General features: G+C 36.0%; 8 protein-coding genes across 18 annotated transcripts; 3 read left to right on the forward strand and 5 right to left on the reverse strand.

Moving 5' to 3' along the window:
* The first annotated feature begins 6937 nt into the window (after positions 1-6937).
* On the forward strand, positions 6938-9409 carry LOC127789591 (pentatricopeptide repeat-containing protein At3g48250, chloroplastic). Its single transcript, XM_052318526.1, has one exon. It carries the CDS (start codon positions 7027-7029, stop codon positions 8905-8907), a length of 1881 nt encoding a protein of 626 aa, XP_052174486.1. The 5' UTR covers positions 6938-7026; the 3' UTR covers positions 8908-9409.
* Positions 9410-11116: 1707 nt separating this feature from the next.
* LOC127790484 (uncharacterized) lies at positions 11117-13422 on the forward strand. 3 transcript variants are annotated; one of them, XR_008020784.1, is made up of 3 exons: positions 11117-11674; positions 11778-11860; positions 12447-13422. XR_008020784.1 is itself a non-coding variant. In XM_052320021.1 (2 exons), exon 1 carries the CDS (start codon positions 11235-11237, stop codon positions 11670-11672), a length of 438 nt encoding a protein of 145 aa, XP_052175981.1. In that variant the 5' UTR covers positions 11117-11234; the 3' UTR covers positions 11673-11674; positions 11778-13422. The 3 variants fall into 3 exon arrangements, 2 of the variants coding, with proteins under 2 accessions (XP_052175981.1, XP_052175982.1); XM_052320021.1 differs by having other exon boundaries at positions 11778-13422; XM_052320022.1 differs by lacking the exon at positions 11778-11860.
* LOC127790483 (serine/threonine-protein kinase STY13-like) lies at positions 12188-15982 on the reverse strand. Of its 3 annotated transcripts, none has more exons than XM_052320019.1 (6): positions 15507-15982; positions 15218-15383; positions 14685-14817; positions 14380-14575; positions 13115-13239; positions 12188-13029 (listed from the first exon to the last, which is right to left on the reverse strand). In XM_052320019.1, the coding sequence occupies exons 2-6, from the start codon at positions 15346-15348 to the stop codon at positions 12448-12450; spliced, it is 1167 nt and encodes a 388-aa protein (XP_052175979.1). In that variant the 5' UTR covers positions 15349-15383; positions 15507-15982; the 3' UTR covers positions 12188-12447. The 3 variants fall into 3 exon arrangements, with proteins under 3 accessions (XP_052175979.1, XP_052175980.1, XP_052175978.1); XM_052320020.1 differs by having other exon boundaries at positions 12188-12765; positions 12871-13029; positions 15218-15976; XM_052320018.1 differs by having other exon boundaries at positions 15218-15981.
* A 1410-nt stretch (positions 15983-17392) lies between these two features.
* On the reverse strand, positions 17393-23007 carry LOC127790329 (protein JOKA2-like). The gene is made up of 7 exons (XM_052319780.1): positions 22840-23007; positions 19607-20862; positions 19424-19532; positions 19085-19342; positions 18668-18817; positions 17863-18429; positions 17393-17712 (listed from the first exon to the last, which is right to left on the reverse strand). Exons 1-7 carry the CDS (start codon positions 22861-22863, stop codon positions 17617-17619), a joined length of 2460 nt encoding a protein of 819 aa, XP_052175740.1. The 5' UTR covers positions 22864-23007; the 3' UTR covers positions 17393-17616.
* Positions 23008-27262: 4255 nt separating this feature from the next.
* On the reverse strand, positions 27263-27991 carry LOC127789929 (uncharacterized). The gene has a single exon (XM_052319031.1). It carries the CDS (start codon positions 27898-27900, stop codon positions 27418-27420), a length of 483 nt encoding a protein of 160 aa, XP_052174991.1. The 5' UTR covers positions 27901-27991; the 3' UTR covers positions 27263-27417.
* A 130-nt stretch (positions 27992-28121) lies between these two features.
* LOC127789928 (plant intracellular Ras-group-related LRR protein 9-like) lies at positions 28122-56061 on the reverse strand. The gene is made up of 3 exons (XM_052319030.1): positions 55238-56061; positions 29171-29337; positions 28122-29063 (listed from the first exon to the last, which is right to left on the reverse strand). The coding sequence occupies exons 1-3, from the start codon at positions 55988-55990 to the stop codon at positions 28415-28417; spliced, it is 1569 nt and encodes a 522-aa protein (XP_052174990.1). The 5' UTR covers positions 55991-56061; the 3' UTR covers positions 28122-28414.
* A 2367-nt stretch (positions 56062-58428) lies between these two features.
* LOC127789888 (uncharacterized) lies at positions 58429-90049 on the forward strand. Of its 5 annotated transcripts, none has more exons than XM_052318955.1 (3): positions 58429-58651; positions 61694-61820; positions 64505-64668. In XM_052318955.1, the coding sequence occupies exons 1-3, from the start codon at positions 58508-58510 to the stop codon at positions 64651-64653; spliced, it is 420 nt and encodes a 139-aa protein (XP_052174915.1). In that variant the 5' UTR covers positions 58429-58507; the 3' UTR covers positions 64654-64668. The 5 variants fall into 5 exon arrangements, with proteins under 5 accessions (XP_052174915.1, XP_052174916.1, XP_052174917.1 ...); XM_052318956.1 differs by lacking the exon at positions 64505-64668 and adding an exon at positions 69220-69448 and having other exon boundaries at positions 58431-58651; XM_052318957.1 differs by lacking the exon at positions 64505-64668 and adding an exon at positions 69223-69448 and having other exon boundaries at positions 58431-58651.
* On the reverse strand, positions 89261-98161 carry LOC127789887 (probable disease resistance protein At4g27220). Of its 3 annotated transcripts, XM_052318952.1 has the most exons (7): positions 97713-98161; positions 97565-97588; positions 94469-97363; positions 93504-94154; positions 92420-93085; positions 90011-90759; positions 89261-89882 (listed from the first exon to the last, which is right to left on the reverse strand). In XM_052318952.1, exons 3-7 carry the CDS (start codon positions 97343-97345, stop codon positions 89747-89749), a joined length of 5079 nt encoding a protein of 1692 aa, XP_052174912.1. In that variant the 5' UTR covers positions 97346-97363; positions 97565-97588; positions 97713-98161; the 3' UTR covers positions 89261-89746. The 3 variants fall into 3 exon arrangements, with proteins under 3 accessions (XP_052174912.1, XP_052174911.1, XP_052174914.1); XM_052318951.1 differs by having other exon boundaries at positions 94469-97588; XM_052318954.1 differs by lacking the exon at positions 92420-93085 and having other exon boundaries at positions 94469-97588; positions 97713-98158.
* Between the last annotated feature and the right edge of the window lie 30650 nt (positions 98162-128811).

Below are 128811 nucleotides of genomic sequence, written 5' to 3' on the forward strand. Positions count from 1 at the left end.
GGATTATGTTACGGTCGTAAATGAGTCATGAGTTCAGTTTGGCTCGATTTAATTGTAATTCTAATTATATTTTATTATATATACCCAGTGTTTCCTTATATATCATATTATTAGAATTAATTTTATAATTTTGAATTCATAAAGTTATATTTTAAAAGAATTTATCATTAAAAATCATCTAATTATACTTTTATTTTTATTTTTGCTTTTAAAATTTTGAACACATAAAAAATTTATTTTCAATTTATGTTTCACAATCAACACTCGATTCGCTTCTCACTTAGAGTTATCAAATAAGTTAGGTTAGCCCCATCAAGACTAATTCCTAGATCGACTGCTCGAGTTAATCTAACAACCCACAAACCTAAATACAAAATCTGATATCAAATTATATGTTCAATTCTTAGTATATTTTATATTAATATAATATATTAATACATAAATATCGCTTCAAATGAGGAAATTTAATTCATTTCCAAATTCAATTTCGTTTTTTGACCTTCACTAAAACTTTTTATGGGACCAATTTTGTCAGGTTCTGAAGTAAGTGGGCCAGCCCTGAGCAGGCCCTTTCAATCGGGCAGTGGTGGACCACCGGATGGAATTGCTCAGCTGCAGCGTAACATTTTCTTTCTAAGGCTTGTGAAACGGACACGTGTCCCCTCCGAAGCACGCGCCCCTGCCGCCTTGGCTCAGTGCTACGGTGGGACCAGCGGCTTTTGGGAAATCAAGCAACGTCGCGTGCGCCGAATCATGTCCTGCCGAGTGCCAAGGCATATTTATAATTTAGGGTAAATTATATAAAATTCTCATGCACTTAGGTCATGTGTAATTTATTTTTTTTTTATTTTTAATTATATCAAAAAATTCCTTTGCATTTTTAAAATATTACGATCAACCATAAATTGTTATTTTTTTACATAATTTTATGCAATTTATTGGTTGATTAATGTAAAATTTTATATTTTTTTGATATATTGAAATTATATATGTATAATTATATATTTTGTATATAGATTATTGTACAAAATTATGTAAAAAAATAACAATTTATGGCTGATTGCAACATTTTGAAAGTGCAAGGGATTTTTTTGATACAATCAAAAACACAGAGGGTAAGTTGCACATGACCCTAAGTGTAGGGGGGTTTCATATAATTTACCCTATAATTTATAAAAAAAATTAATTTTTTATTATTTTTTTAAATTACACCATTTTAGTATTTTTTGTTAATTAAAAAATAAACACTTCCTTAATAATTAAAAAAAATATGATATTTAGCAGGGGTGGATTTAGGGGGCAGGCACGAGTTACAGCCCCCTCAACGAATTTATTGGGCCCCCCAAATTTATTAGGCATAGTTCTGAATTATTAGGCAGCCCCTCCTCAGCCTCATTAATAGCTAATGGATCTAGGAGTCAGCCCTCTCCCAGATCTATTTCTAGATACGCTCTTGATATTTAGTTATTGGTATGCAAAACGCTAAGATTTTATTTTTAAATTACTAAAAATTATTGCTTTATGTCCTTGACATGATAGAACGTGAGCGTGTGTATGAACGTACCAATCTTTGCAAGTGCTATGTGCATAATCGGTTGATAGTATTTAAATATATGTTTAGTTTGTCGCACTCTCTCAATAATTAAAAAAAAATGACACTTGGTACTTACTGTGTGAAATGTCAAATTTCTATATTTTAATTATTAAAAATTATTATTTTAAGTCTTTATTCTAAGATACAAAAAAGGATATAAATAAAAGAGTATGTAGCCGAGTTCAACAAAGAGAAATGATATAGATTTAGTTTTGTCATATTTTGTGATTGAAAATAGAAAAAAATAATGTATTTATTTGGGATTTAAGGTTTTTTTTTAAGCTATGTGTAATTTGGTCTTTCTTTTGTCAAGGTAAATTTTAATTTGATGTGTCTTGTGACACAACTTTTTTATAATAAGACACTTTCTTTTTTCTATGCGAACATCTTACGTGGCGTAGATAACGATTTTGTTTACTCTTAATTAGAGTAAGGACTTAAGCAATGATTTGTAATAGTTGAGATATGAAAATCTTGACATTTTACTCATCAAGAATCAAACACCATAATTTTCAATTGTTGAGAGAGTGCAATAAACTAGTCAGTCTATTCAAATATTGCTAATCGAACATCCACATAACGTGTCAGTAGCAGAAATGGGCACGTTCATCGTTAGTGTTGTGTGTCCTAATATTATATTTGGATGACATCTAGCGGGTTTGTAAGTAATATATTTATTATATCTTTGTATACATTAATAAAAGGCTAGTTTATCTTCATTCATAAACTCTCTAGTTTACTATATGAATGAGTTTCAAGATCTTCTGTTTGAGAATTTTATTCTTAGATTTTGAGATTGTGTGACAGGATTATCTGGTAACAAGACTTCTTAAATGATTTTTAGACTTTAGATTCTTCAGATGGGGATTTTGATTAGTTAAATATGGATTAGCACATGGGTTATTATCTCGTTCAATATGAAATACTAATGGGAAAGTGGTGTGTCACACGTCATATGACATTGAGATGTCGTTAGTAGACCTATGAGTGGTTGTTGGAGAACAATGCACTCAATGTGACGTCAATGACTGACCATATGCATAATAGATAATGGTCATGTCGTCAAGTTGTGATAGTTTAACTGATCCTTAGATTGAACTAACACTATTGTCTGGTGTATTAGTGTGCAGAATTTGTTAATGGACCGAACCATCCAATTGTGAGATGGAAAGGTTCATCTATATGGTTATGTATTACTTATGCATGGAGGAAAGTGCTCAGGGAGAGGATCTGTCACCCTCATCGTCATTGATGAGGTAAACATCCTATGTAATCTACTATTAGTGTGACAGAACAGTCATTGGTTAGGGATGATTAATTATTAGAAAATGTATTTCTTGAGATGTTATTTAGTCATATTGATGAGATCAGACATATAGTTATTGAGTTAGTGAGTTTCTCACTACTCCATGGCTCTCACTCAGTCGGGGCGTTAGATGATGGAATGATTATAACACACGATAATCGTCAACTATAATATGTTCATATGAAGTAAGACTTCACCATCACCTATATTGTCCTAAACTGGTGCTAGGCACTATTCAAGAATTCTCATATCGTTATTGGGATATATATAAATTTTGGTGATGGGTCAAGATGTTGTTTGGTACCGAAAGGGTTTTAGTGCTATCTAATTGCTAGTGAATCTAGAAAGTCACACATTATATAGTGTTGCATTTGGTATCGACATTGTGTATCTAATTTGTGTCAGATGCTTGCGGGTCAAAGGTTGACCTACTATGCACTAAGAGTCTACTGCCTCAGCATTGGGAGTCGACTCCCAGTGTCACCTAAGCTTTTCTTAGTGCATTCCATGTGTCATCTAATTATTGTTGTCGCTGAAATTAATTCATGTGTGATAGTCGCATGGAGATTTTAAGACACGAGTGTTGATGATTTGGACAACCTCTAGCCTAGCACGAGAAAATGTGAGCGGAACGGTACCAGACAATATAATAGGTGTGGATAGCATAGGACTACTATAACTTGAAATGGAATCGATCTTAGTATAGAAATAATTTATGTACCTTAACATGACTTCGGACTTCAAGTATGCATTTATTGTATTCATGTGATGAATATCCGTATTGCGTAAATATATAAGCTGTGTATGACGTGTATGTATTAATTTCGCTGTGTGTATTTGATGTATGTAATAATTTTAAGTTTTACCTGTATCGCTACACGTGTTATCTGTCATTCATACTCGTGCTAGCATTCCATTACAATAAGAATTTAAAATAATAATTTTTTAAAAGTTAAGATGATATTTTGCACATCAAGAATCAAACACCATATTTTTAATTATTAAGAGAGCATTGTATGTATTAAGCCTTTATCAAACTGACACCTAATATAAGTATTACAATACATAAATCGTCAGCATTCCTATTTGGTGCCTCTCTCATGTGCTTGACATTAAGGCAACCAACATAGGTAGCCATCGAAGGCTAACCTACTCCTTGCCTCAATATGTTCAATAAGAATATCTTTATTTTGAGTGTGATAAATATTGTCTTTTATTATTGTAATTTATATTCGTACAAACTTTTACTACGACTATACTTTTGCATGCTTAAAAAATAACTCCAAAGTGTTCAAAATCACCTTTCTCGTACACGAGCTATTATATGTTATGGCATATTCTTATACGAATATTCCAAGTACATGTACTACCCATACTTGTATAGATTGTTTGCTTCCATTCATCCTAAGGTTAGTTTTTTTGGGGATTTTTCATTCTTTTTTTTTTTGGGGGGAGGGGGGGGGGGGGGGGGGGGAGGGGAGGGGTTTGGGGTTCATAAAAAAGCTTAAACAGAAACACTAATGAGGGAAAACACCCCAAATTAATGAGCTTTAGCGAGGTGTGGAACACCTACTGTCAGTTTTGACTTAAGCATCAAGTAACTCTCTTGAGTAGATCATATGAAAATTTTTTGTTGTGGTTGCAAATCTTCTAAGTGTCAATACACTTCTTTAGGTGTTGACTCTTAAACATATATCCAATTATAGATGTTATAAATAGTTTGAATATATTAGTAGTTTCAACCCAATTATGACTCATATTTATTTAAAATTATTATTGTTGTTGCAAAAATCAACTATTTGAGTAAACTCTTATAGTAGACATGTTGTGCATTAGGTTGTATGATCGAAGTTGTTGTGAACAATAAAAACTTGCCCAGGGTGATGGGAAGCACTCTAATGCCTAAGGGTTGTGCCCAAGCTTGAATGTGCTAAAAGGCAAGAGAAAGGAAATTCAACGTTTGATATCGGGTGTGTATTTTCGTGACATTACCTATTATACTATACCTTAAGATAAAGTAACCGTATGGATGGTAAGGTTACTAAATGGTTGAAATTAGGGGTGTACAAACAGTCGGTTCGATTATCGAATTGATCGAAATTCACTAATCGATTAAATGAAATCGATGAGTAAAATTGAACTGAACTGACCGATTAACCCAAAAAATTGAATTAATCAAAAACGAAAAAAATCGAACCCAAGTCATAAAAACCAAACCGAACAGATTAAATCCAAAAAAGGTTAAAAAAAAAAAGAAGAAAATCAAAGTAATCGATAAAAACACACACAAAATCGAAGAAAATGATGTCTTTTATAAGCATCAAAATAACATCACTTTAAAATTCAATCGATTCAGTTATTTCGGTTCTTTCAACCAAAAAATCAAACTAAAAATCGAAAATTAAACGTTGAAAAAAATTAACCGAACCGAACTAATGTAAGAAAAAAACTGAATCAAATTGACAAAGTCGATCGGTTCGATTCGATTAGTTCGGGTATCATTTGTGTTTCTCACCCTATCAAATGTTAACATTGACCTAGTAACCATTAGGTTTGATAGTCATCGATTAGCCATGACTTAGTAAATTTTATCTCCTACCATGATGAATAACATGATTAGTCATGACCAACACTCTTAACCATGACTATATTTGGCAAACCTCAACCCTGTTGTCTCTTTACACGCTATCATGATAAGGCTTAAGCCTGGGTGCTTTGTCGATTCTCTAGCTCGGAAGCCTCCTGCCAACCTTGATGAACTCTGACTACGAGCAACTGGCTATATAAATGTGGAAGAAATGTCGATTTCCAGACGCAATAACTCCCAACCACAGGCCCAGTCATAGCAGAACTAGCGACCAAGGCTATTTGTTGAGCATCACTACTACCCTGAGAAGGAACCTGGCCAAAGGCGAGAGAATAGAGACCGAGACAGGTGTTGAAAAGAGCCAGCCCAAGTTCCCAAGCCACCTCGGCTGCGCTATGATACTTACACCATACTAAGTACAAGGCGAGATCAAATCTTTCAAGAAGTCTATAAATTAAGGGTTATTCCACTTCCAAAGGTAAAAGCTTAGCCTAACCCCAACCCTAATGTGGACATTAGTAAACGCTACAATTATCATCGAATGTTCGGCCACACGATCGAAGAATGTACTACCCTCAAGGATCAGATTGAGAAGCTGGTTAGAAAAGGCTATCTATGTCGATATGTCTATAGGAGGTGGAGTCGGAGCAAAGAGCCACGTGAAGACCGGTGTCCGAGGAGAAGTGGTCGCTCGCAAAAAAGACCTAAGGCTTAAGGAGGCTAGGCCAGTCCCTCTTGGATCAAATACAAGAGGTTATCGACACTATTTTCGAGGGTTTTTCAGGCAAATGAGACTCTAGTTCGATAAAAAGATGTCACCTAAGGGCGATGATGTTCATTAGAAGCACCGAACACTAGCTAAGAAAAATAACTCGACATCTAGTAATCTTCTTTACTAATGAAGACTATGCAGGAATCGACTAGAACTTATAAGATCCCATGGTGGTATTAGTAATCATGACCAATTTTGTCATCAAAAAAGTCCTAATGGACCATGGGAGCTTGACTGACTTACTGTACTTGTCAACTTTAATGAAGTTAGGGATATTAAAAGAAGATTCTCGGACCATGACATTCTGCCGTTATTGTAGCCAATCCTACCAACCTTGTTAAGTTGGAAGAAACACCCTTTAATCGTTCTTTTTCTTACAAACTCCAAGCAGTTTGACGATAACATTTTTAGTTAATAAATTTATTATTGTGTTCGATAAAGGATATTTATGGAATACTCATACTCATTTAATTTATATAAAAATATTTTTTTTTATAATTATAAAATGAAAAAAATAACCGATAGAATGGAGAAGACGACCAAGAAATATAGAGATCATGTCTTACAAACTAAGAGTTGGGCCAGAGATTCATTTTGCACAATAGAGTCCCATGATATGGGCCTTAGGGCCTGCTTGCAAGTGCTTCGGTGGGCCGGGCTGGGCTTTTGCTTCTTCTCCCAGTGGTAGGGTGTGGTGAAAACCTCCATTGTTGAGACGGCTTTCGTTCTCGTTGGAACGTCTCAGAGCTGTGGTCCGAGAAGCGGCCATGAATCGGGGCAAGACGATACTGAGTTCCCTCCGACTCGCCAAATCCATCCACTCGACTCGGATTCCCAGAAACCACTCGCTCTATGCTCAGGTGACTACTCAGTTCTCTAAACAATCCCACGATCCCAATTCTACCTTTTTCTTCGTCCATCGCCAGAACGCGTTCTTCTCTTCGCAACCGAGCTCGATTCATCAGCTCGTGTTGGACAGCGATTGGTCCGAAGAGTTGGAGCGCGAGCTCTCGAACAGTAATCCTACATTGAGTCACGAAACTGTCGTGTACATTTTGAAGAAACTGGATAAAGACCCGAAGAAAGCTTCCGAGTTCTTCAATTGGGTCTGTGGGAAGACTGGATTTGAGCCTAGTTCTGTTGTTTACGGTCTAGTGCTTCGAATCTTTGCCAACAAGGAAACAATGAAGCAGTTCTGGATTACCATTAACAGAATGAAAGAACTAGGGTTTTCTGTTAACAAGGATACGTATTTTACTGTTCTTCGAGTTCTTCGGAGCTCAAAGATGGGACATGATGCCACCGCTTGGACTCAATTGTATGATAAAATGGTGAGGGAAAATGAAATGGACAAGGTAATGAAGAAGGTGGTTCAAATTGTAATCCAGTTCGATTGGGGAAAGGATGTTGAGAGAAAATTAGGGGAAATGAAAATTAGGGTTTCCGATGATTTTATCTTGCGGGTGTTGAAGGAGCTCCGGGGATGCCCTCTGAAAGCTTTGAGTTTTTTCAAATGGGTTGGGGGCTCTTGGGGGTATGAACACAATAGTGTTACTTATAATGCAATTGCTAGGGTCCTTGGCCGGAGTGATTCGATCCGGGAGTTTTGGAGTGTGGTTGAGGAAATGAGAAATCTCGATCATGACATTGATATCGATACTTATATAAAGATATCGAGGCAGTTTGAGAAGAATATGATGTTGCAGGATTTGGTGGAGCTCTACGAGCTTATGATGGATGGTCCATATAAACCGTCGGGTCAGAATTGCAGTGCTCTTTTGCGGACTATTGCTAGGAGTGATAGTCCAGATATGAATTTGGTGTTTAGAGTTGTTAGGAAATATGAGGCAGCAGGGAACTCGCTCACAAAGGCTGACTATGACGGGATTCATCGCTCTTTGACGAGTTGTGGGAGGTTTGAGGAAGCAGAGAAGATTGTGGAGGCCATGAAAAATGCTGGTTATGAACCTGATAACATCACCTATAGCCAACTGGTTTTTGGTCTTTGTAAAGCTAGGAGACTAGGAGAAGCCTGTGAGGTGCTGGATGTGATGGAGGCTAGCGGTTGTGCTCCCGATCTCAAGACTTGGACGATTTTGATAAGTGGACATTGTACAGCTAATGAACTCGACAATGCGTTGCTCTGCTTCGCAAAGATGACGGAGAAGAGCTGCGATGCTGATGCAGACCTCTTGGATGTCTTGATAAGTGGTTTTCTTCGTCAAAATAGGATCGATGGTGCAAACACGTTGCTTGTTGAGATGGTGAACAAGGCCCGTTTGATACCCTGGCAAGCCACATACAAGAATCTGATACAAAAGCTTCTGGAGAGAAGGAAACTTGAGGAAGCACTGAACCTCCTGGTTCTAATGAAGAAGCATAACTATCCACCTTTCCCACAACCATTTGTACAATACATTTCAAGGTTCGGGACAGTGGAGGATGCCGAGGATTTCCTCAAGGCATTGACCGTGAAGCAGTATCCGTCTGTTTCAGCTTACTGTCACATCTTTGAGTCGTTCCTCAAGGAGGGTAGGGATTCCGAGGCCAAAGATCTGCTCTTCAAGTGCCCTTATCATATTCGCAATCATTTTGCTATTTCCAGTTTATTTGGTTCTGCAAGAAGCACCAATGCTTCTCCTGCCTGACATTGTTCGAGGAAATCTAGACAGTTAAATCCTTGCTTCACGGAGATACCCAGTGGAGCGTTTTGCCAAGTTTTGTCATCTTATAAGCATGTAGCTACTTGCAGTCTGTCTGGATGGGTAAAGAGCAGCGCTGCTGGCTGCTGCTCGAGTCTGACTCATGGATAAATCCTTGTACAAAGGACCTCAGCGAAGCACTGCAAGACTTTTTTCAGAGGTTTTCACTCTGTAGAGGTATCATCCTCTTTTTGCTTGCTTGAACTTAATGTTTAGGGAAGTGTTTGAGGTTTAGGTGAATCTGGTATTGACATTAGAATTAGATCAAGGTTTTTGGGGAGTTATGGGGCTAATAATAATAAATAGGGCATTTGCACTTTTCCTTTTTCCTCTTTACATCTAGGGTTCACATTTGTTCTTAACTTAGCACTTGCCATGTATTTGTTGAAAGCTGAGAGATGAATGCCTATGTTTTCACTTTTAATGGAGGAAGAACTTTCTTGCTTTATGTTGAGAGAGGCCTGTGATCCAATTGTCCACTTCGTTTGAAGTATCAGGTTTGGAATGACATATTCTTTGTTATTTTATTCTAGTGATTTTTCTTTTAATACATGATGTATGGTGCTTGGGTTAAAAAGCAAAGGTTAATGACTTTTAATAAAGATTTTCTCAACGTTAACTCTCATAAAGAAATATAATACTTATTCGGTCTAACTGTTCAACCTTTTTTGTTATCAAAGAAAAGAAAACCCAAGGAAAATCTGGCCACTAAAATGTAAAGGGAAAAAGATACTTATGCCCCTCAATTTCTGCATTTTTTTTCTTATCAAATCTTAAATTTTTCGTGCAAGTGTGTCCCTAAATTTATATCAAAATCATATTTATGCCCCTGAATTTTTTATGATTCTAAATGTGTCATTAAATTATACAAAATCACTCATTTAAACACATGACTAGCAAGTGATACGCACGCATATTAATGTGACAATTTTTTAACGTCTCCTCAATTATTTTTCTTTCTTTGGTTGCATCTCATCTCTCTTGGCTTCTCCTACATCTCCTTCGATTAAACTACATAAATTGATCGGGTTAAATGGGTCACTGATGTGCCCAAGTTGATGATCACCCGCCGTATGAAGGGATCGAAAATGGGGCTAGTTTGAGGATAATATTTCTTACAGAAGATGTAGTTGAAGGAGATAGGAGATGATAGAAAAAGAGGAAACGCAGTTGAAAACAGAGAGGGGAAATTGTAAAGACATCAAAGAGAGACAGATGGAGGAGACGCAAGAGAGAGAGAACTAAATAGACGTCGAAAAATTATCACGTCAGTGTATACGTATCACGTACTGGTTAGATAGTTAAATGAGTGATTTTGTGCAATTCAGAGGCATATTTAGAATCACAAAAAATTTAAAATTTTACAAGAAAAAATACAAAAGTTCAAGAGTATAAATATGTTTTTGGTTTAAATTCAAAAATCCACGCAAAACTACAAAAAGTTTAGAATTTAAAAAATATATATATACAAAAATTTAGAGGACATAAATATATTTTGACAAAAAATGTAAGAACTTCCCTTTGGCATGCAAATAATGTTGTAGCTCATCTTATTATGAAGTCTCGTCTTATTGGTAGATGAACCTAGCCTCGCTGCACGGTAATCCCAGATTGGATCTTTACAACCCTATTGCTAGGTCGAAGAATCCCAACGATGGAAAAGAAAGATGAAAAAAAAACCTCTTAGTTTATATTTATAAATATATTATATTTTAATTTATATATTTTATAGTTAAAATGTATTTTAAAAATTTCCAAAGATCGGGTCAGCCAATGTGGCACGGCCCACGGGCCTGGCCCATTATAGGGGTCACAATCTACTTTGCAGCTCTAGTTTTCAATCAAAAAATCATCTCTATTTGATTTTTTGGATGTGAATGAAAAAACCCAAAATTCATGATTGAAAACTGAAACCTCTCTTTAAGACCCCTTTAACAAATTCCAAAAGTCTAAAAACTTTTGGCTTGTTTGGACGAAGAGAAAACTTGAGAAACATGAGTTGACACGGTAGAGCCCTAGCTCCTTATGTGGTCCATTTGTCTGCATTCTATCAAGCCAACACAACCACCCGATTGATCTGTAACCCTCATCTCATCCCCCAAGAAAATCTGGTGGCCATTCATCACTTTCCCGGAAACTGAAAGAAACCAATATCTGAGAAAACAGAAGAGAAAATAATATGTTCAGTTAACAGCCTAAGCTTCAATGTGAGGCCCTCATTTGCCTGAGATAAGATGGCCCATAAAACGGTGTCCTAAGAGCCCAGGATAACCATGAAGAAGAATAATAAGCCAAGGCATGACGAAGAAAAAGAAGAAGAAGGTGGAGAAGCTGACCCGGAAATCCTCAAGGCCGTGGCTCAGGCCTGGCATGGCCACTCCGGCGGCAGCACCTCGAAAACCGCCAACGAATTCGACGCCCGCCGGATGAACTTCAAGAGCAGGCCATCCAGATTCAAGCTCGAGGCAATGAGCAAGGCGCTGGCCATGGAAACGGCCAATTCCCACTGGGATTTTGGCCAGTCTTTGTGGGATTCTTATGAGCTTGTGACTGTGTCAAAGAGGCTGGAGGCTGGCCTGGTTTTGGACCACCAGTTCCCGGCGCCGGATGGCCGCCATAAGAGGAAGAAGGAGAGCACGAACAGCCTCAGGAACCTGTTCAACAGGATGTCTTCCAGAAGGTTCAATAAATCAGATGTCCCTCCGGATTGAGGGTACTTCATTTTCTTGATCCATTTTTGGCTCTGCAATCTCCTCTTGATCATTGATGTAAACTCCATTTTCTGACATGATCAATAGTGGTGCCTAATTTTGCAGCCCCCTTATTTTGGACTCGTTTATGATGTATGAATCAGTATTCATCTGACGACAGACGACGAAGGATCGCTAGAATGCGTTAGGTATCGTTTCGATGCCACTTATTAGGACCGGATTGCTCACAATATACACAGAAATCAAGGGAAAACAATCGGGTTACATCATCCCTCAGATTGTTCATCTATGGCCAATCAACAACTAAACTGGGAAAGTTTATTTATAGGCAACAACTTTAACTGGATTAAGTCTGTTATACTTTATCCCTATCTCCTATTTACAATCACGTTTGAATTTGAGAAGTCATCTAACAAAATGGTTAGATACAAAGATCACAAATTCAGCAGGTTTTCAGTGGATAAGAACTCATTTCCCAGCTTACAAATTCCAGCAAGCAGCCACAATTCCAAGGGTCCAGAAAACAGTTAGTTTTTATTCATTTATGTGTGTATTTACAAGAAACCAACAGAAGTAGGCCAATCTAATCCCATCTGCAAATAGCTAATTCTGGTATTTAGCTAGGAGGCCAGCACTGAAGATCCCTAAAACTGAGTAAAGGAAGTGAAGCATCAAAAGAAGATGATAGATTTTGCATTTTCCATGTTAACACAAGCAAGCAAATTTGTACCCCTTTCCAAGGATGGAGCTGATCTGAGCTTTTCTTGCTGGAAGGTTAATAGCATTGGCTGAAGCAGAAGAAGCAGCCTTTCCGCTTGTTTTCCATAATATCCCCTCTGGGGGTTTCACCCGAGCTGTTGTGTACTGCAATCAAAGAGCTCGTGCCTGGAGATTCCGGTGCCAAGACAGTGTTCTTAGAAATGAAAATGGGCGGGGGGATCATGGGTTCAGGAGGAGAGACTGAAGAAAGGTAATTTAGGAGCATCTGTATTATTTGACTGAAGTTGGGCCGAGTATTAGGATCCTCCTTCCAACATGAATCCAAAATTCTAGCCAATTCTTCTGGGAGGTTTTCCAAGCTGGGGCGTACGTTCTGAAAGGCAAAGACATCGATCATGTCAATACCCGGTTGAACTTGTACAGACAGACAGATCAATATGGGAATACTAGGATTTCGATAACGAAGACAATCAATCACCTTAAACGCAGCTGCATATGCAGCCTGCAGATTCGACATGCCTTCGAATGGCAACTTGTTGTGTATGAGCTCCCAAAGCACGATGGCAAAGCTATACGCATCTACTTTATGGTTGTAATGCTTCTTCTCTCCATGCCTCAAGGTAACAGTGCTGTACAACTATCAACATGAACAAGCCAGTCACTTGCTAAAATGGCAACACACAAAGAGGACATTATTATGCACCATCTCAAGGAAGTAGTACCTCTGGAGCCATCCAACGATATGTCCCGGTTTCAGCAGTCATCATCTCTGTCAATGATTCTTCTCTTGCTAAACCAAAATCTACGAGTTTGACGGTTTTCTGATCTGCAGTCAGGATCAAGTTCTCTGCAATAGTTTACAAAAATGAATGTATTCGGCATTTGTGGAGATTATAATAGAAGGGATATATCAATGTTTCATATTCATACATTGCTTCTTCCAGGGCAGCCCTTTATCAGAAATTCATTATTATTCAAAAGATTAAGTTTCAATTTCTTTCACAAATAATAAGAACAAGAATTTTTCTCGCTATTTAACTTCTATGCCATTTATACTAAATTGTTTCATCCTTCATTTGTTCTAGAAAACTACAAGGGAAACATGGCCACAATGGACAATAATTGCTTCAAGTAAGGTGCTAGAAATAGGTACATACAGATAAATAAGAACAGCCAATTTGGAGGCACCATGATGCATTCTGAGATCTGAAGAGGAATTCTCTCAAAATTTGGTGAGCAGAAGAACTTCTTTAGATTAAAAGAAAAACTTCAGGGCGAAAATGATATTTCATTGATCATACAAGAAACAAAAGAAAGAACTGGCAATCGCTGGGGAGTACTAGAGGACATAGAGCATCATTTGGAGTGCTATGCTAAGACAGAACAAGGCAAAAGAGGACATGCCAATACCATATTAAAGAGAACTTGCGGGCAACAGCTTTAAAGCAACCTTTGGTTTGAGTTGGAAGAATTAGAGGATACCCTGTGATAACATTATCTTTCAGCTAAACTTTGTCCGAGTCACTTTCCTTCTTGCATTTTTACAAGGTAATTTGCTTTTCTCGACATTGGAACTCACAATCATCGGCCTCAAAAGTGGTATTTCGTGGAATCAATTAAAACCATAAGTGACTTCTTATGGAATGGAAACATCACCTAAACTTCTCAAAGCAAATCTGTTGATTCAAGAGTTACATGTGTTTAATCAAATTTGAAATATTATCACAAAAATCCACTGGGAACAAACATAAAGTAGGGTTAGATGGTTCCATATATGGAGCTTAATGATATTAAGCATTCTGGAATGTAATGTGGAAAATTGAGATACATCAAAACTACATTGATTGTATATCAAGTAGTTACTATGAACTGCATAGACCAACAGAAAGGTTCCATGTATTAACATGAAAGTTACTTAATTGGAACCCTGAAATGGTAAAGCTCCTGCTTAAATACCCAGTAAGTTTAGATATTGAGCAACAATTACCAGGTTTCAGATCACGGTGTATGATCCCATGAGAGTGCAAGCACTCAACTGCTCGAGCTATGTCGAGCGCAAAGCCAACTGCAACGCTTCTATCCAAGCACCCTGGACGCATATTGAGCAGATACTTGCGTAGTGTTCCCCCTAACAAGAGCTCAGTGACTATCACCATTACAGGGTCTTTACAAGCACCTATAAACTGTTAAAACAACCACAGAGCAATCAATTTGATATGACTTGAATGTTCATTTTCTGTATTTCAAATATGAGAGCAATCCAATGCAATAAGCCCCGGAATGGAATCTCACCTTTGCTAAGTTCTTATGTTGAACTCTAGACAACATAGCAACCTCCCTAGCAAAGCGGGATTCTCGCTTTGTTATTTCCTCTGGGGTGTCTCCTCTTTGTACAATTTTAATGGCAACACTCTGATTCTTGTATCTGAGGGAAAGACAGTAAGCTAAATGGTGAGCAAACTGGGAAAGACAGCCAATGTGGGAACAATCAGTTGTGCTTCTAGACTATATTCTCCAAGTGGAAGATCTAATCCAACTTCTGTTTGTGGGTGATTGATTATATATTGATGAAGGGGCACTACAAGAATTAACAATGGCCATGAAGAAATGGGGCTCCAGAGACAGCAACAGATCAAACAACGGAAGTTAAAGGCTAGAAGCTGCAAATGAACTTATGAACCAATCTCCAAGAACAAAGAGAGTTTTGAATCCATCCAAGGAATGAGAAACTGCAAATCTAAACTTGAAAATAGCAAGAAAACTCTAACAAAGTGATTACAATGAAATGAACATAACAAAGGGAAATCTCATTCATATTGACTTACTTTCCCTCGAATACTTTGGCATGAGCTCCCTCTCCAATCCTTGGCCCAACAAAGAGGAATTTGGGGTCAATCAGCCACTTGGCATCCAACCTAAACTCATCAATCGAGTAAAACCCATTTCCAGATTCCATTTTTCTATTTCACCAACAGGAAGCACCCATCAACCCTTTCACAGCAACCAAAATGGATAAGGATTCACAGATAAAGGCATTGAAGAGCTCTGTTTACACCCTACACGGACAAGTTGACAGTAAAGAGGGACAACTTTAAAAGAGCATAAAATCTGTACCCTCTTGTACTTGTAATACAATGGCAAGCTCCCAAAACAACCACCAAACAATCATGGCCAAAGATCAAAACTCTCAGCCTAGGCGGCAGAAGTATAAAAGCCCCACATGTTAGAGAGAGAGAGAGAGAGAGAGATTAAAGAAATGCTCAGAGCCCAAGAAGGGATTCTTGAAAAAGTTATTGGGGGGCAGAGCCAAAGCCGCAAGAAGGGGAACAGGGAAGAGAATCAATCAGCTAAAAAACATATATTGGGGCAACAAAATGCAGTTAAATCATTGGTTTTCTTTCTAAGTGGATGAGTGATGGGTTTGGAGCTATTTTAATCCTCTTTAAGCGTAGAACCTCAGCCTTGATCTGCAGACAAAATCATTGAACAGATCGAGTCTCCCTGCTCATAAAAGAAAACGGAAAGAAAAGACAAAGTTAAAAGAAAGAGAGAGGGGGAGAGAGATATTTTTATGAAAGAAGAATGGTGGTAATAAAGAGTGTGGGAGCCATATAAATTAATCAGTGGCACATGGCAACCGATCGTGTGAACACGGAGAGGCATTGGGGACGACAAAAGCCCGCTCATTAAGAAATGCCTTGAGGCCAAGTTCCCACCTTTTTCCACCATTTCACTTCACCAACAAGCTAAGGCTAAATCCCATCATCAATCCTAATCTTCTCCCAAAGATGCATCCTTCTTTTCACAGAATTCTTCTCACACCAGATGGGTCATCATCATCTCGTACTATTTGGTCAACCCTGGGATTTACTTTTGATCTAAGGAAAATAATTTTTATCGATCTGTACACTTTTTCACATTGAAATAGTACTACTTCTTATGGTTAATCTTAAATCGAAAACAAAAGAAAGTTACGTAAAGTGTTAACAATTAACACAAAATTTATTAGATCTTAAGATTTTACTATTTGAAATTAATATAACAAAAAATTATCCAAAATTTACCTTATCCATCCAATTTTTATTATTGTTGTGTACAATGGAAGAAATGAAGTGCAGAATCCAAGGCAAAACATAGCCTCCTTGTATGTAGAATTTTGTCCGTAAATTATGCAAGCTGGCATAGTTTTATGTTTGTTTTTGTAGGCAAAGATTAGGCTTTGTGTTGGACAGCCTTTCCCACTAAGCTAACGTCCACTTCTTCAATCACTGTTTTTTCCTTGTTAGGCCATGTTTGGTTTGAAGAGTTGAAAAGTAAACCAGGGTAATCATCTTGATTGTTGTGACGAGAATTGCAAGAGCAAGACTATGTAAAAAGAAATAAAAATAGACATTTAATGGAGAATTAAATTGTTTCCACAACTTGAATTGGATTTTGTGTTTAAATAACATGAATTATCCAAGCTTTTAACCCATTAATCTCCATAAATCAATGCAAATCTGTTACATACATTGAGAAAAGCTCCACCAATGTGGATGACAAATAGGAAAGAGCAAAAGTTTACTTTACAACTTGTTAGATCAATTTAATTTTTTTTTTATATCGTTTCAATTTAATTAAATTTTTTTTAAAATTTAATTTTTTATTCAAATTTTTAATTAGAAGAATTAAATTAATCAAATCTGTCAAACTTTAAAATAATATTATTTTAATATTTATAAAACGATATATTTTTTTAATTTTGTATGTTTTTTATTAATTTTTTTCAATTTTTTTAAAATTTAATTTATATAATTTAAATTATATTTTTTAATTATCCATTAATTTATTTTTTTAAATTAATCAATTAATTCGATTTAATTTTATTTCTCAATTCAATTTAATCCGTGCATAAATAATCACCCACTATTTACACACCCCTAATGACCAACATTACCCTTGTTACGATTACAAGATAATAACTTTACCATTACTACTAAAATTTGCCCCAATGGCAGATATGAACTCATAAAACTAAAGGGTTCTATAAAATATATTCAATAAACAGTCATTCATTCGTCAAGATTGAACCTAATTCACAGTTTTCCATCCAAATCCAAGATCTCCCAGAAATACAAATTCACAAGACTCAGAATATTGTTTCTGCAGCCAGCAGATTTATTTATGCATACATACTGCCCATATATATATATAATGTTAAGGTAATCAGCAGCCTCTTGGATTTTTACACCTTCCTACCAATAAGATCCATCACCACACGCTTGACGCTGCCATTGTTCTTCTCCAGCAGCCTCTTGTTGGTCTCTTCATCACAGAAGCCCTGCCATCCAGCCACATTCCATTCCACATTTTTAGCAAAGTTTCAGATTTGTTGAACCAAATGGGGAAGGAAAAACAGGGGTTACTAATACTACTAATAATGGGAAGAAGTTTATAACAGACGTCGAAATTATTGCGAAACGTTGCTTACCATCTCCTGCAGCTCCTCGAGGATGGCAGTCCACTCCGCAACACCACACAGATCATCAAGCGATTTCTCCAAGTCGTATTTGTTCATCCTCAAGATTTCTTTGTTCAGATCAACCTGCTTGAAACCCATCTCCGCCAGTTCCTTGAGTAGTCTCTGCTCAACCACATGGTTCTCGGTGGCGCCTTCAGGTGGAGCTGGTACACAGATGGTTGGGGGCGGTGGCATATGGGAATTCATGGCCAATGGTAAAGCCAGATCAACGAGGGGGAATGAAATCGCCACATCAGGCTTCGGAGGAGCAGGGTTTGAGACGCCACCAGCGCCTACAAAAGCATCACGGGGGAGATTCAGCTCCCGGTTCTTATCTGGGAATGCATCAGCCATAGGCTCCCCTAAATCAGTGGTCTTGCTAGAATTGTCGGGCTCAAAGAGACTACCCTCAGGCGACTTGGGTTGAACGTTCAAATTAACCATTTCAGATCCCGTCAGATCACAGCTTTCGGGAGGCAAATTCAAGTTCAGACCACGGAACATATCATTTAATGATGGCTTCAAAAAAGCCTCAACCTGCATATATAGAGAGAATAGGCAAATCAGAACAGGGATTCATAGCTGTTGAACTTGCATATTCTTGATTTCTACATCATCTGAATATAATCAAAAAGAAAATATAGATTACAAACTAAAAGAAAACGTAGAAATAATTTGACATCAAAATTCTTTTAAGAATCTGGAAAAAACATGGTTGGGTTACAAACCCATAAACCTTAATGGAAGCAAAATGTCATCAGGAAAAAGAAGAAACCTGGATCAGAACCCAGATGTGCCGCCCAAATTCTTGGCCAGACGGTGTGGCCATCCTCCAGTACGAGAGATACCGACCAGGAAGTTCAGGAGCAGTAAAGTCAACACCAATTTCAAGCTCATTGCCCACAGGTAAACCATCAAATGGTATCTGCATGTGTTAATAGCACAGACACACAATTTCTCAAGCACTGACCAATAGATTTGATGTGATCAACTGTTTTGTAAATGCATAAAAGCTGAACTATTTCCTTAATAAGCATGCATGAACTATCAATTTAATCCAAGGAAGCTGTAACTGCGAACAAGGCAGCTATAATTAAATGACTATTAACTAAGAACACACACACACACACAAAAGATACATGATCAGACTACTTATGATGCCTGCAAACAGACAAGTAGGGGAACAGCATACCCGCAGCTCAACAGAAAGTGTATCACTTAAGTTATGTCCTCCAACCCATACAAGCCGTGTCCCCCAGGGCCACGCCATGGAACCATTGTTCCGCATCCGCCAAATCTTAGTAAATGGAGTTGATGGAGCCATAATAGTACCATCCAGGACATTAACATCCGCAACGAAGTAACTATTCAGCTTTGGTTGACTTAGCTTCATTTCACCACCTCTCCTGACATGTGGAAGTTTTGGAGGATGCAACTGAGAATGCTGCATCTGGAAACAGAACCATGTGAACAAAACAAAAATATCAAAAGTTAAACTGGAACCCCAAAGAAACGAGAATCGCGTACATACCATAAAAGGAAATGGACGTTGCGGGGGAACTGGACGGTCCATTCTGATATAATCAGCCTCGCTGCCAATCTTAGAGAAACACATGCTGCACAAGTCATAATCTTCTTTCCTGCAGGGAAAACCAAGGTTTTTTAGTATTTATATATTTAACAGAAAAGCAACAGTTACTTCAAAAATTCTTACACTTTAGATTTAAACCGAGGTCCAGTTATTGGATGAGCTTCACACCCATCGCAAACAATACCCATATGGAATACACCGCTTGTGCCTTGACCGTGATTGTAGCTCCTTTTAGGGGAAGTTACATGAGAAGAATAAGATGTGAAAGGAGCAGCTGAACAATTTTCCTGAGGCATCAGAGTAGAAAAACCACATGCTATTTTGCTACCACTGTTAGTATTTTTGAAATCTGCAGTAGAATGTCCCATTGGATTGGCACCAGTTGCAGAAGCTCTAGTGCCAACTGATTTCCTAAGCTCATTTGATGGCATGGGCTCTTTACTATCAGTAGCATGAGAATCTGATAAAACTGACTTGATATTGACCCACCCAAAATCACCAGCCCCCACACTCAAATGGCATTCCTCTGCCTTCTTAACCTCTTTCTTGCTATCACAATCAGTAACACTGGATGCGATGGGAACAAGGTTTGCAGATACACATTCAGATTTTAAAGGATAGCCAAAAGAGCGAGTAAAAACATCCACAGAACTTGAGTCAGGGGTAACTGAGGCCTTCAATGCACTGGAGACTTTTCCTAAGTCCAGCTTCTGACTTGTTCCATAAGTAAGCTCTTCAAATTTAGCATTTGGAGTCACCTCCGATGGGACCTCATTATCCTTTGAAGCCTCTTGCTTCTTGGTCACTGAAGCAGTCACAGTGCTCCCAGGAGGTCCAGTCGATGTCCCACAATCTGTGGCAGCCTGGGAACCAGACAGCGGATTTATGTATGACTGCCCAATTTTTGAAACACAACCCAGAAGATCAGCAAGCTCTGGGGCAGAGGTTGCAGCTTTAGATGCCAAGTCATACAACAGCTTCAAGAGTGCTGCTTGCAAAGGCTCTGGTACAGATTTCAAGCTTTCAGAAAGACTGCTGCTTAAATTCAGAAAAGGATCCTGGACTCTAGGTGATTTCACTGTCAGTGGGGTACAACTTCCACTCAGTCTGGTGTGAGATATACCACCCTTTTCAGCATTCAATTTGACAGTAATCCTCAAGGGGTCCAGGGACTGCCTCATGGCATCATGCAGATCCTCCTCATCAATGAGTGTCACGTTGTCACCATCCTCATCGATATAAGTAAGTGTAATATCGGCATCAGGTGAAAATTTGAAGAGAAAAAGAACCTTCTCTCTCAATCCATTCATGTTAAAGTTCGGCTGCCCAGCTCCATTAACGGGTGCATTAAAGCGCCTAAGTGTTTCACCATATTTGACCTGAAGCCATGTGGACATAATGTGTAAGAGAAATAATGGTACATAAGGGACCCTATAGCGCAAGGGAAGTCATATGATTAAAGGGAATAAAAAGGTTTAATAAGAACAGTTAAAACATTGGTCAAACAGGCTTTTTCAAGATTAATTATAGTTTACCTACATAGAAAATATATGCAAAACTACCAAATATGTCAACAAAGATAAAGAGAACATAAGGAGAGCCAAAGTGCTAAATAGCTCTTAGCATTCGCTAACCCTAACAACAAGGTAGAAATAATTGAAAAGCTAAAAGTGATATAGCTGAATCCACCCAGTGGGGGGATGTTGTTGTGATCATTGTGGTTGTGGTTGGGGTTGTACTTCAAAAAACTATAGTGAAATAAAAAGAAAGGCAAAAGGTCTAGGATTGGATTTCACAATAAGTGTCATTAAGAAAAGAATGCACTTCAGCATAAAACTGTTACAAATTTTAAGTGCAAAAATACTGGTAGCTATTGGTATTTCACAAAAAGCTAGTAAAGAGATATTTAGAATTGCACAAAAAGAACTTTGATTATGTTCAAACATCATTCCATTATTACATTCAGCATCTTCTTGATCTTTGGCTTCACCTGATCGTCAATCAATTGCATAGGCTCAGATATAAAAAATATTTCATCGAGGATCTCATATCAGGAACTAGACAAGTAAACAGCCATTTTAAGGAAGTTGGTATGCCATAAATAAAAAACTAGTCCAGCTGGAAATGTCAAATTTTCACTTTCCAAATCCAGATATCTAAAGACTCTAAACTAAATTTTTCCCCTATCAGCACAGTACAACCATGCATAAATAAAACTTGTCATGACAATCCAGGAGCAGTGCACCTCCTCAGTAAGAATTGTACAAGCCCCCAAAATATATGAAAAATTAACCCTTCACATCAAGAAATTTATAAAACATTAACATAAAAAATTCACGCAGAGCAAAAGTTAACATTATCAATTTCTCATGAAAATCCTAGAATGAGTACATACAAACATTATAGGCTTAATCATGGAATGACTACATTCTAACAACACAAGCTTTTATTTTAAAAGTACCACCATTTGACAACTAAAGCTAAGAATAAATTCATAAACATGCCATCATCATTATCAATTGCACATTATCCTAACCAAGTTAGGATTGGTGGCGCAGTATTCACAGTCAATTGACTTCTAAAAATCACATTGACAATACAAATTCGTGCAAAAGAATAATGCAGAAAAATTTACACAGAATGCCCTTCTTGATGCAACTCCCTAGCAAGAGAATGATGAGGTAAAGTTTTAACAGCATCTTTATATAGAAAAGTTTCGTGATAAATGAAGAAAATTGATATGATTGCGTTCCATTACATAATTAATATTGTGAAACCAATCCGTACAACATGGGAAACCCAAGAAAACTTCGGAAACAGGCCAAAGAAGGAAATATCAACTTATCCACAGGCCCCTAAGGCGTTTTTTTGCCAATATTTTATCATTTCCAAAAAATAAAAAGAAGATTTCCACAAGGGAGCCCCAAAATTCTGATCGCGCATACCATCTAAAATCAGAAAGTTCACTAACGCACATACATACCCAATCAGAAAGTTCACTCATGCTTATGCAATTTCAAACAGTTAAATAAGAAAAGCTCATAATCGTAATTAAGCCTATTATACAATTTTCTCGGCAATTAAAGCGAGAATAAGGCAAGCTGTACCTGATCGCAAATAAATCCGCGGGGAAAAGTAAGCAAAAACCCAGGTTTAAATTTTTACATTGCGGATACCAAATAACACAAAACCCAGTAAATATGTGTCAATTTTCTCTGCAACCAAACGGCTATGCGAAAAAGGAAATCCAAACCCACAAAGACAAAGCGATCATAAACTTAACACAAGTAGATCATTCAAGGAAAGTATAGAGTGGGTCAAAGTTGTGAAGAAATTAGCACGGTGAGGAATCGGACCTTGATCACTATTTCAGACTCCATAGCCGGCAAAAACCCTTCAGAAAGTTCACTGTTCGAATTCTGAACTGAACGATTAATCAAACCCTAACGCCGATCGAGGAGAGTGATCCTCAGATATGAAACCGATGACTCTCTCTCTCTCTCTCTCTCTCTCTCTCTCTGCTCATTGAAGTACACTTGGAGGCATGGTAATATAGCACCTCATATCATGGACTGTTTGGATATAGGTTTTCTTCGTCAAGAAGAAAACCACTTGTCCATGACGAGGGATATGATAAACCAACAAAGGATATCCAATCAGGGATATCATTTCCCCGATTTGGTTATTGACCAATAGTAAGTACCCTAAAAGTCTCTCCTTAGTGTAAGTATTGGTTTAAGTTGCAAATTTAAGTTGGTGTTGACAAAGTTTCTCTTCTCCAAATGGGTGTAATGTCCTACGAACAGTAATTTAAGATTTGTCTAAAAACAAATTTCCCGATATTTAAGTTAATTAAAAATAAAAAGATATTATACAACTCGTGAAATAGTACAAAAATAAAAAAAAAAAACTTATCTTTATCTCTTTTTACGAATACTTATATTCATCTTACTTTCTCCAGTATTGAAGCAACTGAGTACCAATAATCATCGACATCAATTATGTTATAACATATTGAAGAGGATGGATAAATATAACTATGGTCTTAAAAAGTGTTAAAAATGTAAGATATGAAAAATATTTTTAATTTTTATTATTTTTAATGTGTTTATTAAACTTATTAGAAGTCACGTGATTTCTTATCTAATATTTTTTGAATATGTTTATCTCTCATTATTTCTAGATAAATATATCTTGGATCTTATAAATAAAATAAAAAAACGACACATATGTCTTCTAGTGCATTCCAATAAATTTAACAAGCAGGTTGATAAAAATTTTAGAATACTTCTCAACTTTATCTTGATTATTCCATATCTTGATTCATAAAGTATTCAAATCTTATCTTGATACAATCTTATCTTACTCATTTTAACAAAAACAATACTATTTATCTAGACTGAAGATGAATCTATAGTCTAATTGGTATTTTTTTCACTAAAAAATAAAAAAAAGTATAGATGTCTATGTTTACATTGTACCTTTTTGTTTTTCAATAAAAAAATATTAACTAAGTTGATCTCTCAAAGTAATGGTGCGACATCATGTCTTAGAAATAAAGGTGTGTTTAATTGTATTATTTAGAATTTAATTCTAAATAATGATTGTCTAGAAAACAAAAATCATCCCATCCTATTAAAAAATGAATTCCATGAAAAGAAACTTTAAATACTTATACCATATATAACTTTTTTATAGAAAAGTTAAGAATACTTGATTGTTTCCATATAAAATATGTGTAATAATTGCACATGATTTGATATTTTCCATAAAAAAATGTGTGCTATCAAACAAGTAGACTAATATGTTATTGACATTTGAAAATAGTTTTAAAACTCAAAAAATTTGGAAATATTCATCATTAATAATTATTTTGTTGTAATATTTCCTCTTTTTCATGCCCTTTGAGACACATAATAAGAAAACCCAATTAATAAATACACAAATAATGTTTGCATATTTACCCCTCAGCTACAAACTCACCAACATAATTTTTTTATTGCACTCTATATTTTTCCTTTACTTTTATTGAAGGACATAATCTCCTTTGATTATTAGTCACGTGTCATAATTGTAACTATCAACCATGTTGTGTTAGATTTAATTTATAAAATATTATAAGTATTTGATAGTAATATTTTATTTTATCTTAGTCTAAAAAACAATAGAAATATCATAATATAGTTAATTGATGATAGATTTTTTTTATTGGTAATTGGTAATAAATATTTGATTTACTCAAGACAAAGACCTTAGAAGCACATAATACGATAATATACCTCAATCACTTCTTATAGGGAAGTTCAAAGAATTGAGGTCCTACCGATTCTCAAAAGTTTTTCTAAATTAAAAGAGTTCGATAAGAACAATATCAAAAAAAAAGAATCAACCATTAATACCCATTATTTTTTCATTAAAGCGAACAACTAATGGACTTAAAGTCATTGTAAATGACTCATTCAAAGATAGGGGCGTCAAGACAATAATTATTATGTAAAAAAAAAGAAAGTAACTACCAACTCCAATGGTATTAGACCCCTCATTAATGTGAGAAGAAATGCAAGCAAAGCTGGCAAAGTCCGAAAAAACCCCTCATGACGAGGGATTGAAATAATCGTCCACTAAATATGAAAAATCTCAAGAGCACCATAAAAAAGAAAGCACAATCAAAGAGGGAAGCTTTCTCTTTTCCTAGATCTAATCTTTGAACTTCAACTTTCTCCTTAAGATTTTTCCATTAAAAAAAAGTTTAATCATGTATTCATCTCTAGTTTGATTGTCAAAAGGGCTTTCTTAGATTGTTCTATGACAATCTAACTGATGTTCTTTCCTGTAAATCTTTTACTAGAATGCACTTTAATAATTTTTTTTTTTTGGTTGTGCCCTTTGTATCTTTTAAAAATTGAATTTTGGTCAAAAACTCAAAAAAAAAAAAAAAAGGGAGGGGGGGGGGGGGAATAGCCAAATAAATTACTCCAGTTCCAAATTTATTCTCTATTGCTCAAAACAGAAAAAAACAAATCATATTTATTAGGACTTTTTGATGACAAAATCTTAAACGAAACACTTTACTTTTGAAATTGTGGCCTAAGTCCAATGACTTTGCAAGTAAATATATATATAAGGTTATTTATAATAACAAAATATTTTTAAAATCTTTAGACATGCTCTTTCCAATTCTAAATTTAGCTCTATGATATCTATTTGTTGTGTTCAAGAAAATAAGTCTATCCCTAAAAATAGGCCCAACCCCAAACAAAGAGGGCCAAAAATTTATTAGAAAAAGAAATTCATAAAAACAAACCACAGGTACATGAAGTCATTAAATGACCAAGATCTAGAAACACTAGTCCAAGCAACCGAGACTAAGGTTGATAGATCCCAACCCAAATGACTAAGACCAAGATTGAGTGACGTCACTCAAGAGCCTCTCTTGATGCCTTTGAAATACCTTATAGGGAATTTATGAGTCACTTGACAACTACTATTCAGAAGACTCTCATAGGCTATCTAGACCTAGAATCACCTTTCTCAATCACCTGAGAGGCCTTTTCCAGATATTACCAACCCCAAGAGACTCAACATCCAAATATTATTCATGCAAGACCATGAAGAACAGAATCAATTCTACTTCTGATATCCTTTTCTACAAATCAAAAAAAGAGCCTGAAATGCTCGTTGAAAATTGTGGCTCTCCCTCCATCTATCAGACTCCTCCCACTATAAATAAAAAACTCTTCATCTAACAAAAGTACACTCACAACTTTATAGAAACTACAATTCTTTTGGTTTCCTATTTTTTACATTTCATCAGAGAGATTGAGTTAAGAAATAGAGGGTTTGTGTAGGAGATTGACCTGCACCCCTAACTAGTTTCTTTCTCTACAGGTTTCTCGAAAAGTACACCTAAGACACTCTCCCTTTATAAATAAATTTATTATTGAATTTAAGCAACAACACTATTATATGATGAGAATGGAGAATTAAATATATTATTTAATTGAAGCAAATTTAATCATTTACTCGTACAAATTTGAATTCTTATTTTTATTTTATTATTTAAATAATTTTTTTTTTGTTATTTTATGCCTTAAGGGCATGAATAAAGAATATAAATATAAGTTATTTTCGTTATATCATGTTTTTAGATCTAAAATACTCATATTGATCGATGACATAAATTCGAATAAGTTATATTTATCATTAACCAAAAAAAAGAGATTTGAGCATTGTTATAAGATATAAGGAATATATTTTGTATAAAAATAAGTGGTATAAGACAGAAAAACTATTTAAGCAAATAGCTAATTTGGTATAGGAAGCATCAAATGAGTTAAACTTAAAAATTTTAGGTCATAATAAAGCAATAGCAACTTTATCATGGCATCAAGATTCATCATTAATTAATATTCTTTTATTGAACCATTAGGGTGGGGGAGGAAAATTAAGTTGGACTAACAAAAAATAATAGTATACCATTATAGAGGTAGTTCAAGTAATAAAAAATTTTGATGGGTTCGAAAAAAGTCTTGAATTTTTTTTTTGAGTAATTTCACTCTTTTTAATTCTTTAAACTATATAAATTATGAGTTAAAAAAAAATGAACCTATAATGTTATTAAAATAATTTTTAATAAGAGTATTTTTAAGGTGTAAATGAACATCTTAACGTGTCATCTATAAGAGAGATCTATGGTTATGGGTATAGATGTAATAAGTGAATCTAATTAGGCAACTAAGCGTCTCACGTTTTAAGACAGTCATTGGTGTTTCCCGTGTAATAGGAGTTTTTTCTTTTATTGAAGATTTTTTTTTTTGAAAATAATCATAATAAAGGAAGGAGAAAAACTGTAGAAAAGCCAAGTATATCAACCAGTATCATTGACATAGGAGGCACCATCTAAGCATTTGTGAAGCAGATCATGGCCATCAAGCTCAGAACTGCAGCACAAGCAACAGCCAATACACCTCTCTCTTTGACCACAACCCGGCCCAAGTGCACTGCAACGTCAGCGGTGATCTTTCTTCCCTGAGCAACCAGCACCCGGCGGCGGTTCCGGCGAAGGCCAGCAGCACCAGCACCGTGATCCATGCCTCCACGGTGGCCCTGGGAGCTATAACTATGGCCAATACAGCCAAGAGGAAAGCTCCGGCAAGCACCAGGATGGACTTGTCAATGGCTAGCCAGCCAGTGGTCTGGTCGGTGAATGGCAAGAGGATGCAGAAGGAAAGGAAGAGGGAGAAGATGAAGGTTGGGGTCATATGTATCAGATCTGGGGGGGTGGATGTGGCTTTGTGGGTTGTGGGGATTTGGCTGTAGGCTGTTTTATTGTTGCTGAATGATTGGGTTGTGGGGATTTCGCATGGCAGTGGAAAGGAATTGGAAGCCATGTGCTGCACATGGGGCTGTTGAGACATTTAGGGTTACCAACCAACCTTATGATTCTGTGGCTCTTTGATTGGATCTGCCAGCCTTCCAAGTACTTGCCATATGTCAAATGAAAGATCTTTGCCACATGCATTGTGACTAAAAGATGATCAAAAGAGTACCGGTCCTAAAAAAAGCATCTAAGAGAAAGCAACAAGAAGGGTACCTACAAGTACAATTCATCTCTCACCTTGCAAAATGACGAGTCTCGTACATTATGAATACCCATATATTATTGCACGTAAATAAGCAAAAGGAACCTCCATGCGTCCAATACAGTCATATGGAATTATAATCAAAAGGAAACAACATAGTTGGGTCCCTAACCATCTAGTTATGTACAAAAATGCATTGGACATTTCAGAGGATTCTGGGTAGTGCTATGCAAAGATGCTACTCGATCATACAACTTAAAGCAGTGTCAAATAAGGAAGGGGCAACAATAGACGACTTGTTTCACAAAATCTTCATCAAATGGATGTGCCATGGAAAGGAAGGATAAGATCATAGCTGCTGATCAAGGCAAGGGTCCACGGGAGATTTTCCAAGTGTCCCCATGTATCCTGAAACGGTTCCAGACACACCAGAAACAACATTTTTCAACCAGGAGGTGCTGCGAGTCAGCAATCCGATATGTGTTTCCTCCTGCATTTCAAGCATGCTCTTCCTCTCTTCCTCCACCAATATGTCGAGCCATCTCTTAGCCATGAAAACCTTAATGGCTTCAACCCCTTCACTGACAACCTCCTTCGGTGGAATTACAAGAGGGTTTCCCTCCAAGTTGAGCTTGGTTAGATTCTCAAGCCGGCCAAATGTATCAGGGAGGGCGTGGATCTGGTTGTTGCTGACGTCAAGTTCTTTCAAATTGGTTAAATCACCAATTGTGTCAGGAAGTTCTGTTAGATCGCTGAAATTACTGCTCAGATTGAGTATCTCAAGGTTGGTCAATCTCCCTATAGCTAATGGCAAGCCTCGTAGCTCATTGAAATGTACGTCCAGGGTATGCAAAGATCTCATCTCGCCTATGGAAGAGGGAAGAGTACGGATCTTGTTCAAATGGATAGAAAGCTTTCTTAGGTTCATGAGTTCATAGCCGATGTTTGTAGGCAGATAAGTCAGCCTATTGAAGCCCGCATCCAACTCCACCAATGACCTAGAACAGTCAAAGATGGAACCAAATGGTCCAAGAAAAAAAATGCTGTCATGATCACCTGATAGATAGGACAGTAAACTTTCAACCAAATTCAACCTTGTGATTACCTGCACCTACAAATGCTGTCAGGCAAGGTAACAAGCTTATTTCCAGAAACATCTAGAATCTTCAATTTGAGCAGCAATCCAATGGAGTCTGGCAAAGAAACCAGAAGGTTTGAAGCAAGATTAAGCTCCTCGAGATTTTCTAGGCCTCCAATTGAATCAGGAATTGCCTGCTTCCCTCCAACATCAGGAAAATAGACATCAAGATTTAGAACATTAAATGTCAGTTACAGCAGGATTACAATATCCACCAAATCAATCCTTGCAGAAAAAAGACATTGTATTTACCATGATAATCCACTTTGACTAAGAAACACACAACATGCTAACGTGTTTAGGTTCAATTGTTCTGCAAGGATGATGACTACGGAACAAATAAATGAATTCAGGCCAAATTCATAAATGATCTATGCAGTTATGTTACTAATCCATTTAATGCTTTCCTGGTATAAACTCTTTTGATCTGCAATAGTTTCAATGTACAGGTGAGCTGGGTTCAGCTGTTTGCAAATTAATGGGATACATCTGCAAGTTAGAATTGTTCGTAAAATCCAGACTACTAAACAGATCGTATTACATGCATCGCACATGGGGCTGCAAACGAGCCGAGCCAAGCCTATAAAAGCTCAAGCTTGTTTATTAAGAATTTTATCAAGCTCAAGCTTGAGCCTCAGCCCAACTCAAGCTCAAAAATGAGGCTTGAGCTTGTTTATTTAAAAGCCTGTTGAGCCCAACCCTGAGCTCGAGCTTGAGCTCAGCTCATTTCTATTAAACGAGCTTTAAACAAGCTTCAAACAAGCTTTAAGCAAGCTACATACAAGCCTGTTCATGAGTTTTAAACTTAAAAATTATTATAAGCTTGATTTTAGGCTTGTTTATGTAGAACATATAAATTAATGTACTCTGATATATTTTAAATAAATATTAAATAATATAGCAACAAAAATTCTCAATTATAAAAACCACACATTTTTTCAAATTATACTCCAAACAAGCCTATAAACGAGCTTATAAGTGAGTTTACAAACAAGCTTGTTCACGACCCAAACAAGTTGAGCACCTTAAAGCTCAACCTTGGCTTGTTTACTAAACGAGCTTAAAAATCAAGCTCAAGCTTGTTTTATTTAACCAAAAACAAGCTTGAATGAGCCCTAATCAAGCCAAGCTTTGAGCCATTAGCAAGCAGCTCTGTTCACTTGCCACCCTAATCACGCAGGACACAATTTACCTATATCCTTTCTGATTAAAGAAACAGAAAGGTCCAGAACTACCATCCAAAATGGCACTAGCTTTCTAATCATCGGTTCTATCAAACAGAATACAAAACCATTTCAATAAGTTGATCCTTTTTTAACAACTGCCACAGCATTAGACACAAAAATTTAAGGTCTATGAGAATTTCAGCCACTGGCAGAACATAAGTGCGGTAAACAATAAGATAAATCACTAAGCAGAAAGATACAATGTTAAAAATACCCAAGTTTCAGTTTGCCTTCAGCCCAGGAGTTGCATCAACAATGCTTGCATGCATAAATGTAAAAACCTACAAGTTTTCATCCTAAGGGAACATTTTCTAATGGTTTGTTTGGACAATACTGGATTCAACCATGTCACGACCCCAAGGAACCCTAAGAATATATTAGTAATACATGTCATGTATTTTCTTTATTAGTTGCATTTTCTGTTGTTGTTGTTAGCATCTTCAATGGTAAGCCTATAAATAGGCTTTAGTAGTTAGAGGAAGTTAGCTAATGAATGAATTGAATTCCATTTTCCCTCTCTCAATTTCCCTCCATTCTCTCTCTCTCTCTCTCTCTGTAAATCTTCTCCAACTCTTGCTATTTCTTCCTCTCTTCCAGTCTAATCTCCCTCCATATCTTCCAAATTCCCTTCCTAAACCCTACCCAAACCCTAGGGTCATATCATTTGGTATCAGAGCCAACGATTCTCGACGGTGATCCGGAAGTTTTAGCAGTAACCAAGGCGATTTAGTGCAACTAAGCCTGGCGGAATTCCAGTGAATTGTAGGCGAGGTCGATTCCGTATTTCAATCCGACTTGAATTTTGAAGGCGCAGCAAACGGAGCAGCATCAGGTGGTAATGGCCAAGCTCAACCAACTCTTGTTCCGCTCTTGAAGGCGAAGCGGTACAGGGGAGTTCCGACAGAGACTCCAAGAAGATTGCAGCGGAGCCAGCGATTTCAGAGCCAGTGGTCGGTGATTGGGTAAGTGGACACAGGCTTGGGGAGATTACAAGTGATTACCATAAGAATCCAAGCGAGCTAGAATCCGCAACGAATCTAATACAAAACGGGAGGATCGAATCTGCATGCGCGGCCATATGCAATTGATTTCAGTGACAAACTCAGACTTGATAGGAAGAGGAGTTACGCAGCGGAAGTTGCTTCAGAAGCGAGATAGTGGACGGTGATTGGGTGGCGATCGAGAATTACTTAGATTCAGTGAGTAGTGAAGGCGCGACAATCCTTTGCAGTAGGTTTGGGAGTTGAGCTGTGAATTTCGACGATATACAGTAAGTATTTACAGAGATTGGCATCGTTCTGGGACTCGTTCCTGCTAGTCTTGTTTGACATTTTGTATCTCCATACATGGTGGTCGAGCGATTCCGACTCCGAGAGTTGGAGGACGACTTGGTCGTGTGAATTGAGGAACGTTGCAAACGAGCAGGCGGTCGGTTCTAAATTGGAAAACGATTTGGTCAGACAGATCGGGCTGTGATTCCGACGAGTTCATAACAGTCAGGCTCGTATTGTGGAGGTGTAAGTGGACTGCTAGAGTAGGCGTATTAGTAGTAGACGATTCTCGGCTACTGCATCGTAACAGGAGACGATATTGATAGGGTAGTTATTCTTGCAATTCCGACAAATTCAAGCAGTTCAACAAAGAAAAATCAGACTCGAAGATTGGTCTCGGTGGTGATTATTGGAGATTGTTCCTGAATCAAAGATTCAGGAAGATTATACAAAACGATTGATGGAAGATGGATTTCCGAGGCTGTTGATCATTCTAAAAAAAGGAACTATCAACCTTAAAAGTAACTAAGGGGAGGTTTCTGGTGTACTTGGAAGCTCACATGATCACTCAAGCATGACAAATAGAGGTGGAATTGGTGTTGTCAGAAGCCCTGGATTTAGTAGCAACAATAATGGAGTTGGTGGTTCTATTTCTAGCATTTTGCTGCTGCAGCAATGGGTAACCGCAATGTGGTTCCAGGACTTGGAGTGTCACCAATTCTGGGAAATGCTAGTCCTCAAATAACCAGTTCAATGGGAAATATGGTAGGTGGGGGAAGCATCGAGAGAAGCATGAGTTCTGGTGGAGGATTATCTATGCCTGGTCTTGCTTCTCGCCTAAATTTAGTTACCAACAGTGGCTCTGGAAATTTAAGTGTTCAAGGCCCTAACAGACTAATCAATGGTGGACTTCAACAAGCTTCTCCGCAGATGATTGCTATGCTAGGAAACTCCTATCCAACTGCTGGTGGGCCATTATCTCAGAACCATGTCCAGCTAACCAACCATCCTAGTTCTGCTAGAGGGTCTCAAGACAATTGGGTTCACTTCGTAAACAAGGCCTCAGAGTTAGTACCATTGTTCATCAAAACCAAGAGTTCAGCATCTAGAATGAAGATTTTCTGGCTTTACCGGGATTCAAAGGTGACAATGCTGGTTATGCCATGGACTTGTACGAAAAAGAACAGCTTCATGATAATAGCAAGTCTATGATGCAGTCTCAACATTTCTCTATGGGGAGATTTGATGGATTCAACTCAAGAGGAACTGAGGAAACTGGGGAAAATGATGTGCAGTCATGGGAGAGAAGTTGCGCTAACTTCAAGCAAACGCTGGATCGAATGGATGAAATGCTAGTTCAGCTTGCTAGGATGTATCGGGTCAGTATTTCAACTGAAATGGAGGTTAATCGGACTGAGTTTGTGGAGGATCGAGGTGACCAATTTGGAGAGAAGTTAATGACTGAAGCGATTGACGAATTTCACAAACTTAAACAGGTTGGATCGGTGATGGAGTATCAGGACAAGTTTGAAGAATTAAGGTCTTTAATGTTGACCTTGCAACCTGCCTTAACAAAGAGATACTTTGTCTCCAATTTTATTAGAGGTCTGAAGGACGAATTGAGGCCCTTGGTTAAGATGATGATGCCTGCAACTGTGAAACAAGCGGCTGAGAAAGCAAGGGATCAAGAACGCGCCTTGGAAGCCATATTTAGAAAGAATGAGCTGTAGCCTAATAGATCTACTTAGAGCAGCCAACAGATTGAAGGAGCCTCTATGGCTGCAAATCAGATAGAACACGAATTTGAGGAAAACTTGGAGTTGGACCAGCCAATTGTAACAAAAAAATCCAGCAAGGAGGAAAGAACAAGCAAGGCGGTAGATGGGAATCACAGTTTATATGTGCAGGAAGTAAGAGATACCCCAATGAAGGAGACCTCTACTAAAGTTGAGGAAGGAGCAGATGCTGGGGAGATAGTGGAGGAATTTTTTGTGGAGAGAAACGAGGCTCTTGCTGCTTTGCTTGTTTATATTTCCATGGGAGAGTGGCAGCATCGAATCAGGTTTTGGCCTGCAAAGCAGTTCAAATTACTCTCTACTGTTGGAGAGGATAGGGTGGAAAGCGTTACCGATCAACTAGAATTAATTTTGAGAGCAACAAGGAATGGGTGGATGGCTGAAATAGGTGTTGCAACAAATCCTAATATTGCTGTTTTTGGAGAAAAAGACACGGAAAGGCAAAAGAAAAGGAGAATACGAGATAAGAACAAGAAAAGGCAAAGAAGAAACCACGTTGTTAAGGCTGGAATCGGTTGAGGAATGGGGTCAACAACTGCCAATTCTTGGGGACAAGAATTGTTTGAAGGGGTGGGGATTGTCACGACCCCAAGGAACCCTAAGAATATATTAGTAATACATGTCATGTATTTTCCTTATTAGTTGCATTTTCTGTTGTTGTTGTTAGCATCTTCAATGGTAAGCCTATAAATAGGCTTTAGTAGTTAGAGGAAGTTAGCTAATGAATGAATTGAATTCCATTTTCCCTCTCTCAATTTCCCTCCATTCTCTCTCTCTCTCTCTCTCTCTGTAAATCTTCTCCAACTCTTGCTATTTCTTCCTCTCTTCCAGTCTAATCTCCCTCCATATCTTCCAAATTCCCTTCCTAAACCCTAGCCAAACCCTAGGGTCATATCAAACCAACGTTTTGGACCAGAACCATTAGCATTTTTGTTAGAATCCATGAGTTGGGGATAGACTCTTATGGTGATATATGCTAGAGGGGATGCTAGCTTAAGGTTTGTGTTAGTGTGGCAAGGCATCATTGTACTTTGATTAATATCATAACGGATTAAAACTCTCTGGTGTACTAGAGTGGAGTAGGCTTGGAAGAAGTTGAAGTGAACCACTATAAATTTGTGGTGTCTTATATCTCCTACCTCCTTAATCTATCACAAGCATTCATTTTTCAAACAAGTCTCCCTTCGCATTTTGGCAAATGTTTGTAACTTGCCAGCAGCTTCACGTTGGATGAGGAGTTCCGAAGGAGATTTAAAATTCAAAGGAAAAGATCAAGTCAATGGATGCGGATAACAAGAAGAATCTGATAATGTTGATATTTAAAGCTTGTAATTTTAAGTTGTAAAGTTTGTTGTAGAGTTTATATTTATCTCCTAAGTTTTAGAGATAGATTATCTATTTTCTAGGAGCTTGATAATCCTAATCTTCTCCTATATTATAGGAGAACATTTAGGAAATAACTTGTATATATTTTTTCACAGATTTCATAGAAATTAATCAAGCCTTAGATTATTTTCGACTTGTTTCATGGTATCAGAGCCTGCTCTTCGATCTTGAATCAACCTCTGCCCGTTTTTTCATCCAAGTTCGTGCCTACGTCAATGGCCGACATCCAACCTAATCCTACCCTAACCGAGGCATCAACCACTAGCTCTCCAAGTCCTCTTCCTTCTTCGTCCTTTCCGTCTTAGCAAAACAATCCCATAATTTCCATTGCTAATCACCCTTTGCAAATTAGTCAACATAAGTTAAATGAGAGTAATTTCAGAGAATAGTTTCAATCGGTTATGTTGGTGATTAAAGGAAAGGGTAAAGCTGGTTATCTAACAGGATCTATTCCTATTCCTCCTGCAACTCCAGCAACCTATGGAGTACGAGAGACAGAAAATTCAACCATTATGGCATGGTTGATCAACTCAATGGAGCCGAGAATAAGTAGGACTTATCTTTTCTATAAAACAACAAAAGAAATCTGGGATTCGGTGTAGGAGATGTATTCGAACCTAGAAAACTCCTCTAAGTGCTTTGAAATCAGGTCAGCTATAAGATCTACTACATAAGGTACCCTAGGTGTTACCGAATACTTTAATACTTTAGTAGAATTGTGGCATGAAATGGACTTATGTCATACTATTAGTTGGGAATCTCCTGCTGATAGTATTAAATACAGTAAGATGGTTGAAAAAGACTGAATTTTTGATTTCTTGTATGGGCTTAACACTAATCTCGATGAAGTTAGAGGAAAGATTTTGGGTTCAAAACCCTTACCAGCCCTAAGAAAGGTCTTTGTAGAGGTTAGAAGAGAAGAAAGTAGACGTAGGGTAATGCTGCAACAAGCAAAACCGGTTCTAAACCATCAAAATTCAGCACTAGCCACAACCAAACAAGGGGAATCTTTATCACGGAATCCAAGAAGGGAAAAATTGTGGTGTGATCATTGTAAGAAACCATACCACATGAAGGAAACATGCTGGAAAATCCATGGCAAACCACCCAACTGGAAGCCAAGAATGAAGAAGGAAAATCCTAGATCTGCCTATGCTACCGAAGTTTCTACTGAAATCAAAACCAGCCCAAGTTTGAATCTATCCAAGGAGCAAATCCAAGCTTTATACAGGCTACTAAATCAAGGTGCAAATCAGTCAGGTTCTTCTAATCCTCAATCCTCCCTAATTACCAAGAGACTGCCTAAGAATGTTTGGATAGTTGATACGGGGGCTTCTGATCATATGTCAAGTGCTGAAAACCTAATGACTGATTATACTCCATGCCATTCCTCAATTAATATTTCAATGGCTGATGGTACCACTTCTCCTGCCTTGGGAATTGGCATGATTTGTGTGTCAAAACTAAAGCTACAATTAGTACTACATGTCCCAGGAATAAAATACAATATGTTATCAGTTAGTAAGTTGACAAATGACATGGGCTGTAGTGTAACATTTTTTTCCCTCTCATTGCGTTTTTCAGGACCAAGCATCGGGGAAGATGATTGACAGTGCTAGAGTGATGGATGGTCTTTACTACTTGATTGGTGATATCCCAAATTCTTCTCACAATAAAGTTGCCCTAAACGTAACTGTTAGTGACAAAGTCTTGTTATGGCATCAACGTCTAGGGCACCCTAATTTCCCTTATCTTAAATCATTGTATCCAGAAATTTTCATCAATAAAGATCAAGTTTTCTCATGCTAACAGTGCACTATTGCAAAACAGTCTAGATCTCACCATTCTATTCAATCTTATAAACCCTCTAAACCCTTTCATTTGATACATAGTGACATTTAGGGTCCCTCTAAATGTCCTAATGTCAATGGTTTTAGATGGTTTATAACTTTCATTGATGATTACTCTAGGGCTTGTTGGGTGTACTTAATGAAAGAAAATCATAAGCAAATAACATTTTCAAAAGATTTCATACATTCATTTTGAATATGTTTCAAACTTCTATACATAGCTTTCGCATTGATAACGGCCGAGAGTATTTTTCTAATGAATTCACCAACTACTTGGCCGAGCATAATATCCTTCACCAGAGCTCATGTCCTTACACACCCTAACAAAATGGGATTGCTGAGAGAAAAAACCGCCACCTTCTAAAAGTGGCTAGGGCCATAATGTTCACCACCAATGTTCCTAATTTTTATTGGGGTGAAGCTGTCCTCACAGCTGCATACCTAATAAATCGGCTTCCATCTAAACCTTTGAAGTTCAAAACCCCCCTTAGCATTCTTTGTGACTCATATCCAGATATACCCTATCTTTCTTCTCTTGATCCTAAGGTGTTCGGGTGCATTGTGTATGTTCATAACCATAATCCATCTCGTTCCAAATTAGATCCCAAGCATACAAATGTATCTTTCTTGGGTACTCTCCATCCCAAAAAGGCTACAAGTGCTACTTTCCAACCACCCACAAATTCTATATTTCCACTGATGTCACATTCTATGAGCATCTACCATTTTATCCCTCTCTTGACTCTCTTATAGCAACACCCAGCACTCACCATGACCCTATTCCTTCCTTGCCTCCGCTTGCTCCTAACCTGCCAGTGTATTCTCAAGGGGGAGCATCTCAAGGAGCCACTGATAATACACTGGCAACAATTCCTACAGCTTCTCCTATCTCGCACACCTCTGGCTCTTCCTCAAAGTGTTCTCCTACTAAATCCGGGCATGAGAAAACAGCCTCCAGCCCAAATCCAGCAGCTAACAATCCTTTGTTTGTCTACTCTAGAAGACCCAAAGGCCATCCTGAACCTAATGTGATGCGGTCACCAATCAAGACTCGGCCCAAGGCCGACCCAACCAAATCGAAACAGTATCACCAAAATAGTAGTGCCATAATGTTATTTTAATACTTCTTAAGTTTTAGAATTCTACTTGATTTAGGATTCTACTTCATGTTTCTACTTGATTTAGGATTCTACTTCATGTTTGATTAGAATTTTATTTTTATTAGGATTCTAGTTAACTTTTATTTGTGATTTATTTCTATTATGATTCTAGTTGGATTTTGTTTTTCAAATATTATATGGATTTGGATTAGCTAAATACTATAAATATGCCTAGGATTTAGAGTTTGTAATCAAGTTTTTCTTAATCAAATTTCAGCAACCTATTTGGGCTTTCTTAGCAAAACAGTCTTGTTTTTGCGTTTTCTTGAAAGCCAAGCTTTGGCCATTGAAGTTTGCTCTTTCAAGAGTTTATTTTGATGTGTTTTCTTCACACACGCGCTACACGCTGCGTCAGGTGGTATCAGAGCGGTTTATCAACCAATCAGATGGTTAATCTTGAAGGTAACGGTAGCAACCAGCCTCGTGACGGTGATCGGGGGCTACCCGCGGTTTGGAGAGCAATCGAAGAACAACGAGAAATAACTCGTACAAAGGAGCAGCAACTGGAGCGAATCCGCAACCAATTGGGCGTTTTACAACGAGTTAAGGATAATCGGAACCGGACTAATGGCATGAATCAAGCCGGCTATGTTAAACCGGGAAGACCAGCCATTAATCCTGTCCTCATTAATCCTAGAAGACGAATGATGGATGATAGCGACGATGAGGATGATCTTGGTTGTATGATAGCCAACCCTAGTGGTAAAGGGGTCAGGAGGAATGCGCAGCAACACAACTATTGGGGAAACGTTGAGTATAAACTAAAGAATGGCTTTTCGATGAGTTTGAAGCTTGATTTCGAAGATTATGCTGTCCCAGCAACCTCAACGTCTACAAACTCAAGTCTGATTTATGCTGCTAACATGACAGAAACTCCAAGGTTTTTGACTCATACTGGGGTATTTTCCAATCCTGAGGACTCAGGCATTGCTTCGCAACCCAATGATTGTGGCATTTCTTCTGATCGACTTGCGACTGTAAAGGAGATGGAGGTCATGGTAGCAAATCCTTCTACAGTTTATTCAAGCTCTGGCATGGTTGAATCGAAGGCAATAAGATCTACCAGATTAGAGAAATGCTCAAGATGGAAGGTTCAACGTCCTCAATCTAATAGTAATAATACAATGGAGGTGGAGGGCAACAAACATGGTGATGGTTGGACCCATGCCAACGAAGATAGGGTTAAGAGGGGAAGGAATGTCTTTGCTTATGTTCCCTTAGTAGAAAAGTTCAAACAGTTCAAGAAGATGTCAAATAAAAGTTGCACAAATAAGAAGTACAAGGCGACAGCTGACAAGCATGGGAAGCACAAGGTATTTGAGGTTGGAGATGAAGTCATGATATTCTTGAAAAATGAACGGATTCTAGCAGGAAAGCAGAACAAGTTCAAGCCAAAGAAGTATGGTCCTTACAAGATTCCAAAGAAGACCAATGACAATGCTTATGTTGTGGATTTGCCTAATCATATGGGTATTTCTAAACATTCAAAGTGGCTAATCTCTCTTCGTACTTATCGGATGTGGATTTGTCCAAACAGAATCAAAATTCGAGGTCGAATTTTTTCTCAAGTGAAGGTGAATGATGCGATCACCAATCAAGACTCGGCCCAAGGCCGACCCAACCAAATCGGAACAATATCACCAAAATAGTAGTGCCATAATATTATTTTAATACTTCTTAAGTTTTAGAATTCTACTTGATTTAGGATTCTACTTCATGTTTGATTAGGATTTTATTTTTATTAGGATTCTAGTTAACTTTTCTTTATGATTTATTTCTATTATGATTCAAGTTGGATTTTGTTTTCCAAATATTATATGGATTTGGATTAGCTAAATACTATAAATATGCCTAGGATCTAAAGTTTGTAATCAAATTTTTCTTAATCAAATTTCAGCAACCTATTTGGGTTTTCTTAGCAAAACAGTCTTGTTTTTGCGTCTTTTTGAAAGCCAAGCTTTGGCCATTGAAGTTTGCTCTTCCAAGAGTTTATTTTGGTGTGTTTTCTTCACACACGCGCTACACACTGCATCATAATGCCAGCCTACCATTGCCCTTAGATGTTAGTCCAATGGAGGATGAACCAGATGTGGTTGTTGGCAACATCAGTGACACAAAAGCAAGGGGAGATAGAGCAGGGAGAGACACTACTGATAGTAGGGAAGATGGTTTAGATTGGGTTATTCCTATAGCCCCACGTAAAGGGGTAAAAGGTAAGATCATGTGTGAAATACCCAATTTCCAACCACCTAACCTATACAAAGTTGTCTTCTCAGTTTAAGGGTTTTGTTGCCAAGCTTGACAACATTGCAATTCCAACAAATATTCATAGTGCAATGAGTGATCCTAAGTGGAAGAAGGCTGTTATGGAAGAAATGGGTGCCTTAATTGAAAATCAGACCTGGGAGATAGTGAAACTTCCACCAAACAAGAAGACAGTTGGCTGCCGGTGGATCTTCACTATTAAACATAAGGCAGACAGGAGTATTGAAAGGTATAAAGCAAGGTTAATGACCCAAGGTTTTACACAAACCTATGGAATTGATTATGAGGAGACACTTGTTGCTAAGCTGGATTCTATAAGAGTATTGTTGTCTATTGCTGTAAATTTAGATTGGCCTTTACTTCAATTTGACATTAAAAATGTTTTTCTTAATGGTGATTTGGATGAAGAAATATATATGAGAATTTTCCCAGGTTTTGAGAAAAAAATTGGCAGTGGAAATATGTGCAAACTGAAAAAATCTCTATATGGATTGAAGCAATCACCAAGGACTTGGTTCAAGAAATTCAATATGACCTTAAATCAATTGGGATATAAACAATGACAGGCCGACCATACATTGTTCATAAAATCCTCAACGGGTGGAAAGAAAGCAATACTAATAGTTTATGTTGATGATATTATTATGACAGGAGATGATTTCCAAGAGATTGAAAACTTGAAGAATAAATTGAGGGTGGAATTTCAAGTCAAAGACCTAGGGAGTATGAGATGCTTCCTTGGAATGGAGGTGGCAAGAAGCAAAGGAAGCCTATTCATCTCCCAACGAAAGTATACACTTGATCTACTAGAGGAAACTGGAATGCTAGCCTGCAAGCCGATTGCTACTCCATTAGAAAAAGGGTGGAATGTTGAAGAAAAGGATGATACTCCAGTGGAAAAGGAAAGCTACCAAAAATTAGTTGGAAAATTAATTTATTTTTCACTAACAAGGCCAGGCATAGCTTATTCAGTAAGTATAATTAGTCGATACATGCATTCTCTTACTCAAAAACATATAAATGCAGCGATTCATGTTCTTAGATATCTAAAAGGTACACCTGGAAAAGGGATGTTGTTTCAAAAACAGATGAAAGAGGAATTGAAGGCTATCTAGATGCAGATTAGGCTGGATCTAGAGAAGATAGCAAGTCCACCTCTGGTTATTTCACCAAGCTCTGGGGTAACATTATCACATGGAGAAGCAAGAAGCAATCGGTTGTAGCACGAAGTAGTTTTGAAGCCGAATTTCGAGCCATAGCTCAAGGAATATGTGAGGTCATATGGTTGGAAAGGATCATGGAAGATTTGGAAATACCTTTATCTCATAAAATAAAGGTATTTAGTGATAACAAATCAGCCATTAGCATTGTGAAAAATCCGGTCTAGCATGACCAAATGAAACATATGAGGATAGATAGGAGCTTCATAAAAAGAGAGATTGAAGAAGGAGGGATTGACTTATCTTATGTTCCTACCACTGATCAAGTAGCTGATGTGTTCACAAAAGCTGTTACAAGACCAATATTTGAAGCATTGATTGGCAAGCTGGGAATGATGTCTATCTATTCTCCAACTTGGGGGGGAGTGTTGGATGAGGAGTTCCGAAGGAGATTTAAAATTCAAAGGAAAAGATCAAGTCAATGGATGCGGATAACAAGAAGAATCTGATAATGTTGATATTTAAAGTTTGTAATTTTAAGTTGTAAAGTTTGTTGTAGAGTTTATATTTATCTCCTAAGTTTTAGAGATAGATTATCTATTTTCTAGGAATTTGATAATCCTAATCTTCTCCTAAATTATAGGAGAACATTTAGGTAATAACTTGTATATATTTTTTCACAGATTTCATAGAAATTAATCAAGCCTTAGATTATTTTAGGTTTGTTTCACTTCATAACAGTGAACTTGTCAATCATTGGGAAAACTTGTAAAATCCCAATTCATGCCCCCTCCCCCCTGCTTTTCTTGGGTTATTTCAACCTACTCAATTCTAACAACCAACAGGAGTAATATGGCAAATGGCTGGTAGAAGTGTGTCACATACCTAGGGTTGTGATTGGAATTTGGGAGAGAAACTAGATGATAGAATTAAAGGAGGGTGAGAGAATTCAAAGAGAGAGTTAAGAGGGAGAGATTAGAGAGGAAACAAGAGAGAGAGAGAGAATTAGGGAAATAAGAATCACTTCATTCATCGACATGCATTTCTCTACATTTTAGGGCCTATTTATAAGCTATTCAATAGTAACTGAAATCTGGAAAATAACACCCATGTGCTCCTAACAACTCACAAAATACCTCCTACTAACTACTACAACCTTATTGCAATAATGCCCTTCTCACTACCCATGAGTTGTGACATTCCCCTCCCTTTGAAAGGTTTCTTGTCCCCAAGAAACTTATTACAACCAAGCCATTGTTTCTTCATCCAATGCCTGTCCTCACCCATTGGTTTCTTCTTCGCTTTTCCTTCTTTTTATCTTGTTTTTCCCTTCTCTTTTGCTTTCTTTTTTCCTTCTCCTCAACAGCAACAGTAGTATGTCTTGCTGCCACACCAATGGAAACATGAGTAAGCAAAATAACAAGGGTCTCGGTTCCTTCAACAAAGAATCCCTTCCTTTTCTTCCTTTCATCTTGTTTCACTTTATCCTTCTGCATCCTCCATTGCTCTAAATCAGAAACATACTGCTGGAAGGTTTTAGTGTAATCAATTTCATGCAAGCATCCTCCCTTAACCTCTAACCATTCTTGAACTGCCCTCCATTGGTTATCCACTTCGATTAAGGCACAAATTTCCCTCCAATTAACTGATTTCTCAGTTGGAGTTACCTGATTTAGAGTAGGTAATTCAGCCACTCCTTCCATTCCTATTATTTCAAGGGAAATAGATTTAAAATCTCCACAATCTAAGGCTGTTGTGGGCGTTTCCATTCCAAGATCTTTGGCTCTCGGACTGTTAGCTAACATCTCAGCTTTATCCTCAACAGTTACCTCCTCCAACAGTATCATATTGAGGATTTTAGCAGCTGGATTTCCAGTACCAGTGAGAGTGCTTGAGATGTTGCCAATTGTTGGACTGTCATCCCCCAATTCTTCGATCCCTTCTACTGCTTCTTTTTCTTCCTCATCAGCTTCTTGCATCTCCAAATTAATAGCCTTAGAAGCTCCATTGATCATATAGGTTTTGGTCCTTTCTCCAAACCGGTTACACAAGTCAATTACAAATTGCGGCCAGCTCAATTCCACCATTCCCCAGCTCCAATTTAGGAACCAAACGTATGGAATTCCACTCAGATTAACTGCGGCCATTTTTACCTTCTTTTCAGCTACTCGATGTTGGTAGAACACCCGTTCACATTGCCAAATCCACCATTTTGGCCTATCCCTGTCAAACATCGGAATAGCCAATGGAGCAAGAGTGGGCAAATTGGCACTTGGAATTGAAGTTGACAAAGTCCGATTAGCAGTCTGAAATTTATGTGAATGCAGGATCAAAAAATCGTCCAGCTGCCTACGGAGGTCCTTAATTTCTTTTGTTGCAGCAATTAATCCTTCGGCCATCTCTTCAATTCAATTCCCTGAAATTACACCTTGCAACCGCCTCTTGATCAGCTTCCAAAAATCTCTTCCGAAATTTTCTTGTACTAAAATTCAGCAACCCAAGCCAATACAATTGTTACTTCTAATTCAGCAACATTAATCCACCTCAGACCTTGCCCTAGCAATAGCCTAAACCTGAATCAGTTTTTTTTTTAGCTGCAGCTGAATGTCCTCCAAATCAATCTCCGAGATCTGATCGAGTTTGTTCGGCCTTCAAGTTAGCCTATTATCAGCTTCCAACTCACCCAAAACCTCTGCCTTAGTTACGATGGAGTATCTAAGGACTGTCGCCTTCCAAATTTCAGCTTCTTAACAATTTGATTGGTTCCCGTTGCAACTTCTTGTGAACTGCCAACTCTCACTTTCCCAAGTCACTGAAATTCCGTCAGAAATCAGCTCATAGTAGTCGCCTAGGAGAATCACCCACCACACAGTAGTCGCCTTGGTTAAATAGCCAAGGATTCCACCTACTTCGCTTTAGCAATTCAAATATGAGCTGAAATTCACAGCCGCGAGACTTCTTCACTTCTCGCCCGAGTCAAATTAGAATTCACCTAAGACTCACCTCTCGCTTAACTTCCAAATCTAAGTTAAGGGTCACAATCAAAATCAAGGCAAATGAGAATCGCTGCTTGCGGAATTCTCCTCTGGACCGTTGCCGATGGCACCTTCTTTCACTACTCAGTCACATGCAGTGACCTGGACCTGAACTTCCGCACCTAACCGCGTTCAGCCTTCTCACCTCAACCACATACAACTAGTTTGCCGGAATCAAAGTGATTCAAGGATCAATAAGAGGCTTCCAAATCGGTTGCTAGCTTCCTTCGGTCAATCAGATTCAACAATCGCCCCAACCCATGCCCAATCACTGTCCAATTTGCTCCAGAATTTCCCAGAGTTTATTGCTTCTTGAATCTCCTTCCGTAACTTGTTCGATTCCACACCCAATCACCGACCAACGTCTTGCTTTTGAAGCAACTTCCGCTGCGTAACTCCTCCTTACCTGATATGATTTCGTCACTGAGAGCAATAGCCTATGGCCGCATGCAGATCACGATCCTCCTATTCTATATCAGATTCATTGCGGATTCCAGTATCGCCTGGATTCTTATGGTAATCGCTTGTAATCGCCCAAGCCTGCGTCCACTTCCAACCACACCACCCTGAACTATCTTCAGATTCTCTCGGAGTCACTGTCGGAACTCACCTAGCTGCTTCGTCTCCAATTCCGAGCCGAAATTGCTTTGCTCGGCCTCACCACTTGCAACTGATCTATAATCGACTGCCTTCCTTACTCATTAGAATCTCAATCGAAATCATTGGGGTTCCGCGCTCGCCCAGACCTTTTCCGCGCCTTCAAGTCCACTGAAAGTTAATCGAAGGACTCGCCTGTTCTGCTTCCACGCCTTGTCTCTTCCAGTCACGTTCCTTGTTATCAAGAGTCCTTCCAGTACGCTTTCAATTTCCGTATCGTCCAAACAGCAACATTCGCTTCAATTTCCGAATCATTGGAAAAACAACGTTCAATTTCGAATCATCACTGGACTCGAAGTGATTCATCGATCGCCTTCCGCCATTCCGAACACCTTCTGGCGCGCTTCAATTAAACCGATCAACACGCAGCCTGACATCGGAATCACAGTCGAGGACGACTGGCTCTGATACCATTTGTCACATACCTAGGGTTACCTAGGGTTGTGATTGGAATTTGGGAGAGAAACTGGATGATAGAATTAAAGGAGGGTGAGAGAATTCAAAGAGAGAGTTAGAGGGAGAGATTAAAGAGAAAACAAGAGAGAGAGAGAATTCGGGAGATAAGAATCACTTCATTCATCAACATGCATTTCTCTACATTTTAGGGCCTATTTATAAGCTATTCAATAGTAACTGAAATTTGGAAAATAGCACCCATGTGCTCCTAACAACTCACAAAATACCTCCTACTAACTACTACAACCTTATTACAATAATGCCCTTCTCACTACCCATGAGTTGTGACAAAGTTTTTTAAGAGAGAATCTCCTATTTCAAGTAAGAGGCTGGTTGAGAAGAGAGAGGAAGAAAATCAAGGGGATCTCTCCGAAAATTTTGAGAGCTTAGAGAAAGAGAAGGAGCAACAAGTAAATCAGTTAAGGAGCAAAGCATGTTCAGGAATGTTACACTTATACTGTTACAGCGATTTCAGAGCCGATCCCAAGCCCAAGTAAGGAAAAAGGGTTGCATTAAGTAGCTGAAAGACAGCATAAAAATCATTGGATCTTGCAGAAAATTAATCCTAGAGAGAATAAAATCGTTGTTCTTTCCCTTATGTATGATATCAATATATACACAAGACATCTACATAATGTAGGAGTCTAATCTAATCTACTTTACAAGATATTTATGTTATCTAAAATACAAATAATCTATCTTTAAAATTTAGGAAAATAATTAGAACTAGATAATCTTATCTTTATAAATCTTATCTCCGATAATTTAGGAGTCTTCATGATAGTCCTCTTTTGAATTCTTCTTTATCTTCTACACTCCCCCTCAAGCTGGGCTGAATATATTATTCAGGCCAAGCTTGGCACTTAGCTCATCAAACACTCTTCTTGGTAGTGGCTTAGTTAGAATATTTGCAACTTGGCTATTTGTGGAAGTATAGTTCAGTTGAAAAACTCCTTCTTCTAACTTCTCTTTAATAAAGTGCCTGTCAATTTCGACATGTTTTGTTCGATCATGGTGGACTGGGTTTTTGACAATACTAATAGCCAATTGGTTGTCACATAATACTTGTATTGGTTGTGCCATAGATACATGTAACTCTTGTAGTAATCGTTCTAGCCATATACCCTCATAGAACCCATGGGCCATAGCCCTAAATTCAGCCTCTGCGCTGCTCCTAGATACCACAGATTGCTTCTTGCTGCGCCAAGTAACTAAATTTCCCCAAACAAATGAGCAATATCCGGAGGTTAACCTTCTATCACAAATTAATCCTGCCCAATCAGCATCACTGTAAATCTTCACCCCTCGGTTAGTAGTTTTCCTGAACATTAGTCCTTTGCTTGGTGTCATCTTAAGATATCTCAGAATCCGATATACAGCTTCCAAATGTCCTTCTCTAGGATCATTCATGAATTGGTTTACCACACTCACAGGAAAACCTATATCTGGTCTTGTATGAGACAAGTATATAAGCTTTCTCACTAATCTTTGATATCTTCCTTTGTCCACTGGAGCACTTTCTTTGCCCACATCCAGCTTTAAAGTGGTTTCCATTGGTGTATCAGCTGGTTTGCATCCCAACATTCCTGTTTCAGTGAGGAGATCTAGGATATACTTTCATTGAGAAACTGATATTCCTTCTTTGGACCTTGCAACTTCCATACCTAAGAAATACCTTAGGCTTCCAAGATCTTTGATTTCAAATTCTTTTGCCAACACTTCCTTAAGCTTCCTGATTTTAGAGATATTGTCTCCTGTAACAATTATATCATCAACATATACAATAAGTATGGATATTTTACCTCCCAAGGAGTTTTTGATGAATAAGGTGTGGTCTGCCTGACATTGAACATATCCATATTTCTTGACTACCTTTGTAAATTTCTCGAACCAGGCTCTAGGAGACTGTTTGAGCCCATATAGTGATTTCTTTAATTTGCATACCTTGTTCTTTGTGAGATTAGTTTCAAATCCATGAGGGATTTCCATATATACCTTTTCTTCAAGGTCTCCATTTAAAAAAGCATTCTTCACATCCAATTAGTAGAGTGGCCAATCCAAGTTTACAGCTAGGGATAGTAAGACTCTAATTGTATTCAATTTTACTACTGGAGCAAAAGTCTCTTGGTAATCTATACCATAAGATTGAGTGAACCCTTTTGCCACTAGACGAGCTTCATACCTGTCAATTTCTCCATTTTCTCAGTATTTAATTGTAAATACCCACTTGGAACCTACAGGATGTTTTCCAAGAGGTAATTCAGTAATTACCCAAGTTCCATTTCTCTTCAAAGCCTTCATTTCCTCAAGAACTGCCTCCTTCCACTTAGGATGTTGAAAAGCCTCCTGAACTGTTCAAGGAACCTACACCTTACTGATATTTGATATAAAAACACTGAAATTAGGTGAGAGACCTTTGTAGGAAATGTAGTTGTGAATGGGGTGTTGAGTGCATGATCGTACTCCCTTTTTCAATGCTATAGGCCAATGTAAATCCTCATCCAAGGCTGAATTTTCTGAAATTTCAGAATTTTGGCCAGCAAGCATAGTCTTCCCCTTTTCCAACAATTCCGAATCCAGATCAGAATTTTTGTCAGCCTCAGGACATGTTGGTTCCCTACATTCTTTCTGTTTAGACCTTTTTCTAGAATAAACTTGAAGTTCATGAGGAGAGGGAGACGGATTTATAGGGTTTATAGGTGGCAGTGGCTGATTTTCAGGCTGTTGTTGTTGGTTAGATAGAGAAATTCCAAGTTCTGGTTGCTGGTGGTTAGGCTGAGGATCCCAAAAAGAATCCCAAAACTGATATTCTTGAGGATTTGGAGTATTCCCCCCTTGAATATTGGTTTTGGGATAATAAGGTTGTGTTTCAAAAAAGGTTACATCCATGGATATGAAAAACCGCTGAAGGCTAGGAGAATAACATTTGTAACCTCGTTGGTGTGGAGAATAGCCAAGGAATATACATTTGATGGATTTTGGGTCAAGTTTACTCCGAAATTAAGAGTGAATGTGAACAAATGAAGTGCACCCAAAAATCTTGAGAGGAAGGTGAGAAAGCACCCGGGTGTGAGGAAAAGAGGCAAGAAGAAGCTGACTAGGAGTTTGAAATTTGAGGATGCGTGAGGGCATTCTATTGATAAGATAGGTAGCCGTAAGAATAGCTTCACCCCAAAAATGTTTAGAAGTATGAGCAAAAAATAATAAGGATCGGGCCACTTCCAATAGGTGTCTATTCTTGCGTTCTGCAATCCCGTTTTGTTGGGGTGTATCAACACAAGAACTTTGATGAATGATGCCTTGTTGGGACAAATAAGTGCCTAGAATTGAATTGAATTGAAATATTCTTTAGCATTATCTATTCTAAGAACTTGAATGTTAGCATTGAATTGTCTTTTCACCATGGTATGGAAAGTTTGAAAAATGTGGCCAGTTTCAGATTTATCTTTCATGAGAAAGACCCAAGTAAGACGGGTATGGTCATCAATGAAAGAAATAAACCAACGAGCCCCGGTAACATTTTTGACTCTAGAAGGCCCCCATACATCACTATGAATCAAAGAAAATGTATAGGATGGAGTATACTTGAGACTAGGATAATGAGTCTGAACATACTTGGAATATTGACAAATTTCACATTGAAACATGTGTAAATCTGAATTCTTGAACAAAGAAGGAAACAATTTCTGAAGATAAGCAAAGTTTGGATGTCCTAATCTATAGTGCCACAACATAATTGCTAGGGGTGTGCAATCGGTTATAACCGAACCGAACAGCTCAAAAATTATGAACCGAACCGAACCGAACTATATGTAATAACCGAACCGAACCGACCGACCCACCCCAACTAACCGAGCTAACCGAAACCGAACTAACCGAAGCCTACACTATACTAATCGAACCGAACCGAAAATGAATCGAAAACGAACTAGAACACAAAAATAAACAAGAGACTGCCTTGCTGTTGTCGCCGGCCACCTAGTCGGCCGGTAATTCCGATGATCGGAACCGATCATCGGAGTCGCCGGCCACCTATCATCGGATTCCCCCAACCACGGTGACCCACATACCCAAAAATTAAAAACATCTAATGGTTAGATTTAGTAGATCTAGATTTCAAACTTTCAATGTAAAAGAAAAGTTGTACCTAGAAAACTAACCTAAAAACCATCGGCGTCATCTTCGTCTTTGGCCATCGGCATCATCTTCGTCTCCGGCCTTCGTCTTCGTCTTCGTCTTCGCCATCGGCGACGACGAGGGATGGTGGAGGGAGAGAGAAAAGATGAAGAGATGAGGCGGCCTGATCTACAAAGCCTCGAACTCTAAGAGCCTTCGTCTTCACCATCGGCAACAGCGAGTGATGGTGGAGGAAGAGAGAAGGGACGAAGATATGACCATGAGGCAGTGTTGCCGCGCGACTAGATCTGAGATCTATGAAGAGATGAGATGAGGTAGTGCTGCAGCCGGCCAGATCTCAAAGAGAAAGACGAAATGGTGAGAGGGATAGAGTCTTAGAGAGAGAATGACGAAGAGAAGAGTGAAGAGAAGACGGTAGCAGACATGGGGTGTCGCGCCCGTGTGAGGGAGGGGGGGCCGGTTCAGTTTGGTTTGGCAGGGGGGTTGCCGCGCCAGCGTGAGGGAGGGGGCGGTTCGATTCAGGGGGAGGGGGTATTGTTATTTGGTTCGGTTCGGTTTTTCGATTATTTTTACTAAAATAACCGAACCGAACCGAAGAACCGATTTTTAAGGGCAAAAATAACCGAACCGAACCGTTTCTTTTGAAAAACCGAACCGAAACGACCAAATTTGTCGGTTCGGTTCAGTTAGTTCAGTTTAACCAAACTTTTGCTCACCCCTAATAATTGCACTATTATTGGAATGAAAACTAGAGAAACAAGGAGGTGAAGTGGAATGACAATAGCTGGATTTTACTTCAATTTTTCTGGAGTCAGTCCCTTGAAGAATGTAGAGTCCCGAACATGCCTCAACACTGCCAATCATCTTCCCCAAAATCCGATCCTGAAATTCACATACATCTTTTGAGAATTTTGCAACACACTCCATATCAATAGTGAGCTTGCTAACAGATAAAAGGTTGCAGTCTAGATTAGGCACAAATAGGACATCTTTTAGTGTCAAACCAGTGGACAGAACAGCTGATCCAATTCCTGCTACTTTTGCTAATGATCTGTCAGCAATCCTTACCTTCCACTCTTTGTCACATGGCTGAATGTTTGTTAACAGTCCACCATTACTAGTCATGTGATTGGAAGCTCCTGAGTCAACAATCCATAGGATAGATAGCTTACTATTAGCAATAAAAGCATGTAAAGGGTTACCTTTGTGGGCTATAGAACCTGCTGCCACTGTAGAACCCTGCAACTGGGTTTTCCCAAAATTATGCTGCAGCCACTCCATCTGCTCTTTGCTAAATAAGCTTGAGTTTGAGGCCGAAGTTGTCTCTTCGGTTGCTGTAAAATTTCCCTTACTCTTCCTTTCATGTGCTGGTTTCCAATCCAGGGGCTTGCCATGGATATCCCAGCATGTATCCTTTGTGTGACCAGGTTTGTGGCAATGATCACACCAAGGACGACCCTTCTTCTGCTTGGGATTTGATAGGCTGCCTCCTCGGGTAAATAGGGCAGAATGTTCCAGGCTTGAATTTGAGGGCTTTAACATTAGTTTCAGCCTACTTTCTTCTCTGCAAACCTCAGCAAACGCCTCTCTAAGGCTTGGTAGAGGTTTTGAACCAAGAATCCTACCTCTCACACCATCTAGGTTTTTATTTAAACCAATCAAGAACTTATACAGCCGCTTCTTCTCCACTATTTCTTTGTATTTGGCAGAATCTTTAGTGCACTTCCATTGGATAGTATCACACTTATCCAATTGAAGCCAAAACTTATTCAAAGAATTGAAATATTGAGTGACTTGGGACTCACCTTGTCGTAAGTCATTGAGAACACTTTCTATCTCAAACAACTTGGAAGTATTCTCAACGTGGGAGTAGGCTTCTTTAACAGCCTCCCAAATTTCTTGGGCTGTATTGTATAACAAGAAATTCTCACCTATCTCATTGTTCATCGAGTTAATCAACCAAGACATCACCATGTTGTTTTCAGCCTTCCAGATCCAGTACTATGCTGCATCCTCTTTCGGTTTGCTGATTGCTCTAGTGAGGTAATCATCATTCCCTTTTCCACATATGAACATCATAACGGATTGTGACCACTGAATGAAATTCTGGCCATTTAGTTTATGACCGGTGATTGTGAATGGACTGTTGTTGTCCATGTTCACAGAATTGGTGGCTTGGAAAGGAACAATCTCAGAGGGTTGGCTGCTCACTCCGGCCATGACACAAGTTGATCAAGTCCAGCGGCTATGAAAGGGAACAAATCGGACAGAAACGCCTTAGTGAATTGGCGGAAATTGGCTAGGACTAACAGGGAAAAAAGAGAAGAGAATTATGCTCTGATACCATGCAGAAAATTAATCCTAGAGAGAATAAAATCGTTGTTCTTTCCCTTATATATGATATCAATATATACACAAGACATCTACATAATGTAGGAGTCTAATCTAATCTACTTTACAAGATATTTATGTTATCTAAAATACAAATAATCTATCTCTAAAATTTAGGAGAATAATTAGAACTAGATAATCTTATCTTTATAAATCTTATCTCCTATAATTTAGGAGTCTTCATGATAGTCCTCTTTTGAATTCTTCTTTATCTTCTACAGATCTTATTGCGAATTCTAGATAAGTATCATCTTGTTGAAGTACAACATATTAACCCATGTTAATTACCCCAATTAAGACCTTAATTAATGAGAATTTATATTGACATGTTACCATAATTCAGCAGGGAAATTTCTTAGAAAGGTCTAAGTGAAAAATTTAAGCTTGCAAGGGTGGCCAAAACTGTCAACAAGGTTACAAGAACGGTTCACAGTATAGCCTATGTGGCAGTTGACAGGATGGTACAAGTAGCCAACAGCTTGGAGGAGAGAAACTTTCGACAGCTTATGGTTATAACAAGTTGACCATTTCGATGTAATATTTTGAGGGCTTTAATGAGCATGAAACTATACCAAATTTTAATATGTTGTAGACTGAGATTTGGCAAACAATTAGTAATGCAAAGATTGCATTTTGATTAACATACCGGGGATTTATTTAACATAGAAGCTGCTCGAATGGGTTAGAGAGGCCAGCCAGCCACCACCATTGCTGGAAGGACCAACCCATCACTGGAACCACGGAGAGAGAATATTTGTGTGCGGGTGTGTGTGTGAAAGAGAGAGAGAGATAAGGGAGGAACCATCACCTGAACCATTGTCATCATTGTGCTCAACCAAAGCCATTGTCATTGACATTGTCCTCAGCCATTACCATCATTGTCCTTGGCCATCATTCTGGTCATCCTTGACTGACCCCCCCTCCCCCTCTCTTTGTTGGGTTAGACCCATCACACCTGTTGCGGTGGGGTTTAAAACACCCTTTTGCTGGGGGCAATGGAGTTCCTCCGATTAACAGAACAAGAGAGGGAGAGAGAGGGAGGGACAAAATGAGTTTGATAAGGTCAAGGGAGGTCCCTAACGTTTCTGAAAACACAAGGGTGCTCGGTGCTTTTTTGCCAAGCCTCAGGGCCATGCCCATCTTGCAAACTAAGCTAAACCCTCTATGGTAAATTGAACAATTATCACTCCTAATTGAGCTAGTTTACCCTTTCAAACCTAGGAATGTTAAATTTTCAATTGTCTTCGTAACATACTGGTGAAAGACAAACTGTATAATATATGCAAGCATAATATTGACTAAAATATAAGAACCAAACATACAGGACTTTTGGGGTTGTCCTCGCAATACAGTGCTCAATGAATGCGGGGAAAAAATTACACACACTACTAAAGCAACACAAAAAAATTCAAATCAACATGAGTCAAAAAGAAGTGAGCCTGAAACATAACGACTCCATACAAAAGCAACGCTCTAACCATGAGTCAAGTAGGTCTAGTTGAACCAAGTCTCGATGTGAGGAAAAAAAACTATCAACGAAAGGAAGAAGAAGGCAAGAGATGGTATCATGGTAAACAGGAATAGTTAGTTGTATGAAAATAACTGCCAAAGCACTGGAAATTTTTTTGGGAAACAATAAGACATTTCCAAGCATGAAGCACAAAAGAACTTGGCACAGTTCAAATAACAGAAACATGAACAGATGGCTTGAAAGCCTAATGCTGCTTAGTTTTAATTAGTCAAGCATTAAATGAAGCAGCAAATGCTCAAATGTGTATTTTTCTTCCTTTCATTTCATTTTTACCAAAGGCCAAAGTAATATTATCTAGTGAATTGGCACAGATTGCTCAAGAGGAGATCATAAACACCTTAAATGCATTTTTCTCTCCTCACAAACTATGAGGATGACAGACATTCCCATAGCCAAACTATGCCCATAGGCGCCATATATGCATTTTAAACCCTAGTGTTAGGTTCACTACTCTCCTTCTCAAACTCTCGTAGTTGTCTATGGCTGTCTAAAACCTTCACATCATTGAGAACAAACTAATCCAAATTCATGTTTGGGGCTGGCAATATTACGCAGTAAACTTGAGCCAAATTTTTCTCCCTCCTGTAAAAGTAATTTAAATTCATGCTAAATAGTAGATTGCCAGCTACCCATAAGCCCTGGGGGTAAAAAGACAGGCACCAAAGTTAAGAAAGTGCAACGATGGCATGTTTGGTACAATTCCAATCAATAGCATACCCTAGTGGTACATTCAAATTGTGTAAGAAACATGTACATCGTGCCTCTGATATTCTAATTTAATGTGTGTAACCCTGTTACAGCACTTTACGAGCCAATATGGAAGCTATACCCCATTACAAATTATTACACCTATTATTGGCAAAATTCTCAGCCTTTTATTCTCCATTCTTCTTCATTTTATCAATTCTTAACCACATTCAAAACTATTCAATTTAGACTTGTAATATAAAGTTAACTCTCTGACCCAACATTAAGCAAAATAATAAATTTTTATTTTCAATTTCATTAATTACTTACTAAATTGCCCTAAAAATATACATAACTAACAAAATATAATTTCCGGAAAAAATAAAAAATGGAAATTATTGATTTTAGTTTTATTTATGTTCATACTTTAATTTTTTTTTTTTAATTAATGAATGTTATAGACAACTAAAGCAAATGTTCCTTTTAACCTTTTGTGTTTTTAACTCAAGTTATTTGAACCAATGCTAAGTTACGAATTAATGTAACTGAAAAAACATTATTAACAATAATGCTTAACCATGTTATTTGATAAAGTTAAACTTATGCTCTAAATAATTTGACAATGTTACTTTTTTCTTTTGTATTTATAACTTATTTGAAACAGATGCAAGGTTACAAATAATATCTTCACCAAAAATATAATTAAGAACAATGCTTAAACATGTTAATTGATAAAGCTAAATTCATGTTCTAGAGAATTTGATATTAATCTTAGTGATGCAAAAACATCCCAGTTCTTAGCAGGGTGATAAATTTTGGGTTTCAGGTTAACCAAACTCAATCCACCGCTCATACTTAGTCACCATCAACATACAGTTCCAAGTAAACCATTCCAGAAGTTCCCATGTCCTAATGCAGTAGCTAATCCTAACAGCCACATAACAGAGCAGCTCAATAAGTAATGCTCTTAATTAGAGGTCAAAATTATCTTTTTGAAATTATGCAAAGCAAGAGAATAAGGCTTGCCTCAAGTTGGTTAGATGACAGGTTAAGCGCGCCCAGCCCGCGAAGCCGGCCAAACGCCTCCGGTATCAAACGCAGCCGCTTTCCCGACAGATCGATCCTCTCTAACCCCTTCCCGGACGCCTGCTGCAAAATCCCAACCACCTCCTCATTTTGCTCCACCTCCACCACCCGATCTCCCTCCTCCACCTCCTCCTCCACACGGCCGCCAGCCAATGCCGCCTCATAAATCTTCTCCAATTTAGCCTCGGCTTTTCTCAACATCCTCCCGTATGACTCGTGCATTTCATCCAACGCAATCACCGCCCTGTACAGCTGCCTCTCCCTCTCCGCCGTTTCCCGGCAACTCTTCTCTTTCTCGGCGAGCCGCAAGTTCCACTCCAGCCGGTCGGCCTCCGTCGGCCGCGGCGACAACACTATCCCCTCGAGCTGCTTCGAGAGCTTCGTGTCAATCTCGACCACCTTGGCCTTGGCGACGTCGACAGTCTCATGGTCCGGCCGGTCCCCTAGGGTTTGGAGCACGGAGCGGGCCTGAGCCACCTCAGAGACCGCCGACCGCATAGCCTCGATCACCTCGGGGTCCGTCAATCGCGGCATCCGATCCTCCAGATCGAATTGTGGTTCCCCCAACATCGACGCACCAGGCGGCGGCTTCTCGACGTCAAATTCTGCACCGGCCGCATGTTTGGGGCCGATACTCGGGAGCTTCGACATCACATAGGAGAGAATCGGAAAGCTATTAGGGTTTGGATCCATCGGAGAGGGAGAGGGAGCAGAGAGCAGAGAGATATCCTTTCGATTTCTATAAGTGGATGCGCTTATAACTGTATTTATGATCCAATTCGAGATCGAGAATTTGGATAAGAAGCGCCTGCTCCGACGCGTCACTTTCTTATGAAAATTATTTGTAACAACTCACTGTATATTAATCATACAATGAATCTTAATTTTTATTAATATATACTTTTATTTCTAAAATTATAACAATTTCATAGCACCGTTAAATTAAAATTTGATAGAACACCGTGGAGAGTAAAAATTTTGATGAGAATTTTGAGGTTGATCACCATTCACCACTCAATTGGTAGAATGGTCATATTCTTCGCTTGCTCTTTTATATTTTGAAATATTAATAATAATTTTTGAATTCAAAATTGTTTGGACTTTATCAACATGCAAAAAAAAGTTGATTAACTAAATCAATTAATTAATCATTTTACACTAAAGTCAATCACTATACTTGAGAACGGCGTAATAATAATGTAACGTATTTATAATTAATGGCGTACTTACATTATAGAAAATTATACTTTTATATATGTTTCTAATAAGTTAAGAAAATGCTATGATTAAGCCTGACTGAGGGTCGTATATTGATCTTGGGGTGAGTTTTTTCAACTAACAAAATATAATGTATGTTTAGGTTTAAGGTAATTTCTCCCAACATGACTTGTTATTTTTAAAAGATCTTATATCAGATCTGAACCAATTATGTTCGTATTCTTAATTTCTCAAATTTCGGCCTATATGGACCTTTGAGGTATCTAACCTAATTTAGGCCTTAATCTTGTGTCTCTTTTAGTTGAAGGTTGCTTTGGATATTTTTATTTTCAGGTTAGAATGACCCATCATCAAATTCAAATGTGGACTATCAATTCAAAGTTCATACTAGCAATTTATCATAGCTTGAACTAGCAATTTAAACTAGGATTATTTTCTTTAAATGGGTTAACATGTACGCCTTCCCACTCCAAGTTTATAAACCGAAGGTCATGTTACAAAATTGTGGATGCCATGTTGCTCCGTTGATTTTTAATTTGATGGTGTTATGAATTTATTATAATTTTACAAGTTCAAGTATTCAACTAATACTCAATTAGAACTTCTAATTGATACTCTAATTGAGAATTGATATTCTTCAAGATTAAAAGACAAAATCTCTCACCTTAAGGGTCCCCGCAGTTCAATTCAAATATTTTTATAGGAGAGGTAAATCACGGAACCTAATAACAAGATTCGAACACGGGACCTATAATCGGTAATATAACGGTTAGAATTTAAAATTATTTAAGACCAACATATATACGAACTCAATCACTGGGCTATACTCTCGGGAGTAAGAGTTTATACTCTACTTGATACTATAATTGATACTTTAATTTTTAATTGAGCTTTTAATTGATACCCTAATGGGTGACTTGACGCATGTGCCTAATAGGTACAATACAACATTTGGACAAAAATTTCTAATGATGGATGCATAGGTCTTTTTGGTGCTTTGTGCTGATTCCTAATGGGTTCAAGCCTTATTTACGTAGTTTGTTTGTAGCATCATATTTGCTTATGCATATAAAAAAATATATATATATATATATATATACATATGTATTGAAAACACTCATAAATAATAAGATTAGAATTTGGGATTATTATTGTGTCAATGTACTCCTCTGTGTCCGTGGCTTGATTAGAGTCCTTATTGTTTTTCATGTGATTTAATTTAAAGATAAATTATTTATCAATTTTTAATCTCTAAATAGTATCTCAATATCGTCGATTTTTCAAGAAATTTATCAAATGGTAAAAAAGGCATTACCATTTTGTTGAATGCATGAGCTTGCGATTTAATTTGATTTGGAGCTAATATATATTTACTTTAGGAAATACATATATATATTAATACTTGTTTTGGTTTATTTTAATTAAATATAAATTTTTATTATTTTTTTATATAAAGTCATGTTCTCAACCTCAAGAATTTACAAATCTAAATATTTTAATAATCAACATTTTGATTTTAAAATTTGTCATTCATAATTTAATAAAGATAAATATTTTTAATTGATTCTAGAAAATTTTGTGTCACTAAGAATTCTTAATTCTTTTCGATTAAAAAATTATCTAATCATAAATTGAATCAGATTTGATTTATATCTAAATAGATTTAATTTATCTTTCTTTTAAATCTCTAAATTTATGATATATATATGTTTTAATGAGATGAGATAGTCTAAATATATAATATATGTGTATGTATATAATATATATATTCTAGAACATTCATATAAATACGAAGCATTATGATTGGCATAATCAATTTATGTCACATCGTTTGTAATGTGGAGTGTCGTAGTTAATTTTTAAAAAATTTAAAAAATAATTAACTCAATTTTGAAATTTAAAAGTTCACGAGGTAGATGATGAATTAATCCTAAACGCGGCGGAGTTGGAAACGTGAACTCCATTCAATCGAGATCGAGAGATAGAGAGAGAATGTTACAGTACCCGGCGTTCATGAGGCAGTATCCGTGGTCGACGGGGATGATACCGACGTCGTTTCTGCTCCCCGCCCAGTGGCCCCAACCCCACAACGACGACCTCCTCCTCGCCATGGAAGAGTCCGATTTCGAAGACAAGGTCTCCTCTCTCTCTCTCTCTCTCTCTCTCTCTCTCTCGCACACACACTATTATACACAGTGCACTTGCTTTGTATGTTCCTTGATATATAGCGATAAGAACTTAACTGTGAGGCCTTTCTTATGTAGCTATTGGCTCCGGGCGGAATCTTTTGCTCTGGACCAAATTGGGAACTAGTCATTTGGGGTTTAGATCCCCAAATGTCACTCTATTGAATTGCGCAATTTGATGCCGTGTATTCTGTATAAATTTGTAGCTGTATCTCAATTTTTCTGGAAGATGTCCAATTATTTCGGTATTGCTTGGAGGTGTATTAGGGCAATTAGAGTTGGGTTTCTATCTAGCGAGTAAGGAATCCATTCCACACGGGTGGTTCTTTCTTCTGTGAAATGGTTTCATAAATTGCATTCACGTAGCTGCTTTATGACTGGGAGTGGGCGTGATGATGTATTTTCCTGGTTATTTCTGCTTTATGAGGTGGTTGAGGTGAGTGTTCTTCCATCTAATTCGGATGACTTTGTTTATTTCTCAATATTTAGGCATAATTACCTAGAACAGAAAATTAGCTCTGTGATCGAGTTTTTGGTACGTTTATGACTGGATAATAGGTAGAAAGATGAATTTGTGTTCTTTTCCTGTCTGGAGCTCTTTCTGACCAGGGGAGGGATGATTTTTCTAGGAAGCCTTTGCGGAGCTCTTCTTTGTCTTGTTTGCTTATTTGGCTTTATTGTTACCTTTGATCATTTTATGTATTTTACTGCCCACTGCAGGTTTGGTGTTTTGCGTATTTTATTTATTGGGTGCACTGGCTTATACCTTTGTCAATTTTAAATAATTTGTGCCTGTTGGAGGTAGGATTGCCTAAAGAGAAGGCAAGGACATGCATAGGATGCAAGTTGTTTTTTTGGTGATTTGGTGTAAATGCCTGATAGGTACAATAGAGCTTTTGAGGGCTTATGGATTATTATATTCATTGCTCATAGGGATTCTGTGGTTTGGGAAAGATAGTGCTTCATTTTTTATCAGTTTATTCTGTACAATTCTTGGATGAATTTTTCGCCTGATGGATGCATGGATCTTTTTGGTGCTTTATGCTGATTCATAATGGGTTCAAGCCTCATTATGGTTGCTTCCTTGTAGCATCATATTTGCTTATACTTATGAAAACATATATATATATGGAACACCCATACCTAGTGAGATTAGGGCTTTGGATTATTGTTGTGTATATGTAACACTATGGAATATGAATTCTCATAAAAAAGTACTTATTGAAAGAGTTCCCTAGTATACATCTAAGACCTTCCCACTAGACTAATTGATGTGGGACCGACAATTATTTGCAAAAAATTGGAGAAGAAGAGACGAAATCATGAGGGGAAAGAAGAAATTTGGAGAAGAAGAAGCTGGGAGGTAGAGTGAGACTTTTACAGAGAAATTAATAATTATATCCCAATAAACATTTTTTTATTGGATCACTAATATGACTGTTTGTTGGCTAAAGTTCAACTAAAAATGATAGGGGTTGTTCAACTAAAACCTTTTCTATAAAATCTTTAGTTTTCATTTCTATACAAAGTCTGAAAAATGCATTCAAATATTAGAAGTACAGAAAACTAATTTACAATCTAAAAAATTGGAACATTTGCTCAAAAAAGGGAGGGCTTTTACTTCTATTTTGTGTAACTTGTGTTAGAGAAGGAGATGGAGATAATTTGGGAAAAATTTTGCGGAGAACTGCGATCTTCAAATCTCCAAATTAGTAAAGAAAATTTGGAAAACATGTTTTTTAGAAGTTTTTTAAGTTTAATTCAATTTTGGAAATCGAAAATCTGGTTTTCCTATTTTCCACTTTAGAAAAATTTTCTATGATCTAAATTTCCATTTCTTTGTGAGTATTTTTTAAGAAAACTGGGTTGTTTTCTACCACTAAACAACCCATACAGTTTCAAGTTACAATTATCCAAACAAATCTACTAAAAGTAAATAAAAAAATTAAATCTGAATTTTAAAATTTAAACAAAGCCTAAATCCTAATATCAAAAATATAATTTAATAATTGAAATTCCTCATTATGGGGATGGGGGATTGAACTGCGGGGTAGTTTTCTGGTGTAACTTTGACTCACCAGTAGCCTTGATGAAGCTGGAGGGCCTGTACACATGGCAAACTTGTAAGAATATGCAATACTGAAAGCACTTGCTGATAAGTGATAACCATCTTGTTCAAGTGAATTTTCAAAATGGATGTATTATTGATGGTGAAAGATAAGTTACTAGTTGGAGCAACCTTCATAACCAAGAAGGTGGACACGAAAGCATAAATAATTGAAAGAAACTATTAAAGATGGGTTGCACCGGCATCTGACATCCATGTTTGATATTTTAGGAAGTAACATATGGATCTTCATTTTTACTTTAGCCTTTGTGGTTCTGTTTGTGAATTAAGAAACATGGATTAAGGTGCTGAATCAGGAGTTCCAACATATATGTAAATACAACAGGTGGGTTATTCAGGAAATGGTTGAATGCTGTTGCATTTGAAGGTCAGCTTTGAACTTGTCTTTCTGCTTATCTTTGCGCATGTAGGTGCTGCAATATTTTCTGAAACATCCTTTTACTGAAGAAAGCTTGTTGTCTTCTCCTCTATAGTATGGCACCCTTGTGTGTTAAAATAGATTGGTGCTACCCTTTCAGTCACTTTAGATTCGAATGTGATTTTGATTAAGGTGTTACTTGTTGAACCATAAACATTCTGTAATATTTTCTGCTCATATATGCCTTTGAGGTTCAGGGTAGCCTTATTAGATGTACAATTATCAGAAGCTTTAAATTGTTATCTAGACACGTAACGGTTGACTTTTATTGTCTGGCTCTTAAGTACAAATCAATCAGAACTTTGGGGGAAAAACTCACATTTATTTGTTCTTCTTCTTGTTCTCCTAAGTGACATACGATAACCTGATGTATCAACAGAGTTTCTTTCCACAAGCCTCTCCTCAATGATCAGTTTTTACTAACGTCGATATAAATTCTTATTCAGTGTAGTGAAATCAGAAAGACAAATAACAACATAATTGTGATCGGGAAAACAACAGTTGATAACGACAAAGAAGACTATGACAATGATGTAGATGATGAGGAAGCTGATAATGCAGAGGAGTCAGAAGGTGATGAGTTTGAGTAAGAAAGTGCTAGTAATTCCTTGCAGATCTTTTTATCTATTTGCTACTTATCTTTGTCTAAAACATAGAAGTTGCATATATAAGGCATTTGCAAGGCGTGCATTAACTACCTTCTCCTTTGCCTGTGCATCTTTGCATAAACAAGGTTATATTGCACGTATTTTCCCTGTATATCTTTCATCTCCTCTAGTTCTATTGCTTTTATGAGGATTTTATCCATAGAATTAATGTAGGTAAAAGGAAGATTTTATGTGATGGTTATAAGACCATGTTTGTTATATGGCATTAAATGTTGATTTTGTGTGTCATATTCTTTGGATATAGTCTTTTCTCCAAAGGTTGTCGCCTTAAAAAATAAATTTAAAAAATCAAGAAGATAATTAATTATTTGACAACCATTTGGTGCCTTTTAAAGAGATCATTTTCTTGGATGCCTTCTAAAGAGATCATTTTAGTACAAACTTCTTCATTGCTGAGAGATTTAAAAGAATAATAAACTAAATTTATTTATACATGAATCTTATTTTAACTCTACAATAGGACTCTCTCCCTTTTTACATGTCAAAATATGTAATGAAACGTACAATATGTTGAAGAAATAAGTGTTTATGATGATAGTTTTAGTTAAATGAGTTAATTATTATGTATGTATATAATGAAATGATTAGTCGTTAAGATCAATTCAAAATCATAAAGAATTTGCAAAATCTTCTGGTTTTGGAAAAAGGATCGTGAGGATCAAGGCCAAGACACAATTAATGGGCCTTCATGGTCCATGGCGTGCCATGCGCCTGCTGCTGCCACTTGTTCTTGTTGCTATCGCCTGTCCAGTAGAATGAAATCCTCTTTTTTATTTTTTGCCTCACAAAATCAAAAGTCATTTATCATTTTGGCGGGCCCGCCTTTTGGGTCACGAGGTTGGCCCACAAAGTTTTGCATTTCTTTTGGGTCTTAAATGGGCAAAAGTTACGATGTCTTAGTAATTAGAAATTTTCTAAATTGGAGAGAATTGAGAATTTTTGTTAACATCAAACTTTCAAAATTCGTAAAATTTATCAATCTTTATTATTAAATTATTAATACAATTTGAAGAAAATTAAATGTTCTTGTGTACATGAAAGAATAAAGATAAGAAAATTCTATATCAAATGGCTTTTTTTAGAGTCTATATTATACTCTAGGGCATACATAAAAAATACACACATACATATATAGTATATATATTTGGACTATCTCATTAAAGGAAATAATTAAATTGTTAATTTAGATATTTAAGAGAATAATAAACTGAATCTATTTAAGATGACTCATAGACGACTCTATAATATGACTCTTTCTCTCTCTTTCTTTACATAGCAAAATATTTAATAAAATTTACAATATTATGAAAAAGTAAGTGTTTACATTAATGAATTCTCTTATTACTAACAAAATATCTAATGAAAGTTGCAATATCATAAAAAAGTGTTTATATTAATGAACTCTTGTATTACTAGAAATCCCCTCTCTCTCTTTCTTTATATAACAAAATATCTAATGAAATTTATAATATCATGAAAAAGTAAGCGTTTTCATTAATGAACTCTCGTATTATTAACAAAATATCTAATGAAATTTGCAATATCGTGAAAAATTAAGTATTTACATTAATGAACTCTCGTATTATTAGAAATTTACTATGTTCATGCATTGAGTGGATTACATAATTAACTTGAGAGATCTAGCTCTTTAATTCCTTGTCTTTGAATTGTTTAGCATGGTTGCTTGAGAAAATATATAAATTATGAAATATTTTTGTCTGGACTCATAATTCTTATTGAACGCAAATGGTGATCTTATATCTTTAGAAGTTGGCAGAGGAGAGAACAACGAAATCTCTCTTTCAACTCTTAGTTGGCTAATGCTCAACGAATTTAGAAATTTTCTATCTATAACTGTCCATTGATGCATCATTTCGATTCTTTTCTCCTTCTTTGTTAATACTATCGGAACATGTATGCCGTTTTTAAAAAAGTTATCTAAGAAGGATTCTTCTTGGAAAGAACTTGGTTCTGCCACCTTCTTCTTGATTAATCTTAATAGTATGTTGATAATTTTACTTGATTCTTGGCTGATAATTTTCTAAATTGAAAAGAACTAGGCATTCTTATTGACTCAAAAATTTTCAAAATCAGTCATAAAATATCCATTTTTGTTAAATTATTAATTGTATCACTAAACAACCTCATATATTTCCAGTTACAATTATCGAAACAAATCTATTAAAAATAACTAAAAACTATTAAATATGAATTTTAAAATTTAAATAAAGACCAAATCTTAATATTAAAAATGTAATTTAATAATTAAAATTTCTTATTATAGATCAGTATATAAGTCGAACCCTTCAGCTAATCGAGGCATCGGTGAATACAATTGAATCATTCTTCCCCCCCCCCCCTTTCTCTATTTCTTCCAGACTCTGTAAGAGTTCTCAATTCTCCATTGATTAAGGGAGAATTCCTCTTGTCAGAATCAAATTCTGACACCTTTGTGGAGCTATTCTTTATCTGGTTTGCTTATTTGGATTTATTGTTACATTTGATCATTTCATGTATTTTATTGTCCATCGTAGGTTTGGGGTTTTGCATATTTTATTTATTGTGTGCAATGGCTTCTTTCTTTTCTAGTGTTAAATAATTTGTACCTGTTGGAGGTAGGATTACCTAAAGAGAAGGCGAAGACATGCATAGGATGCAAGTTGCCTTTTGGTGATTTGGTGTATTTGCCTAATAGATACAATAGAGCTTTTGGGGGCTTAGATTATTATATTCATTGATCGTAGGAATTCTATGGTTTAGGAAAAATAGTGCTTCATTTTTTATTAGTTTATTTTATACAATTCTTGGACGAATTTTTTGCTTGATGGATGCATGGGTTTTTTTAGTGCTTTATGCTATTTCGTTATGGGTTCAAACCTCATTATGGTTGCTTCCTTATAACTTCATATTTGTTTATACATCTGAATGGAAATATATATATATATATCCATATGTACGTGGAACACGCACTTCTAGTGAGATTAACACTTTAGATTATTGTTGTGTATATGTAACACTATGAAATATGGATTCTCTTCAAAAAGTACTAATTGAAAGAGTTTCCTAGTATAATTTGATGTGAGATTGAGTTGGGACAAACTCCCTTACTTTAATTCTTGGCATCATTGCTAGGCTAGAAATCACATATCCTTTAATTTATAGAGTATTATATTCATTGGTAGTACGAATTCAATAGTTTGCTTATGGAAAAATAAATGTTTACATTAATGAACTCTTATATTACTAACAAAATATCTCTTAGAGTAAGAACACGACAATCTCTCTAGACTTTCTCAACCCAATAACTCATAGAAATCAGTCAACACCTCCAAAAATACAAACGATATAAGAGAATAACAAGAATAAAGGAAAACAATAATGAACACAATGATTTATCCTAGTTCAGTCCCAAAATATGAGACCTACATCTAGACTGGTGTTGCCTCTTTCTAGTCCACTATCTTGAAACAATCCTTAGGATGATTACGAAGAAAACTTGAATCTTTGCCTAGCCCATATACCCTGAAAACTAATCGAATTCCTTGAGATTATAAAGTTTATCCCTAGCGTTACTCTTAGTCACTCAATCGATCCCAACCCATAAGATAGAAAACAAAAAAGACTCTTGGAATGAAGCTATCTCCTGCCTACCCCACGATCCCTATTTATAGGCCATAGGGACATGAGTTTACAACTGTTAATTGCCTTATCAAAAATAACAAACTCGGTAAGCCGCCTTTCTAGAAAAATATTCATACTATGCTAAAGTAGGAAAAATATACAAATGCCAGCATACAAAATATCCGTTTAGAAATAAAGTGGTGGATGTGATGATTAGGAGAAAAATTAATATTATGTGCCTTTAAGAGACGAGATGGGTAGGGAAAAAAATAAAAACTTTATCAGAAGCTGGATATAAAATATGGTACACAGGAACTGATTGAGTAAAAAATGGAATGGAGATTATTATGGATAAAAGCTTAATAGATGAGGTAGTGGATGTGAAGAGAATAGGGGATAGGACTATTATGATGAAGATTAGTCTAGGAAGAATGACTATGAATATCTTTAGTACATATACACCACAAGCGGGGTTAGGTGATGAGATAAAAGCAAAATTCTGGGAGGATCTAGAAGGACTCATACAAATGATACCAAGAGGAGAGAAAGTGATTATAGGAGGTGACTTAAATGGGCACGTGGGTAGAGACGGAAACGGATATAGAGAGGTACACGGAGGGTATGGATTCGGGGAAATTAATAATAAGGGTAAATTTATCCTAGATTTTGTTATGGCATATGGGTTCATTATAACCAATACTAGGTTCAAAAAACGGGACGAACACTTAATCACATATAAAAATATCACCTCAAGCACCCAAATAGATTACTTCCTTATGAGACAAAAGGATCGGTTATGTTGTAGGAATTGTAAGGTGATACCGGGAGAGTGTTTGACTACTCAACATAGACTTCTAGTACTTGACGTCCAAGTAAGAAATTAGAAGAGAAAAAATTACATAAAACAAAATCCAAAAATCAGGTGGTGGAATTTAAAAGGGGAGAAACAATTAATCTTCAAAAAAACATTAAGGGGTAGAAGGGAATGGAATGGAGAAAGACAGACAAACCAAATATGGAAAGAAATGGTTAATGCTCTGAGAAGCACGCCAAGGTAGTCCTTGGAGAGACAAATGGTAGAGCCCCTAACCTTAAGGAGTCTTGGTGGTGGAATGAAGAGGTACAATTGAAAATTAAAAATAAGAAAACTTGCTATAAGGCGGTATATCAATGCAACAATGAAGAAAATCAAAAAAATTATAAAGAAGCAAAAAAGGCAGCAAAAAAAGCTGTTAGTGAAGGTCAAAAGCATATGAGAATCTATATAAACGACTTGATACAAAAGATGGAGAAAGGGATATATATAAATTAGCTAAAGCAAGAGAAAAAAAAACACATGATTTAAATCAAGTGAAATGCATAAAAGATGACAATCAAAATGTTTTAGTAAATGAGGGAGCGATTAAAGAGAGATGGAATGAGTATTTCAGAAAATTATTCAATGATGGTGGTGACACAAGAGTTAGGTTGGGACATCTTAGTAACTCCGAAGGGAATGTGAGCTACACATTCTATCGACGCATAAGTTCAAATGAAATAAGGCAATCATTAAAAAAGATGAAAAATCATAAGGCAGTGGGACCAGATAATATACCAATAGAAACATGGAAATGCATGGGAGAAGAGGGCATCTCTTGGCTAACGCAACTATTTAACGCCATCCTTAAATAAAAAAAGATGCCAGTTGAGTGGAGGAAGAGTACTTTGGTTCCTATATACAAGAACAAAGGAGATGTTCAAAACTGTGAACATTATAGAGGAATTAAGTTAATGAGTCATACCATGAAACTCTGGGAGAGAGTAATAGAGCAGAGGCTCAGAAAGGAAACAAAGGTGTCAGAAAATCAGTTTGGTTTCATGCCTGGTAGGTCAACAATGGAAGCTATATATTTATTGAGGCGTCTAATGGAAAGGTATCGAGATCATCAGAAGGACCTACATATGGTGTTTATAGATCTAGAAAAGGCTTATGATAGGGTCCCTAGAGAAGTATTATGGAGGGTTTTAGAGAAGAAAGGAGTCAAAATAGCCTATATACAAGCCCTTAAGGACATGTATCATGGTGTAGAAACAAGAGTCAGAACATGCGGAGGGGATACTGAACCATTTACAACTACAATAGGACTGCATCAAGGTTCTGCACTAAGTCCATACTTATTTGCTCTAGTAATGGATGAACTCACTAAAGATATTCAGACAGATGTGCCATGGTGTATGCTATTTGCAGACGATATAGTGTTGGTGGATGAAACAAAAGGAGTGAACACTAAGCTTGAGTTGTGGAGAAACAATTTAGAATCTAAGGGATTTAAATTAAGTAGAAAGAAAATAGAATATATGGAATGCAAATTTAGTAAAAATGCAAGAGTGAATGATGTTATAATAAAATTAGAAGACTAAATCTTACAAAGAAAAGACCATTTTCGATATTTGGGATCAGTGATTTAAAAAGATGGAGAAATCCATGAGGATGTCGCACATAGAATTAAGGCAGGTTGGCTAAAATGGAGAAATGCATCGGGGGTGTTATGTGATGGTAAAATTCCATTAAAATTGAAAGGAAAATTTTATAGGACAGCTATAAGACCAGTCTTGTTGTATGGCTCAGAATGTTGGGCAGTCAAATACCAGCATGAGCAAAAGACGAGTGTAGCGGAGATGAGGGTGTTAAGATGGATGTGTGGACATACAAGAAAAGATAAAATTAGAAATGAAGTTATTCGTAATAAGGTAGGATTAGTGCCAATCGAGGAGAAGATGAGAGAGACTAGACTAAGATGGTTTGGTCATGTGAGAAGGAGACTAAGAGACGCTTCTGTGAGGAGAGTTGATGAAATGGAACAATTAGTCACAAAAAGAGGTAGAGATAGACCCAAAAAGACTTTGGGAGAGACATTAAAATTTGATATGAAATATATGGATCTAAATGAGGATATGACAAAAGACAGAAATACATGGAAGTCTAGAATTCATGTAGCCGACCCCACATAGTGGGATAAAAGCTGGATATGTTGTTGTTGTTGTTGTTAGAAATAAAGTCCTAATCTAATACAAATGACATAACAATATCTAATGGAACCTACAATACCGTGAAAAAGTAACTATTTACATTAATGAACTATTGTATTACTGAAAATCTACCATGTCTATGCACAAATGAATTACATAATTGACTTGAGAAGTCTAACTCTTTAATTCCTTGTCTTTGAGTTGTTTAGTATGATTTCTTGAGAAAGTATATAATTTCTGAGATATTTTTGTTTGGACTTATAACTCCTACTTTAATTTTTGACATTCTCCCTAGACTAGAAATCACATATCCTTTAATTTATAGAGTGTTATATTCATTGTTTGTTGGGATTCTTGAGTTTGCTTTGTCTGGTTTGTTTTTGAAAAAGTAAACGTTTACATTAATAAACTCTTATATTACTAACAAAATATCCAATGAAACTTACAATATCATGAAAAAATAGCTGTTTACATTGATGAACTCTTGTATTGTTAAAAATTTACTATATTCATGCACTGAGTGAATTACATAATTGACTTGAGGGGTTTAGCTCTTTAATTCATTGTCTTCGAATTGTTTGGTATGATTTCTCGAGAAAATATATAATTTCTGAGATATCTTTGTCTTGACTTATAATTCTTATTAAACGTAAATGGTGGTTTTGTATCTTTAGAAGTTGGCGGAAGGGAGAACGGCGAAGTCTCTCTTTTGACACCCAGTTGGCTGATGCTCAATGATTTTAGAAATTCTGTATCTGTGAGTGCTCATTGATGCATCATTTTGATTTTTTTTCTCTTTCTTTATTAAAACTACCAGGACATCTAAGCCGTCTTTAAAAGAATTATTTGTGACATTCTTCTTGGAATGAACTTACATCCATCACCTTCTTCTTCTTGATGAATTTTAGTATGCTAATCATTTTGCTTGCTTTGTGATTGATCTTCTTATTTTCTTTTTTCTTTTTGCAACGTGTGTTCTTCTTATGTGTGCATATAATAAGAAAATGTAGTTTGTTTTCCAATATTTATAGACACATAATAAATCAAAATTTTAAAAAAAAGATTTGTCATTAGGATGAATCCAAAATCATATAGGATTCATAAATTTTGCTGATGTTGGATAAGGAGAGTAAGGATCAAGATCAATTCATGATTGGATGATTTTCCAAAATTAGCCAAACAAAATATCTATTTTTATTAAATTATTAATTGTACCACTAAACAACCCACCCCATCCAATTTTAAGTTACAATTATCCAAACAAATTTGCTAAAAAAAATAAAAAAAATATTACATCTGAATTTTAAAATTTTAACAAAGTCTAAATTCTAATATTGAAAATATAATTTAATAACTAAAATTCCTCGTATTGGGGATGGGGTTTGTACTGATGGGTAGTTTTTTGGTGTAACTTTGACTCACTAGTTGCCTTGATGAAGCTGGATGGCTTGTACACATGGCAAACTAGTAATAATATGCAATACTGAAAACACTTGCTGATTACCATCTTGTTCAAGTGCTACTTGAATTTGCTAGACAATGCGCAACTGCAGGACACAAGCTTTCGAAAACGCATTTAACGGACTCCCTCACCAATTGCGAGCGTTGTCTGTTCGCAACGCGTCACCTCACTCATTCACCGTCCAACGGCCGGAGGACCAGTGATTTTGTTGTAATATTCTTGGAATCACAGTGAAACTCACATGATTGAATTCTCTAAGACACAATTATCGTTGATGATCAACGATCATCGGAATTCCCACCACGCTTCCGTTGTGCCTTCAATTTCGAGTCTTTATTTGATTGAAGGAACTCGCCTTTTGGATTAGTTGGCTCTGGATGTGCTTCAGCTCTGTATCGCTTTAATCGCAACACAGTAGCAAATCCAACCCCCTTGTTCCGCCTTAATCAGTTGCTAAAATTTTCGAGATCATAACTGAGAAATGATCGGCTCACCTCGGAGTTTGCCTTCAAAATTCCAAATCGAACTGCAATGAGTTTTATAGAATCACTATCGAGGATCGCATTGCTCTGCTTCGAATCGGCTTGATTACTTCATAGCCAGATCAGACAAGGACAACCATCGAATTTCAAAACTCACAGCCGATGAACGACTGGTCTGATACCATTTGTCATGACCCTAGGATTGGAATGACAATTGGAAGGAGCTAATGAATAAAATCAAGAACAGAATGCTGGAGAGGAAGAAATGGACAAAAATGGGGAAAGAATGTAGAGAGAAATGGGGGAGAGAAATAGAGAGAAAATAAGAGGGAGAATTGAGAGAATTTTTAGAGATAGAATAAGAGTTTCATTAATTAATTAAAGCATGTCCTTCTCTACATACTATAGCCTATTTATAGGTTTTACAACTAAAAGAAATATCTAGAATAACAGTCTCATGTGCTGTAACAAAATGACAAAAATAGCTCCTAACCAACTAAGATAGCTAATTACATTATTGCCCTTCTAATTAGTCTTGGGTCGTGACAATCCCCTCTCCTAAGGTTTATTGTCCCTAAGAAACTTATTACGTTGAGCAGTTCTTGTTCATCCAATTCCCTCATTCTTTATCTGATTTTTTTTTCTTTTTTTTCTTGTCCTTCTAGGCCTTTTCTTTTTTCTCATTCTTAAGTATCCAAGATCAATCCCCGTCGTAATTCGACCTAGAACTTCAATAGAAGCAATCTAATAGAATTCAAGTTCAATACCAGCAACGGTTGTTCCTACACCTCTATGGTGCACCACAGCTGCACTTTGGAAGATATCAACAGCATCCTCAAAATGTAGCAATGGAGGATTGTAGATTTGCCTTGGATACTCATACCAAGGCTATTTGTGAGCATTAGTATTAGGAATTGCTGCAACTTCTATTTCAGCTAACGATTCATCCTTCCATGCAGTAGACAATAACTTGGATTTGCTAATGGAAATAAAAAACAATGCAGCAGCGGGAGTTTTATTTTCTTCGGCAAAATCTTCGACTTCTTCAGCTATCTCCCTTAGCTTTCTTGCCAAAACTCACACTGGGGGCTGTTTGATACCTATTTTAACCCCAGCCAAGGATGATTCAGCCTTCTTTGGATCCAAAGACAAATGAGCAGTATACTTAGGGCCTTCTTTAACTGCATGTGATCCATCACAATCTTGACCCAGCCTAGGATAAATGTTGCAGGTATTCCCACTCTTAGCTTCCGATAGGTCCAAAATCAGAGGAAGAATTTCAGCACCAATATTTGTATAGATTGCTAGTCCTTCAATTAAATTTTCCTGACCCAATGCTATTCCATTTCCCACAAACTTCTGATCTGGAACACCACCAAATCCTTTCGCCCCTACACTAGCCACCCGGGGTAACGAGTTGGTTTTGGTTTCCTCTATCACTTCATCAATTGCTTCCCTATTATTTCCTTGTAGCCTTTTAGTAGATGCATCTTAGGGTATTATTTCTTTTTCTAACTTCTCAATCATTGCAGTTGAATTCCCTTCTTGCCATCTTGACTTCTCCTTCGGCTGGTTCATTTTGAGAAATTCCTCCTTGTTAAAACTTCTGTGATAATCATCAAAGTATTCTATCGAAAAGTTGTAATGATACTTCTTAATAAGTATCATCGCAAACTCTTGCAGCTTCTCGTGTATCATAAGACCAAATTCCTTACTCGTATCATGTACCCCACTGCTTGCTCTCTTGTCCCATTGGTTGATCTCATTTTCAAACTTATTTTCCCTTGGTTGTTGCTTCTGGCCAACTATAAATGCAACATTCTTTGGTTGCTATAGAGGCTCCATTCCAACAGAAAATGCAGCATTCTTCTGCTGCACTTGAGTCTCCCATGGCCTCACGTACGTACTGTTTGTCTTGGCCGAACTTTCACAATCGAAATCGTCCATAGGCCAAGAGGAACTCTTTCCACCTTGCTTCTCCTCCCAAATTCACATGCCCGAATCGGGGACTGCTCTATCGTTGGGAAATTAACCAGGTTGGTCGGCAATAGCCTAAATGGATCAGAAGTCACCTGGCCAGCTTGCCGACGAAGTTCGTCGCCTCTCGAACTCCAATCCTCAACGCTATGACAACCGTCTATCACTCCAAGCATCTGCGTCTAAAGAAATTAATGACAGTTCTTTGAATTTCTCAGAAATCACCTTGAATCTCTGCTTGATCGATCCAACAGAGAGTCATCAGAATCAATCTCGAGATTCAACCAACAATCTCTTGGTTGTTTCTCGATCTCGAACACCAAATGCACCAGAATATTAGAATTGTGCCAGATCTTTAGGAATTACCTCTGGAATCGTTTGGGCTGCTCGCCTTCCTTGAGCAATTGTGATGTAACCTATGAAATTCTGCGGAATTGAGAATTCGATGGTTGCAGTAGCTTACAACTTGGCTTTCAAATCCATTGAAGTTGCGTTCCCTTCCACTTCGAGCAAGACTCACTGAAATTCGTGGCCAATCGTCAATGGCCAGCTTCATCTTCAAGACTCAAACACACTTTCAGGATTCTCAAGCCAAGAGCCACTGCTGTGCTCCCTAAGCTTGCCTAGATGGCCGAGGTCGGCTCTGTTATCGTCCTTCAAAGTCGCCTTTAAAGTGAGTCTCGTCCTCACCTTAAGAAACTCGACTTGCCTCCGACACTACTACTTGAATTCGCCAGACAATGCGCAATTGCAGGCCACGAGCTTTCTAGAACGCATTTGACGGACTCCCTCACCAATCCTGAGCGTTGTCTGTTCACAACGCTTCGCCTCACCCGTTCACCGTCCAACGGTCAGAGGACCAGTGGCTTTGTTGTAATATTATCGGAATCACATTGAAGCTCACCTAATTGAATTCACCAAAACACAGCTATCGTTGATGATCAACGATCACCATAATTCCCACCACGCTTCCGTTGCGTCTTCAATTCCGAGTCTCTATTTGATCGAAGGAACTCGTCTTTTGGATTAGTTGGCTGTGGATGTGCTTTAGCTTTGGATCGCCTTAATCACAACACAGTAGCTGAGATCCAACCCCTCTGTTCCGCCTTAATCAGCTACTAAAATTTTTGAAATCACAACCGAGAAATGATCGGCTCACCTTTGAGTTTGCCTTCAAAATTCCAAATCGAACTGTAGTGAGTTTTCTAGAATCACCGCTAAGGATCGCATTGCTCTACTTCGAATTGGCTTGATCACTTCATAACTAGATCGGACAAGGACAACCACTAAATTTCAGAACTCACAGCTGAAGAACGACTGGTCTCATACCATTTGTCATGACCCTAGGATTTAGTCTAGGATTGGAATGACAATTGAAATGAGCTGATGAATAGAATCAAGAACATAATGCTAGAGAGGAAGAAATGGATAGAAATGGGGAAAGAATGTAGAGATAAATAACGGAGAAAATGGGAGGAAGAATTAAGAGAATTCTTAGAGAGAGAATAAGAGTTTCATTAATCAATTTAAGCATGTCCTTCTCTACATACTATAGCCTATTATTTGTAGGCTTTACAATTAAAAGAAATATCTAGAATAATAGTCTCATGTGCTATAATAAAATAACAAAAATAGTTCATAACCAATTAAGGTAACTAATTACATTATTGCCCTTCTAATTAGCCTTGGGTTGTGACAAATTCTTTGTTTTGGGGATGGGGTTTGTACTGATGGATAGTTTTTTGGTGTAACTTTGACTCACCAGTTGCCTTGATGGAGCTGGAGAGCCCACTAGAATAAAATCCTCTTTTTTGTTTTTCTCCCCCACAAAATAGAAAGCCATTTGAGCCAACATTATCGTTAGGGTGTGCTCACCATTTGGGCCACGAGACTGGGTAACAAAGCTCTGCACGCCTTTTGGGCCTTAAAAGTTATGATCGAATCTCTCAAATTAAGTTGGTTGATAATAATGATCGTTAATGAATTTTGATTATTTATTTAAAATTAAAATAAATATAAAAATTGAGATAAAAACATAAAATATATTTTAAAACTTCAATGAGTCATAATTACTCATTTAAAATTAAAATAAATTTAAAAAAAAGAATAAGATAAATTTAAAAAATAAATATATAAATTGGTAAGCGATAGTAATCCATTACTATCCTTAGACAAATATTAGAAATTAAAATGGAGAATGAACATTAACAACGATAGAACACACGATATCAGGAAATTGATGGAAAGACTAGACCACGATATGGATGAATAATTCATATAAATATATTTTTACAAATCAAAATATTTAAATAATCAATGTTTTTATTTTAAAATTTGTAATTAATAATTTAATAAAGAAGAATATTATCTAAAGACTTTCTAATTCTTTTTGATTTAGAAAATTATCTAATCATGAATTGATTTTGGTTTTTGCTACTTATCCAAAATCAACAAAATTTATGAATCTTATATGATTTTGGATTGATTTTAATGACGAATCCTTTTTTTTTTTTTTTTAGATTTTAATTTATCATATGTCTATAAATATTAGATAACAGATTATATTCTCCAATTATATGCACACATAAAAAGAAAATAGGTTGTAGAGAGAAAAAAGAAAGTAAGAAGATCAACCAAGAACCAAGCAAGATGATCAGCATGCTTTTAAGATTCATTAAGAAGAAGAAGGTGGCAAACGCAAGTTCTTTCCAAGAGGAATTCTCGACAAATAATTCTTTTAAAAATAGCTGAGATGTCTTAGTAGTCTTAATAAAGGAGAAAATAATCGAAAAGATACATCAATGGACAGTCACAGATAAAGAATTTCTAAAATCGTTGAGCATCAGCCAGCTAAGTGTCAAAAGAGAGATTTTATCTTTCTCTCTTATGCCAACTTCCAAAGATACAAGACCACCCTTCACGTTCAATAAAGCTATTTGTTACATAATTTTTTTGAAGCAACTGCATTTATTAAAAGTTTCAAGTTATAGTTATTATCCAAACAAATCTACTAAAAGTAAATAAAAACTATTAAATATGAATTTTAAAGGTTAAACACAACCTAAATCCTAATATTAAAAATATAATTTAATAATTAAAATTCCTCATTTTGGGGATGGGGGTTTGAAGTGCTGTGTAGTTTCGGATGCAACTTTGACTCCCCAGTTGAGTTGTTGAAGCTGGAGGGCCTGCATGCATTGCAAACTTGTAAGAATGTGCAATACTGAAGGCACTTTCTGATTACCATCTTGTTCAAGTGAATATTCAAAATGGATGTATCATTGATGTCATGGTGAAAGATAAGTTAGTAGTTGGAGCAACCTTCATAACCTACTAGTAATTAAGGCAAATAGCAACAGATTTTATATCATGATTATAATAAGACTATTTTTGTTATATTAAGGAGGTAGAGAAGAGAGTTTAGGGATACTCATTTTGTGTGTCATATCCTTTAGAGATAATCTTTTCAAGGCTTACTTTAGAATCTGTATTGCACTCTAGACCGCACTATGCATACAGACATACACATATGCATATATATTTGGATTATTTCATTAAAAAAAATTAAAAAAATGGAGAAGATAATTAATTATTTGACAACTTTTTGATTCTAAATGCTATTATTTAACCATTTTCTTGTACACTTTTTAAAGAGATCATTTTTTATACAAACTTCTTCGTGACTAAGAAGAAGTTTATTGATTTTGGATAGAGATGGTGAGGACTAAAGCCAAGTCGGGATTAGTGGGCCTTCATGGCCTAAGCCTCCTAAGCCCAAATGGAGGGCCATGAAGGAACTAGGAATTCTTGCTAATAACAAATTTCCAAAATTTGGGAAATCTATCAATCCTTATTCCCAAATGCATTTTTAAGAAAATTATGTAACAAATAACTTGATTTAGAGTCTATATTGTATTCTAGGCTATGCAAGAAAAATGCATAAACATATACATATATATATATATATTATATTTGGACTATCTCATTAAAAGAAATAAATAAACCATCAATTTAGAGATCAATTATATATGACTCTATAATAGGACTCTCTTTCTTTCTTTCTCTGCATAACAAAATATTCAATAAAACTTATAATATCATGAAAAAGTAAGGGCCTGTTCTCTTTGGCGTTTTCGGGCCGTTTTCTGTTTTCAATTTTTCAAAACACTGAAAATGTGTTCTCTTTGTTATTTTCAAAAACACGTTTTCAAAAACAACTAAAATTTTTACAAAGGAAACCCAAAACAACATTTTGTTGTTTTGGGTGTTTTCAGTGAAAACCCACTGAAAACAGAAAACAATCCCAAAACACGGAACCTCCCCCCCCACCCCCCCCAACCGACCCCCAAACCCATTCTCGCACTCGCAAGGCAACTCTCTCTCTCTCTCTCTCTCTCATCTCCTTCATCTTCCACCATTGTCGCCGACTGCTCCTCGCCCGCCACCACTGTCGCCGACTACTTCTCCCCCGCCACCACTACCGTCGGCTCCTCCTTGCCCGCCATCACTATCGTCGACTCCTCCTTACCTGCCACAACTGTCGTCGACTCCTCCTCGCCCGCCACTGACTGCCATGGCCGACTGGTTGAGGAAGGAGATGGGGCAATCAACGATGATGAGAAAGTCAGCCGTCGCGATGATGGGTGAGGAAGGGGATGGTGCGATCGACGATGATGATGAGGAGAAACAAGGGCGGCCGGCGGTGAAAGGAAGAGGCGGCGGCGGCAGAAGATAGGCTACGCATAACCCTAAATGGAAGAAGAAAGAAGATGGAAGAAGAAAGAAGATGCATTCTCTGGTTTTTTTTTTATTTTCTGTTATTTATTTTTTTGTTTTATTTTATTTAAATATTAAATTGAATATGTGATATGTTTTGTTTGTATTAATTTTTTTAATGATATTTTTAAGATTGTTAATTTTTTTATTTTATTTTATTTAAATTTTATTTTATAATTTAAAATATTTGAACTAAATTTATAATTTATTAATAAATGTTTATAATTTATTTTAAATTAAATTCATTAAATAAAATATCATAATAATAAAAAAGAAACCGTTTTAAAAATTTCAAAGTAAACGCGTTTTCTAGTTTTTTGTTTTGAAAAATAGTTTTTCAAAATAACAAAAAGAACGCATTTTCAAAAATCTCAAAACAGACACTCAAAACACAAAACTCAAAATGAATTCAAAATTCAAAATACAAAACTGAAACACAAAGAGAACACCACCTAAGTGTTCATATTAATGAAGTTTTGTATTACTAAAAATCTTATATGTCCACGTACAAGTATTATTACGGGTATTTCTCGCACTACTTCTTATGGGCTGGGCTCGACCTAGTAGGTCGGCCCAATCGCCTAAAGCCTAGTAGACTCCAAGCTGAGTTCGTCGGAGCAAGTTCACACATCGCTAGAGCTCGAGCTCAGATCGCGGGACCAAGTGGGCTTTAAACGAGCAAGCTCCCAACGATGCTTCGAGCGAGCTCCCAACGACTGTTCTAGTTCGCTAGCCTAACTAATCAGCTCACGTAACAAGAAGACAACATACCAGAGAATAGTAGTGGACTAGGGGCTATCCCAGCTAGGCCGTTCAGGCTCGACCTGGCCCCATCCTCCCGGCCCATTTGTTTGGCCCATGTCGGTCCCATCCTGGTCCTTTGCAACAACATCCTTACAGCCACTTTTGGATTTTCGAGCGCCTGCATCAGATCCCATTCTGATTAATGACAGATCCCATCTACATTAATGAGGGTTCTATCAGCTCCTTGCCGTCGCATGGGCGCCTCCGCCAGCACCGAATATTTTGTCCCATCACCTGCAGACGTATGGCACATGCATGATGACATCTCCTCCTCCTATATATTAGCAAACTTTTTTCAGAGCTAGGGTATGCTCTATTTGCCAACTTGCTGATACTTTGCATCTTCTTTCTTGCTTATTTGAGCATCGGAGTATTTTGTAGGGGTCGACCAGCAGGCGGATCAACTGACCAAACCATACCATACATCATTCTCCCTTTCGGATTCATTACATTAGTGCGGGCCAACGAATCACGGTCGATCAATTTTGAATGTCGACATTTTGGCGCTAAAAGGAGGGCGCGTTTTTTATCAATATCAATGCAGAGAATGAGAAATACAAAAGGTTCCGAAGTAATGGCCAACCCATCAGCGAACCATGCTAACCAGTTGCTGGAAGTTCCGTAAGTTAGGGGCACAGTTGCATCCGCTTCAATACCCCTACTGGTTGGATCCATCCTTGGTGTCCCCGTGTGTTTTCCGACCAATCTGTGGCCCCTACCTCTGGGTTAGAGGTGATACAGGCCTAGTAGCAGCGTCAAGAAGCATTGGAGAGAATCATCATGTAGCTCGCTAATGCGGTTAGGGCATTGGCCTAAAACGCAAGTTCAAGCAGCCCAGGTGCAAGCGGAGGTCATGCCACCGGTGGGAGCCCCTCGTTCTCCGAGTGGAAGGCTTTCTCCAGACGAAAGAGAAGCCAGAAGAAACCTATGGGAAGCTGGATCGGTCCGTTCCTCAAACTTACAGTTTTGAAGGTCAGAAGAACGAAGACGCTGCAATGGTAAACTAAGGGCTCATCCCACTGAATAGAGGGCATGCGTGAGTCTTTGTAGAGATCGTTGTGATGAGATTTATGAAGGAAGTCAATGATGCGGGGATCCACATTGAAGGGATAGCTCAGTCGGAGTCAACCCAAGTTGCGCCGCCCACTGCAACTCCCTAGATCATGAGATGAGGAGAAGACCCCTTCTGCGAGATCACTATTCGCTAAAGCAAGATGCTGGATGGGAGAGACAATCTATCATAGGGCGATCTGCGAATCAAGACCCTGTAGTGGAGGAATTATTGCGGTGGATCCAACAATTGAAGGTAAGACATGGGGTACATGACCGAAGAGGAGGCCGCAAAGAGAGGATCCCATTCTCTAGGGAAATCGAGCAGGAGCCTTTCCCCCGCAGATTTAAGGTCCCTAGCATGACTCAGTACAATGGGGATAGCGACCCATATGACCACCTGTATGCTTTCAACGTCCAGATGGACTTGCAGACTTTTAGCTCATTAGCAAAATGCCGAGCTTTCCCCACAACCTTGGGAGACATGCCTCGGGTGTGGTTAAGAAGGCTCCATCCTCGCAATATCTGCAGTTGGGAGGAGTGGCAGAAGAAATTCATTAACCAGTACAGGTCGCTTCGAAGGCAGCTCGCCCCAACATGTCATCTTGTTACGGTGTTCCAACGGTCCGGCGAATCCTTGAAAGATTATATAGAGAGGTTCAGGCACGAAATGAATAACGTGAAAAATCTCTCAGACGAGAGTATCTTGATTGTGATCTCTGCCGTACTTCGGAAGGATGAGAAGCTCTACGAGAGCATCTACAAGTCCCTTGTAAGGGACCTAGGCGAATTCTACGAGTGAGCTTGGAAGGAGGTCGGATGGGAGGAAGCTTTTGATTCGAAAAAACCAAGTGATCAGAAGAAAGGAGTAGAAGGCGTTAGCCAAAACAAGAAGAGAGGCAATGACGACGCTAAAAAAGAAGACGAAGGGTGGAGTGCCAATGATCAGGTTGCTAAAAAGGTAAGGATTGAGCTAGGAAGGAAGTGACCTCCATGTCGAGGTCGATATGAAAGTTATAATGTCCTATCTGACACTTAGGATAGGATCTTTACCACTGAACGGAACAAGGAAGACTTTGGGAGGCCTAGCCCCATAAGGACTCCCGATAAGTTCAGAAACAAAAACAAGTTCTGTGCCTACCACAATAAGGCCTGACACATCATCTTCGAATGTTGGGCACTAAAGGACGCAATTGAAGAGTTAATTAGGAGGGGTCGCCTGCGTGACTATGTGGTGCGACCAAGAGATCAGCAACCCCAGCAGCTAGCCCAACCAAATCCTCGTCAAGCTCCCGAACCGGATCAAACACCTGCAGTAAGAACCATTTTTATCATTCATGGAGGGCCTCATATTGCAGGGACTTCTAATAGATCCCACGAATGGTATGTTCGGGAAGCTAGTCACCTTTTGCTCGTTGGGAATAACGGTTAAGAAGGACCATTCAAGAGAGCCATAATGGCTTTAGATGATATTGCTTTCACCAAAGATGATTCTAGTGACATGCACTGGCCACACAATGATGCCCTCGTGATCCGAGCTCAAATTGATAGCATGGAAGTGAGAAAGATTATAGTGGATACAGGCAGTTCGATGAACGTCATATATAGGGGATGCTTTGACCAAATGGGACTGGGGTCAGATCAGCTGATAGCATCCCCAGAGTCGCTTTATGGTTTCACCGGCGATGCAGTAATTTTGACAGGACGTATAAGACTCCCACTCACGGTTGGGGAATCAGAGTTTCAGGCCATGGCAATGGCGAACTTCCTTGTCATCAATAGCCCCTTTGCATACAATGTCGTCTTGGAGAGACCTGCCATGAACGACTTGAATCTAGTTGTCTCAACTAGAGCCCTAACAGTCAAGTTCCTGACTCCAAATGAGACCAGATGCGTAAGGGGCGAGCAGTATGTGGCAAGGAGTCGTTCTACAGGGCTTGATGGGCCTACCTAGCGGCTCATAGAAAGGGGGGCAAAAAGACGATTTTACCCTCGCCCGCTTTTCAAATTTGGAAAGCAGGCCACTGCCCCCGCCCTACTGCTCTCACCTCCCCTGCCATGGCTGCTGTCATCGCCTCACCACCGCGCCTCGTTGCCGTTGCCTCTTCGCCATTGCCTCGCTGAGAGTTGATGTAGCGACTATCGGCGATGCGAGGCGAGGCGGCGATGGTAGAGAGGCGACGAAGGCGAGGCGGCGATGGCAGAGAGGCGACGACAACGACCATAGCACGGGAGGCAAGAGCAGCAGGGGCGGGGCAAATCCATGGGAGGGGAAGGAGAGAGCAAGGCGTGGGGGCAAAATCATCTTTTTGCCCCCTTTCGGTAACCCCGTCGAGCTTTCTAGAATTTTTCATGCAGCAAGACGCTGCTATGAGGAGGCATTGAAAATAGAGCTCAGAGGAAAAAAGATCAATATGGTATCTGGAGGGGAAATGCGAGTCATCAGTAGTAAAGGAGTCAGTCACGATTCGAACTCACGTGAGGTGGACTACGACCGAGTTTCCAACCCGACAGATGAGTTGGAAGACATTGTGATTAGTGACATCGATGTTGAAAGGTGCCTTAAGTTGGGCAAGGGCCTCTCCTTCAAGGTAAAGTCCTGATTGGCTGATTTTCTTGAAACAAATTTAGATGTATTCACTTGAAACCATGAACATATGGTGGGGAAAAACCCAAATGTGATACTACATCGACTCAATATCTATCCTAACCATAAGCTAGTTCGCCAGAAGAGGAGATCCATGACAGCTAAATGCTATACGGCCTTGAAAGAAGAGGTAGACAAACTCTTGGCCAACAAATTCATCAGGGAGGCCCATTACCCGACTTAGGTGGTGAACCCAATCCTTGTGAAGAAGATGAATGGAAAGTGGAGGACTTGTGTTGACTTCACGGATTTGAACAAGGCCTGTCCAAAAGACAGTTTCCCTCTACCCAGAATTGACTAGCTCGTGGATGCAACGGTTGGGCATTAGCTTCTCAGCTTCATGAATGCCTATTCGGGATACAACCAGATTCCTATGAACCCCGAAGAGGAGGAGCATACATCATTTGTCACGGATCGGGGGCTATACTGCTACAAGGTGATGCCCTTTGGACTAAGGAATGCAGGAGCAACATACCAGCGGTTGGTTAATATGATGTTCGGAGATCTGATCAGAAAAACCATGGAGATATACGTAGATGATATGTTGGTAAAATCTAGTCAGGTCACCAACCACATCTGCAACCTAGAGGAGGCATTCCAAGTTCTGAGGAAGTACCAGATGAAACTAAATCCGCTCAAATACTCATTCAATGTGGCTTTCGGGAAATTTTTGGGATTCATGGTGAATGAAAGAGGGATCAATGCCAATCCTGAGAAAATTCGAGTTTTACTTGACATGCGATCGCCTACCAAGATAAAGGAAATGCAAAGCCTTAATGGCTAGATTGCTGCCCTTAGTAAGTTTGTCTCCAAAGCCTCTGATAAGTCTATTCCATTCTTTAATGTCTTGAAGCAAGTAAAGTACTTCCGGTGGACAGAGGAAAGTGAAATCGCTTTCCAGCAACTGAAGGAATATATGGGACGGACTCTCCCTATGTCAGAACCAAAGGAAGGAGATGAGTTGATTGTCTACTTGGGAGTGTCTAAGTATGCTATTAGCGCGGCACTAGTGCAAGAAGAAAATCGGGTGTAGTACTCGGTGTATTATGTGAGCCACAAATTACTTGATGCTGAAACAAGGTACACCCCTATGGAGAAGCTCGCCTATTCCTTGGTGGTCGCTTCAAGGAAGCTACGCCTTTATTTCCAAGCCCATTAGATTGGCGTATTGGCCAAGTACCCACTGAATTAGATCTTACAAAAGTCCAACTCATTCCACCGTCTACTCAAGTGGGCCATTGAGTTCGCTCAGTTCAACATAAAGTACAAACCAATGTCGACCGTCAAAGGGCAAGTGCTGGCAAATTTCGTCGCGAAATTTGCAGGCCCGATGGAGGAAGAGCCCATCTCTTTAGTAATTCTAGTATGGGAGTTATTTGTGGATGGGTTTTCCAGCGAACATGGATCTGGAGCAAGTGTACTCTTGATAAGCCCGGAGGGACACAAGATCCCTTATGCGTTAAGATTTGGGTTCAAGGCAACCAACAATGAGACCAAGTACGAGGCGCTGTTGGCAGGTTTACGTTTGGCAAGAGAAGTGAAGACATAATGGTTAGTAGTTTTCAACGACTCCCAGCTCGTAGTTTGCCAAATACAAGGGGAATATCAAGAAAAATGCTCAAAGATGATAGCCTACATTCAGAAAGTTCAGGAACTAATTCGCCTCTTCGAGGAGTGCAAGTTGAATCAAGTGCCAAGGAGACAGAACTCTCACACCGATGCCCTCGCTCACTTGGCATTAGTAGGAGATGCAGACTCCTTAGGGGCCATTCCCGTGGAGTTCCTAAATGCACCGAGCATGGAAGGACAATGTGAGACGTTAGCAATCGAGCTGAGGCCGGATTCATGGATGAGACCCATCGTTGAATATTTGCAAGAAGAAAAATTGCTAGGTGACAAGTTAGAAGCACGACGTACACGAGCTCGGGCAGCCAGATACTGTATTCACAACGATATGCTATACAAAAGGGGGTTCTCAGCCCCATTACTGAGATGCATCAATGAGCCTGAATGTCAGCCAATTCTCATAGAAATCCATGCCGATCACTGCGACAATCATGCTGGGGGGTTTCCTTGGCCTAAAAGGCACTTTACTAGGGATTTTACTAGCCTACCATGAAGTAAGATGCTATAAATCTAGTGAAAAGGTGTGACACATGCTAAAGATTTGCAAAGATACCGTGAGCTCCACCTACCTATATGTAACAGATGAGCAGCCCATGGCCCTTCGCTATATGGGGTATCGACTTGATCGGGCCACTTCCTACAGCTCGCGATGGATACAAGCATGCTATATTGGCTGTTGATTACTTCACCAAGTGGGCGGAAGCAAAGGAGCTCGCATAGATATCCACTACAAAGGTAGAAAAGTTTGTATGGAGTAATATCATCTGCAGATTCGGAATTCCTCAACAGATAGTCAGGGACAATGAAACCTAGTTCACTAGCGAGTAGTTCGTCCAATTCTGCGAATCACTAGGGATCCAGAAGAGCTTCACAGCCGTGGACCACCTGCAAGCCAATGGACAAGTCGAAGCTGTATTTAAGAAGGACGGTCTGCCAAGTAGTACAACCCGTCCTTGACATTCTTAAAAGAAAAAAGGAATTTAATAAGTTTCGGAGTTGGGGGAGAAATTTTGTTTCTAAGGAATATAACAGCTAAAGAGGTAAGTTGGGTGTATGAGTTTGGGGTCAATCGGAACGGTATGAGCTTGAGCTCGTTCAGGAGTTTTAGAAGATAGGGTGTGATGGGAAGCCTAAACCCAAACTCGAAGTGCTGGGGGCTAATGGCTATGAAGTCAGTTGGAGGATAAGCTGCATGACAGCTCGGAGAAGAGATGTACATTAGGCAACCCTTTGGGAGGTGGGACTCTTGGACACAGGTCGCCACTTCGTGAAATTTGGCTTTGGAAGGGTATTACCGAAAGACCTCGCGCCCCAGGTTTCCCTCAGCGACCTGCTTGCTAACGGCTAGATCGATTTCAGAAGACGACACGTCTACAACCTCTCTAACTCGCGAGCTCATTTCCTTAAGGCTATGCATGTCTATTACCAGGCAGTCTTTTGAGTTCGAGGTATCGCCCTCTCTTATAATGTGGTTGCAACGCTTTTGACTTGAGTTCCATTGAATAGAATCAAACATCTATAATGAAAAAGAAAGAACAGTCAGGTCACAGGATGCGGACCAGACCTCAAAAAAGATCAGAAGAGCCCTAAAAATATTCCCTATTTGGGAAGGTCATGCGCTTTACAACTAGGTGCTGCCTAAGGCGGAGGGGCTGAGAGTACGACCCCGACATTCCATAGAAGTCGAATCCTAAAAGTCATTGAGCCCGAAGGCTCAGTGAGAACTTAACAAACCGATTCAAATCGGTGCACCAGATAATGAAGAAGGCACCGACAGAATCAGAGAAATCGAAGAACCATAGACGGTTAATCGATGATAGACGGACCAAAGAGACCTCAAGGAAATATACAAGAGTGACCAAAGGCTTACCTATCAGAAAACCCCTCGCTGGGGCCGTAATCTGGAAACAGGCCTCGGACGATAGACGGCATCAAGGCGATTGCAGTCGGCAAAACTCGATAGGAATGGAAGTCTCGAGAGTAGAAGGCAAAAGCAAGAAAATTTCAAAGTGGTGTGAAAGAGGGAAAAAAGGTAATGCCCTATACTATTTATACACCCTGCTCGGATGAACTCAACCGTCGGATCAAAACGGCTTATGGTATACTCCGCATCCATCGGCCGCATGATAGCTTATGGGCCCCATAGGCATAATCATTGGCAGTAATGGGGGGACGTGCGCATTAAATGCTCCGCAGACAAGACGTGCTGCGTGAAACGACGTGATTCGAAGCGATTGGGCAGAAGTTTGAAAGGCAGATTGACAGTTAAAACAACTGGCAAAACATCAGCTCCCGGTTCGAAGATCGCCCTGCGAGCTGGGGGGCTTATGTTACGGGTATTTCCTGCACTACTTCTTATGGGCTGGACCCGACTCAGCAGGCTAGCTCAATCGCCTAAAGCCTAGTAGGCTCCAAGCTAAGTTCGTTGGAGCAAGCTCATACATCGCTGGAGACCAAGCTTAGATCGCGGGACCAAGCAAGCTTTAAACGAGCGTGCTCCCAACGACTCTTCCAATTCGCTAGCCTAACCGATCAACTTGCATAACAAAAAGACCATATATCAGAGAACAGTAGTGGACTAGGGGCTCTCCCAGCTGGGTTGTTCAGGCCCGACTTGGCCCCATCCTCTCGGCCCATTTGTTTGGCCTATGTTGGTCCCATCCTGGCCCTTTGCAACAACATCATTACAAGCACTTCTGAATTTTCGCGCGCCCGCCTCAGATCTTATCTTCATTAATGACGAATTCCATCCACATTAATGAGGGTTCCATTGGCACCTTGCCATCGCATGGGCCCCTTCGCCAGCGTTGGATATTTTGTTCCATCACCTACAAACGTACGACACATGCAAGAGGACATCTCATCCTTCTATATATCAACCAGCTCTTTTCAGAGCCAGGGTATGCTCTCTCTGCCAACTTGCTAATACTCTGCATCTTTTCTCTCGCTTACTTGAGCGTTATAGTATTTTGCAGGGGCTGACTGACCGGCAGATCAACAGACCAAACCATACCATACATCATTCTCATTTTTTGATTCATTACATCAGTGCGGGCCAACGAATCACGGTCGACCAATTCTGAACGTTGACAAGTATATTATATAATTGACTTGAGAGGTCTAACTCTTTAATTCCTTGTCTTTGAGTTGTTTGATATGGTTTCTTGAGAAAGTATATAATTTTTGAGATATCTATCTAGAATCACAACTCTTATTGAACGTAAATGGTAGTGTTGTATTTTTAGAAGTTGGTGGATGAGAGAACAACGAAGTTTCTCTTTTGACACCTAATTGGGTAATGCTCAACGATTTTAGAAATTCTCTATTGGCGAGTGCCCATTGATGCATCCTTTCAATGCTTTTCTCATTTTTTATTATGACTATTGAGACATCTAAACTATCTTTAAAAAAATTGTTTGTGAATGATTCCTCTTCAAAAGAGCTTGCACCTATCACCTTCTTCTTCTCGATCAATCTTAATAGTATGTTGATCATCCTGCTTGGCTCTTGGCAGATCTTCTTACTTATTTTTCTTCTCTTTAGTATGTATTCTTTTTATATGTGCATATAATGAGAGAATATAATCTATTCTTCAATATTTATAGACATGAAAAATTAAAATCTAAAAGAAAAAAGATTCATTATGAGGATTAATTCAAAATCATATAGGATTTATAAATTTCGCTAATTTTGGATAAGAAGAGTAAGGACTCGGGACAACTCATGAGAATTAGGATCCTTGTTGACATGAAAATTTTCAAAATTAGCCAAAAAAATATTCATATTTATTAAATTTTTAATTACAAATTTTTAAATGAAAATGTTGATTATTAAAATATTTCAATTTCTAAATTCTTGAGATTTCTATTCAAATATATTCATATCATATATATATATATATTATGTGGACTATCTCATTAAAAGAAATAAGTAAACTGTTAGTTTAGAGATTTTAGTGAACAATAAATTGAATCTTGAATCTATTTAGAGATGAAACATATATGACTTTGTTATAGGACTCTATCTCTCTATATTATAAAATATCTTATGAAACTTATAATATCAATTCATGAAAAAGTAAAATATTCTAATTTTGAATAGAGAATCATGAGGATAAAGGCAACTCAGGATTAATGGGCCTTCATGGTCCATCCTCCCAGCCCGATTGGAGGGCCCACAGACTGAAATCCTCTTTTTTATTTTCTAACCTGCAAAATTGAAAACTATTTATTGGTTGGGTAGGCCTGCCTTTTGGGCCACTAGGCTGGCCCACAAAGTTTCACACCCGTTTGGACCTTAAGTCGACCTATTTATATATTTATGTTTTAAATTAGTCTTATTCTTATATTTAGATTTTTATATTTATTTTAATTTTAATTGAGTAATTATGACTCATTTATTACATATGTTAAAATATAGAATAATGTTAGGAGTCATTATTCTAACAAAAATTTATTAAAATAAACCAAAATTCAAAATTTCAAAATTCCAAATCCAAATTCACGTCAAACTCAGTCAAAATTGAACATAAATTTATTAAAAAAAACACCAAACTTTTATATTTAATTAAAATAAACTAAAATGACTTTTACACGTGTATTAATATATATTTCATAAAATAAATATATATATAAGAGAGCAAAAAATAGATTTATTTGAACTAACCGGTTGGTTTCGGTTAATTTTTTTCAAAGACTTAATTTTCGATTCAATTTTTTGATTGGAAAAACCAAACGAACCATACAGATCAAATTTTAAAACGATATTATTTTGATATTTATAAAATAATATTATTTTTTTTAATTTTGTATTTTTTATTGGTTATTTTGATTTTTTTCATTTTTTTTTCTATATTTGTTCAGTTTAATCGGTTCGATTTATATGATTTGATTTTGATTTTTTTCTATTATTGCTTAGTTTGATTTTTTTGATTAATTGGTTGGTTCGATTCGATTTTGTTCTTCGATTTAGTTTAATCAATTAATAAATTTTGATCAAGTGTTTGGACACCCTAAATATATATAATCTCCAAATCAAATTAAATTGTGAGTTCACACATTTAACAAAGTGGAACAACTCATTTCACTATTCTATAGATTATTTAAGAAACTGACAGTATTTGAAAATTGATAAACAACTTACCTTGGAATTTGATGGCGCGAAAAATGACAAACACTATTTGTTATCAAGCTACCAACATAAAAGAGTTTCTCGTCAGTGGAATGATAGGCGATTCTGCCACCGTAATTGTAAATGAATTTGATTATAGCGTTGTTGCCGATCGCAATGGAATCATAGTTGGACTCATGGCATATGAGAGAGAGAGAGAGAGAGAGAGAGAGAGAGAGAGAGAGAGAGAGAGCAAGTGCGTGGGAGAGTGATCGATGCTCCAATTGCATGAAAGAGTTGGGCACGGTGAGTATATATATATATAGAGAGAGAGAGAGAGGGAGAGATGGGGCTAAATGCGTAATTTCAATGAATGCCCTGCATTCTATTTGTGCGGGTTCAGCTTCTCAACTCCATTAAAGGCAAATCCTAAGATCACCTTTTCACTTCTTTCCTGATTACTTGCTTTTTATCAGCTATATATGTCTGAACAAAAAAAGAACAGATTTCATGGCTTATGCCATTTTCAAGCGATGAGATGATCATTGACAGAATTTCCACACTTAATGGCTTACTATAATTAATGCAACATAACCTGCAGGCTTACCAGAAAGACTCGCTGCTAGCTGTTGACATGTCCACGACGATCCTCAAGCTTGCTGAGACCGGGAAACTTCAGGACCTACACGACTAGAAAGTGCATGGTTCTGCATGCATGGGAGAGGGGATCAGTAGCTTCCGAGCTCTTTTAACAAAACAGCAAGACCACCATGATTAATATATAGCATCATGCATTTTAACAAAATTCTTGCCTCTTCCATTTAGCAACAACCAAAATCTTTTTAGGAGATTAACCATAGCTTGTACTTAAAAAATTCTTACAACCTCAAGGCCAAGACATATCTGGCCAAATCATCAATAGAAGACATCTTGGCATCTTCTGCGAACAAAGGCTAGATTAGAGCAAGAAGCATGACTTGGAATCCTCAACTTCTAGAATTTTACGGGGGAATTCTCTAATTCGTGAAGACTAGAGCATTGAGCTTCCTCACCCTTTCCTGCAACTCCAATTGCAACTATAGCAATAGGCAAACCTCCTTATTTTTTCCGCACCTTTCCTACTACCAATTGATCGACTTCAACATCTCCCCTCACCTTGGTAAACTGCGTCTACGCCTCTGGTTCCTCTTTAAGTATCCAATTGGAAAATATATCCTTTTGAATACCCCTTGATGCCTAGAGATTAGCACAACTTTGCAATATCAAAATTAGTCATCTTCACTTGAAATATTAACACGTAAGTCATATTCACCCTCGCCACTTGAAATATCAACATACGAGTCATATTCACCCTCGTCAGAGTCATCTCTGCACTTTATCATCATGTGGTTGTTATCCTCATTCCTGTCAAAAAAAGATGACAAGTTTATATCCACATAATTTGAGAATGAAACAAATTAAAGGGTACATAAAATAGTGTGAGTGAATATACAATGAATGCCCAAAAGTTGTGTAAAATTTTATAATTTTACCTGGACTCAAAAAATGCATTAAGATCTGTGATTTCAACCTCTTTATATTCTACCCAGGCTCGTATCATCCTTGGTGGCAAGCAAATTTGTCCAGAAGCAAAGGTCTTCATCTTTGGGCAACGCTTCACTTGAATATTGCACAATGATGAAAAGCTAAATGAATCTCTTTCATCGTTGCAAAAGTTTTTGAGGTTTGGTAGGCCATTTAGATACAACTTTTTTAATTTTGGAAATTCAATATGGCGAGTTGCCTTCTCTTTTCCTGCAAAATTAATATTTTTCTCTTCAATAATAATAATCTCTTCTATCATTTCGCAAGATATCACTGATAGCATTTTTAAATGTTGAAGAGTCTTGGCCATAGAATGTGTAAACAAACTTCTCAATTGGGAACACTCTTTGATAACTATTTCCTTTAAGCTTCCATGAAAATTCATGTTCCATAGAAACACCAACTCAGGTAACCTATGGAGCGTTAACCTTTTCACATCAACAAACTGCTTTTCACCAATGCTTATTGTGCCATTGAGATCAATAACATGTTTGAACCCCTGGCAATCCCTTAAGAGTAAGTTGTTGAAGATCATTCTAGAGCTTCGCATTTGAGGATGAGACGAAACTTTGGTTGAGACTTGGCATTTAATTATTTTCACGTGTAGATGTTCTTGTGTGGTAGCTAGAAGATCCCAGAGTTGTATCTCTCTTGAAAGGCCACTCAAAATAACATATTTGATCTTGGAAAAAATAACCTGCCAAAAGGTCAAAACTTATGCTTTTATGATATGTAGGAATTACCATTCTCGTTATTAAAATAAATAAAATTAACAATAATTTATAAAAAAATTAAAATTGATACATATATAATATACATGCAATCTTTACTTTCTTACAACATACATTTTCTTATACTTTTTATAAATTTCAAAGTAATTCCTGTATAAAATAAAATAATGCCTACTTATATCAGTTGAAGTTTGTTAACATAAATTTTAATTTAATTATTTTGATTTATGATGGCCATCATCAACAAGAATTAATATTATATATATACAAAGTATCAACTAACATATATTTCACATTTTTCTTCTCAATATATGAAGCAAATTTTCAACCATTAATTTTTTGGCCCAAGGAGAACTAAATTCATTATGTTTAGTGTCATTAATATGCGGAGTTTTTTTTTTTTTTTTCTTGCAAAATACATTAGAGACCAAGCTCACAAAAGGTGGAAGAACCCAACAAAATAAGTTGATTTACAGAAAAAAAAAAACAAAATAAGTTGGCTAAATAAGAAGAGGCCTAAAGCAACAACAACCAAGGCAAAACAAGCTCTAACAACACAAAAACATAAACTAGAGTGAAATGGGCAGGCCTTGGGTTGGGGGATTCAACAGAGACTAGCAAGGCAACAAAATCATTGTATGGTTTGGAGGCTAATTGAACTAACTGTTGCCTCTTTATGGAGGAAGGAAGATGACCTCAAAAGGTCACTACCTGCATACAGACCATTTTTAAGCTAGTTAAAGTCAAAATTCCTGACAAGGCTACCATAACGAGCACTGCGGGATACAAAGAAAAAACAAGAAAGCCAACATTGAGAGAAGTGAATCAAACAAACAAGTTAAAAATTAACTGCAAACTGAGCATGAGAACTCCATCATCAAGGCATTAGAACTCCATCTAGGTGTCATGGTGGTTGCGGGTCGCTTTTGGTGGTTGATGTTGAGGGAAAGTGAAAGCTGCTAGTGAGAAAAGTATGGATAAAACGGATGAGATTTGCGAGGGAAGGATCTTTGTAGGTTGAGTAAGGGGGTCAACATTGATGAACAAGATGTTGACCACCAACGATGAGAGGGTGGCCATGGCAAAGGCAAAAAATCAGGAGAAGCTTTAGTACTACGTTGATGAAGAATCCAATATTCGGAATTGCTAGAAAAAAAGATAGGTCGTCCACTGATGGTGACGGGAAACATTGATTAGTGGCCAATGGCCAGAGCAGAAGTGTGACATATTTGCTAATAAACCCTAGTTTAGAAACAAAGACTTTAATAAGTAGAGTAACTCCAGAGTTAATATATAGAGCTAACTTAAAATTATAATTATAAAATTGAGAGAAAGAGTAACAAAAATAAAATGAGCATTTGATAATATCTAATTAATAATGATAGAAGATTCAACTTTAAATGCGTGAAAGATACATTTGTTTTATAACGAGTACTACATTTGTAATCTAGATTAACAGAAACAATAAAAATTAAAATAAAATATTTATAATATTAAGTATATTTAACTTCTTAAAAGGATTAACAAATGATAGATTATAATTGTATGCTGACACTTTAAAACTAAAATTTTATTTTTTGTTTTAATGTATTTATATATCCATTAGACAAGTTGGAGTATTCGTACCTGGTTAAATAAATGTGATGCTTCAGACTTGAATTGAGAAAAACTTTTGAGATTTGACAGATCCCTAAGCTGCAATGTTTTTAATTTGCCAAGGTTAATAATACCATTATCGATCACTCCTTCTTCCTTTGCGTCTGACACTATCACTTCCATTCCAAGACATGCTTCTACATATAAGTGTTCGATGCACGCAAGATGTCTAGCAACAAAAGCTGAAAAAACATGTCTCAAACTATCACAATGTCTAATTGATATAGTTTCTAGGCATAAACAAACATAATTGTCGTTAGAGAAGTAGTCCTCATCATTGAGCCACATTTTCATCAACTTGGGCAGAGTATCTAACTCAAGATCTCTCAATTTTGGAAACACATCAATGAGTTTAAATTTATCTGTAGGACTTTGGATGTTAGGGTTGAGGTCTTCAACTAACAATGTCAAAGAAAGACAGTTCCAAACAACTAATGCCTCCAAATTTTGCAGTCGTGGGAGCATATTTGAAGGGAACATATTTATCAACTTATGACATTGGGTTACTTTAACGTGCCTCAGTTGAGAAAAAGATATTTCATTTGATCTGTTTGAGGATTGAATTGTTTGCTCATTCCAAATATCTTCTGCCGGTAACTCACTAATATTCAATTCCTCCAAGATAGGAAAAGATACCTGTCAAATAAAATTTAATATTAGGTCATACATTTTTGTATTTTAATTTTTGATTTTACTATTATCAACACACAAAATATTTAAAAAACAGTAAGTATAGTAGTTAGCTTGACAATACAAACAGAAAGAAAATATATGACTACATTTGTATTTTAAGTTAGTATATATCTATGCCTCTCAACACTCGTTAAGGTGCATTTAAGGAGAAAATATATACGTGAAATATACACTTATTTTATTATGACTACATTTGTAATTTAGATTGGTAAAAACAACAAAAATTAAAATAAAATATTTCTAGTATGTTAGTATATTTAACTTCTATAATACATTATAATTGTATGTTCACACTTTAAAATTAATTTTTTTTTTTTTGTTAACACATATATGTCTAATAGAAGAGTTGGAGTATTCGTACCTGGTTAAATAAATGTGATGTTTCAGACTTGGATTGAGAAAAACTTTTGAGATTTGGCAAATTTCCAAGCGTCAATGTTTTTAATTGGCAGAACTCAATAATACCATCATCGATCACTCCTTCTATGCTTGCCTCTGATACTATCACTTCCATTTTAGGACATTCATATACTGCAAAGTCTTCAATGCACACAAGATGTCTAGCAACAAAAGCTGGAAATACATGTCTCAAACTACCACAACAAATAATTGATATAATTTTTAGGTATAAATGGATATAATTGTCATTAGAGCAGTAGTCCTCATCATTAGGCCATATTTTCATCAATTTGGGCAGACTAAGTAACTCAAGATGTCTCAACTTTGGGAACACTTTAATTGTATGACTTTGGATATTAGGCTTGAGGATTTCAGCCAGCAATGCCAAAGAAGAACACCTCTGAACACGTAATGTCTCCAAATTTTGCAATTGTAGGAACATATTTGAAGGGAACACATTTACCAACTTATGACATTGGGTTACTTTAATGTGCCTCAGTTGAGAAAAAGATATTTTGTTTGATCTGTTTGAGGATTGAATCGTTTGCTCATTCCAAATATCTTCTGCCGGTAACTCATTAATCGTCAATTCCTCCAAGACAGGAAAAGATACCTATCAAATAAAATTTAATATTACGTCATACACTTTTGTATTTTAATTTTTTATTTTACTATTATCAACACATACAAAATATTTAAAAAATAGTAAGTATAGTAGTTAACTTGACAATACAAACAAAAAGAAAATATTTTCTTAAATAATAAAAATAGAAAGTAATAGTTAACTCATCCTAACTTTACTTTCTTAAATGATAAAAAATATTTTATTGAATAAAAATAATTTTGCTGGTGACATTTTATCAAACAACGCCCCACATAAAATATTTTAAATAAAAAATAGATAGCATGTTAAGATTTAATACATACCTTTTCATTGAAGATAGATTTTGCTGCTGTAGTCCAATTTGAAGCGTTTTCCTCAATTGCTATCTTCTCCATTTTGGGGTAGAAGCTTTTAAATTGTGGAAGTTTTGACAAATTTATCATTCTCAATCGACTGAAAATAATTATTTCATCAGCTACGACTTCCCCTTCATTACAATGATCTCCTACTCCAATTATTTGTTCCACACTGTTACAATAGTGTACTTTAAGTGTTTTGAGTTGTTGAAGTGCTTTGGCACAGGATGGGGAAAAGACATATTTCATGCTCTGACATTTAAAAATATCTAAATTGATTAATTTAGAAAAAGATCCCCCACCACTTGGTGTAACCTGTAGCTGTGGCTTGCTACGTAGATATCTCAAGTCTTGAATGTTAGACAATTCCAAGATCTCAACTTTGTCCATCAAGAGGTGAAACCCATCTATATCGTGAATATCCCGAATTCTCAACTCATTTAGGGATCGAAAAAATGAAGTGTTTATACATATAAAAAAATCAATCAATTTCTCAAATAAGTAGCCGCATTCTTGGAAGATAGTCCTGTAATTACCATATGTGAAAATTGTAATATGTAAAACTGTTAATTGCTTCAATGATTTCAGCTCAGTAATGCTCGCATTGCTCATTCCCCCACCAACTATAGTGATATCCCAATCTGTAACATACAACTCTTCTAGATGGATCAAATTGGATATCACACCCTCTGGAATCACATTTAGGTAGCACTTTCTTAGATCTAAGGATCGCAAACTAGTCAATTTCCCAATCTCTTGTGGCAACTCCTTTATCTTAGATCCCTCAAAGCTAAGTATCTCAATGTTATTATTTAGATTTTGAATTGTAGACAAGTCGTCTTCCCATAATTGGCAATAATTTAGACGTAACATCCGAAGTTGATCCAACTCCAAAATCGATGATGGGAGGTCCTTCCGTATGTATTTCAAATCTAAAACTCTTGCCTCCTTCATGCCTTGAAAGAAATCAGTTGGAATTTCTAAATCATTTGGAATTTCATGCAACACAATGGTTTGCATTAGTGGACAATGGAGCGCACCGCGAGGAAAACTAATGTTGTCATTATTGATCCTTAATGAGATTGCTGTGTGATGTTCCCAGGCATCATTCTTTGGCCACTCTTTAATATTGTGATTTACCATGAACTGTTGTTGCCCTGGCCAATCACGACTACCTCCGTGTGCAATTTGCTTCTCCTCTGTTATAGAAATTGCAAGGTCACGAATGACGTCATGCATTTTAACAAAATTCTTGTTTTTTCCATTTAGCAACAAGCAAGAGCTTTTCAGCTTATCAACCTTGGATTGTACTCTATATCTTGCATGTTTCAGCGAATCCACCATTCTAAGGAACCCCAAGGCAAAGCTATATCTAACCAAGTCATCAATAGGAATCTCAGCATCTTCGGGGAACAAACAGCAGAGCAAGAAGCACGACTTTGCATCCTCGTCTTCTAGAAAATCATAGCTCCACCTCAAGGTGATATAACCCCTTGGTACCCTTTCTTCAATGTATTTTATGCGGCAATTCTCTAATTGGTGAAGTGCATCCCACCACGCAGCCTCTTCCTTGCCCCTTAATGCAGCTCCAACTGCAACTATAGCAATAGGTAGACCTCCACATCTATTGCATACCTCTCTTGCTGTCGAATCATCAACTCGAAAATCTCCTGTCACATTTGTAAATAGCTTCAATGCTTCTTGCTCCTCCAAGTACCCAATTGGAACACATAAATGAACCTCCATCCCTCTGAGGACCTCTTCGTTACGCGAGGTTAGTAAAATTTTGCAACCTGAAGTAGGAATTCCAATTGCATTCAAGACTTGCACTTGCCAAAGGTCATCCAATATTACCAATATCTTTTTCCCCCTGTTCGACAATGCCTTTCGTAGCTCATCCGCTCTTCCTATGTCACCTATTTTTTTATAATTGAAATCCAATTGGGATGCAAGTTCTTCTTGTATTTTTGAGATATTTAGATCTTTAGACACAACTGCTACCACAAATTTATCAAAAATTCCTTGTTTCGTAGCTTCGTTTGCAACCTCTATCACCATCGTCGTCTTCCCGGCTCCACCAGGCCCGTGGACCCCAATCACGTGAACCCCAGAATCCTTCAAAGCATTATTGATTTTGTCAACAACTGAATCTCTTGATTGGAACTTGGTGTAATACCGAGGAGAAACAAAGTGCAGGTCTGATCGGAAAGGTGCATCGCGTGCCACTGGCAACCTCTCTAGATTCTCACCCCGACTTATCAGTTCACTGACGACCTCCTTCCTCTCGTGAGCTTCCTTACCCCTCTTGTGACGCCACATTAAGTTGGGACACATGCAGCCCAGAAAACACCTGAAAGATTCTCCGTTTGGTTGTTGACGCCGGAAGTTGGCGAAGTCTCGTTCCATCTGTTCTCCGTTTTGTTGTTGACGCAGGAAGTTGGCGATGTCTCGTTCCGTCTGTTCTTTATTCTCTTGTTGACACAGGAAGTTGGCGAAGTCTCGTTCCATCTGTTCTCCGTTTTCTTGTTGACGCAGGAAGCTGGCGATGTCTCGTTCCATCTGTTCTTCGTTTTCTTGTTGACGCAGGAAGTTGGCAATGTCTCGTTCCATCTTATTTACTTCCTCCAGCCAACTGGAGACCTCAGTTTCAATGACTTTCCCATAGTTCATCTCTAGGTCCACCCTTCCCTGGATTCTGTCCTTTTTATCACGGAGCCTCCTATTTTCTTGTTCGAGTAGCGTGACATTTTTCTTGTATTGAATCACATAATCCCCATGCGTAATCGCGGGTCCTACGAGAAAACTGAGAATCTTCCCCACACATGACTCCATGATGTTTGTCATAATCAATTTCCTCCCGTCCTGTGAAATGAGATTTCAAAGAGGTAGCTATATATGTGTGTGTGTGCGTGTGGAGATTAAGGAGGAGGAGAAAATCCAAACAAAATTTTTCTTTCTTTCTTTCTTTATTCTATCTAGGTTGGTACCATTCGAACTCTTATATTGACTCAACTGCCAAAGAAAATAAAAAGAGAGAGAGAGAGTTAAGGAACAGATGAATACCTCGTCTGAAATGAGAGGAAGCAGCTGGAGAGACAGAAGAGAGAGGTGAGCCGGTCTTGTTGTAATGTAAAAAATTAAAGGGAAATAGAGAGAAGAGAATAAGAAGAAGAAGAAAGGGAGTATCTAGTGGGTGTGTTTGAGATTGTACCTAATTAATTAATCTTCAACCAAAGCTGTGCTTTTGGATCTCTCTCAGATCCACCACACCACACCACAGCTTGCTTGCAGGGGAGACGACGACGGAGCTCCAATCCACAGCACAGGAAAGAAAGATGCTGTAATTGGCAGCAATAGTAAAGATAAGATGCTTCCTTCCTTCCACGTTAAAGCTAGATTCCGCGTTTGGCAATAGTAAAAAGATGCTTCATTCACTCCGCGTGTTAAAGCTACATTCCGCGTTGGCAATAGTAAGGATGCTTGTTACTCCATCCATCCATATACACGGTGACAAAGGCTACCAACCAAAATTAAGGTAAAATATATTCCCTCCTTTACCCCTCTCTCTCCTCACGTGGCTTGTCCGTTCTGTTTTCTGTCTCAATATTGCTTGCTTTTCTCTCTCCTCACATCCTGCCCTCTCCCCATCTGGCTTGTTTGTTCTTCTCTCTCTCATTTCTTCGCTTGCTTTTCTCTCTCCTCGTTTCCAACCTTATAATAACTAACTCCATCGCAGACCCTGTGAACTTAGAGTATTTTGGAGTAGTTTAATTTGATGTTTTTATATCTATTAAAGTTAATATTTCTTAATTAAGATATGAAATAAAAAAATAAGATATAAAAATATTTTAAATACAAATATATTCTATATATTTATTAAATTTATTTAGTAACTCTTATAACTCTAATATATTCTAAAAAATTTAATAAAAAATTTAAAATATTTTTTAATCTTATATTAATTATTCTATATTTTAATTTAAAAAATATTTTAATTTTATCTTGACACATCTCTTATAATCTACGTTGGGATAAAAATGAACCCGACGTAAATTATAACATGCCATTGTATACTATTGTTTGAAAAGGACATAACAGACCTCATGACAAAGATGGTCTATAAAGAATTATTATTAAAATTATTTTTTTAAGATGATTGTTGTTGTGGTTCTTGATTCTCGTGTCTTCAATTATATTAAAAAATATAAATCGTAGATTGAGCATTTGATCCTTACGTAAGGCAAGGGTTAAATTTTATCTTGACACATCTCTTATAATCTACGTTGGGATAAAGATGAACTCGACGTAAATTATAACATGCCATTGTATACTATTGTTTGAAAAGGACATAATAGGCCTCATGACAAAGATGGTCTATCAAGAATTATTATTAAAATTATTTTTTTTTGAGATGATTGTTGTTGTGGTTCTTGATTCTCGTGCCCTCAATTATATTAAAAGATGTAAATCGTAAGTTGAGTATTTGACCCTTAACGTAAGACAAAAATCAAACTCATAACTTACCGAATTGACATCGATATATTGCTTATATAATTGCTCAGCTTATGTATTAAAATTATTTTTTTATTTTTCTTTATAATGCATTATTGATGCAAAGGACAATGGAAAAGTTATCCTTTGCCTATCCCAATGGTAAAGATGTGGTGAATGAATAGGAATTTATTGTGATTGAATCCACAGTGACGAAGACTATCAATCAAAATTAAAATATAATATATATCAATTAAAGTTATGATATAAAAATTTAAAAAAACTATCACATAAAACCTTAATAGATTTAAAAATATATTAAGGTTCGAAAATAAAGAAAGATGCTGTAATTGGCAACAGTAAAAAGATGCTTCATTCCGCGGAATTGGAAAGCAACTCTCGACCGCTAACTTTATCTCTGACAAAATTAAAGGACGATCTTCTTTTACCTCCTTTACCTCACTTCACGTGGCTTGTATTTTTTATTTTCTGTCTCATTGCTTACTTTTCTCTTTCCTCGAATCACGTCCTCTCCTCACATGGCTTGTCTGTTCTGCTTTTTCTCTCATCTCTACGCTTGCTTTTCTTTTCTCTCTCCTTGTAACCAACGCTACAACCAATAGACTCAATCGCAGACCCTATCGACTTGACTTGAGTACAATTTAATTTGATATTTTTATATCAATTAAATTAATATTTATTAATTAAAATATGAGATAAAAAATATTTAAAATAAAAATTTATTTTATATATTTATTAAATTTATTTAGTAACTCTTATAAAAAAAATTAAGTAATTTCTTATTTAAAATTATTTAAATAAATTTATGTTCACATATAAAAATTAATCTATATACCTCAAATACATTTTAAAAAATTTAATAAAAAAATTTAAAATATAAATTGTAACATGCCATTCATGCTGTACGAGGTGGGAACATAACAAGCCTCGTGACAAAGATGGGCCATCAATGATTGAATCAAGAATAATTATTAAAATTATTATTTTTTATAATCATTATTGGTACAATCGGGAAGTTACCTTCCGCGTTTTTCAAGAGTAAAGATGCGTTTCTCAATAATAAAGATGCCCGTGAATGAATAGGAACTTATTCTGATTGCATCCATAGAGACGGTGACGAAGGCTACCAACCAAAATTAAAGAAAAATGTATATCAATTAAAGTTAAGATATAAAAAATTATCACATAAACCTTAATAGATTTAAAAATATATTAAGAAATATTAATTATCCTACATCTAAAAAATTTATGTAACAATATTAACACAAATTTATGATAGAAGTAAAATAAAACTTATCAAATAATTTAATTAAAATGAAACTTAATCATCTATATAATATAAATAAATGATAGGTAGTATTTAAATAAAATTAAAAAAATAAATCTTAGTAATTTGCTAGAGTATGCTAAATTGTAATACCCCAAGAGTCCAAAAAAAAGTAGTATATATTGAGAATAAGTAAGGAAGGAAACAACACTAACTGGATACCTTTTGGGTTAAACGTAGGCAAGGAATTCCGGAGTTAAGCGTGCTTGAGGTGGGAGCAGTTCAAGGATGGGTGACCCCCTAGGAAGGTCGTGTAGGTCCATCAGGGTAAGTTGTTTCGGTCCTTGATGCGGGATGTTACAAGTGGTATCAGAGCCGACCCTTGGTGAAGACAGTCCGATGAGGGCGGGGAGTGGCGCCAGGGCTCAATGGCCTGTACAAAAAACGATTTCTGGCTGGCTTCTAGGATGGCAGCACCCAATGGGAGAAGGTCTGGGACAAATTGTAAGATCGCATGAAGAGGACGTCATGTGCTCACGAGGAGAGAATGTAATACCCCAAGAGTCCAGAAAAGAGTAATATATATCGAGAATAAATAAGGAAGGAAACAACACCAGTTGGATACCTTTCGGACTGAATGTAGGCAAGAAATTCCGGGGTTAAGCATGCTTGAGGTGAGAGCAGTTTAAGGATGGGTGACCCCCTAGGAAATTCGTGTAGACCCATCAGAGTAAGTTGTTTAGGTCTTTCCTATCGCTTGATTCAGGATGTTACATAAATATTATGGGCTTTTCACGGGTACTGTTGCTTGTTCAAGGGTTTTGGATATCTCCCATCATTAATGTGTCATTGACGTCTTATTTTTTATCTTGCAGATTTTTACTATCTTAGATATTTGAAAAGTATACTTACTTATTTTGAAATAATTTTTGGATTGAAGGTTGATTTTCTTATATAAGTGCCTTGGTTGGCATCAATATGGATGGGTCCTAGTTGTTTAATTTGGAGGTTTGAGTTATTGAAGTATGAGATTAGTTAAGATATTAATCATTAGATCGGATTCTTCTCCTAGTGTCACAAGTGAACCTTATGATATATATTTCTCTTGTTATTATCAGATGAATCTATGATTGGCATGTCACATTATTTCATCTTGTACTTAGTTACTGTTAAGATGACTTATTTTAAATATAGTCATTAAAAAACCAATAATACTTGTTCTCATAAATTTTAATTTAAAGTTATATTAATTGTTGTTTATTAGATGATATTGTAGATGTTCTTGTTTGATTTAAGAGTTAATAATGAAAATAATTCAATTATTTTTGCAATTTTTTATTTTATTCAATACTTCAATTTTGACAATTAGAATAAAAAATAATTATTTCAAAAAAATTCAAAAGAAATGAGATTAGCTTAATACATTCCACCTTCCTAATAGAATGCGTTTATCCTAAGTTTATTAAAACACAAATTGACCTACTAGATTTCAATGACAATCATGATTGAAGTAACAATCTCAATCTTGATTGATTTGCTTAAACTCTTTCTATTTGAATTGAAGAAGGTTTATGCAAAATACTTAAAGTGAACAAAACCCAACCAACAACTTGAGGTCAATCAAAGCCTAATCAGTGGGTCGATTTTCGGATATCATCAAACAAATAGTTTTTTTTTCTTTTAATTTTCTTAAAATAAAACAAAATCACACATTATACCCACACAACTGGCGAGACAATAATTTATAGTAAATTACTTAACATAAAACTATCTAAAAAGGTAAATAACGTAAAATTGTCAATAAAAATTAAAACTTCACCTGGGATAATTTTTAAAAATTAATCTTCAACCAAAGAAAGCAAGCAAGCAGAGGAACAACCTTTTCGCTGTGAGTCTCGGAGTCAACTTTGGCTGTGGAAAGGACAATCAATTGTAAAGCTGCATCCCGCATTTTGCAATAGTAAAGATGCGCGTGAATGCAATGATGTGATGCGGCTGTCTTGTAATTGCAAAGTGGAGTGGGGGCAAGGCGTGGAATTGGAATGCTGACTTCCGCTACGTAAAGAACAACCGGAAATGCAACTTTCCGCGTTGGCAATGACAAAGATGGGCGGGCTATCAATGATTCAATCAATAATTATTATTAAAATTAGTTTTCTTTTTAATTCATTATTGACGCAAAGAACACTCGTAAAGTTACGTTCAGCGTTTTGCAATAGTAAAGATGCGCGTGAATGAATAGGAATTTATTTATTGGGTGCGGAGGCTACCAATCAAAATTAAAGCAAAATATATATCAAATAAAGTTATAATATAAAAATTTAAGAAAATTGTCAAGTAAGTCTTAAGAGATTTAAAAGTACACTAAGAAATATAAATTATCCTACAATTAAAAAATTTATATGTAATAATATTATAAATTTTATTAGATATTTTGCTAAAAATAAAACAGTTTATTCATGTAAAAGTTTCTTTTTTTCAAAAGCAAACCAAACAAATCAAACCAGACAGCATACCTTCCACCAATGAATTAATACTCTTTTAAGATCTCAAAAGTTATATTGTACCTATAAGTCATCAAAAAAGCAACTTGCATTCCATCCATGTTCTGGCCCTTTTCTTTTTTTTTTTAAGCAATTTTATCTCCAAAAGGCACAAATTATTTAAAATTAAAAAAATGTAAGCCTCAACACCCAACAAATAAAATAAACAAAACACCAAACTTTCAAAATCACTAAATTTTACAAATCCTTTATAATTTTGAATTGATCTTAACGACAAATACTCTCATTATATGCATATATAATAATTAACTCGTTTAATTAGAGCGATCATCATAAACACTTACTTCTTCAATATATTATAAGTTTCATTAGATATTTTGACGTGTAAAGAGGGAGAAAGTCCTATTATAGAGTTAAAATAGCATTTATGTCTAAATAAATTCAATTTATTATTCTTTTAAATTTCTTAGCAATGAAGAATTTTGTACTAAAGATGATCTCTCTAAAAGGCATCCAACAAAAGGGTTAAATAGCATTCATAATAAAAAAAGTTGTCAAACAGTCAATTATCTTTTTATTTTTTTAATTTATTTTTAAAGAGATAATCTTTGAAAAAAATATTGTATCCAAAAAGATATGACACACAAAATGAATATTCAATCTATAAAATTAGCTAATCCTAACTTGGCCTTGGTCCTTCTCTCTTTATTAAAATTCAGCAAAATTTATAAATTCTATATGGTTTTGGATTGATCTTAATGATAAATTTTTTTTCTTCCAGATTTTGGTTTATCATATGTCTGTAGATATTGGATAACAAATTATATTCTCTCAATATATGCACACATAAGAAGAACAAAACCTGTAAAAAGAAGAAGGAAAGTAAGAAAATTAGCTAAGAACCAAGTAAGATGATCAACATACTATTAAGATTGATTAAGAAGAAAATGTGGCCTATATGTCCCGATAATATTAACAAAAAATGAGAAAAGAATCGAAATAATGCATCAATGAGCACTCACAAATAAAGAATTTTTAAAATCGTTGAGTTTCAGTCGAATAAGAGTCGAAAAAGAGACTTTATTTTTTATTTTTTTAACTTAGTCCCGAAATTAGAGATATCTTGAGATCAAATGAAGTCCAATTAATGGATTAATTTTTGGTATCATCAAATATATAGTTTATTTTTTTAATTTTTCTTAAAATAAAACAAAATCACATATTATACCCACATAACTCGTGAGATAAAAATTTATGGTAAATTTTTTAATATAAAATTATCTGAAAAGATAAATATATAAAAATATTAATATAAAATTGTCAACAAAAATTAAAACTTCACGTGGAATGCTTTTTAAAAATTAATCTTCAACCAAAGCAAGCAAGCAGAGGAATGACCTTTTCGTTGTGCTGGAGTCAACTTTGGCTGTGGAAAGGACAATCAATCGTAAAGCTGCATCCCGCGTTTTGCAAATGGTAAAGATGGGCATGAATGCAATGATGTGATGCGGCTGTCTTGTAATTGCAAAGTGGAGTGGGGGCAAGGCGTGGAATTGGAAAGCTGACTTCCGCTACGTAAAGAAGAACAGGAAGGGAAATTTAGGGAAATTCTATTTGTAACTATCATTTTTGTTCTCCGTAACTCACTTTTAATATTTCTAAAATATCTTCAGATGAAAACTCATATTTACGCTTTATTTAAATTATTTATGATCAATCATTCACAATTACTCCTCAAACGTGTGCAACCACTTCCTCACCCACCATCGCTACAGTCATTTTATTCTATTATTCAAATAGCAACAATTATTAATATTTTTAAAAATTAAAATAATTTCTCAATATTATCAAATAATATGCATCTATATAATTTATTTTTAAAAATAACATAATTTATAACATCGATCATTAGTTAAATCACATAATTTACATACACTACGGATGAATTAAATCACATAATTTACATACACGACAAATAAATTAAAAAAATAAAATTAATTAAAAATAAAAAATATCTTTCGGGGGTGCCTTCAAGCCCCGAATCCTAAGGTTCGGGGCCTGGGAGATGCCCCGAACCTTGGGGTTCTGGCAATTTGGAATTCTCTGAGTTCGGGACATCCCCCAGCCCCCGAACTCCGGGATTCGAGGCATCCCTCAACCTCTGAACTCCAAAATTGTCCGAATCCCTGAACCCCAAAGTTCGGGGGCTGGGGGATGCCCCAAACCTTGGGATTCGGGCAATTTAGGGTTCCCCGAACCCCGAGATTCGGGGTATCTCCTAACCCCCGAACTCCATTATTCGGGGCATCCCTCAACTCCCGAATCCCAAAATTCGAGAGGTTTATAAAACTCCGAATTCATAAATTCGGTGAAAATGAATTCTCCCGAACCTTGTGATTCGGGAGAATTCAATTCTCCTGAACCTTGGTTCGAGAGAATATATATATATATTTTATATATTATAATATGTATATATATAATAGTTTATGTAATATAATTATGTATAATTATATATATAATAATTATTATATATAATATATATGTATATATATAATTATAATATGTATGTATATATATAAAATTTTAATTTTTCATAAAATAAAATTATAATATATATAATTATAATATTACAAATACTGTAAGAATAATTTCATATTACATAGCTATATATATATATATTACATACATAAATATGTTGTATTTCTTTTGAATTCATTGATTTAATTCATTCGTAAATTATGTTATTGAACTAGTAATTGATATTATAAATTATATTATTTTTAAATATAAATTATATAGATGCATGCTATTTGATAATATTAAAAAATTATTTTAATTTTTAAAAATATTAATAATTTTCTAATGTCTTATATCTATTTAGTTATAGTTACTGCTATTTGAATAATAGAGTGAATTTGCTGCGCGTGGAGGTATCTTTTGAGGGATGAGTGTTTGGAGGGTATATTTGAAATATGAATGGTTGCAAAAAGAAATCATTCTGGTTGTAAATAGCAAAAATTAAAATTTTACTTTACGCTGGTTACGAAAAGTAAAAATTATGGTTGCAAATAGAATTTCCCGAAATTCTATTAAGAATCCAAAAATTTAATCTTCAAAACCCATGTTTCATCCAAATTTTTAATAATTTTAATATATCTGTTTTACCCTCACAACCCACAGCCAATCATCTCTTTCGATCACCTCTCATCATTGGCCATCATCTTGCATCTCTCATCACCAACTATCACCTATATAAATATATATATACACACCCACACACACTTATATATATATATATATATATATATACACAGCATGATCGCGGCCATGCAACCCAACACACAAATATATACACTCACACATCTATATAAATATAGAATCATGTTACATGTACACCATTTTTATACATCTTGGGCTACACAAAGGGTATTATGACCAAAATACCCTGTGCCTCTTCATGCGCCTCACGCGTCTCTATGCGCCTCATGAGGGGTTTTTTGTCATAATACCCCATCTTGTAGCCCAAGATGTACAAAATGGGTGTACCAATAGCATTTTCCATAAATATATATATATATATATACACTCACACACACTTATATATATATATACACAAGTTTTATGGCCGCGGCCATGGAAACCCCCGCACCTCACAGAGCTAGCGTTGTTGCAACCCCCGTACAACGAGGTGTGGGGAATTTTCAAATCTCTACACTTCGCGGTGCGAGGAATTAAGCCTTTCTCGACTGCAATCAGTCGGGGAAGGCTGGTTTTATTTTTTTTATTTTAATTAAATTTGTTATATTATAATAAAATAAAATAAAAAAATAAAAAATAATATAAATAAATAAATTTTAAATATCTGTATTTTAAGTAATTATAAATTAACTAATTTTAAATTTAAATCATTGTAATTAAGTGTTGAATTTTTAATAATTAAAAAAAATTTAAAATTACTTAATTTATTTTATTGAATTACTTAAAAATACAGATATCTAAAAATCCTATCATCATTCAAAATAATTTTTTTTAAATATATATATCTTTACCTAATTCAAAAAGATAAATTTAAAAATCATATCATCATTTAAAATAATTTTTTTTAAATATATGTATCTTTACTTAATTCAATAAGATAAATTAATTAATTTTAAAAAAATAAATAAGATAAATTAATTAATTTTAAAATTTTTTAAGTATAAAAAATTCAACACCTAATTACAATGATTTAAAATTAGTTAATTTATAATTACTTAAAATACAAATATTTAGAATTTATTTATTTGTATTATTTTTTATTTTATTTTATTATAATAAAACAAATTTTAGTTAAAATAAAATATAAAAAAAAACCAAACATCGCGAGGTGCAGAGATTTGATAAATCCCCACACCTCATGGTGTGGGGGTTGCTGAAACCCCCGCACCGCGAGGTGCAGGGGTTCAGAAACCCCTGCACCTCGCAGTGCGAGGGTTTCCATGGCCACGGCAATGGAACTTATGTGTGTATATATATATATATATATATATATATAAGTGTGTGTATATATATTTATATAGATGATGGTCGGCGATGAGAAATGCAAAGTGATGGCTGACGATAAGAGGTGATCGAAAGAGAGGGTTGGCTGTGGGTTGTGGGGGTAAAACAGATATATTAAAATTATTGAAAATTTTGATGAGACGTGAGTTTTAAAAATAAATTTTTGAATTCCGAATAGAATTTCCCCAACCAGAAATGCAACTTCCCGCGTTGACAATGACAAAGATGGGTTATCAATGATTGAATCAAGAATTATTATTAAAATTATTTTTCTTTATAATTCATTATTGGTGCAAAGGACACTAGTAAAGTTACTTTCAGCGTTTTTGCAATATTAAAAATTTTACGTACCAATATTAACGCAAATTTATGATGAAAACAAAATAAAATTCATCAAATAATTTAATTAAAAATTAAACATAATCATCAATATAATATAAATAAATAAATAATAGGTAGTATTTAAATAAATTTTTTAAAAAAATAAATGTCAACAATTTACTAGAATAAGCTAAATATTATTGTATTTTCAAAAGTATGGCTAGTTCAAGAATCTTAATAATAATAATCTAATATTCACAGCAAAAGAACACAAGTTCATTTTTTTACTAAATGTCTTAAGTCATAAATAAACCAAAAACACTCAAGAGTTCGTTAATGCAAATGTTTATTTTTTTATAATATTATAAATTTTATTAGATATTTTATTAGTAATAAAAGAGTTTATTAATGTAAAGATTTTTTTTTTTTCAAAAGTAAATTAAGCAAATCAAACTACACAGCATACTTACCACTAATGAATATAATACTCTTTTAAGTCCTCGAAAACTATATTGTACCTATCAGTTATATATGCCAAATCATTAAAAAAGTAACTTGCATCCTATCCATGTCCTTGCCATCTTTTTAGGCAATTTTATCTCAAGAGGCACAAATTATTAAAAATTAAAAAAGGTATAAACCACAACACCTAATAAATAAAATACATAAAACACCAAAACACCAAACTTTCAATGGGCAGTAAAATACATGAAATCCTCAAATGTAACAATAAATCAAAATCAAAATAAGAAAACCAAACAAAGAAGAGCTCCACAATGTAAGTTATTTTTATATTTTGATATAAAATATTTTTATTTTACTATATAGTGGGCACGTACAGAAAATAATATAAATATGTACGCATAGCAAAAAATAATGCACGAGAGTTGAGAAAAAACTAATGAAAGACACCTGAATGGATGAGCACTTGATGGCATTAACAGTAATAATGAAGTTCCGTTCTCTCAGTTCACATATTATAACGATGTAGGATACTTAAAGTTAGAATTCAAAGGGATAAAGCGAGATAACACCACATACTTTATTTGGAGTTGGAATCAAGTCATGAAACTGGGACAATTTTTAAATATCCCTCTTTTGAGATCAAAAGTTGAAATCCCTCGTCCCGAGAATCGCACCTCAATTCCAAAATTTTTGCATGAAATTAACTCACAGAATTTAGGGTCAAGGATTCAAACACGAAACCCTTTAGTATCTACATAACAATTAAAATTCAAAAACTCTTTGAAATCAATGCGTGCTCGCCCTCAATTGTTGACTTATGCTGGTGGCAATATATTCATTCTTTTCTTTACCTTTCTTTAAGTGACTTGTCTATTCTCCTTTCTGTGACATTGCTTGCTTTTCTCCCCCCGGATCCTGTCCTCTCTGGCTTTCTGTTCCACACTCTCTCATATCCACCACAAGATTTACCTAATCTTGACATAATTTGCGATAGATTACTTAACATAAAATTATTAAAAAAAGGTAAATAACGTAAAATTGTCAACAAAAATTAAAACTTCAGGTGGAATGCTTTTCAAAAATTAATCTTCAACCAAAGGAAAGCAGAGGAATAACCTTTTCGCTGTGAGTCACGGAGTCAACTTTGGCTGTGGAAAGGACAATCAATCGGAAAGCTACATCCCGCGTTTTGCAATAGCAAAGATGCGCGTGAATGAATAGGAATTTATTCTGATTGCATCCAGAGGGACCAGAGCGACGGTCACCAAGCCTACCAACCAAAATTAAAACAAAATATATATCAATTAAAGTTATGATATAATAATTTAAGAAAATTATCACATAAGTCTTAAGAGATTTAAAAGTATACTAAGAAATATAAATTATCCTACAATTAAAAATTTTATATGTAACAATATTATAAATTTTATTAGATATTTTGCTAATAATAAAAGAGTTTATTAATGTAAAAGTTTCCTTTTCAAAAGCAAATCAAACCAGACAGTACCTACCACCAATGAATTTAATACACTTTTAAGTCCTCAAAAGTCATATTGTATCTATGAAGCATATAGACCAAATTATCAAAAAAGCGACTTGCATTCTATCTTATTTATGTCCTTGCCTTTTTTTTAAGCAATCTTACCTTTATGAGGCACAAATTATTTAAAATAAAAAAAATATAAACCACAACACCTAATAAATAAAATACGCAAAACAACAAACCTTCATTAAACAATAAAATACATGAAATACTCAAAGATAATAATAAATCAAAATAAGCAAATCACACCAAAAAGAGCTCCACAAAGGATTCCCTGATAACAAAGAGCTCAAAACTCCAAAAGATCACAAGTTTATTTTTCTACGTATGCAAAAACACTATGATATTATAAATTTCATTAGATATTTTGTTAGTAATAAGAGAGTTCAATATAAATGTTTTCTTTTTTAAGAGCAAACCAAACAAATCAAACCACATCATAATATAATACTTTTTTAAACCCTCAAAAGCTACATTGTACCTATCAAGCATATATACCAAATCATAAAAAAAAACGACTTGCATTCTATCCATGTCATTGCCTTTTGTTTTAGGCAATCTTATCTCCAAGAAGCACAAATTATTTAAAATTAAAAAAGTATAAGCCACAACACCCAATAAATAAAATATGCAAAACACCAAACTTCCAAAATCAATAAATTTTGTAAATCCTTTATGGTTTTGAATTGATTTTATCGACTAATACTCTCATTATATGCATACATAATAATTAACTCGTTTAACTGGAGCGATCATCATAAACACTTATTTCTTCAACATATTGTAAGTTTCATCAGATATTTTGACATGTAAATAGGAAGAAAGTTCTATTATAGAGTTAAAATAGCATTCATGCCTAAATAAATTCAGTTTATTATTCTTTTAAATCTCTTAGCAATGAAGAAGTTTGTACTAAAAATGATCTCTTTAAAAGGCATCCAACAAAAGGGCTAATAGCATTCAGAATCAAAAAGTTGTCAAGTAGTTAATTATCTTATTGATTTTTCTAATTTATTTTTAAAGAGATAATCTTTGAAGAAACGATTGTATCCAAAGAGATATGACACACAAAATGAATATCCGATCTATAAAATTGGCTAATCCTACTCTCCTTATCCAAATTCACCAAAATTTATGAATCCTATATGGTTTTGGATTGATCCTAATGACAAATTATTTTTCTTCCAGATTTTTGTTTATCATACGTCTATAAATATTGGATAACAAATTATATTCTCTCAACATATGCATGCATAAGAAGAATAAGACCTGCAAAAAAAAAAAAAAGGAAAGTGAGAAAATCAATCAGGAACCAAATAGGATGATCAATATACTATTAAGATTGGTTAAGAAGAAAAGATGGCAGATGCAAATTCTTTCTGAGAAGAATCCTTCATAGGTAATTTTTTTAAAGACGACCTATATGTCCCAGTAGTATTAACAAAAAATGAGAAAAAGAATCGAAATAATGCATCAATGTGTACTTGCAAATAGAGAATTTTTAAATCCGTTGAGCTTCAGCCAACTAGGAGTTGAAAAAGAGACTTTATTTTTTTTAACTTACCCCCAGAACTAGGGATTTCTTGAGAATAATAGTGAGAATTAATGCTTACCTTGGAAGAAAGATCATCTTCTTTCATCCAGAGATAATCCTTCGCTTAAGATAAGATCTTTTTTTTGGACAACATTTAAAAATAGTTATTCTAAAAAAACTCGGAGAGATAAGATTAGCTTAACATACCACTTTCCTAAGATTAAAGAGAACATGTTTATCTCAAATTTATTAAGACTCGAATTGGCTTGCTAGATTTCGATAATAATTCTGGTTGAAGTAGGAATCTAAATCTTAATTGGTTTGCTTGTGAGTTCGCAAAAACCCTTCCATTCAAGTTGGAGAAAGCCTCAGAAAATACTAAAACTGAGTGAAATTCAATCAACTCGAGGTCAAACGAAACCTAACTAGTGGGTCGTTCTCTTGGTATCATCAAATATATAGTTTATTCCTTTTTATATTTTTTTAAAATAAAAAAATCACACATTATACTCACATAGAACTCGCGAGACAATAATTTATGGTAGATTACTTAATATAAAATTATCTAAAAAGGCAAATATATAAAAATATTAACATAAAATTATCAACAAAAATTAAAACTTCACTTAGAATGCTTTTCAATAAAAATTTGTACGTGCCCATTATATAGTAAGATAAAAATATTTTATATCAAAATATAAAAATAACTTACATAGAAAATTTTTATAGAATATATAATTATATAAATATGTCTCTGATCAAAGATGATGCATGAGAGTTGAGAAACATGAAAGACACCAAAATGGATGGCGCATGAGAGTTTGGAAATTTATTTAATTTTTTTCCTTTTTCTCACTCATGTGATGTGGAGGGTTAAATTTTTATTAGTTTATTAAATATTAAATATAATTAATTAATAGGAAAAACACATAGGCTAAATATTCCCTCCCTTAGCTCTCTTCACGTGGCTTGTATGTTTTGCTTGCTTTTCCCTCTTCCCGCATCTTGTCCTCTCTGTCTTGTCTATTCTATTCTCTCTCAGATCCATTACAAGATTTACCTAATCTTCAATCGACGCCAGCAATATATATATCAATTAAGGCAACCAAATATATATTTGTTTCCATCAAATAAATTAAAGCTACCAACCAAAATTAAAGCAAAATATTTATCAATTAAAGTTATGATATAAAAATTTAAGAAAATTATCACATAAGTCTTAAGAGATTTAAAAGTATATTAAGAAATATAAATTATCCTACAATTAAAAAATGTATGTACTAATATTAATGCAAATTTATGATGAAAACAAAATAAAACTCATCAAATAATTTAATTAAAAATTAAACATAATTATCCATATAATATAAATAAATAACAGGTAGTATTTAAATAAAATTAAAAAAATAAATCTCAATAATTTACTAGAATAAGTTAACTATTATTGTCTTTTCAAGAGTATTGTGATTACTGACTAGTTCAAGGATCATAGTAATGATCTAGTGTTCACAGCAAAAGAACATAAGTTTATTTTTCTAGTTATTATCTAGTCATAAACATACCAAAAACACTTGAGAGTTCGTTAATGCAAATGTTTATTTTTTTATAATATTATAAATTCTATTAGATATTTTGTTAATAATAAAAAAGTTTATTAATGTAAACATTTCCTTTTTCAAAAGCAAACTAAACAAATCAAGCCAGACAACATACCTACCACCAATGAATATAATACTCTTTTAAGTCAAAAGCTATATTGTACCTATGAGGCACATACACCAAATCATAAAAAGAAAGCTACTTGCATCCTATCCATGTCCTTGCCTGTTTTTTAGACAATCTTACTAGAGGCAAAATTAAAAAAGGTATAAATCTTAGCACTCAATAAATAAAATATGCAAAACACCAAATCTCCAAAATTAATAATTTTTGCAAATCCTTAATGATTTTGGATTAATCTTAACAACTAATACTCTCATTATATGCATACATAATAATTAATTCATTTAACTAGAGCGATTATTATAAACACTTACTTCTTCAACACATTGTAAGTTTCATTAGATATTTTGGCATGTAAAGAGGGAGAAAGTCTTATAATAAAGTTAAAAAAACATTCATGCCTAAATAAATTTAATTTATTATTCTTTTAAATCTCCTAACAATGAAGAAGTTTGTACTAAAAATGATCTCTTTAAAAGACTTCCAACAAAAGGGTTAAATAGCATTCATCAGAAAGTTGTTAAACAATCAATTATCTTTTTGATTTTTTTAATTTATTTTTAAGGAGATAATCTTTGGAAAAAAGATTATATCCAAAGGGATATGACACACAAAACGAATATCCCTAAATGAATATCCAATCAATAAAATTGGCTAATCTTGACTTGGCCTTGGTCCTTGCTCTCCTTATCCAAATTCAACAAAATTTATGAATTCTATATGGTTTTGGATTGATCCTAATGACAAATCCTTTTTCTTTTAGATTTTGGTTTATCATATGTCTATAAATATTGGTGAAAAAAATATATTCTCTCAATATATGAACGCATAAGAAGAACAAAACCAGTAGAAAGAAGGAAAGTAAAAAAATCAGCCAAGAACCAAGTAAGATGATCAACATACTATTAAGACTGACCAAGAAGGTGGTAGATGCAAGTTCTTTCCAAGAGGAATCCTTTATGAATAATTCTTTTAAAGACAAGTTAGATATCTCGATAATCTTAATAAAGAAGGAGAAAAGAATCGAAAGGATGCATCAATGGGCACTAGTAGGTAGAGAATTTCTAAAATCATTGAGTATCAGCCAGTTGGGTGTCAAAAAAGAGACCTTGTTGTTTTCTCATCTGCCAACTTTAAAAGATACAAGACCACCGTTTAGGTTGAACAAAAATTATGAGTCTATAAAGAAATATCTCAGAAATTATATATTTTCTTGAGAAACCATACCAAACAACTCAAAACAATGAATTAAAGAGCTAGACCTCTAAAGTCAATTATGTATTTCACTCTGTGCATGGACATGGTAGATTTTTAGTAATAAAAGAGTTCATTAATGTAAATGATTTCTTTTCCAAGGTATTATAAGTTTCATTGGATATTTTGTAATAATACAACTATACAAGGGTTTTTTAATGTAAATGCTTACCTTTTCAAAAGAAAACCACATAATCCCTGCGACCAATGAATATAATACTCTATAAATTAAAGGATATCTAATTTCTAGCCTAGCGAGGATGCCAAAAATTAAAGTAGGGGAGTTTGTCTCAACTCAATCTCACATCAGAGTATACTAGAGAACTCTTTCAATTAGTACTTTTTGATGAGAATCCATATTTCATAGTGTTACATATGCACAACAATAATCCAAATAGGCAGGCCCACCTGAATGATAAATGGCTTTCAATTTTTTGGGGCAAAAAATAAAAAGAGGATTTCATTCTTCTGGACCCTCCATTTGGGCCAGCAAGATGGACCGTGAAGGCCCATTAATCCTAACTTTGCCTTGATTCTCATGATCTTTTCTCCAAAATCAGTAAATTTTACGAACTCTTTATGATTTTGGATTGATCTTGACAAGTAATCCTCTCATTATATACATACATAATAAGAAAGTCCAAATGTATATAATATATATGTATAGGTGTGCATATTTCATGTATGACCTAGAGTACAATATAGACTCTAAATAAAGTCAATTGTTACATAATTTTCTTAATGTTTATTATTTCAAGTACAGAAGAAGATTTAATTTTCTTGAATTGTCTTAATATAGATTGATAGATTTTGCAGATTTTCAAAAGTTGAAGCTATCAAGGATTCCTAATTCTTTCCAATTTAGAAAATTTTCAATTACTAAGGTATCGTGACTTTTGCACTCTTCAAGGTCCAAAAGGCAAGTCCACCCAAACAATAAATGGCTTTCAATTTTGTGGGGTAGAAAACAAAAAAGAGGATTTTATTCTGTTGGGCCCTCCATTTAGGCCAGGAAGATGGACCATGAAGCCCCATTGATCCTGACTTAGCCTAGCTAGATCCTCACGGTCCTCTTTCCAAAATTAGTAAATTTTGCAAATTCTTTATGATTTTGGATTGATCTTAATAACTAATCCTCTCATTATATGCATACATAATAATTAACTCGTTTAACTTGTCTTATCATCATAAACACTTCTTCAACATATTGTAAGTTTCATTTGATATGTTGGCATGTAGAAAGGGAGAGAGTTCTATTATAGAGTTAAAATAGCATTCATGTTTGAATAAATTTAGTTTATTATTCTTTTAAATCTCATAAAGAAATCTATATTATAGAGGGTCTCTTTAAAAGGCATCCAAGAAAATGGTTAAATGGCATTCAGAATCAAAAAGTTATCAAACAGTTAATTATCTTCTTGATTTTTTTAATTTATTTCTTAAAGAGATAATCTTTGGAGAGAAGATAATATCCAAAGTAAGACACATAATGAATATCCCTAAATGAATATCCGATCTAGAAAATTATATAATCCTGACTTAACCTTGGTTCTTACTCTCCTTATCAAAATTCAGCAAAATTTATGAATCCTATAAGGTTTTGGATTGACCCTAATGATGAATCATTTTTATTTTAGATTTTAGTTTATTATATATCTATAAATATTGGAGAACAAATTATATTCTCTTAGTATATGCACACATAAGAAGAACAAACACTGGACGACTGCAGAGAGAGAAGAAGGAAAGTAAGAAAATCAGCCAAGAATCAAGTAAGATGATCAACATACAATTAAGATTGATCAAGAAGAAAAGGTGGCAGATGCAAGTTATTTTCAAAAGGAATTTTTCATAGATAATTCTTTCAAAGACGACCTAGATGTCCCGGTAGTATTAATAAAGAAAGAGAAAAGAATCGAAAGGATGCACCAATGAGCAGTCGCAGATCGAGAATTTCTAAAATCGTTGAGCATCAGCCAACTAGGTGTCGAAAGAGAGACTTCATTGTTCTCTCCTTTGCCAACTTCTAAAGATAAGAGCACTACTTACGTTCAATAATAGTTACGCTTTTAAATAGAGATATCTCAAAACTTATATACTTTATTGAGAAACCATACCAAACAACTCAAAGAGAAGAAATTAGAGAGCTACACCTCTCAATTCAATTCTCTAATTCACTAGTGTATGGACATGGTAGATTCTTAGTAATACGATAGTTTATTAATGTAAACACATACTTTTTTATGATATTGTAAATTTTATTAGATATTTGTTAGTAATACAAGAGTTCATTAATGTAAACACTTTTTTTTTAGAATATTGTAAATTTCATTAGATATTTTGTTAGGTAAAAAAAGAAAGAAAGAGAGAGAGAGAGTCCTATTGTAAAATCGTATATGATTCATCTTTAAATAGATTTAGTTTATTACTCTCTTAAATCTCTAAATTGATAGTTTGTTTATTTCCTTTAATGAGATAGCCCAAATATATATAATATATATGTATGTGTGTGTATATTTCATGTATGGTCCATGGCGCTAGTGGGGGCCACGCCATGGACCATGAAGGCCTATTAATCCTGACTTAGCCTTGATCCTCACGATCCTTTTTCCAAAATCAGTGATCTAAATGACTGATCCTCTCATTATATACATACATAATAAGTAATTCGTTTAACTAGAGCTATCACCATAAATACTTATTTCTTCAACATATTGTAAGTTTCATTACATGTTGTGGCATCCAAGAAAACGATCTCTTTAAAAGACATCAAAAGTTTGTCAAGTAATCAATTATCTTCTTGATTTTTTAAATTTATTTTTTAAGGTGATAATCTTTGGAGAAAAGATTATATCCAAAGGACATGACATACAAAATCAATATTTAATGCCATATAATAAATGGTCTTATAACCATCACATAGAATCTTACAATCACATAAAACGCCAAACACTTTTTCCTTTTAACTATCCTATATTAATTCTATGGATAAAATCCTCATGAAAGCAATAGAACTAGAAGAGATGAAGATATATAGGCAAAATACATGCAATATAACCTTATTTATGCAAAAATATGCAGTTAAAGGAGAAGGTAGTTAATGCATGCCTTGCAAATGCTTTATATATGCGACTTCTATGTTTTTGACAAAGATAAGTAACAAACAGATAAAAAGAACTGCAAGGAATTACTAGCATTTTTTTACTCAAACTCATCACCTTCTGACTCCTCAGCATTATCAGCTTGCTTGTCATCTGCATCATTGTCATAGTCTTCTTTGTCATTATCAACGGTTGTTTTCCCAATCACAATTATGTTGCTATTTACAATTCTAATTTCACTACACTGAATAAGAATTTATATCGACGTTAATAAAAACTCATCATTGAGGAGAGGCTTGTGGAAAGAAACTGTGTTGATACATCAAGTTATCTTATGCCACTTAGTAGAACAAGAAGAAGAACAAATAAATGTGAGTTTTTCCCCATACGTACAAAGTTTTGATTGATTCAAATTGAAATGCTAGACAAAAAAATTCAACCGTTATGTATATAGTAACGATTTAAAGCTTCTGATAATTGTACATTTAAAAAGGCTACCCTGAACCTCAAAGGCATATATGAGCAGCAAATTTGCCTATAAACAACTTCGAAAAATGATGATAATCTATGAGACCGACCACCACATGCCGCCTCAACAATTGGACCTCGAGAGTAGAGCTTCAGACTTGGGTATTTCTGGCCTCGGATCTGTGGGAATGTTTCCTGCAAGACAATGGAGCAACAAGGCTGGTCAAGCTAGGATTCCATGGTCTGGCTGGTCAGGTTGGGATATCCCTTGGTCAGACTGGGATCTTTTGGTCAGGCTGGGATATTAGGCTGGTCAGGCTGGTATATCCTTTGGTCAGGCTGGGATTTTCCTTGGTCAAGCCGGGATTTCCCCTGGTCAAGCTGGTCAAGTTGGGATATCCCCTGGTCAAGCTGGTCGGAAAAATATTACAGGGTGCTTGTGGTTCAACAAGTAACACCTTAATCAAAATCACATTCGTGTCTAAAGTGGCTGAAAGGAGCAGCACCAATCTATTTTAACACACAAGGGTGCCATACTTTAGACCAGATGACAACAAGCTTTCATCTGTAAAAAGGGTGTTTCAGCAAATATATTGCAGCACCTACTTCTCCCTTTAATATCTGCATGCTAGGTTCAAAATATCTGCATGCTAATAACACCATATAAGCAGCCATTAAAGCGTTTCTAAGCTACTTCTCCCTTTAATTGCAAAATAATAATATCCAAGCATAGATGTCCATGAACTATATCAAAGCTGACCTTCAAATGCAAAATAATAATCTGCTTGTTGTATTTACAAATATGTTGGAACTCCTGATTCAGCACCTTAATCCGTGTTTCTTCAATCACACACAGAACCACAAAGGCTAAGGTAAAAATGAAGATCCATATATTACTTAAGAAAATATCAAACATGGACGTCAGATGCCGGTGCAACCCACCCTTACTAGTTTCTTTCAATTATTTATGCTTTTGTGTCCACCTTCTTGGTTATGAAGGTTGCTCCAACTTGTAACTTATTTTTCACCATCAATAATACATCCATTTTGAATATTCACTCGAACAAGATGGTAATCAGCAAGTGCCTTCAGTATTGCATATTCTTACAAGTTTGCCATGTGTACAAGCCCTCCAGCTTCATCAAGGCAACTGGTGAGTGAAAGTTACACCAGAAAAATAGCCCGCAGTTCAATCCCCCATCCCTATAATAAGGAATTTTAATTACAACAACATATTCAGCTGTTATCCCATTATATGAGGTTGGCTACATAAATTTTAGACTTTTATGTGGGTTACATCCCAACAGATAGTTTGTCTAGATTTCATATTTGGATTCGACTAGGTTTTACAGTGGCTGTCGGCTACATAACGCAACCCTCCTTCTTTATCCGGGTTTGGAACCGGCAGTGAATAATATCCCCTAGCGGAATAATGATAAAATGAAGTTTCAACACCATCTTCATATGAAGAAGTTTCATGAGATGGTAGTGAATGAAGATAATTAATATAGTTGTGTTCCATCACTTAGTTGACATGGTGAAACCAACAAGTACAATATGGAAACACAACACGATGAGAAATTTTAATTATTAAATTATATTTTTGATATTAGGATTTAGGCTTTGTTTAAATTTTCAATTTCAGATTTAATAGTTTTTATTTACTTTTAGTGGATTTGTTTGGATAATTGTAACTTGAAACTGTATGGGGTTGTCTAGTGGTAGAAAACAACCCAGTTTTCTGAAAAATTACTCCACAAAGAAATGGAAATTTAGATCATAGAAAATTTCTCTAAAATATAAAACAGAAAAACCAGATTTTCGATTTCCAAATTGAATTAAACTTTAAAAACTCCTAAAAAACATGTTTTCCAAATTTTCTTTACTGATTTGGAGATTTGAAAATCACAATTCTCCGCAAAATTTTTCCCAAATTATTTGCATCTCCTTCTCTAACACAAGTTACACAAAATAGAAGTAAAAACGCTCCTTTTTTTAGCAAATGTTCCAATTTTTTAGATTGCAAATTAGTTTTCCGTACTTCTAATATTTGAATGCATTTTTTAGTTGAACAACCCCTATCTTTTTTTTTTGTTGAATTTTAGCGAACAAACAGTCATTAGTGATCCAATAAAAAAATGTTTATTGGGATATAATTATTAATTTCCCTCTAAAGTCTCACTCTACCTCTCTGCTTCTTCTTCTCTAAATTTCTTCTTTCCCCTCATGATTTCATCTCTTCTCCAATTTTCTACAAATAATTGTCGGTCCTATATCGATTGGTCTATTGGGAAGGTCTTAGATGTATACTAGCAAACTCTTTCAATTAGTACTTTTTGATGAGAATCCATATTCCATAGTGTTACATATACACAACAATAATCCAAAGGCCTAATCTCAGTAGGTGTGAGTGTTCCATATACATATGACTATATATATATATATACATATATATTTTCATATGTATAAGCAAATATGATGTTACAAGGAAGCAACGGTAATGAGGCTTGAACCCTTTTCGAATCAACATAAAGCACCAAAAATACCCATGCACCCATCACGCGAAAAATTCGTCCAAGAATTGCACAAAATAAATTGATAAAAAATGAAGCACTATCCTTCTAAACCACATAATCCCTACGACCGATGAATATAATAATCTAAGCCCTCAAAAGCTCTATTGTATCTATCAGGCATATACACCAAATCACCAAAAAGCAACTTGCATCCTATGCATGTCCTTGCCTTCTCTTCGGGCAATCCTAACCCCAACAGGCATAAATTATTTAACACTGTAAAAGGCATAAGCCACTGCACATAATAAATAAAATATGCAAAACAACAAACCTGCAGTGGGCAGGCAACAATAAATCCAAATAAGCAAACTAGACAAAGAAGAGCACCACAAATGCTTCCCAGAAAAATCAGCCCTCCCCTGGTCACAAAGAGCTCCAGACAGCCAGGGTCGGCCTAAGGCCCAGTGGAGCCCTAGGCGAAAATGATTTTTTTTTGAGAGAATGAGGTGCTGTATTTTTTGGAGGCCCCTAATTTATTTATTTTTTTAAGGAGGGGAGGGGGGTTGTTCTGTGTGTGTGTAAGGAGGGGAGGTGGGTTGTTCTGTGTGTGTGTGAGGGGGGGGGGGGGGGTTGCTGGGCGGTGGGTGCCCCAAATTTTTGGGGCCCTAGGCATAGGCCACTAAGGCCTATGCCTTGGGCCGGCCCTGCAGACAGCAAGAGAACACAAATTCATTTTTGTACCTATTGCCCAGTCATAAACATACCAAAAACTCGATCACAAAGCTATTTTTCTGTCCTAGCTAATTATGCCTAAATTTTGAGAAATAAGCAAGGTCGTCCGAATTAGATGGAAGAACACTCAACTCGACTGCCTCATAAAGCAGAAATAACCAGGAAAATATATCATCACGCCCACTCCCGGTCATAAAGCAGCTACATGAATGCAATTTATGAAAACATTTCACAGAAGAGAGAACCGCCCGTGTGGAATCGATTTCTTAGTCGCTCAATAGAAACCCAACTCTAATTTCCCTAATACACCTCCAAGCAATACTTGGACATCTTCCAGAAAAGTGATATATGGCTATAAATTTATACAGAATATATACACAACATCAAATTGCGCAATTCAATAGAGTGACATTTGGCGATCTGAAACCCAGATGACCGGTCCCCAATTTGGTCCAAAGCAAAAGATTCCGACCGGAGCCAATAGCAACATAAGAAAGGCCTCACAGTTGAGTTCTTATCGCTATATATCAAGGAACATACAAAATAAGTGCACTATGTATAAGAGTGTGTGTGCGTGAGAGAGAGAGAGACAGAGATAGAGAGAGGGGAGAGAGAGAAGAGACCTAGTCTTCGAAATCGGACTCTTCCATGGCGAGGAGGAGGTCGTCATTGTGGGGATGGGGCCACTGGTGGGGAGCAGAAACGACGTCGGAACCATCCTCGTCAACCACAGATACTGCCTCATGCATGAACGCCGGGTACTGTAACATTCTCTCTCTTTCCCTCCATCTCTCTCTCTGTCTCTCTCTCGATTGAGGTTCGTGTTTCCATCTCCCTCGCTACCCCCAAACAAATTATATTTTATCGATAATTGCAGAGATTACCATTAGTTTTAATTTAATTACAAAAGGATGTTGTTATATTTTGAAAATTGCATTCATCTCCCTCGATTTATAAAATATTTATCACATTTCCTTTGCCCGTCGTTTAATTAGTGTTAAATATTTATCACTTTTCTTTTTTTTTTTTTTCGATGGTTGAATCTAGGGCCAGCTTAAGATATAGGCCACTAAGATTTAGAGCCTCAAAAAAGTAGCATACCATAAGAAGGACAAAAGGTGTTAGAAAAAATATTAGAAAAATGAGGCATCAAAAAATAAGATAGAAACCAGGAAAAATAAATCACGGACACTAACGGGAAAAGACAACGGATGGAAGGAGATGCTGATAGGAACAATGAGATCGAAAGACACGGTAGTCGACGAGAAATGAAAGACACGTGATTGCTGTTCAAATGATGACGATGTTTGATACTCGTGTATGACAACGAGAGAGAGAGTATGTGTGCATGTGCTACGATCGACTGCGTCGCTACCCTCTGCTGCTTAAGGGCCTACTAATTCTTAAGTCGACCCTGATTAAATCAGCTATCAATATATTTAGGTCTAGCCTAATTTTGTCCTTGTGAAATAAGTTTTTGTTATTTAAGAAAGATAACCCCAAATCATCACTTTCATTATAAACTATTGTTGTTAGTTTACATCAAACTCATCACTAATCACACCATTGCAAAAGTTGTTTACATCCAATTGTTAGGAAAAAAAAACTCATGTTTTGTAAAACCCAATTAGACATCTCCCAACCACTATTGAAATCTCAATTTTATATCATGTGAATCTATTAAAGTCTCAATTTTATATCTATCCTTTTTCGCTTCACAAAAATTATGCGTACGGAATTTAACATGTGGTTTGATTTTGAGAAATCATTTTCAATTTTCTATAAAATTTTTAATTTATACTTTTCATAAAAAATCTATAAAACGTGTTAAAATGTTAAACATACATAAAAGTTATTTTCAATCTATAAATTTATTTTTGTGTAAGTTATATTAAAAAATATAGAGACAATATGGACAAAAAAGTTTTCAAAATTTACAAAATCTATCAATCTTTTTATTAAAGATAATTTTTTGAATATGAATGGTAGTTTTGTATCTTTAAAAGTTGGCAAATGATAATATCGTGAAACCTCCCCTTTTGGCCGATGCTTAACGATTTTAAGAATTCTATATATCTACAATTATCCATTGATGTATCTTTTTAATTCTTTTCTCCTTGTTTGTTAACATTACTTGACATCTAAACAATCTTTAAAAAAACTATCTATGAAGAATTTCTCTTTGAAAGAACATGCATCTGCCATCTTCTTCTTAATCAATCTTAATGATATATTGATCATCTTGCTTATTTTTAAAATTCTTGATTGATTTTCTTACTTTTTGTTCTTCTCACTATAATTTATGTTCTTCTCTTCTGTATATATAATAAAAAAATATAATTTGTTATCTTGTATTTATTCACATTTGATAAATCAAAATCTTAAAAAAAAAAAAAAAGGATTCCTCAATAAGATGAATCTAAAATCACTAAGAATTCACAAATTTTGCTGATTTTATATAAGTAGGGCAAGGACCAAGGTGATTGATGGGCCTGCCCCAAATGGATGGCCCACCTAAATGAATTCCATCTACGTAGTGTCACCAAAATAAATGCTTATTAGAATTTATTAACATAAATGCTTACTCTTATGTTCAAATTTTATTTTTAAATTAGTCTCATTCTTATATTAAAATTTTTATATTTATTCTAATTTTAAATCAATAATTATGACTCATTTACTAAATGTGTTAAAATATATTTCAGGTATTTATCTCAAATTTAAATTTAACTAAATAATCAAAATTCATTAATGACGATTATCATCCCTATATCCACGACCAACTTAATTTAGGAGATTCGGCATTAGCTTCCATGCATGGTTTATTGCATTTAGGACGTAAACAAGGGTATGTAAATGGTTAATTTAATTATTAAATCAGTCAAAATTCACTAATCAATTAAGTCAAATTGAAGAGTAAAATTGAATCGAACCAACTGATTGACCTGAAAAATCGAACTAACCTATAATCGAAAAATCAAACTCAAATTGTATTAACCAAATCGAATTGATTAAATTAAATAAACTCAAAAAATCGAAGTAATTTATAGAAAACACATAAAATAAAAAAAAATGCTATCGTTTTATAAATATTAAAATCACGTCATTTTAAAATTTAGTCAGTTTGATTAATTCAGTTCTTTCAACTAAAAAATCGAATTAAAAATTGAACTTTTAAGAAAAATTAACCGAATCAAACCGATACAAAAAAAAAAATCAAATTAAATTGACAAGTTCAATCGATTCAATTCAATTAGTTTAGATAAATGAAACTTTTGCTCTCCATCGCCTTCCATTAATAATATAATTCACAGTTTCGTCCTCTTATTTACCATTAATATGAATATTTCCATTGGGTCAATTATAATAAGGGATTGGATGAATAATCAGAATACAATTTAATTAATTACAAACCAAAGAATTAAAAACAAGAAAAAAAATTCATTAAATCGTGATCATACGCACAACATACGCATCTTCCAACCTAAATTTATGCAACAACGTAAAATTCATGATCATATCAAATTGTGATTGTTTTCTTGATCACATTAAAGAATTCGTGATTTTACTATGCATACAACCAGTGATGTATATTAATTGTGTTTTACCATACGATAAATTTCTTTAAAAACTATTGAACATGATAACATGAAGATTCAAAACTGATGATAAACTAAGCTTGGAATGCGTGATCATACTACAAAAGACGCTAAGGATTTTGGAGACGCCACCAACGTAGCGGAGCTTGCTGTCAGCGGGAGTTCGATTGGCGATCTCGCCTGCATAACTGTAAAGGAATTTGATTCTTCCATTGTTGAATGTGTCGTTTGACCTCGTAGTTCGATTCATGATGTGTATATATATATATATATATATAGAGAGAGAGAGAGAGAGAGAGAGAGACTATACTATTTCGATAGACTTAATAAGAGAAAAAAATCGAAAGAATGCATCAATAGATAATCGCAAATAAAGAATTCTTAAAATCATTTAGCATCATGCACTTAGTGTTGAAAGAAAGATTTTGTCATTCTCTCATCTGCCACTTCTTAAGATATATGCTCATTCTTCATGTTCTAGAGTACAATATATACTCTAAATAAGGCCATTTGTTACATAATTTTCTTAAAATTATGTATATATGTGTGTACATTTGTTACCAAATGATCTCTAGCTTGACCACAGAGGGTGCAATCACACAAGAGATAATATGCACACTCTTCCAACATTTGGGGATCACCCAAATACTCCTAAGTCGTCCTTATCTCTAGCTTGACCACAAAGGTGCAGTCACATTAGAGATAATATGCACACTTTTCCAACCCTTTGGGATCACCCAAATGCTCCTAAATTGTCTTCACCAACTACCACCCGTCTAGAGTTTCCACCTCAACCAATTGCTCAATTTGACCCAATCGATATAGCCATAAATACTTATCATGACCTAACATACTACATTTATGGATATGATGATAAAGCCGATAATGACTTTTGATGAATAGACATATATTCATAGACTTTGTTTGATATTTTCTATGTATTTTAAATACTTTGAATGAAACTTGATTTAATTGATAACTTTGTGTAATTGGAGTAATTTGTTAATTATTATGCTATGGATTATTGGTGTGATTGATGTAGAAATTATTGATATTAATTGTTAACATGCTTCAAATTGATTAGTTTTAGGTCATTTTCGGGCCCTATCGGCAAATATAGGAATCAAAGGCAAATTTTTTTTTGTCTTTGAAGGCCAATTTTAGAGACAAAAATGATTTTCATCTCTAAACTCGGTATCAAGGTAGAGATGAAAACAAAATTATGTCTCTAAAAATCAATTAGAGATGAAAAAAATCTTTGTTTCTAAATTTAGAGATGGAAATTTTTTTGTCTTTAACTGTAGAGTGGGAAAAAATTTCATCTCTAAAAGCAAAAATTGATTGAATTTACCACCAATTTTATCAAAATTTTGAGTTGATTTTTTTAGACAAATTTTTTATTTCATCTCTATTTGATTAGTGATGGGAGTTTCAAAGACAGATCGAAATCCATCTCAAAAGTTTAGAGACAAAATTTTAAGAGTTTAGGGATAGATTTTTTCTATCTCTACAATTGATATTTTTTGTAATGATAAAAATCACGTGTCTTTTATCCTCAAACATATTATGGAGGATGAGTATCCCAACTTAAAAAAGAGAGCAAAAGGACATCGCATATGCATAACTATTATTTCAATATCTTACATTCTTAACCTAGTAATCCTTATCTCTATTTACCATAATAAACTAAAGTAAATCTATCCTCTTTAATATGCTTGCAAGGAAATACAATTATTATTTCAATGTCGTATGTGTCTATATATGAATCTATATATTACACGAGTTATTAGAACATATTATTAAAACTTTACCTTCAGACAAACATTTTTCTCTCAATCTTTGAAGTTAAAAATTATAAAAATTGATCCATTTTTCATTGACTCTTTATTTGGTGCAATTTCAAAACTTACTTGATGACAAAGGGTATATAGTGAAGAATTCAAGCAGGTTAACCCCTTCTTGAACTTTAACGACGATGATGATAAATTCCATTGGGTGCATCGAGGTAAAATATGTATTTTGACTTTACTATTTTTTAAAAAGAACAAATTTATTTATTTTTTAATATTTGCATTCTGACTTATTGGATAAAAAACTGGTAAACGTTCCCCACCAAATTATGCACAAAGAAAATGCTTTTATGTACTAAAGTCCTTTGCTTTACATGAAAAGAAAAATATAAGCAATAAGGATATAACATATAATGTAACGCCCGTATTTAGCAAATTAAATTAATTTTGGAGTAATTTAAATTAAAAGAAATAGTAAAATAATTGGTTGTGGTTAAATAAAATTAAATTATGTGGTTTTTATGGAAATAAGAAATTAGGATAATTAATTTTGTTATTTAGGAATTTCTGGAAATTGTGGGGCGAAAGTGAAATAATAAGGAATTGGGGTTTGTGTGTGTGTGTAATTCACGGAAACTATGGGGGTTCAAAGGAGATCTGTGAAATTGAGCTGGGATGGGTTTAAAATTAATAGGAGGCATATATATGTTAAAAGTAGCGTGTGGCGCAGTGGTCGCGCGCGAGGATTGCCAGCGGGGAGACGCGGGTTCGAGCCCCGTGGGTGCGCGCGCGCTGTGAAGGAATTTTGGCTGATTCAGCCAAAACCCTTGCCCAAAACGACGTCGTTTTGGGCAAGGCGGTGACAGCCATGCGCAGCTGCTGGGCGCGCCACGTGGCGCGCTGTGGGCCGCCCCTTTTGCCTCTTTTTAAAGCCCGAATTCGGGCACTTCTTTTGCTCAAACAGTGAGCAAATTTTGACAGAAAATTCAGCAGCGTGCGCGACGTAAATTTAAGATTTTGGGGCTTCAAAAATCGGATTAAACTTCGTTTAATCCCTAGTTTAAATATCCAGGTATGTAATTAATTTAATAATTAATAATTTCTGCGGTTGAAATTTCGTTTGGAGCCCAATTTTATTAATTTTGTCATTAAATGGAATATTGCAGTTTGTATAACTTTGACCGTGTTTGGTCAAATTGAGCTTAAGGCTATCTCCGGAAAGGCAAGTTCTATATACTCTCATTGTCGATTCTTTCGATGTCAATTTATTTGACCTCCCTTCATTGGATTTGGTTGTTAATAAATTATGGAATTTAAACGGTGTGTTTAATAATTTAATTTATTAACCTGGTTTCGAGGGTATTATTTGTTGGTTACCTAAGGGGGTTTGTATCACCCCCAAGTCTATGGGAATGATGTCGTACTCACCCGAGGCTAGGTTCTTAGCTTTCGGGTATTATTATTAGATTTTCGGTTATTTATTGGCTAGAGTGGTTGGGCAGTGGGGCGAGGGTTAGCTGTTCGGTAACGGTGTAACCGTTGTACAGTCTATTTTAGGCTGTCAGATAGTCTCTCCTGGTCACTGACCGCTGACCGGTGTCAGGCACTGCGGACCTACTCTACCGTTATGTAATTATAGCATGCCTGATTATTTTATTTTTGTTGCATGGTTTGGTATGCACATGGGTACAGGCTGCATAATGGGATCATCATGATTTGGTTATGCTTGATCACGGACATTTTAGATTGGTCAGGTTGCATCCAGCACGGGCATATGCATCGCGTGTGATTTACTACGTGGGCGGAGCATGGCCTGATGCCTGGATGTATGGGCGCCTTGTATCACATTGATGCTCATTACGCCTTGCATTTTATATGCATTGCATGGTTACTGGTAGTTATTAGTTCTCGGATGGGAGTACCGTTCCGAGGGAGCTTATGGCTTGGCTGTCGGGAGTACCGGCAAGGATACGGGTGACGGGAGTACCGCCCCGGGACAGTGAGCACACGTTTGCTGGAGGTATTTGTTACCGTCCAGGGCAGCGGCAGGTTGGTATGGGACTTGGGCGCCAGGTGTTTTATGTGGGCCCCAAGGACCGATATGTGTTTTATTATGGTGCACTGTTGCGTTGTTGCGTCACATGGCTTGTGTGTACATGTGGGTTTATATTTGGGGTGATATCCTCTTCTGTTTCATTTACCGTCTTCCTTTTCATATAAACTTGCTGAGTCTTGCGACTCACCTTGCTTTCCATCATTCCAGGTAAGAGTAAAGCTAAAGTTGAGGGCGAGGACCGCGCCACCTAGCAGCCAGCCATGTCGGTAGGGTGTACAGTTAGTTGCCCCCGTTTTCTCTGATGTTTTGTTAGAAGTTTTTGACTCTTATTTTTTACTGTGCCCGGTTGTTCCTTGTATCTTTTATTGTCGGCACAGGTGTTAG

Source organism: Diospyros lotus, chromosome 14, assembly GCF_014633365.1.
Source record: "Diospyros lotus cultivar Yz01 chromosome 14, ASM1463336v1, whole genome shotgun sequence".
Lineage (NCBI taxonomy): Eukaryota > Viridiplantae > Streptophyta > Magnoliopsida > Ericales > Ebenaceae > Diospyros > Diospyros lotus.

Bases quoted from the DNA above. Each gene is read 5' to 3' on its own strand.
- LOC127789591 (XM_052318526.1), top strand. From the start codon at position 7,027: ATGAATCGGGGCAAGACGATACTGAGTTCCCTCCGACTCGCCAAATCC.
- LOC127789888 (XM_052318955.1), top strand. From the start codon at position 58,508: ATGTTACAGTACCCGGCGTTCATGAGGCAGTATCCGTGGTCGACGGGG. The intron at 58,652-61,693 runs GTCTCCTCTCTC...ATTCTTATTCAG, and splicing joins AGTCCGATTTCGAAGACAAG to TGTAGTGAAATCAGAAAGAC. The intron at 61,821-64,504 runs GTGATGAGTTTG...TTTCTTTTCTAG, and splicing joins TAATGCAGAGGAGTCAGAAG to TGTTAAATAATTTGTACCTG.
- LOC127790483 (XM_052320019.1), bottom strand. From the start codon at position 15,348: ATGGAATCTGGAAATGGGTTTTACTCGATTGATGAGTTTAGGTTGGAT. The intron at 14,576-14,684 runs GTGAGATTCCAT...TTGTTTTAACAG, and splicing joins AACATAAGAACTTAGCAAAG to TTTATAGGTGCTTGTAAAGA. The intron at 13,030-13,114 runs GTACTACTTCCT...TCATGTTGATAG, and splicing joins ATCGTTGGATGGCTCCAGAG to TTGTACAGCACTGTTACCTT.
- LOC127789928 (XM_052319030.1), bottom strand. From the start codon at position 55,990: ATGGATCCAAACCCTAATAGCTTTCCGATTCTCTCCTATGTGATGTCG. The intron at 29,338-55,237 runs GCAAGCCTTATT...GGAGGGAAGCAG, and splicing joins TGTCATCTAACCAACTTGAG to GCAATTCCTGATTCAATTGG. The intron at 29,064-29,170 runs GTAATCACAAGG...TGACTGTTCTAG, and splicing joins GACAGCATTTGTAGGTGCAG to GTCATTGGTGGAGTTGGATG.
- LOC127789887 (XM_052318952.1), bottom strand. From the start codon at position 97,345: ATGACAAACATCATGGAGTCATGTGTGGGGAAGATTCTCAGTTTTCTC. The intron at 94,155-94,468 runs GTATGTATTAAA...TTTATTTGATAG, and splicing joins AATCTATCTTCAATGAAAAG to GTATCTTTTCCTGTCTTGGA. The intron at 93,086-93,503 runs GTACGAATACTC...TTTATTTGACAG, and splicing joins CATCACATTTATTTAACCAG to GTATCTTTTCCTATCTTGGA.
- LOC127790484 (XM_052320021.1), top strand. From the start codon at position 11,235: ATGAAGAAGAATAATAAGCCAAGGCATGACGAAGAAAAAGAAGAAGAA.
- LOC127790329 (XM_052319780.1), bottom strand. From the start codon at position 22,863: ATGGAGTCTGAAATAGTGATCAAG. The intron at 20,863-22,839 runs GTCCGATTCCTC...ACATGGCTTCAG, and splicing joins AGTCTGAAATAGTGATCAAG to GTCAAATATGGTGAAACACT. The intron at 19,343-19,423 runs GTATGTACGCGA...TTCTGTTTCCAG, and splicing joins AACGTCCATTTCCTTTTATG to ATGCAGCATTCTCAGTTGCA.
- LOC127789929 (XM_052319031.1), bottom strand. From the start codon at position 27,900: ATGTCTCAACAGCCCCATGTGCAGCACATGGCTTCCAATTCCTTTCCA.